The 144,179-nt window shown below is 43.0% G+C and overlaps 1 protein-coding gene across 1 annotated transcript; it reads right to left on the bottom strand.

Annotated features, from left to right (window-relative positions):
- Nucleotides 1–20,776: 20,776 nt before the first annotated feature.
- Nucleotides 20,777–96,493, bottom strand: SYT17 (synaptotagmin 17). The gene is made up of 7 exons (XM_066577493.1): nucleotides 96,465–96,493; nucleotides 94,053–94,201; nucleotides 90,358–90,506; nucleotides 79,697–80,316; nucleotides 58,963–59,083; nucleotides 55,509–55,664; nucleotides 20,777–21,028 (listed from the first exon to the last, which is right to left on the bottom strand). The coding sequence occupies exons 3-7, from the start codon at nucleotides 90,503–90,505 to the stop codon at nucleotides 20,832–20,834; spliced, it is 1,242 nt and encodes a 413-aa protein (XP_066433590.1). The 5' UTR covers nucleotide 90,506; nucleotides 94,053–94,201; nucleotides 96,465–96,493; the 3' UTR covers nucleotides 20,777–20,831.
- Between the last annotated feature and the right edge of the window lie 47,686 nt (nucleotides 96,494–144,179).

Below are 144,179 nucleotides of genomic sequence, written 5' to 3' on the forward strand. Positions count from 1 at the left end.
AGGCCACCATAGGATAGGTAAAAATGCTACAAAAAGCGGAACTAGACACAAATAGTTAAATCAGTATGTCAAGTAAAATGATAAAGATAAAATAGAGTGATAAAGGAATATATAAATATATAAAATGATGCCGGGTAAGGCACATAAAACATAATGATGTAAAAGAGGAATATACAAGGTACATACAAGGGATATATGGGGATTAGAGATGAGCAAACCTACTCGGTTCAGGTGTTTTTGAACTCGAGCACTGCTTTTTCCAAGTAACTCACTACTCGGACAAAAAGATTCGGGGGGTGCCGGGGGGCGGCGTGGTGGAGCGGGGGGTAGCAGTGGGGACAAGGGGGAGCTCTCTCTCTCTCCCCCCCCTCCCTCCCCACTCCCCTCTGCAGCCCACCCCCGGCACCCGCCGAATCTTTTCGTCCGAGTAGTGAGTTACTCGGAAAAAGCGACGCTCGAGTTCAAAAACACCCGAACCGAGTAGATTCGCTCATCTCTAATGGGGATATAAAATTAGTGTACTAAAGCCCCGATGAGAGTAAATTGGCCAGATAAGGGGATATGTGCATGTGTTGGACAGCTGAGGGTATCCCAGAGAAATTTTATATTGCACCCCCCCACCCCGCTACCACGAAATTAGAATTTCTTTCTAGCACCTTGCTTAGGCTGTTAGGTTCAGTGTATTTCATGGAAAGATCCAGAATATTTCCTTTGATCTTAATCTAGAGAATTCACGATGAGGAAATTACTTGACACAAAATGCAAAGGAGCAGCAGCACTTAGTCATAAAACACCGTCTGGTGCGAGGTGCAGGTCCTGTATGCAGGCTCCACTGGTCCCCACTCCTGGGAACCCAGTAACAAGCGATTGTAGAGAAACGGAGCAGCACCACAGGTCTTCCAAACAGCTGTTGTTTTTATTTAATCCATAACAATGGGGCAGCCATTGTTATGGAGGAAATTACTTGAGGCGATCAAGGACATAGCAGGAGTATCCCTCTTGTAGTGATTTAGGAAATGTCGGGAAATGCTACCTTGTGAAAACCCATTCAGGATATTGGATCAGTATTTATTGGCCCTTGTTCTAAAGGGCATTTATGGTTCGCACAACATATCTCAAGCCACATGGACATACCAATAAATATATGACGTAGTTTGAGCCACGGTTCATAGAATCATAGAATGCTAGAGTTGGAAGGGACCTCCAGGGTCATCAAGTCCAACCCCCTGCTCAGTGCAGGATTCACTAAATCATCCCAGACAGATGTTTGTCCAGACTATGTTTGAACGCTTCCATTGAAGGAGAACTCACCACCTCCTGTGGCAACCTGTTCCACTCATTGATCACCCTCACTCTCAGAAAGTTTTTTTCTAATATCTAATTTGTGTCTCCTCCCTTTCAGTTTTAGCCCATTGCTTCTAGTCTTTCCTTGTACAAATGAGAATAGGGCTGATCCCTCTGCACTGTGACAGCCCTTCAGATATTTGTAGACTGCTATTAAGTCTCCTCTCAGCCTTCTTTTTTGCAAGCTAAATATTCCCAGATCCTTTAACCGTTCCTCATAAGACATGATTTGCAGACCGCTCACCATCTTGGTAACTCTTCTCTGAACTTGCTCCAGTTTGTCTATGTCTTTTTTAAAGTGGGGTTCCCAGAACTAAACACAGTATTCCAGATGAGGTTTAAGAAGTCCTTCAGAGGAATGGAGATATTTTAGTGTTCCCGAAGGATCTCTCTCTTATGAAAATGTTTGAACACCATTTGCAACCTCATGAGCCTATCAGGGGTTTCACTATAATTCTCTGAAGGGGGGACAAGGTACTCAGTCTACAGGGGCAGAGGAAAAATATTCTGGAGGCTGCCTTCACACGGGTGTCAAAATCACAAGAGATTTGTGCGTTGTGAGACACACAAAGCTCACACAAATAAGAACCTCATTCTTTTGAAAGAAGTCATACACATGAGCGATCTTTTCTGCATGGCACCTTGATGTAATTAATGCCGGAAACAAATCATGGCATATCTGTGGTCATGCTCTCGCATAGGTGCACGCGAAGTGAGGTCTCCCATTGAAAACAATGGGAAAACTCTGCGATTGTCTGCCATGGCTGACAGTCACAGCAGAGGTTTGCTTCTTCCTCGAAGTGATGCAAGGTTGTTTTGATATGAAAACGCCTCGCATCCTCTGGAATTCACATGGTAGGGAGCGCGATATAGGGGCGGGATTCACAGCCCCATAACATATCGCGCTAGCCTGAGAGTCTTGTTCTTTCTGAAAGCTTTTTGAGGGTATTCAGGAAGTTTGGTAACCAAGAAAGGGTCCCCACGTAATATTTCTCAATACTTGGTAATAAAGGATTTGAGCTAAAAATATCGGGAATTGAATGTCGTGAACAGCGCCCGGAGTTATTGTCCCTAATTGTTCCAGACCTTTGCAGACTTCTAGCTGGAAATGTAAATAAATGGGGGTGTTGTAAAAGGGTTGTCCGAGGTCAGAAAAAATTGGTCAGAGAGAAGAAATGCTACAAAAGGATAAAAAGATGTGTACTTACCTAGTAATTCCTTGGTCTTTGTTTACATGGCTCCCATGGTGATCTGTATATCCAAGTGTCTGCAGCCAATTCCATGCCTCTGAAGAAATGCCAGCTATTACTGGGACCAGAGGAACCGGTGTTGTGACGGGTCATTTGATGTACCGCCAGAGTGCCAAATGAGCACTGTTTGTAAAATTTGAGTAATTTACAAAATTATTGTACACATCAAGGGGGTAAATAGAAATTAAAACTTGAATAACGCCTTTAACTTGAGAGTCGTCTATAGAAAAATAGAGCATGAGATTGAAGAAAAACGATTAACACCAATAAATGATACAAGTCGCATGTGTTTGTAGAAATGCAATTAGTGTAAAGTAATCTCACAACAATAAGAAATACACAAACAATGATAAAAGCATTCCTGTGCACGCTTAATTGGTTTGTTTAACTACTTGTGTGCTGGAGCTGCACCAGTCAAGTAAAGCACTGAATATAATCAGTATTTTGAGCTTTTCATGACCTTCCTAAATCCACAAATAGCTATTTACTTAAAATGATAAATACATTCAGGTTTATATTAGTAATACCCAGAAGCGTAACTTAAAGCTTCTGGGCCCCAATGCAAAATGTGTAGCATGGCCCGTAATTAAAATGTTTTATTAATAGTATTGGGCTCCCTATATGGAGAAGAGAGGCCTTATGGGCCCCCTAAAGCTCCTGGGCCCCGGTGCAACCGCATCCCCTGCACCCACTATAGTTACGCCCCTGGTAATACCAAATAATGGGACCAGTAACCACAGATCAGAGGATGCGGAAAGGGACAAGTTTGTACCTCCTCATATGGAATCCTTACTATGTGCTGCTATACGGCACTATGTAAGAATACCTCCCTTGTACAGTGGGCGACGGGACATGCCATATTCTTTTCCAATGAATTCCATAATAATCCTTGAGAAAAACTCAGTGTCTCCTCATAAAACTACAGGCTCACATAGGTACACAATAAATCCATAGCAGTCTCTTAGGTCAGATGAGGCACTTATGCACTCCACTCCACTCACTTCCTAACAAGTGAGGGTGTACATTTATACCCTTTGTCATATACCAATCGTTCAGTCATTCTCATTCACATACACAGTGAATGTGAACGACTGAACGATTTGGCAATTGAACGATGTATCTGTCTGTATAAATAGGACGCAGGATACGATGGAGCCAAAAGGAAGACCAAAAATATACATGATTTGTTTAAGAACACAAAAGTGTAAATAATACTGGTATGAGTGTAAATAAGCACTACTCTTTCACTTTAGGCCGAATGCACATGAGCCATGCGTATTTCAGCTGCAGAGCTACTGCGGATTTTAATTAAAAGTGGTCGCAATCAGACGCGGATGTGAGAGATTTTCTGTGCGTATCCCTGCAGATGCACAGCAAATCATCCGCGTGGAGAAAAAATGCAAGCCACTCCCATACAGTAGACCAACCCCTAGAAAGTTGCCCATCCCTTTGGAAAACTCCTAATATAAGATGAAAAACGCTCAATCTTCACTCTCTTTGTCCTTCTCTTTGCTGTGAGAGCTGCTATAGTTCAGAGAGGAAAAATGCCATAGGGGCAGGACTTTACCTTGTTGGCATGGCTTATCCACGCCACATGTTTTGCAAGGTCTTCTCAAATGGCACTGAAGGAGGAAGAGCCCCACAAGAAGAGAAGAAGGTACTGGATGCACCCTATGGTGTCACAAGGACAACAAAAGGGGCACTTCACTTGTCTATATGCTGACCTGCGTGCCCACCCAGATAAGTTTTCAGCTTTCACACACGTCAGTGAAAGCTTTTGATAAGCTTCTTGAGAAGTTGCGTCCTGGACTGACTTACGCCAACACAAATATGAGGCGTTACATCTCACCCGAGGAGCGTCTGCTGATCACCCTATGGTAAGTTCTTGAGTTTTACCATGGTTTGATTGACGTTTTGATCCATCTACACTAGAATGTTTTTTTCCGAGTGTCTTATAATTTTTGTATCTCAGTTTGCTACTTGCTCCTGATTTACCGTTTTCCCTTTGTTCAGGAATGTCTAAATATTTTTGTCTGCATGTAGCTTAATCCTCTTTTCCGTACATTCCTATTCCCTTTTGTTCTGCATACATGTCTAGTAATTGTAGCTGTGTGTTCCTTGCTCCTCTTTTTTTATCAAATGGCTTTCCCTTTGTTCAGGAGTGTCTAAATATTTTGTCTGTGTGTACCTTGATCCTCCTTTCGGTACATTGCTTATCCCTTTTGTTCTTGTTAGAGTTTCTAAATTATTGTTTTTGTGTTGTCTTTTCAGATTCCAAACCACCGGGAGCCCATTTGCATCACTACATTTTGAGTTGCTGTTGGGCTATACCACCATCAGTCGGATCGTGAGGAGGACCTGCAATGTGAGTGCATCTAAAGTAGTCCGTGATGTCGCCTCCCTCTGTGCAGCAATGGTTGCAGATCGCTGCAGGTTTTGAGGCAGCGATGCAGTTCCCTGACTGCGTTGGGGCCCTGCATGGCAAGCACACCTGTGTAAGGAAGCTGCCACACTCAGGGTCCCAATATTTTAATTACAAGCAGTACCATTTGGTAGTCCTGTTGGCGGTAGCTGACAGTGACTAGCGATTTGTACTGGTTGATATTGGGGTCAATGGAAGCACTGCTGATGCTCGCATCTTCGGGGATTTCAGAATGGGCCGGTGGCTTCTTTCCAACCAGTTAGCCCTGCTGAAGCCATGGTTGCTTCCTGGTTCTTTAGGTCCAATGGTCATATTTGTAATTGTCCCAGATGAGAGCTTTGGCCTGTCAACCCATGTTCTGTGGCCATTTCTCTGCTGAGAGTTGGACACCAGATGGAGAATATTTAATTATCGACTCATGCGGGCTTGGCATTTTGTCGAATGTGCCTTTGGAATTCTCACCAGAAAATGGCAAGTTTTCCTGGGCACTATTCAGATGGAACCCAAAAGCGCATGCTCATTAGCTAAAGCCGCTGTGATTCTGCATAATTTGTGCCGGATCAATAATGCGGGTTGGACGTTTGTGGAGGATACACTGCCCACAACAGCAAAAGTTGCAGGCGTGGATCTGAACCAAGTGAATATGTCTGCATCTTTGGGACTTCAGGTTAGAGTTCTCTTTGCAGACTACTTCCTGGTGCCTCAGGGAGAAGTTCTGTGGCAGTTGGCCTCTATCAATTAGGCTTGAGGATCAGGGCTTTCTAAATTGTGGTTTGATTTTTTTTCCCAGATTTCAAATTATTTGTTTAGCTAGTGTTTTTTGGAGGAGGGTAGAATAGATTCGCAATACAGTGAGGATCCTTGACATGGGTTGCGAGCTTATATAATATAACTGAACTTAGCTGATATACATTTGTATGCGCTAAATTTGGCCATATTATAAACTAATACCTCATTACCCTGCGTTGCTATAACATGAAATTTGCCACAACCATTTTTTATGTCCTAGTAGGAAAAGTAAAGGGGTTGCAACTGCAATATTCAATTCTGAGCGTGAAAAACTGAAAATCTGCGATACATCACATAGTTCTTTTCTCAGAAACCATAAAACCTAGGGAAATGATTTGTATACTCAGAATCTAATGCTTCTCTATGGGTATATACTGAGGAGAATCTAGCTCACCTCTGTGTGTATATACTGAGTAGAATATAACTGACCTCTGTGTATATACTGAGGAGAATATAACTGACCTCTGTGTATTTGCTGAAAGGCTGTAAAGTACATAAGGAAGTGACCATGAACTACAGGGATGGAGCATGCCTTTAAGGCTAAGAATGTGCTGCAACCTCCAGTGTGGGGTTACATTTGAATAAAAAGGGGTGTTTCCTTTAAAAGGTAAAAAGTGAGGAGAATGGGAGGGGTGGTATATTCTGCAGTGGGACACCGGTACATGCAGTCTGAGGAGAATCTAACGCTCCTCTATGTGTATACATATTTTATTCCTAGGTTCCTCTGAAGTAACCATGACTTCATAAACTTTTCTGTGCGAGCAATAGGTAAACACTGGTACCAAATTAGCAAGGGCGAAGACATGTATATAAGCTAGTGTAATATAACAGCCTGTTACACTGACTCAGTCACTATGAGTGTGCACACCCTTTACTTCGATGGAGGTTGATTTCTGTTATTTGCTTGCACCAATGAACTCTGTAGATGATCTTCAGGAATTTATCACGCTTTCACCCTCAGCAGAGGACTCACTGTCCGCTATCTTTCCTGTAACTTGGAGGCTCTTATCAGTGTTTATCCACAGTTTATTCTGCCCAGTGTCCAAAATCCCTCTCTCTGTGGCTTAGCTTCCTCCTCTCTTGGAGCCATATCCTGCTCTCTGCCTCTCAGTGACAACGAGACTCTGCAAATGCCATCACCTCCTTATATCTTGCAGAGCCCTAATGACTTTTTAGGACCTGTGTCATACCACATGACCTCCCAGACCAATGAAATCAAATCCTATACAATAGTATAGCTGAAATTACAAATACTTGCTACTAGATGGCAGGCTTCTCCAATAAAGATTTATGAACCTTGCATAAGTTGTACCAACAACAAATTAAGGAAGAAGGGGTTTCATCTTTCTTTTTACCCTCTACACCTCTTCACATTGTTGACAGAACTCTCTGCTTCCAGCGCTGTCTGCTTTGACAGCAGATCAGGGGATCAGTTGATTGGCGGGGATCCTGGGCAACAGACCATGCCAATCAGCTGTTGATGACCTATCCTGACGATAGGTCATCAATAGTAAAAGTTCCAGACAGCCCCTTTAATTACCAACTAACTTTCACTTGTGTTCTACAGTACACAGTGCATTTGGGATAAAAATGTGTAGGATTTAGCACCAAATGAGTGCTGTGTAGTATAGTAGAACTAGTAATTTATTAGTTTAAATTTTGGCTCCTTCTGGGCTCAGGAGTCCATTGGGTGGTCCTATTCAGTGATTGACAGCCATCTCTGAATGCACAGTCATACATGGAGGGCTGTAAATAACTCCTGAGCCCAGAAGGAGCCAAAAGTAATTAATTACTAGTTCTACTGAATCTTTTTCCATAAACCTATACAGGAATCTCCTCCTGCTTTATAACCTGCTGACCACAGATCGGGCTGTGTTTTCGATGGACCGGTTTCCTTTACGAGGAGATGTATTTGGGTGTTGTGAAGCCAATAATCACAAAAGATGACAGAGCACAGGAGCCGGATGTATCTCCTGAGGATGCAAGCACAGAAGCTTTTCTTATGAAGATCTGTAATTTCTTGGACATAGGAATAAGATCATATATTTTAGGAGGGGTGCTGTTGTATTTTAGCTCAGTCCTATTTATTTAACCATTTAAACTTTAACAAGCCGAGCTGCAATACCAGACAAAGCCCATGGACAAGTGTGGTGCTGGTTCTGGAAAATAGGCTACTCTTCTGATTTTAAACAAGTCTTTAAAATCCGGCTGTACATGAACTAGTCGGATTCCACATGCGGGAGACCGCTGTGGATTCCGGCTCTGACCCTGGACGGCGAACCCCATACTATCTCTTTCTGTATTTAGGATGACCCCGAACGCTCACCGTCGGTCATGCGCAGTACAGATTTTTTTTAAAAAATATTTGTCAATTGCGGATGAGCTGCAGGTGGGACAGCTTCCATTGACTTCAATGGAAGCCGTCTGTGCGGATTCCGCACAAAAATAGAACATGCTGCGATTTTAAATCCACTCGCGGAAATCACAATTGCTATCTGCTCATCTGAGCGGACATGCGGATGTTCTTATTTTTCAATAGGCACGGAATACCGTGTATCGTCCACGTAGATGATGATCACAGATTCCGCAATTGAAGTCCAGTTGTGTGAAGGCAGCCTTCATCATGAAATCATTCTGGAATTTGCATGTCATCACCTTGTTCTACAGTATCAAAATAAAAAGCTTTTCAGCCATAATTTTATATCTATATGTTTGTTATGTCTAATTTCACTTTAATGTGTTTTCTGGTTCTATAGACCCAAATTATTTAGTGTTGCATAATGAAACGTCCTGCAACTTTCCAAAGCTGTGTATACATCTGTGTCAGAGACAACTTTCAGAGCCTATGTCGCAGATCTGGTCCAGAATCCTGACATAGTACACTATTTAAAACACCTGCTGGTGTGATGGAAACCTAATGGCCATTGATAACGATGGTGTGCTGGATACAGTACTTCTGTAATATTCCCAATTCAACTGCAACAACAGAGGCAAACAGTGGGAATTCCTAACACAGATATGAATAGAGCCTAATACAGTTTGGGGGACACTCATAGAATAATTTATGCCACATTCTGCTGTAAAGCGGTCGCAAATTTTTGCAGAAGTAGGGATTTGTGCAAAAATTTGCTACATTTTTTGTCTGCACTCTTATCTGCTAATTTTTAAAAAAAGAGGGCATGGCTTGTCAAGAGGGGCCGTGGCTGCCCTGAACCGATAAATTTCGGTATAATTTATGCCAAATACTGGCATAATTTATACAAAAAAATTAATGCCAGATCATATCTGGCATACACTTCTGAGTAGGCCACACATGGAGGTGTCGAGATGTGCACAATACATGAAAAGCTGTCGGCCTCCCCATTTATTAGGCACATCATACACCGCCGAAAATATTATTAAGACCCGTGTTTGAAATATTCTTTGCGTTTCAATTGCATAGAGTTTTAAAATCTCTACTTGCTTTCAGTGAATGGAAGCATTCTTGTTTATATCTAACTGTGACACTGACATACCACTTGTTACAAGATAGACTTAAAAGTCAAGCTAGACAGATTTCAGCCTTTGGATATAAACAAGAATGATTTCATTCTTTGATACCAAGTGGAGATCTTGGAAATTGGAAGTAATTGAAGCACAACGTTTATTAGAAAGCTGCAGAACTTTTCAGTATATATTGTATAAACATTATTTCCATTCAATTAGTTTTTCCCCATTTTGCTGCATTGAGCCTAGCAATCAACCGTTTTATTGTTCTTTTAATTGATTTATTTCAATACATAGAGCTCACTAGAGAGAACTGAAAGTACTCAAAGTATGTAATATACTGTGTGCATCTATAGGTGCTGAAGTGGTTGCAGTTGCACCTGAGCCTTGATACCTGAGGACATAATAAAGGAGACATGAAAGGACTGTAATGCCACAAACACAATATGATAGTCGAGGTCACCCTGTTACAGATTCTGCAATAAGGACAAGGATTTTTATTATCTGGTGTTTAAATTCAGTCCTGATGATGGATTTAGGAATTGCCACGGCTCTTCCACAATTGGAATTTCCCTACATGGAAAATAGACTCTTGACCTCGGAGTGCAGCTTAAAATTATGTGAGCAAGTTCTCTGTGAATCAGTTTCAGTGTGAATCCACATTAGAATGGGAAATTCTAGCGATCTGATTGACTTCCAACTAGGCTTGGTCATCGGTGCTAGATTATCTTAGACGGTATATCAAAAACTATCAGGCTTGTGAGGATTTCTCATAGAATCATAGAGTCTTCGGGTCCAACCCCCTGCTCAACGCAGGATCACTAAATCATCCCAGACAAATGTCTGTCCAACCTCTGTTTGAAGACATCCATAGAAGGAAAACTCACCACCTCCCGTGGTAACCTGTTCCACTCATTGAGTGTCAGAAAGTTTTTCTAATATCTAATCTGTGTTTCCTCCCTTTCAGTTTCATCCCATTACTTCTAGTCTTTCCTTGTGCAAATGAGAATAGGGCTGATCCCTCTGCCCTATGACAGCCCTTCAGATATTTGTAGACAACTATTAAGTCTCCTCTCGACCATGTGAAGAGTATACCAAAGAATGGCGTGATCAAGGAAAGACATCCAGTGAAAAGGGATGCTGAGGATGTACTCAACTTGTAGACGAAAGGGATCAGAAGATGATGTTAAGAATTCTGACGAACAGGCAGTGTACAGTTTAGTAATCTGCAGTGGCATACAACCCTGGTGCTCTAACTCATATGTCCTAATGCGCAACTCGTTGTGTCATGTGTTTAAGTGCAGCTCTCACTGAAATTAATGGGAGCCATATTTGCAGGTACAAGTGCCGGCCACTTCTCAGAGGTCAGAGCAGAGACTTCCGCTGTGTATTGTATTTGCAGCGCTGTGAGCAATCAGCTGATCAGTCAAGGTTCCGAGCAACAGACACCAGCCGATCAACTATTGATGGCCTTTCGTGAGGATAGGTCATCAATAGCATTCTCCCTGGAAAACTCTGTCATCAGGCATGCCCTTGGGAGAAAAATGTAAAATTTGTCTCCGACGCATGTCATGGGATGCGCGAGAGCAGCTCCGCCTCATTGAAATCAATGGGCAATGATTGTGATCTGCTGCCACTTCTGCCACAGTGGTGGCACAATGCTCAGTGTTGAGGGGACTCCCCGCGGCCATGATTTTCAAGGGGGAGGGGGGGAGATGCTTGAAATATAAGCCCTTCTCCGAAAATTATAAAAAATATATATATATTCAACTCTCCGGCACTGACGGAGCTCGGCGCAACCTCCCACTTTGCTCCCCGGTGCTGTACTGAAGATCTTTCAGCCAGCGGGGATTTAAGATTCCCACTTCCTGAAAGTACTGCGTCTGATTGGCTGAGCGTTCAGTTAATCACATCAGGCGCTCAGCCATTCATTGAATGACAGCTGAACGCTGCCTGTAATTGGTTACAGCGCTCAGCGAATCACAGGCACCGCTCAGCCATTCATGAATGGGGAAGCCAAGCGGCAGGTCACCCCAAGCCCCGGCAGTGGCGGAGAGGTTACATGAATTGATGCCCCTACACCATCTGACACTGTCAGCACTGATTAAAAAATGTCACATGCCCCCGCCAACTGATGACACCCAGTTGTCACTGAATTCATACATTTTCAAGAAGAACAATAGAGGAACGGCACATGTCAGAGTTCTAAGAAAAGATACTCCACATTTGTTGTTTTTTCATTGGGAATACAAGCATTAACTAAAACAATCTATGGGGAATATTTATGACCTTTTTATGCCAGTTTCTGGAGTTAAGAGGTCACAATGTTTTGCGCAAACATGTATTTGCACAAACAATTATGACTTTTCCCCTCTCTATGCCGACCCCGACACGTTTTAAAAAACTGGGCGGAGCTTGTTGGGAAAAGATGTGGTCGACAGATGTATATATAATTTATGCCAAAAACTGGCATAAATTATACCAGAAATATACACCAGCTCAGAAATTCTCCATTTTTAAAAATTTTAATCAATGTGTTTTGGAAATTAATTTTTGGAATTGGTTTTCATAAAAAAATCCTGATTGTTTGATTTCTATGCTTGTATTGTTTTCCGAGGCACTGCAGACTGGAGAACTGAAATCTTAAATTCTGTCATTCAGAGAAAACTGACATCTCCTCTCCCAACCTGGCCCCTGTTGTGAATGTGCATTTACTGCCTTTCCACCGAGCTATTATAGAGGGCTGTATGACAGTGTTGGAGGATGTTAATGTAGATTAGAACAGAGAGCAGAAAAAGCTACTATTACAGCGGGCTGTAGTTCATTCAGTGTAAATTTTCTGCTCTTATCAGCAGTGATGGGGAACAGGACGAGCAGATGCTAAGAAAGGAGGAGATCGTTGGAGGGGTACCTGTGTAGCATTGAGTGGGTGTGGGTAAGCTAAACAGCCGATTAAATAGGAAAGGGGAGGAGGAGCCCAGTTTGTGCATGTGTAAGAGAGAGAGATGAACTCAAGAGTGCTGGGAACATCCCTGAGCCAGAAACTTGACTGTAGGAGAGCCTAAAAACCATGTATGAGGCTTTCTAAATGCGTATGAAGGAAAACGCAATGCAAACACAGATAGCATATTTTTTCTGCAAGGACTTAGGGCTCCTGCACACTGGCGGGAGCAATATCGCGCTGTGATTTACTCTTGCATCGTGAGCTCTAAGTAATATATGTGTCTATTGATTTTTCATGCACAAAGGTTTCCATGGCCTTTAAGGATAACTTGCACCCTATGCAGAACAACATCACTAGCTAAGACAAGTCTAAAACTAGTAATTGCAATCGGTTTCATTGTCATTATTTTACACACATACATTTCACACATTTTTCAGGTAAAAGTCCACATACAAGATTTTAATGGCACAAATAAATATATATTTATTTTTAATAAATATACATTCTTAGACTACACTCTTTATTAAATATACAATACAGTATTTAGCAGCATTCAGAGACTGCCACGGGAATGCATATTGTAAAAGAAATGGTGATTTCATGCTTCCATTCTCAGCACAAACTTTGGACTTCTCTTGCATTCAATGCACAATTTTAAAAGTGATGCTCTATCTTAAAGGGGTTGTCCAGGAGTACAACATGTGAAAACATCTGCATTATGGGACAGTATAATTAAAGGGTAACGGAAGTGGCAAAATATGGAACGGATCCTTTGGCGCAGATTAGTCACAAAATCCCAGATGAAGTAGTATAGCATGCTGAGCTATTTCATTTGGGAAAATGCTGGAGGGCACAAGAGAAGCCAGACGGACCTCATTGTAGTCAAGGTAGTCTGCCAAGTACCATACATTTCTGTCATAGGACAGATCTGGCTTTCTGTTTTCCTGCTTTCATGGCAGAACAGGAAAACGGAAATCCGTATCACAGGTGTAAATCTAGCTTGATTTTGTACTGGCCACATATGTGCGCGATAGTGATGAGCGAGCATACTCGCTAAGGACAATTGCTCGAGCGAGCATTGCCCTTAGCGAGTACCTGCCCGCTCGAGCGAAAAGGTTCGGCTGCAGGCGGTGGGCAGGGAACGGCGGAGGAAAGCGGGGAGGAATGGAGGGGAGATCTCTCTCTCCCTCTCTCCCCCCGCTCCCTCCTGCTCACTGCCGCAACTCACCTGTCACCCGCGCCGGCAGCCGAACCTTCTCTGCCGAGCGGGGAGATACTCACTAAGGACAATGCTCGATCGAGCAATTGTCCTTAGCGAGTATGCTCGCTAATCTCTAGTGCGCGATGCTACATTTGTCTGTAAAGAAAATGAGGCACGCATGCAGCAATACGGTACATGTCTATCTATCTGTGAAGACACTGGGGGAGACATAGCAATAGAATTTGAAAGGTGCATGAATATAGTAAACGACAATGGAAAAAACTTGCCAAAATTTATCAAAATGGTGTACATGGTATCTGGGTAAGAGTTCAAAAGGGGCATTCGCCAGCACCCTCCAATATCTAATTCTTAAAGCAATCCCAATCTTCTAACCCCTCCAACCAGTAAGACATGGGACAGTCTAATGCTCCCACAAGTTAGCTCATCATAAGGGAGCCCCGCCAAACAGCTGTTTTCTGGGCTGGTGCACTTGTACATTAAGCTGATTTATGTAGGAAGCAAACAGCCCCACTCTCACTGTAGTGGCCAGGCTTGGTATTGCAGGCCAAGTGTCCAATGAAATGAATGGGAACTTGGCCTGTAAACCCAAGCCAGGCCACTGCAGTGTGAGCTGTCGGCATAAGAGCATTGGCCTGGCAAACAGCTGATCAGCAGGGGTCCCCGAGACTGCCAACCTGCTATTGATTACATAGCCTGAGAATAGGCCATCAATAGTTTAAAAATAGACAACCCCTTTAACCAGTATTTTGTGCCAAATATTGTTCAAGTGTGGTATATTTCTAACCACAAAATGTCAAAAAGGCCAATTTAGTGCACTCTATGTACAACATTTTGGACAACTTTTGGCAGATTTTCTTGACCACCAATGTTTACAGTGCTGAGTATAGTGTTTCTACTTGCAGCAAGATGGAGTTAGGACACTAATAGGGTAAATCTTTCCCCCTCTCCCTTGTTAAGGTAAGTACCATTAGGCTAGGGTAACATGGAGACTTTGGCCACAGGTTAAGCGATTAAAGCTGTAGTGTAGCTCTGCAATCTCCTAATCTAATAGAAATCAATGCAGATCATAGCACGACTTGCAAGTGGCCAAGACTGCGAATCATCAACCTCAAGAAATCAAACCTTGCTGGACTTCTTATGATCTATAATTTGTGGCTGCTGTGACTTGTGAGCCACAATGGAACCTGCTGATTTCTATTAGATTAGTAGATCACAGCTCTCTACTGCGATCTCTGTTTGTGCAACCCGTGTCGCTGCCAAAGTTGCCTTGTGGCCCTAGCCTTTTCCTGTAGACCACACACCATCAGTAACAACATTCTTAGATTACATGTCTTAGAGCAGACCCAAAGTGAAAAAATGTTGCAGATTTGCAACACCATGTACATTAGTTATGTTTACTCCATTATATATGGGCTAAGTGGTTATCAAATGTGAATTCTAATGTATTTTTAAGATCCTAATTAGAGGCAAAGGCCATCATAAGATTAGAAATAAAACTTTAAGAAAAAGATTGAAAGCAGCTAACCTGCTTGCTGATGATTTCCAGGTAACAAAGACAGATATACTGTGGAAAAATGAACCTAAAAATAAATAGAAAACAGCAAAATAGGGAAAACGTACAGAGTGAGGCAAAAGTCTGGACACATCCATTTAAATGGTGTAATAATGAGAAAATTGATTTCCAATTTGTGAAAGTATTAATCGGTAGAGAGGCTGCATTTTTTGGTGGAGGAGACATTTTTAGTGGATATTTTGAACTCCGCCAGATTGAATCCAGCTCAGGTTTTTTAAATTAGAAGGGGGGCATGGGATATATCAGTCTTGACTACAATTTACTCATGAACACACTGAAAGTGTCAGTTTTGCCTATCTTTACTTGCTTAGGAGTTTCGTGAGGGCAAACTTATAAATTGTGTCGGACATCCAAGGCTTTTTTCTTTGATAGATCATTTAATGGGGAAAAGTACCTCCAGATGTTACAGAATACTGTATTCCCATCTGTGCTCAATGAGGACAGTGAGTTCCCACATTACTTTCAGCAGGATGGTGCACTTCCGCACTTAACATTGGCTGTACGCAGATGGCTGGATGTTTGATTCTAAGGGCACTGGATTGGGCGTACAGGTCTAGCAAAATTGCCGCCAACGTCACCAGGCTTAACCCCTTTGGACTTTTATCTCTTGGGCCATTAAAGTTCCTTTTGTGTGTGGAAAAATAAGCAATATGGTTCATCTGAAACTGTGAATCCTACAGTGCTATGAAGAAATATCCCCAGCAGTTCTTCAATGTGTTCACAAAGACTGGATTAAACATTTTACCATGTGAATCCTGCAGAATGGTTCAGCACTTTGTGAAACTTTGGCCTCACTTAACTCCTAAACAAGCACAGATAAGGCAAAACTGACTTCCAGTGTGTTTATGAGAAAATTCTAGCCAAGATTGATATATCATATGACCCCCCCTTCCCATTTGAAAAAAAACTGAGCTGACTTCAATATGGTGAAATTCAAAATGGCTGCCAAAAATATCTCTTCCACAAATATATGAAGCCTCTCTCCAAATTAATACTTTCAAACATTGGTAGTCAATTTTATCCTTGTTACATCAGTTAAACAGGTGTATCCAGACTTTTGCCTGACCTATGTATTACAAAAGATACTAGATAATATTTACTAACTATCCAGTCAATGTGGATCAAAGGTAGAGTTTCACTTCAAAGTACAACCCCAATTAAAAAAAAAAATGGGACATTGTGTAAAATATAAACAAATGTGAAGAAATAAAGAATGCAATAATTTGAAAATCTCGTTTAAGTATTTTTTTTCACAATAGAACATAGAAAACATCTGAAGGTGAAAGTGAGAGATTTTTCTATTTCATAAAAAAAAATTAACTCATCAGAAATTGATGGCAGCAACACATCTCACAAAAGTTGGGACAGGGCCTTGTCTACCACAGTGTAACATCCCTTCTGTCCACAGACAACAGTTTGTAAATATCTGGGTAGCGAGGAGACCAATTGTTGGAGATTTAGGAGAGGAATATTGTCTGGATCTTGTCCGATGTAGGATTCCAGCTGCTCTACAGTCTTGGGAAATCTTTATCGGATTTACTATTGGGGAGAGGTCTGAACTGCAGGAGGCCAGTTCAGCCCCCGGACTCTTCTTTTACTGTTGCGATGGATGCAGTATGTGATTTAGCTTTGTCTTGCTGAAATATGCAAGGTCTTCTGTGAAAGAAATGTTGTGTGGTTGGGAGCATATGTTGTCCTAAAACCTCACTATACTGCACAGTATTAGAGATGAGCGAGCACGCTCGGATAAGGCAGTTACTCGACCGAGCATCACTCTTATCGAATAACTGCATTCTCGTCCGAGCAGGCTCGGGGGCGGCGGGGGGAGAGTGTGAGAGAGATCCCTCTCTCCCCCTGCTACCCCCCTGCTGACCCTCGCTCACCCCCGCTGCGCCCTGAGCCTGCTCTGACGAGAATGCAGTTACTCGAGAAGAGCGATCCTCGCTCGAGTAACTGCCTTATCCGAGCATGCTTGCTCATCTCTACTCAGTATTGATAGTGTCTCTAAAGATGTGTGAGGCACTAATACAACCCCATACCATCGGAAATGCAGGTTTTTGAACTGTGCACTGATAACAAGCTGGATGGTCCCTCTCCTCTTGAGTCTGCAGGACCCGACATCCATGTTTTCCAAAAAGAATTTTAAATTTTGATTAATATGACTATAAAACTGTCTTCCACTTTAAATGAGCTTTGGCCCAGAGAAGACGCCAGCGTTTCTGATTTGTGTTACTTGGTCTCTTCTTTGCATCATTAGAATTAAAATAACAAAAGCCTCACCTGTAAAATTGCTTAGAATAATGTATAAATGCAAGTACAAGGTGCTGCTCACCTGGGGCTCCAGAGAATCAAGGCAGGAAAAATGTAATACAGCTGGCGGCAGTCCGCTCTTCTTTTATACAGGTGGAAGCCATTCATAGAATAGAACTGTGGAACTGAGCACCAGGACCAGGATACAATAAAGTGACTATAAAAAGATGGTCCAGGCGCTCAGTTTCACAGTTCTATTCCTCTTTGCAGGAGATGGCTTTAACTTGCATTTGTGGATTGCATGGTGAACTGTGTTCACAAACAATGTTTCCAGAAGTATTCCAGAGCCCATGCCGTGATTTACACTACCGTTCAAAAGTTTGGGGTCACCCAAACAATTTTGTGTTTTCCATGAAAAGTCCCACTTATTCACCACCATGCGTTGTGAAATGAATAGACAATAGAGCCAAGACATTGACAAGGTTAGAAATAATGATTTGTATCTGAAATAACATTGTTTTTACATCAAACTTTGCTTTCGTCAAAGAATCCTCCTTTTGCAGCAATTACAGCATTGCACACCTTTGACATTCTAGCTGTTAATTTGTTGAGGTAAGCTTGTGAAATTGCACCCCACGCTTCTAGAAGCATCTCCCACAAGTTGGATTGGTTGGATGGGCACTTCTGGCGTACCATACGGTCAAGCTGCTCCCACAACAGCTCAATGGGGTTCAGATCTGGTGACTGCGCTGGCCACTCCATTACCGATAGAATACCAGCTGCCTGCTTCTGCTGTAAATAGTTCTTGCACAATTTGGAGGTGTGTTTAGGGTCATTGTCCTGTTGTAGGATGAAATTGGTTCCAATCAAGCGCTGTCCACTGGGTATGGCATGGCGTTGCAAAATGGAGTGATAGCCTTCCTTATTCAGAATCCCTTTTACCCTGTACAAATCTCCCACCTTACCAGCACCAAAGCAACCCCAGACCATCACATTACCTCCACCATGCTTAACAGATGGCGTCAGGCATTCTTCCAGCATCTTTTCATTTGTTCTGCGTCTCACAAACATTCTTCTTTGTGATCCAAACACCTCAAACTTGGATTCATCCGTCCACAACACTTTTTTCCAGTCTTCCTCTGTCCAATGTCTGTGTTCTTTTGCCCATCTTAATCTTTTTCTTTTATTGGCCAGTCTCAGATATGGCTTTTTCTTTGCCACTCTGCCCTGAAGCCCAAAATCCCGCAGCCGCCTCTTCACTGTAGATGTTGACACTGGTGTTTTGCGGGTACTATTTAATGAAGATGCCAGTTGGGTACCTGTGAGGCGTCTGTTTCTCAAACTAGAGACTCTAATGTGCTTATCTTCTTGCTTAGTTGTGCAACGCGGCCTCCCACTTCTTTTTCTACTCTGGTTAGAGCCTGTTTGTGCTGTCCTCTGAAGGGAGTAGTACACACCGTTGTAGGAAATCTTCAATTTCTTAGCAATTTCTCGCATGGAATAGCCTTCATTTCTAAGAACAAGAATAGACTGTCGAGTTTCAGATGAAAGTTCTCTTTTTCTGGCCATTTTGAGCGTTTAATTGACCCCACAAATGTGATGCTCCAGAAACTCAATCTGCTCACAGGAAGGTCAGTTTTGTAGCTTCTGTAATGAGCTAGACTGTTTTCAGATGTGTGAACATGATTGCACAAGGGTTTTCTAATCACCAATTAGCCTTCTGAGCCAATGAGCAAACACATTGTACCATTAGAACACTGGAGTGATAGTTGCTGGAAATGGGCCTCTATTCACCTTTGTAGATTTTGCACAAAAAAACAGGCATTTGCAGCTAGAATAGTCATTTACCACATTAGCAATGTATAGAGTGCATTTGTTTAAAGTTAGGACTAGTTTAAAGTTATCTTCATTGAAAAGTACAGTGCTTTTCCTTCAAAAATAAGGACATTTCAATGTGACCCCAAACTTTTGAACGGTAGTGTACATTATGCCTATTTGTAATGTAGTCTGAGTTTGCCTGAGGACATGTAGATCTTGAGCATCCAATACTGACTGTTGGCCTTGTCCCTTGTGCACATGACTTTCTCCAGATTCTCTTAATCTTTTGATGACATTATGTACTGTAGATGGTGGGATATTCAAAAACATTTTTCTGAAATTGTTCCACAAATTTTAGACACAGTTTTTCACGGATTGGTGAACCTCTGACCATATTTTCTTCTGAGAGACTCTGCCTCTCTAACATGCTCTTTTTATACAGTCAGATGACTTAATAAAAATTGACCCTCCAGCTGTTTTTCATTAGTACTACTTATTTTTCAAGCATTTTGCTAATCCCGTCCCAACTTTTGGGAGATGGGTTGCTGCCATTCATTTCCAAAAGAGTGAATTTTTAAAAATGAAATGGAAAAATGTCTCACTTTCACCTTCTGATATGTTCTATGTAGAGATGAGCGAGCACGCTCGTTTAAGGCTGATGCTCGATCGAGTATCGGTCTTGTCGAGTAACTGATTACTCGACCAAGCACCTTCGGGGGGGAAGCGGGGTGCGGAGGAGAGTGAGAGATCTCTCTCTTTTCCCTGCTGTCCCCGCCGCCCCCCTTCCTGCATGGTGCCCAGTATAGTAATCAGTTACTCGACAAGACCGATACTTGATCGAGCCTCAGTCTTAAACGAGTGTGCTCGCTCATCTCTAGTTCTATGTGAATAACATACGGTTATATGAGATTTCTAAAGCATTGCATTGTTTTATTTTAAACATTAATTTACATTTTCCACAACGTCCCAACTCTTTTGGCATTAGGCTTGTAAAATATATGTTCTAACTGTATAATAGTGTCTCAGGAGATGCATTTTTTAAAATGACATATGCTTCATTAGAATATATAGATTTCTTTTACTATTGTATATATGTATCTGGGTATATTAATATATATTTAAATCAATGTCTATAAATATGGTTTGTATCTTCACTGTATAAACAAGTATATAAATATAGATATGTGTTAATACACAAACATACTCACGCACGTACGTCAAAACATATAGAATTCAACGTATAAGGACGAAACTGCATTTTATATAGATGCCACATGTTTTAGTTTTTTTTTTTGTTGTTGTTTACGGGAGTTTTTACCACATTCACAAATTAGACCACAGATACCAAATATCTCCCTTTAGATGGAATATGATAGGTTGAGTGAATGGCAGTGTCCCATAGGCTTGCTTATCTTAATGCTAATAGTTCTTAGATCCGATTTAGGAACTCTGATATATATCTATCTATGCCTTTTGTTTCTCGTGTTAGATGGAATAAGGATTGTAATGAGTGTGCAATACCTTGACCATTATAAGAATAATCAGCATATTACAAGACGTGGTCAGAACAAGCTGATTAGACCAACATTTAACAAATGATTTGCATCATGACTATTTACTGAGGCACATAGGCTAAATGCTGTCGTTTCATCAGAAGCAGCGCAATAATTGCTCCCAATTGATCCCATGGTTCCTTGCAGGTAAGCATTGTGTGACATTACTTTCTTCGGATCTCACGTCACCTCCAATGATGCTGGGGATACTCTGTCACATTCTGCACGGGACCTCAGGCTATGCCACTGCTCAACTGCTGTCCTGTGCGAATTCAACATGCGTCGCCAGTGGTTGGATTCTGGGTTGCCCGATGAATACTGACCAATCACTATCCTCCCAATAAAGTCGTTGCTGCTTTTCATGTTGTGTCCGTACACTGGAAAATAATACGAAATGTCAAATTTTTGAAAGCCATAGGGAAATTCACAAAAACATTTCAAAATTTTCGAAAAGTCTGTTAACAGTATGGCAAATCCCGCTTAAACTTTAATGCAACATTCAAGTGCTGGACAAAAACAGATGGCCGCACCGCTTCTCTGACTACCTGAGGATTGGGGCATTGGTACGCATTGGTAGTCTAAGACACTGACTGAACAGGGCAACGCTGGCCAATCAAAGCAGACTGTAGTGTCTTAGACTAAGAATGATGCATACTAATGCACAGTGTGCACCAGGTAGTCAGAGAAGTGGTGCGGCCATATTTGTTTGTCCAGGACCAGAGGGTTGTCTGGTTTAGTAAACACATTTTCATATACCTTATTTGGGAATTCTGAATTAATAGAGAGGATCCTCTTTTCAGGACCCTCATATCGTAACTAGAGGGGATAGAGCATCTCTCACTTTGGTGGACCCGTACTGTCTGGTATTATACAACCGACTAATTTGAATACACAGTGTGTAATGCTTCATTTGAGCTGTGGTGGCGCTGCAGGGAAATTGAACACTGGCTTTTCAACTGAGCACAGCTTAGCCCCTTGCAATCACACTTTGGATTCAGGGCTTCCTATGGGTCTTTCTGCCATTATACAATGGCGCCGTCTGCTGGCTAGAGCCAGTACTGCAGTATGTGACATGCCGGAGAGGCCCCTGACAACAGAGTGGCCAGTAATATACAGTAAGAATACCCTGCTGGACGTCTTCCGACATCCGAGCTGTGCAGCCTTCAATCAGAATGTCTTCAGACGTCAGACAGTGGATTGGAAAGGGTTAAAGGAAATCTGTCACCACCTTTATACTCTCTCTGAGGGCAGCATAAAGTAGCGATAGGCATGCTGATTGCATTGATATGTCTGTCTTATGTATTAGTAATGTAGTTTGTCAGAAACTTAAATTTTAGGAGTAGCAGGACATACGGCACTTTCTGTAGTCCTCCATATTCATTAGCTGTAGGCTGCCCATCCAATCCACCAGGCACTAATTGACAGTGGTCTGCCTATTATTGTGCATAGAAAGACAGCTGTCAATCAGTGGTTGAAAAACTGGGTAAGTGAGGCTAGCCTTCCGCTCATGAATATAGTCTATGTGTATGCTGCTACTGATTAAACATAAGTTTATGACAAACTACCTCACAGATACATATATCTCACATATAGCTGCAACTAGCGTGGCTGTGAGTACCAAAGCATAAAAGAAATGATAGAGGCCCTTTAAGCGCTAGGGGTACCAGTAGGCTGACACTTTGTGATCGGCTTATTGTCAAGTGACCCTTCTAATATTTAGGGACTGTCTAGTTTCATGGGGATATCCAGTTTTGGTCTTACAAATAACATACAAGTCCCTACAAATGGGAGTTGCCTTCTTTCTATTTGTTCTCTTTTTGTTGTCTGTTTTTAATCTGCTCCATTAGGACACCGCTATGAACACTCTCTGAATTTTTTTCCCTAAGAGGAAAGACAAAAACATGAAACTGCAGGAACAGATACATTAAAACCTGCTCTTTTTAATAGCACAATGCTAAATAAAATTGGAAGCGTCCTTTCTGAGTCACAGGTGTTTTAAAAATGGTAAAATGTGCAAAAATGATTTTTTTTTTTTACCAAATACAATAAGTATGCAAGCAAAAACGAATCCGATTTAACGGTGCTTCTGTAGGCACTTGTACTACTCACTGACCAAATTCCAGCTTATTTCAGCTATTTGCAAATAAGTGATAGATTCTGAAACTTGTGGACAGTTTTGTCACGTCAACATTTACCAGCCACTTTGGGCCTTCTTAGCTACCAAATGGAAATGAGCGAGCACCCAAATGCTCGGGTCCACATTATTCGAGTCGAGCTTTTCGTAAAATTTGAGTGCTCTACTCGAGTAACGAACCCCATTGACTACAATGGGAGACTCGAGCATTTTTGTATGTGGGACGCCGGGTCCCGAGCTTTTTTTTTCTTTCTTGGTATGTTCTCTCTCTCTCTCCACCGCCAGACAAAAACATTGCCTGTGACGCGCGCTGCGTCGCGGCGGGGCCAAAACAGGCACGTCACTGTGGGGAGGAGCCAAAAGCTGGGGCGGGGTCGAACATGATTTGATGCTCGTTTGAGTAACGAGCACCATCGAGTACGCTAATACTCGAACGAGCATCAAGCTTGTCAGAGTATGTTCGCTCAACTCTACTACCAAACCAAGGCTTAGAGAGCCCTGCCAGTAAAACTTTCGAATTCTACACAAAAAGTTGACCAAGTGCACCAAGTTCCAATGAGTTAACTCGCTTAGATACAGAACAGTCGCAACGCAAACTTGGATATGTTTTCGAAACAACCTGCGAGGAAAGAGTGACTTTTATGCAAATGGATCTAGTGCCTCATCCAAGCTACACACCAAGCTGATACTTTGCAGAACTTCATACAGGTGATGTATGAACATTCTGTAAAAACGTCATCAAAATTGAAGAGGGACCCTCTCCCAAATTTAGCCACTTGACATGGAATGACCCATGTGTGTATTGATTTTTCATGCACAAAGGTTTCCATAGTCTTTAAAGTCAATGGCTAGGAAAAAAATATGTAAATTTGTTGTTGACATGAGATTGTGGTAATTTGCTGGATTGTTCCTTGCCTTTTTCAAGAGCAGAGAATGAGAGTTAAGTATGGAGTCTCCTATAAATCAGTGGTCATAAAATTCAAGGGGTTATCTGATTCTTTAAAACTGATGACCTATGCTTATGTAAGGCCATTAATCCAACTCTCAGCTCCTCCACGGATCAGCTGTCTAAATGATCTGTAGTATTCTTGGTAAATAATGAAGGATGTGCTACCCTCACCAAAGCACTGCTGCTTCTTCAAATCTCTGATCAGCGAGACTGCAGAGAATCAGATAGGCCATCAATTTTAAAGGTCCCAATAACCCCTTGAATGACTAGTTCTTTTGAAGCCGCAGACTTGGGTGTTTTACTATGGGACAAGACTGCAGAAGGAATGGTGAGGCACCTAGAATAGACGGTCCTGCTCATTAACACTGGGAACGTTAGCTTATTCGCACATACTGTTACAGTCCTGGCAAGGAAGACCAGGAAAATAGAAATCTATATTGGAAAAACATAAGCTAAGCTTTCCAGGTTGCTACAATTTGCAAAATCAGCAGACAATTCATGAAAAAGAAATATATTTCTACTGGTACTTTATAAGCAATTTATATTATTTGTTAAAGGGGTTGTCTCAGGATGACAGCCCCTGTCCATGTGCACTATTAGGGTCTATGGATGTCTTAACCCTTTGTGATCCAATTTTGCATTCAGGGGTTCCTAGGGGGCTTTCTCTTTCTGCCACTATACAATGGCACCATCTGCTGGCTAGAGCCAGTACTGCAGTATGTGACATGTTGGAGAGGCCCCCGATAACAGAGCAGCCAGTAATATACAGTAAGAATACCCTGACAGATGTCTTCCGACATCGGAGCTGTACAGCCTTCAATCAGAATGTCTTCAGATGTCAGACAGTGGATTGGAAAGGGTTAAAGGGGTTCTACTTTCTCGAATTGAGATTCCTTTTAAAGTTTGGTCTAAGGAAGTTCTCTCCATTGAGGATAAGAAAGTGAAGGAAGAGGAGGGTATGTTGGTTACAGGCTCTCTGCCGCAATCTGCATGTGAGAGTAATGGTGTGAGAGAAGAGGTGGAACAGCAGGGGAAGGGGTATCTGAGTTGCTCCTCAAATAACACAGCTCTGACGTCACATCGGGAAGAGCCCACCCACTGAATACAGTTAACGAGAGACCATATGCCTACAGATGTGTCCATCCTTGCTTTCACAAAATAACCATACTCTGTCACGAGATGTCTATCCTGTATGTGTCTATTGTGGTCACCTGGTGGTCGTGATGTGTACTGCAACCACTGCAAGGGTTTTGCTAGTATGCTATAACATTGTATAGAATTGGTTTCATGAGAAATTGCAGTATTCAACCAAGTTAAAGGTAAGGTGAGGATGGACAGATGTGTCTATATAAATAATACAAAGAGGAAGAAAAAACATGCAAAATATGCAGGTTATACACAATATTTCTGGTCATACTACATTGAATACAAGCCGAAGGAGCAATTCTTTAGGCTTCAAAACATTCCTTAGAGATTATATTAGAAGCTAAGTGACCAATTATTTAATTTTACCAAATTATTATACATTTCCTGACTCTAGACCTCATTTCTCAGATGTTGAGTGGGATGATTTCACATAAGCCAAAAAACTGACATTGTATAAGCACCCGTGGGTTTATGTACATCAGAGTATATCACCCATCCAAATATGTTAGATGAGTAATTGTGCCATTTAGGAAAGGAGCTAATTCTAGACATTTGTTTTGAGAACATTTAAAGAATTTATAATCCAGAAAATCTGCCACATGATGACGGGGAGGACTCGTTTCAATCCTGTTTATGTAGGACAAGCTCAAAAAAAGTTAATCACTTTCTGGGGCTGCTTGCTATACAGCCAGCGAGAGATATCAGAGAGCTAGGAGGCCCATGTGTATAGAATATATTCTCTTATTGTACAAAAAAAAATACATTCCGTTTCCACCCCCACTGGGGTCTTCATCAGCACTAGAAAGTGATGAACCTGACTTGTGACCCATATAGCCAGTTTAAGATCTGGCAGAAGACCTCCTGGCTACTTTCACAATTGCAGCTGATCACATATTTGGACTTTAGGTTAAATTAAATATCATTGCATTTATTGGAGTTATACCCACGCTAGCACAGCTTCATATGGTGAGATCTGTTTCTTTTTTTGGTTTATATCACCACACTGCACTTAGATCTGCACAATCTCTCTCTCCATTTTTTCACTTGTTTGGGTCCGTATTGTCATTGAGTCCTGTATACAGTAACCCTATTAAATTCTCAACAGTAAGCAACCTGTTTACTAAACATACTAGAAATTTCTGTAGAAGGAAAGTCAACAAAGCTTCTTGTACTTCGCCTTATGTACAGTATATAGAATTGTATGTATATTAAGTGGAAGAATCTTATAAAAATGTATTTAGCTATTTTGTTCCAAAACATACAGTATAAGACATAAAACAAGAATAGCATCAGCAAACAACAACTTGCTAAGGGTTTCCAGGTAGCAAGAGTTTTCCTGCAATGTTTAGCATAAACATGAATTGGAAAATAAAAAGGCGGCTTAAAGGGATTGTTTGATTCTAAAAAAAAATTACTGTCTGGGCATGGGATAAAACAAAAAAAAGACAGCATACTCACTTGTCTTCGACGCTCCCGGGACACAGCTGAGTAGCTCCCGCGTCCATAGCATCTGTTGCAGATGTCTGCCGGCAGTGATGTGACTAATGTGGCCAATCAGAGGCCACAGCATCACCATCCGAATCCCTGTCATCAGTGCTCACATGACAAGTGAGGATTCTATCTATTTTTGCTTTATCTCATGTCCAGTTGGTATTTTTTTTTTGTAATAACACAAACCCTTTTAAAAAGGGATGAGGATGTATTACATATAGCCTTTGTATAAAAAAAATTAAGCAGCTTGAAGAAGTTGTTGTTTTGCTGCAAAACTCGGTATGCAGTTACATCTCAGGCAGATATGAGAGTTATGGTGATTAGATGAACCGTCTTGTCACCGGAGGCCCTAAAAGTGGTTCCCCCTTGGCCTATAAAAGGCTCTCGGAGGCTCCTTGTGTATAGTGACCTCTTCTTCCACTTGTGTAGGGCTTGTTGACCGCTAAATGACTCTATGACGCATAGAAGAGATTTCACACCGTTACCAGAGTCTGAGAGGGGCGCATTATTGGGATGTGAGAAGCTGTATGGTTGTATCGACAAATTGCTGCCACCTGGGCCATTCTGACCAGACTGTTAGGGGGTGTTGGGACCAGTGGATGTGCAAAGGTACACAAGGTGACTGGGCTTAGGATGCCCTCGACAGACCAACAGTAGAAAGGAGCATCTGATCATTCGACAAGCATGAACAGCTCCAACTGTTTCGATGTGCATTATTGAGAGACAGGTTGCACCATCATTACAGCCCCCTGTTTCTGGCAGAACCATTTCCAGGTGTTTGGCTGAAGGACATGTGGTCTGAATGAATGGCTGTAATTGGTTCATCGATTGCTGGCTCTGATAGGTTCTCAAGCACTGCGGCTCAGCCAATCTCAGCCAGCACTTCCTGGAGGCAGGGTTTTTCAAACTCCTGAACAGGAAGCGCTGAGGGAAAACTACAAGCAAGTCTGCTGGTGACTTGAGGAGACGTGAGCCTAACAGTGCCTCTTAGGTGATGTAGTTTTATTTATTTTTTTTATGCAGCTAGGGCTTATTTTAGGACTTTAACAGTAGGATTTCCTACTGTAAAAGTTGCACGGCAACGCACGAAAATTGTGTTTTCGAGCGATGTGATACAACACATAGTAAAGCTCCATAGGGAAACATGGGCTACAAAACCTCGCAAATCGCAGCAATACTTAGCAACTCACAATTTTTTAATCTCGCAATATAGCAGGCTACAAAACATCGCTAATGTGAAGGAAACCATTAAAAAAAATGCGCTTCACAAACATGAGATTTATAGCGCTATCGAATTGTGAGAAAATCTCACAATTTTGTCACCCGTGTGAAACAGGCCTTACGCACCTTTGCTTTAAAACAAAGAATTTAATTGCTGTTTCAGTATTTTTCAGAAAAGGTCACCCCAAAATCATATCATTGGATATACGGATGTATATAGATTCTATATACATCCGTATATCCAATGATACAATTTCAGGGTGACCTTTTCTGAAAAAATATTGAAATAACAATTAAATTCTTTGTTTTTTGGCAAAAATGCATTAAATTAGGATACAGGAATATGAAGTTGTAAAAAAGTTATAACCCTATAAGGTAGATACAATAAAATGGCCAAGTTATAGAGCCAAAATTATAGGGGTTCCATAACTTAGTTGCTCTGTTTTGTAGTTTAAGTCGCTTTATTAGGCTGTTACAGTACTGTGTAGTATTTTTCTATAGCATGTTATAGTATGTAATGCATTGTATGACTCCTCGTAGCGTCTGCCTCTGGGAGCCTTAATCTCAATGCCTTTTACAAACCTAACGAACAAAAGAGAGTTGTAAAAATTAGAGACAAACAAGAACTTTGCTGCCCTCAACAGGATTAATGATTAATATTCAATGGAAGGAAACAAAACCAGCACTGTTCTACACATCCAGAACTCCTACAAAGTGACATCAATTGTAAGCATGTATACATAAAATATTTAATGGAATATAAGAGATACATTATTCAAGGTGTTACATTTTCCAAATTCAATAGGGATTTTTTCGAATCTTTTCCCAAGAGTAGGCGGTTACTCAAAAAAAGCGATGCTTGTTCGAGTAATTGCTCTAAACAAGCATGCTCGCCCATCTCTAGCTAGAATGCCTTGGTGTAAGTAAGCACTAAATTTTCCTGCAGAGTGAGATCTACACATTGCAGGCCAACTCTGCTCAGGCTAATGGAATTCCCTAACATGGTATTGAAAAATAAGGCTCTAAAGCAGACTACCCCTTTAAGGCAACTTGAATTAAAGGGGTTATCCCACCAAAAACATTTCTCACCTAACCACAAGATAGGTGATAAATGTAAAATTGCTGATGATCTGACCACTGGGATGGCTTTTGTGGAATAACACCCTCAGGCCTCGGTCACACGGGCGTTTTTTCCCACGATTTGCGGATCGCATGACGGATGCACATCCACAAATCGCGTGACCGGGGCCGAAAAATCGCCCGAAAAATCTGCTCCTAGCCACGTTTCATTAGAAACAGGCCGGAGCAGTGCAGCGCTGTCCAGCGCATTGAATTCAATGGAGCCGGCAATACAGCCGGCTCTATTGAAAGCAATGGGCTGCGGGCGATCTCACGATGAATTTTGGGGAAGGGCTTAAAAATATCATTCAATGTCATTGAGCTGAGAGCTGCCCCTGATTGGTCCCTGCGCTGAGCCAATCAGAGGCAGCACTCACTCACCCATTCATGAATTCATAAATGGGTGAGTGAGAGCTGTCTCTGATTGGTGAGGGCTGTGACCAATCAGAGGCAGCTCATTCAGCAGGCGGGGATTTTAAATCCCCGCCTGCTGAATACTACTCACAGCAGTTCAGGAGAACTGCCGGCCGGCTGTGGCTGAACTCCGTCTGTCGGGACAAGGTGAGTATATATTTTTTTTTACTTTTTACACAGTTTTGGATGATTTTCAGGGAAGGGCTTATATTTTTAAGCCCTTCCCAAAAATTCATCCTGAGATCGCCCGCAGCCCATTGCTTTCAATGGAGCCGGCTGTATTGCCAGCTCCATTGAATTCAATGGGCAAACATCATTCTTCTCTGCCACAGCTGTTACAGCTGTGGCAGAGGAGAATGATTTGTGTTGTATATGTTCTCAATGGGGTCGGCGCTGCTGCCGCCGGCCCCATTGAGCGCATATAGAGAAGAACAGGAATCACAGATCGCAGATAGGCGCGATCTGCGATTTCTGTTCTATAATAAATCGGACGAGCGCATAAAAAGCGCTCATGTGTCCGATACCATTGCAAAGCAATGGTTCTATAAAAACAGCAATCGCATGCGCATGCGCAAATCGCGGCAAAAATCGCCCGTCTGACCGAGGCCTTAAAGGGGCTGTTTGGTTACCAGACAATTGCTTACTTATGGTTGCATGTGTATTGAAATTACAAAACCAGCGGTACTTACATTCGATCCAGCGCTGCAGCCCCATGGTCCTCCTGGTATGTGCTGTGGAACGGTGACCATCTAGCTGCTGCAGCAGTCAGGTGCCGATCTCCTAAAATATATGCTCACTGTGGATATGGAAGAAGAACAGCATCTGACCATCGTGACCTTTGATTAGCTGCAGTGGTCAAGTGGTCACCATTCCACAACTAATACCAGAAGGACCATGGGGCTGCAGCGCTGGATCATAAGGACAGGTTTCACTAGCTTTAAGGTACTTTTACAATGCCAGGTTTTCTCCCATGATCAATATTTTTGCAAATTGATCAAGGCTGGTTCAGCTTGATTTGGATAAAGCAATTAGCAATACTCTATGTGCCAAAAGACTGTCAGTATTATCACCCGGGTACATCCGGCTGACAACTGATGATTTTTGGTGCCCTATAAGAGATATGAGCACCGAACAAAAGAGCCTTTACTCAAATGTCGTCTGATCAGTGGCAACTTCATGCAAGGGAGGTAGACTACAGAAAAAAAAAAGTTTATTCAATGTTACACATTAACCCGTTAAGGACCAAGCTGTTTTGTAATATAAGGACCAGACACTTTTTAGGGATTTTACCCATGTGGCGGTTTTACTGCTCTATTTTTTTTCCTTTAGCTACCAAAATAATTTTTGCTGCGTTTTTTTTCCGTGACATATAGGACTGTTTTTTTTATATCTTTTTCACTGATTTTTTTTTTCCACATTTTAGTGTTATTGTGGGTAAGAAGCTAAAAAAATCATTTTTTTAACATTTATAATTTAAAAAAAAATAGTTTTTATATTTACACTAAAATAAAGTATGGAAATGGGTTCCTCTATTTGTTTCGGACGTTTTGATATATAGTATGTATGGTTTTGGTTTACAGGGCGCATACGGCGATGGTTTTTGTTGGCGTCTGCTTTGTGTTATTCTCTTATGTATTGTTGTTTTATTCTGTTGTTTTGTTTTACTTATTTATGTAATTGTGTTTTTTTACTATCTGTGTCCCCATGACGTCATATAAGACCTCTGGAGGACATTCACATTTTTTTTTTTCTTTATTTGACACTTTCCCACTGTAGCTGGGGCGTCCATAGGAGCCCTAGTTACAGGGGAAAGCAACCCCTGTGGTGACATAAGTCACCTGCAGAGCTGCCAGGGTCTAGTCTGATCCTCCAGCTCTGCAGTCACAGCACAGGGAATCCCAGGAGGTCACATGATCCCCCCGAGGCTCCCGTAGTGAAAGTACATGTTACTTTCACTTTTCCCATACAGTGCTCATTGAGCACTCCTGTCTTCTGCTCCGGGTTATCAGCTGTCACTAACAGCTGATAACCCGTTCCTGCCTCTGACTGATTGCAGAGCAGGAGACTTAAAGCACCACCGTAATTTTACTATCGACGGTGCTCTAAGCCCAGGACCAGCCGCCGTAAATTTATTGTGGCTGGTCCTAAACGGGTTAAAGTGTCTGTGTCTTCAAACAAAAAAACTATCATGTTCTTTGTTAGATTAAATGGCACGGTGGGGAGTCTCACAAAAGGCCGGTTTCTGTGAATTGTATAAAAACATGCACAGTAAGTTTGAGTTGACTGTCTGAGCTACGTTGTTCGAGGGGAGTCTACAGTGGGCCATTGTCCCAAGTCGGAGCGCCCATGCAAAACTAAGCCACGGTCAAAGTTTTTGAGTGACGAACAAGAGTATTGTTGACTAAGTGCACATCTGCCAGAGCCTGTCTTACTGCGTCATCCAGCCAGGGATGTGGAGTCAGTAAGCCAAACCTCCAAATAGAACTCCTCAATTTTCCCAGACTCCAACTCCCGACTCCTTCATATATGACTCATGATTTTTAAGTGACAAATTTACCATAATAAAATGTTCAGGATTTTCATCACCAGTTTGATAAAATAATCAAGCTACATTCTACACTCCACATCCTGGTTATCAATGTGTTTGATAAAATGGGGCTTAGATGAATAGAATAGAATATATATTGATAGGGTATTTCAAGACTTTCCTAAATTCCTATGAAATGAAATATGCAACTAATGTGGCATTGAAGTACTTATACTAAATTTATACTCTCTCTCTCTTATTTATATATATATATATATTTTTTTTTTTTCTTACAAGTTGGAGTCGCTACATTTCTTCTTACTCCACCAAAATGGGACTCTGACTCCGACTCCATGACTCCAACTCCACTGCCCTGTATCCAGCAATCCAAAAGACGCATAATCCGTAAAGTGTTCCAAAATACAAGTTATAGATTGGAGTTCTTCCCTCTGCAACTAAACAATATTCCATCTCTTGCCACACATATGACAGGCGGCTCTTTTCAACACATATGGCCCTACCTAAGACCTCTGCAAATATTGATGAGTGTCCGGACCTCATAAATGGGTGAGTGAGAGCTGTCTCTGATTGGTGAGGGCTGTGACCAATCAGAGGCAGCTCATTCAGCAGGCGGGGATTTTAAATCCCCGGCTGCTGAATACTACTCACAGCAGTTCAGGAGAACTGCCGGCCGGCTGTGGCTGAACTCCGTCTGTCGGGACAAGGTGAGTATATATTTTTTTTTACTTTTTACACAGTTTTGGATGATTTTCAGGGAAGGGCTTATATTTTTAAGCCCTTCCCAAAAATTCATCCTGAGATCGCCCGCAGCCCATTGCTTTCAATGGAGCCGGCTGTATTGCCGGCTCCATTGAATTCAATGGGCAAACATCATTCTTCTCTGCCACAGCTGTTACAGCTGTGGCAGAGGAGAATGATTTGTGTTGTATATGTTCTCAATGGGGTCGGCGCTGCTGCCGCCGGCCCCATTGAGCGCATATAGAGAAGAACAGGAATCACAGATCGCAGATAGGCGCGATCTGCGATTTCTGTTCTATAATAAATCGGACGAGCGCATAAAAAGCGCTCATGTGTCCGATACCATTGCAAAGCAATGGTTCTATAAAAACAGCGATCGCATGCGCAAATCGCGGCAAAAATCGCCCGTCTGACCGAGGCCTTAAAGGGGCTGTTTGGTTACCGGACAATTGCTTACTTATGGTTGCATGTGTATTGAAATAACAAAACCAGCGGTACTTACATTCGATCCAGCGCTGCAGCCCCATGGTCCTCCTGGTATGTGCTGTGGAACGGTGACCATCTAGCTGCTGCAGCAGTCAGGTGCCGATCTCCTAGAATATATGCTCACTGTGGATATGGAAGAAGAACAGCATCTGACCATCGTGACCTTTGATTAGCTGCAGTGGTCAAGTGGTCACCATTCCACAACTAATACCAGAAGGACCATGGGGCTGCAGCGCTGGATCATAAGGACAGGTTTCACTAGCTTTAAGGTACTTTTACAATGCCAGGTTTTCTCCCATGATCAATATTTTTGCAAATTGATCAAGGCTGGTTCAGCTTGATTTGGATAAAGCAATTAGCAATACTCTATGTGCCAAAAGACTGTCAGTATTATCACCCGGGTACATCCGGCTGACAACTGATGATTTTTGGTGCCCTATAAGAGATATGAGCACCGAACAAAAGAGCCTTTACTCAAATGTCGTCTGATCAGTGGCAACTTCATGCAAGGGAGGTAGACTACAGAAAAAAAAAGTTTATTCAATGTTACACATTAACCCGTTAAGGACCAAGCTGTTTTGTAATATAAGGACCAGACACTTTTTAGGGATTTTACCCATGTGGCGGTTTTACTGCTCTATTATTTTTTCCTTTAGCTACCAAAATTATTTTTGCTGCGTATTTTTTCCGTGACATATAGGACTGTTTTTTTTATATCTTTTTCACTGATTTTTTTTTTCCACATTTTAGTGTTATTGTGGGTAAGAAGCTAAAAAAATCATTTTTTTAACATTTATAATTTTAAAAAAAATAGTTTTTATATTTACACTAAAATAAAGTATGGAAATGGGTTCCTCTATTTGTTTCGGACGTTTTGATATATAGTATGTATGGTTTTGGTTTACAGGGCGCATACGGCGATGGTTTTTGTTGGCGTCTGCTTTGTGTTATTCTCTTATGTATTGTTGTTTTATTCTGTTGTTTTGTTTTACTTATTTATGTAATTGTGTTTTTTTACTATCTGTGTCCCCATGACGTCATATAAGACCTCTGGAGGACATTCACATTTTTTTTTTTCTTTATTTGACACTTTCCCACTGTAGCTGGGGCGTCCATAGGAGCCCTAGTTACAGGGGAAAGCAACCCCTGTGGTGACATAAGTCACCTGCAGAGCTGCCAGGGTCTAGTCTGATCCTCCAGCTCTGCAGTCACAGCACAGGGAATCCCAGGAGGTCACATGATCCCCCCGAGGCTCCCGTAGTGAAAGTACATGTTACTTTCACTTTTCCCATACAGTGCTCATTGAGCACTCCTGTCTTCTGCTCCGGGTTATCAGCTGTCACTAACAGCTGATAACCCGTTCCTGCCTCTGACTGATTGCAGAGCAGGAGACTTAAAGCACCACCGTAATTTTACTATCGACGGTGCTCTAAGCCCAGGACCAGCCGCCGTAAATTTATTGTGGCTGGTCCTAAACGGGTTAAAGTGTCTGTGTCTTCAAACAAAAAAACTATCATGTTCTTTGTTAGATTAAATGGCACGGTGGGGAGTCTCACAAAAGGCCGGTTTCTGTGAATTGTATAAAAACATGCACAGTAAGTTTGAGTTGACTGTCTGAGCTACGTTGTTCGAGGGGAGTCTACAGTGGGCCATTGTCCCAAGTCGGAGCGCCCATGCAAAACTAAGCCACGGTCAAAGTTTTTGAGTGACGAACAAGAGTATTGTTGACTAAGTGCACATCTGCCAGAGCCTGTCTTACTGCGTCATCCAGCCAGGGATGTGGAGTCAGTAAGCCAAACCTCCAAATAGAACTCCTCAATTTTCCCAGACTCCAACTCCCGACTCCTTCATATATGACTCATGATTTTTAAGTGACAAATTTACCATAATAAAATGTTCAGGATTTTCATCACCAGTTTGATAAAATAATCAAGCTACATTCTACACTCCACATCCTGGTTATCAATGTGTTTGATAAAATGGGGCTTAGATGAATAGAATAGAATATATATTGATAGGGTATTTCAAGACTTTCCTAAATTCCTATGAAATGAAATATGCAACTAATGTGGCATTGAAGTACTTATACTAAATTTATACTCTCTCTCTCTTATTTATATATATATATATATATTTTTTTTCTTACAAGTTGGAGTCGCTACATTTCTTCTTACTCCACCAAAATGGGACTCTGACTCCGACTCCATGACTCCAACTCCACTGCCCTGTATCCAGCAATCCAAAAGACGCATAATCCGTAAAGTGTTCCAAAATACAAGTTATAGATTGGAGTTCTTCCCTCTGCAACTAAACAATATTCCATCTCTTGCCACACATACGACAGGCGGCTCTTTTCAACACATATGGCCCTACCTAAGACCTCTGCAAATATTGATGAGTGTCCGGACCTCATAAATGGGTGAGTGAGAGCTGTCTCTGATTGGTGAGGGCTGTGACCAATCAGAGGCAGCTCATTCAGCAGGCGGGGATTTTAAATCCCCGGCTGCTGAATACTACTCACAGCAGTTCAGGAGAACTGCCGGCCGGCTGTGGCTGAACTCCGTCTGTCGGGACAAGGTGAGTATATATATTTTTTTACTTTTTACACAGTTTTGGATGATTTTCAGGGAAGGGCTTATATTTTTAAGCCCTTCCCAAAAATTCATCCTGAGATCGCCCGCAGCCCATTGCTTTCAATGGAGCCGGCTGTATTGCCGGCTCCATTGAATTCAATGGGCAAACATCATTCTTCTCTGCCACAGCTGTTACAGCTGTGGCAGAGGAGAATGATTTGTGTTGTATATGTTCTCAATGGGGTCGGCACTGCTGCCGCCGGCCCCATTGAGCGCATATAGAGAAGAACAGGAATCACAGATCGCAGATAGGCGCGATCTGCGATTTCTGTTCTATAATAAATCGGACGAGCGCATAAAAAGCGCTCATGTGTCCGATACCATTGCAAAGCAATGGTTCTATAAAAACAGCGATCGCATGCGCAAATCGCGGCAAAAATCGCCCGTCTGACCGAGGCCTTAAATGGGCTGTTTGGTTACCGGACAATTGCTTACTTATGGTTGCATGTGTATTGAAATAACAAAACCAGCGGTACTTACATTCGATCCAGCGCTGCAGCCCCATGGTCCTCCTGGTATGTGCTGTGGAACGGTGACCATCTAGCTGCTGCAGCAGTCAGGTGCCGATCTCCTAGAATATATGCTCACTGTGGATATGGAAGAAGAACAGCATCTGACCATCGTGACCTTTGATTAGCTGCAGTGGTCAAGTGGTCACCATTCCACAACTAATACCAGAAGGACCATGGGGCTGCAGCGCTGGATCATAAGGACAGGTTTCACTAGCTTTAAGGTACTTTTACAATGCCAGGTTTTCTCCCATGATCAATATTTTTGCAAATTGATCAAGGCTGGTTCAGCTTGATTTGGATAAAGCAATTAGCAATACTCTATGTGCCAAAAGACTGTCAGTATTATCACCCGGGTACATCCGGCTGACAACTGATGATTTTTGGTGCCCTATAAGAGATATGAGCACCGAACAAAAGAGCCTTTACTCAAATGTCGTCTGATCAGTGGCAACTTCATGCAAGGGAGGTAGACTACAGAAAAAAAAAGTTTATTCAATGTTACACATTAACCCGTTAAGGACCAAGCTGTTTTGTAATATAAGGACCAGATACTTTTTAGGGATTTTACCCATGTGGCGGTTTTACTGCTCTATTTTTTTTCCTTTAGCTACCAAAATTATTTTTGCTGCGTATTTTTTCCGTGACATATAGGACTGTTTTTTTTTATATCTTTTTCACTGATTTTTTTTTTCCACATTTTAGTGTTATTGTGGGTAAGAAGCTAAAAAAATCATTTTTTTAACATTTATAATTTTTAAAAAAATAGTTTTTATATTTACACTAAAATAAAGTATGGAAATGGGTTCCTCTATTTGTTTCGGACGTTTTGATATATAGTATGTATGGTTTTGGTTTACAGGGCGCATACGGCGATGGTTTTTGTTGGCGTCTGCTTTGTGTTATTCTCTTATGTATTGTTGTTTTATTCTGTTGTTTTGTTTTACTTATTTATGTAATTGTGTTTTTTTACTATCTGTGTCCCCATGACGTCATATAAGACCTCTGGAGGACATTCACATTTTTTTTTTCTTTATTTGACACTTTCCCACTGTAGCTGGGGCGTCCATAGGAGCCCTAGTTACAGGGGAAAGCAACCCCTGTGGTGACATAAGTCACCTGCAGAGCTGCCAGGGTCTAGTCTGATCCTCCAGCTCTGCAGTCACAGCACAGGGAATCCCAGGAGGTCACATGATCCCCCCGAGGCTCCCGTAGTGAAAGTACATGTTACTTTCACTTTTCCCATACAGTGCTCATTGAGCACTCCTGTCTTCTGCTCCGGGTTATCAGCTGTCACTAACAGCTGATAACTCGTTCCTGCCTCTGACTGATTGCAGAGCAGGAGACTTAAAGCACCACCGTAATTTTACTATCGACGGTGCTCTAAGCCCAGGACCAGCCGCCGTAAATTTATTGTGGCTGGTCCTAAACGGGTTAAAGTGTCTGTGTCTTCAAACAAAAAAACTATCATGTTCTTTGTTAGATTAAATGGCACGGTGGGGAGTCTCACAAAAGGCCGGTTTCTGTGAATTGTATAAAAACATGCACAGTAAGTTTGAGTTGACTGTCTGAGCTACGTTGTTCGAGGGGAGTCTACAGTGGGCCATTGTCCCAAGTCGGAGCGCCCATGCAAAACTAAGCCACGGTCAAAGTTTTTGAGTGACGAACAAGAGTATTGTTGACTAAGTGCACATCTGCCAGAGCCTGTCTTACTGCGTCATCCAGCCAGGGATGTGGAGTCAGTAAGCCAAACCTCCAAATAGAACTCCTCAATTTTCCCAGATTCCAACTCCCGACTCCTTCATATATGACTCATGATTTTTAAGTGACAAATTTACCATAATAAAATGTTCAGGATTTTCATCACCAGTTTGATAAAATAATCAAGATACATTCTACAGTCCACATCCTGGTTATCAATGTGTTTGATAAAATGGGGCTTAGATGAATAGAATAGAATATATATTGATAGGGTATTTCAAGACTTTCCTAAATTCCTATGAAATGAAATATGCAACTAATGTGGCATTGAAGTACTTATACCAAATTTATACTCTCTCTCTCTTATTTATATATATACTGTATATATTTTTTTTTTCCTTACAAGTAGGAGTCGCTACATTTCTTCTGACTCCACCAAAATGGGACTCTGACTCCGACTCCATGACTCCAACTCCACTGCCCCGTATCCAGCAATCCAAAAGACGCATAATCCGTAAAGTGTTCCAAAATACAAGTTATAGATTGGAGTTCTTCCCTCTGCAACTAAACAATATTCCATCTCTTGCCACACATACGACAGGCGGGTCTTTACAACACATATGGCCCTACCTAAGACCCCTGCAAATATTGCTGAGTGTCCGGACCTGATCCCAGTTCAGCACAACTTATTTAAAGAACTAGGCCAGATATTTTCCCCGAACTGGTCTCCATTCAAACAAGCAGATGATTGCGTGAATGAATGTTCAGTTCCCAATCTTCTGCCTGTTTAAAAGGCCCTTCACTCATGGTTCCCAGAATACTGCTATATACAGCATCACCCTTAGGAGCACTTTTTGGCAGTACCCTCGAATGCAAATGTTTAGTTGCCCATAGATTTACTATCGCATAGCTAGGAGCAGCCCCTATGTTGCCCGCTGTCACACCTGTCTAATTACCAAGGACTCTGTCGCCACACATTAGAATAACAGCGCTGCGGCTCTCAGAATCCCAAGTACATTCAGACTATCAGGTGCGCAGGAGCTGTATGGCAGAGCAATCTGTCACTTTGTATTCCGAGCTCTTAAGAGCCCTTGTAATTGAATTATAAAGTGCCTCTGCAGATGAGTAATCTAGGGGGGATACACAAGCTGATATTTTACCTTATCTGTAAATTAAAACAGAAAGCAATTATTCTTGTAAAGCCCCAGAATTTCCATGCCAGGCATTTGTCCTTGGTTTGTTAAAGCGAGGAACATTTCACAGAAACACAATAGAAAACAGAAATTAATATATTTTCTTCATTTTGTGGAGAGCGTCCAATATCAACCCTCATGGGCAGCTGGCAGCTCAGAATTTGGAAGAACAATCGTCGCCAACATTCAAATAGCTCTTATCTCAAATTGTTGCTTGTAACATTGAACAATATATAAATGAAGGGCAGGCACGGATAACCTTAGCCTGTTGCTCATCCATCTGCATCACAGAAGATGTAATTCAGTAGCAGCTTGCGCACTGACGATTGCCCATTCTTGGTGTAATTTATGACTGGCACTCCCTCCTTGCAGTATGTTTATTTTTTAGTGCCAGACATAACTATGCTATTTTCCTTAGAAACGTATGCAGTGCCATTTGCAGCGCGCGGGACGAGCATATTGGAGCTTATTATTCGTTTTTTGGGAAAGGGAATCATTGGATGTTTGTCCGTGTACACCGATTACATTAGAAAGATTGCAGTAGAAGGAATTAGAATTCTATATGTTTCCTGCAACTTCATTGCAGAATGTCCTGTAGTTTTTATTTGTACTATTTTGGAGTTCATATGACGTTTTGGGGCATCCAAAAAAGCGCAATTGTTGTCTTGTGCATGCATTATCACAGCGCATTACTTTGATAGATTTGACTTTTATGGATGCAACAATAAAATTCTTGATTTTTATTCTAAATATGGGATATTACCTTTTATTTTTTTCTCATCAATAATAAAACTTTTTTTTACCAATTGTTATACTTTCTTTTTCAGTCTCCATAGAGGACTTCAACTTGCGATCGTTTGATCACTAATACTATATAATGCAATACCATAGTATTGTATTGTATCGCATTCTGACAGGAAGTCTATCATGATATGGCACAGGCATGTTTTCATAGGCAATCAGTCATGGGAGCCCTGGTGGCTTTCAGAAGGCCCCAGAGTGCCATGAGAACCCGAATGCACCTTGCAATCTCATCACAGGGGGCCCATTTGGGACTCAAAAACACCAATTGGGGCATTTAAAGAGGTAACAGACACAATTAGCATTCACACTGATCATGGCTGTTAGCCCTTTATGTGCTGCTTTTGCAGCCAGTGTGTGAATACCTACTGTGTATGGAGGAGGATCGGCTCCCAATCCTGCTTCATACAAACCCTGCGTACCCAGGATATAAATGTACACCGTGGGGTGTGTAGGGGTTAATTGAATGTCTGGGCCTGAATACTATTTGGTAATTTTTAATCAAAAAAGGTCATAATTCTGTGCTGATTAATGTCTCAATTTAAAAGAACTATTTTTTCTTTCATAGAGCTGAAAATCCCCTGCATGATGTAGATTTAAAACACAGCAGGCTGGCTACCTGCAGTCACCACTAGAGGGAGCTTAGGAGCTTTACTGTGTACATTGAAGACAGTATGCACCAAGCTCCCTTGGACCATCTACTGGTGACTGATTGCAGGTAGTCAGCATGTCGAAGGCATGGTGCCAGAAGTAAGTGCAGTTTCAGTTGAAATAGAGTTAATGGCACCACTGATGTACTATTGGGGGCCTCATGTTGTCTTTTAAATCCACAACTATGCAAATTGCCAAATGCAAAAAAAAATATTAAAAAAAGTTAATCAATGCAAAAGTTTAAAACTAAGGACAACTGAATCACTAATGAGAAAAAGGGCATGATCAGTAATTGGGAAACATATACAGGGAGAATGATTTTCATCAAGGGAAGAACCTGGAATTCCGCTTTATGGATATTCTCAAAACTAAGATTTTAGTCAAATTTTTTTGTTCAAACTTGTGTTTTATGTTTTCCATCAGGGATTCTGATAGTTTTGTCGGTAAGAGAAGCATAGTCTGATTGACCCCATAAAAAGTCAATGGGATTTGACAGGATTTGAATAGTTCCTAAAAATGACTTTATTCCTTAATAGTTCTATAGAATGATGAAAGGCTCCGATGACAAGGCCTTGACGTCTGATTTCCAACTGGCAGAACACTGTCATGGAGGCGTCTGAATCTCAATCATCAAATGCAACTAAATCTACTTCCTACCTGAAATGAATAGTGGAAGTTACATTTCCATGTATGGATATCAAAGTGACTTAGGGCTACATAAAATCTGTATAACAACCCTGACAGAAATCAGAACAGGAAATCTTTGTCATCATATCCTTCCAGTAATCCAGCCTCAGGATTTTGGGTCCGTAACTTTAAAGAAGTATATCGCAGACTAGACATTTTTTTTCACCCCTTGACTGGATAAGTAAAAAGTGATAGATCGGTGTAGCCCTGACCACTGGGATCCCATCGATCCTGAGAATGGGAGTCCTGTTTCCTCCTATTCTTCTGTACCGCTATGCATTATCACTTCTCATAGCGATCACAAGCCATGGCAGACACCGACAGCATTGTCTGGCATCAGGTAGTCATGGCAACCCATCAGCCCTCTGCAATTACATGGCGGAGGGTCTCTGTGAGCCCTTTACATGATGTGATCAACTGTTCCAGTGGAAGGCCAGCTGTCGTCCCTGCCAGCTCTCGCTACGGATGGTGCCGGTTAAGCTTCTGAGTCCGTGCCATCCATAGGATGTAAATGTACATCCCCTCATGAGAACGGATTGTTGTTCTTGGCAGAGTTTTTTTTCTAAAGGCATCCTTACGGTCAAAAATGAATAAGACAACCTATAACCACTAGACCCCCGCCATCCCAGTACCACAGCCCCCTCCAAACACTGTAAACATGCTACAGTAATGATGACGTTCCATTTATACTTGTCATCTCCGCAGCCAATCACTGTACACTGCTGAGGCCTGTGATTGGATACAGTGGTCACATGTGTATACAGAATATCACCGCTGCGGCTAGTAAAGAGAGAACAGTGGGAAGAACAGGAGCGGTGGTGGTCCGGAGACAGGGAGTATAGCTTATTTTATTATTTTACACCATTGGCTGCTTTTTTAAGGCATGTCCTAATCTTCTTATATTACAATCACTAATAGTGATTATTTCTGGGAAATTTTAAGAAGTTAGAAAGTTTTTGAAGTACACAAGTTCCTATGAACTAGATGATATGCAAAAATAGTTGACCTGTTTATTGTGCTGCCCGCCCTGTGGTCGGTTTGTAGATATACTCCATACTATAAATAGTTGTGTGCAGTGTCACCAGTTTCATCACTCGGCTCCACTTATGTCTCTCCTCACATCAACAACGTGACCCATGGTGGGATCTCTGTATAATAAAGCCGCAGTAGATACCATGCTGGGAAGTCCTTTCTGGAGGTGGATATGTTAGATGTTAATATGGTAGGACTTCAATAAATAGTATGTGGGGGCTAACTGGGACATATCAGTCCGCAGCTTGTGTACATACAGGTATATATAAAATGGGACTTTCTTATTTCATCCTCTTCAGTAGTAGTACACTGTATCTAAATAACATTGTAGAGCAAAGATAACATGCATTTTATGGATATTTCATTTTTCCAAAAAAGAAAAAAAAAGTTTAACATGCATATATATTTCAATGTAACTTCGGAAGCACATTTATTTGGAAAGGTTAAACAGGGGAAAGACGTTCATAACTCGGATGATGAGGGTGTTGACTACACATTAAGAGTTGGTTATTGCAAAAAAAAAAGAAATATAACAAATGTCTCACCAGGATATATTTTTGGGGCGGAAGTACAATGCACTCACCTATTGAGGTTGTATATTGTATAATACCCAACTTTCAGTGCACGTGGTATATTCAGTGGTGGTTCTATCTCTTGGGGATGAATCCCCAGTGAAACCTCAAGGAATGGATATAGCAGAGCACCGCTGGTATTGGCACATACCAGATGAAATGCTCATGATACAGTTGGAATAAGTAAGACTACATTTCATTTCAATAAGTAAGACTACGTTTCATCAGGTTTGGTTACTACAAATTTTTGTACTCCTCAACTTTTTTGGTCCCTTTTAGAGGATTTTGATCTTTGGGTATCACAAAACTTTAGGGGACCATTTTTTTGTACAATAAACTTGTAGTTTTAGGAAAATCACATTCAAGTGGAGATGATCTAAAAGGCTAGATGCTGCCCAAAAGACTGGAACCATTTCCAAAAATTAAAGCAGATCCTTTTTTATTACTCTAGACTCTAAAATTAAAAATAGGACCTTCGTCAAAGTGCTGGTTCATATGACTAAACCAAACAATGTTTTTGAATATGTTATGTAATGTTCCAACCAGCGCCAAAGTGGTTGTATTGCCAAACACTGTCTCATGCACCCACAATTAGTGTTGTCTTTTGTTTGTGCTTTAGTCTCTTACTAACAACTCAGTTACTGTATATGCGAAAAAAGAAAAAACATGGACATTAGATAAAGGGGTGTACTGTAAGTATTTTTTGAGGAGTTTCTAATTTAAAGGGATTCTTCACTTTGGACTGTTCTTTTTTTTAGAAGGACCCATTAACAATTAGCTGATGAAAATGCATAGCCCTCTGGGATTACCATTGATCATCTGTATTTGTAGAGAAATCTGCCAACATCACCACTGGTGCGTTACACTGAGCCCATTGAAACCGACTGGTTGAACAGCAGATCTCCCTCTAATAAGTCAAAATTCCATAATAGGGTGTAGGAAAATGTTTTTTTCTAAATTGGACAACTATTTTATGGGTACATCCAAACATACTAGAAAGGTAATAATTTTCTGCAGTGGAAAATTGGCACCAAAATCCGCACTAAACTGTGAGGCAATGTTTGAAATAGATTTTGGTGCAGATTTTGCATTGCGGAAAACCCACACTATTTATACTATGTGTGAATATAACTAAGATATACTTACAAAGTGCACAGGGTAGTATGTATGTACATGCAGTCATTTTTAAAGGACTTGTACCACCAAAGCAAGTTATCTGCCAATCCACAGTGGAAAACTCAGAATCAGTGGGACTCTCAGTGGTCAGACCCTTTCTCAGGGCTGGCGTCAGCACCCAGCAAACTCCGGCAGATGCCAGGGCACGCTACACTTGCCGACCAGAGTTGGGTCACAGAGGGTGCTGGGTCAGCACAGCATTTGTATTCCCTTGATTTTAATTTGAAGTGTGTTTAATTTAAAAAAAAAAACACTACATACTCACCTCCTGTATCACTCCTTGGCAGCTGCAATTGGCGAGCTGTCCCCCACCTATGTCCATGTCCATGTTGTGTGGACATGTGACAAACACATGATCGCTGTAGTCAATTCCCAGGCTCAGTGTTAATGAGATCGGGTAATAGCAGCGACACAGGAGGTGATTATATACTGGTTTATATTTTATTACATGCAAGGAGAGGCAAACAGTGGCATTATTATTCAAAGCAAACAGATGGGGCAACTATTTTCCAGAGGGGGCAAAGAGGGCATTATTTCAAAAACCAGGTAAATGAAGCACTATTTCTGAAAGGGGCAAAGGGGGACATTACTTCTAAAAGGGGGTATTATTACTGAGTGGGATGATAAAAAAAGCCATTATTGCTTTGTGGGGACACTTTACTGTGTGAGGATCACCATAAGCACCAATTAGTGTGTGGAGGCTTCAAAGGACACAAAAATGGGGATGCTACTACTGTGTGGGGCACCACACATGGCATTATTACTATCTTAGGTAATATAACTGGGGGCATTGTGTAAAAGTGTAATGGTGTAGATAATGTAGAGAAGATGATGAAAAAGCGAGGAGCGAAAGATGTCTATCTGTCTAATTTTGCTGTGACAAGTTGTGGCCAGGAGAAGTCATCATGGTGGTTTGGGCCGAATACAGAAGAAATAGGAAACTGAAAAACTCTAGTCAGAAAGGACATCACCTATGATCACTGGATATGATGGTATCATAGTCACTTTCATAGCCTGCAAAGCACCTGTGTAGAGCTCATATCTACTGCTATATGGTCACTGTATGCAGATTTACTGCCACACGATACTGCAAAGGAGCCTACTGAGAGTCTGATGTCCAAGGTCCTGCATAAATCTAGAAGCAGTTCTGCTAATACCAATCAGAAAGATATCCTCTATCCTATTGATAGGGAACAACTGGCCTTTGGTGGGACAACCCCTTCAAGGACTTTCATGATGGAGCACAAGGACCTTATTATATAGAGTCTTTTCATTTTACAAACAGCCTTAATGGTATTCATTTTAATGGAATATACTTCGTAGTTCACGCAGAACTCTAGTGATCCAGGTCGGCTACATCTTACAGCACAAAAATAATGAATTCAGCTAAGCCTCAGGTTGCTGTTAAATATTTAATCAGAATTTATAAAAGCTAACAGCAAGAAATACATGAAGCATTTCCTATGCTGAAAAGAGAACTGCATTAAGGGGAATAGAACACGAGACTTTAATCACCCTTGGTAATACACAATAAAACCCTTATTATGAAGAATTGAATTTTTACTTCTAGTGCCTCACGCTGGCCATCTAGGCGCTGAGTACTTCACTCGCAGCAAAGCCTCTTTCATTGCAGGAAGCCTTTGTAAGCGCCCAGTTGGTGAGCGCCTTTCAAATTTCAGATTTTGTAATGTTGCAAACACGCAGCTCTTCACTGGCAATGATCAGTGCTTTTCTTTGAAATTTCGGATTTAGGAAAAAAGTCAGTTTAGCTGACGAAAGAATATAATGATCACAACCAAAGGCAAAAAGCCCGGAACATAAATACAAAATAAGTCCGCTTTTGCAAGGGAAAATGTTTTAAGTGCATAGCAGTTGCTAGAAATGTTATGATGTGTGGCTGGTAACTGTACAATTAGTTGTGTCAGAATAGTGCGGCATGTTGTGCTGTTCATAGTCGTAAAAAGACTGAATTCAATGAATACCCATAGAAAGCCATTATACGTCAATAGGATCTTCAGGATCCCTTACAAAACAGATCATAATAGGTCTTTCAAATCTGTTGTGAAAAGAAATCCATTGTGCCAGTATAAACATAGTCTAGCAGTGGAAACTGTGTATACTGTAGAAATGTTCCCAAGCCTAAGCCCACCTTTGATTAAAGCGAAGCTTGACAATGCGCTCCTCCAAGGCTATCAAGTGGAAATGCAAAGACTTTCATGTCCCCAGGATAAAGTATATCCAGTTTATTATAATCCAGGAAATTAGAGAAAGTCAATAGAGATACGTTTCAGAGCAGAAACCCCTTCCTTAATCATAGATACATGATGATGACTGAGGAAGGGGCTTTCTAATCTGAAATGATTCCCTGTGGACTTTCTTTAATTTTGTGGTGTACAGTAAATTGGATATACTACATCTTGGCATTGTGAAGGTCTAGGCATTTCCACTTGATACCCTTGGGGGAGCGCACCTCCTTCATCAAGCTCCATTGTCAATCTACTCTGCAGGTCCTCGTTTTGCGCCAGCCTCTATCGAAGTTAAACCTATTGAACCACAATGTGTGCAAAACATCTAAAAAACTGGACCAATAAAAGGGTCATTAAAGGGGTTACCCAGGACTTTACTATTGATGACCTATCCTCAGGTTCACCGGTTTGGATACCTGCCGATCAGCTGTTCGCAGGACCCAATGTCATTATGGATAAAGCCAGAAGCAGATAACTCTGCCTGTAGTGCAGCGGCCCAGGTTGATATTACAGGCGCAGCCTCTATTGACTTCAAAAGCAGCTACGTTGTGCCTGCAATACCAACCCGGGCCACTACACTACAGACAGAATTGTCTTCTTCCGGCTCTGTCCGCTATGACAGCAGGCTTTGCAAAGAGCTGATTGGCAAGGATGCCAAGCGGCAGACCCCCATCAATCAACTATTAATGACCTATAATGAAGATAGGTTATTAATAGTAAAGTCCTGGAAAACCCCTCTAGGGGATTAAATAAAGGACAACCACATTAGGGGAGATTTATTAATCCTGTGCTATACTTACACCGAATAAAACTAGATTAGACAGACCGAAACTGTGTCATATTTATTACAATGGCTGCCACCTCCTGGCTGACTTACTGTACACCAATATCTTGCGCCAAAATAATAGCACATCATTAATAAATCTTGCACATTTTAGGCAATGCCTCCTTTTCTAGACACTTTTCGCATTGTCTAACGAAAAGTAAAAATTTCCAAACACATAATATGATGCATGTCATGTAGTCCACTTAATCAGTGTGTTTTGCGCCAGAATTCTGACACATTTTGCTTAGTAAATCTCTTCCAATATAGCTCTTCTACAGGAATACATTTAATTACTGAAACTAAAGCTAAATACAATTCCTTCAAGTGAAGAAAAAATAACTGCCAAGTAGTCAATAATCCAGTCCTGGGCTCCATTATCACTTGGTGCTCCCTGGCAGTCGGAACTAGAAGTGCTATAGGCACAGATGAATGTGCTGTCCTTTATCTATAAATGAGTAACAATGCCAAGAAGAGAGAAAATGGAGAAAAAGTGAGGAGAAAAGGGCAAGTCGACAATTAACAGTCTACAATTTGCATAAAAGCGTCATAGTTCAGTTAAATGCTATGTTTTACTGCACTCATTTTGAGTTTCGTGTAGATCCCTTAATTCGTACACATAGCGACTTTCAAACCTTTTGCTTTTGCCTCTGAAAACAGACAATAATTTACCTTAAAGGGATTGCCCAATGAAAATGAGTTTTTTACTATCACACTGGTCAGTTGGGGTCCGACTGCTTTGACCCCCAACTGTCACAAAAACAAGAGGCCTGAAAGTTCCCGAATAAATGGAGGAGTGATAGTCATGCATGCGTAGTACCACTCTATTTAATGCAGTGGAACTTCTAGCAATAGCCAAATACGTAAGCTTGGCTATCTAAGACAGTTCCATGGAAATGAATGGAGCAGTAATGCACCTGCGCGACCATCACTTCTCCATTCATTTGAGGACTTTTGGCCCCTTTTTCTTGTGACTGGTGGGGGTTTAAGTGGTTGATAGCCACTGTTCAAATAGTTATCCCTTATCCTGTAGATGGTAGAGGACTTCATTTTGTGGGACAGTCCCTTTAAAGCTGCTATAAACTTAACTATAACTTTTTTTCTGAATACCCATAGTGCAGTGCTTATTATCTACAGGGAGGCAGAAAAATTTTAAAAGGGAAGATTCAGTCAAAATGACCTTACATGCAACAGAACTATGTGTGTCAAATCACATTCATGGAGTCTGTGATCTTGGACCATCACTGACTTCCAGGATAAAAGGATTCTATAGGGAATATTCCCATGCATGTAACCCCAATTATATAAATTTTCAGCCACGTGTGACTATACCAATACTCAACCACTGTGATGTTCTCACATTTATCTATTGCATATAAGATGATCATTTTGATTGGATTTCCCCTTTAGATTTAGCTTTGAGTGCAAACTGAGAAGTAAACTTTTTAACTCAAGGTAAGTACAAGATAAGGAAATTATTCAGTTAGCGACTGTAGTAAGGACCTTTTACATGGGCCAATAAATCGTTCAGATTCCCACAATTTAGCGAGAATCTGAATGATTTGTTCAGTGTAAATGCATGTGCCGACTGAATGATGAATGAGGATTTGCTCGCTACTCGTTAGTCATTCAGTTTGTATGTGTAGAAAACTGAATGACAGATTGTCCCGTGTAACGATCCCCGACCCGCTGAACCTCCATTCACTCAGCAATGATCATTTCTATGTAAAAGCATAGAAACGATCATTGCTGGGATAACCTGTTGGGTATCAGTGCCCGACAGGTCATTCTGTGTAAAAGGGCCCTTCGTTGTAGTATATGATTAAGATTTTAAGTTACTGTTAGGTTGTGCTTCTGGGTTTTGTAGTACTATGGGTTTCCAGGAGCACATTTCCACAGGTGTGGCATGATTGCGCTAGCTGAGTGTGGTGTTCTCCAGCCAGCCAATCGCCTCTGGTCTGCTACATATCAATACCAGGCCCTCTAGTTAGAGGGAGCTGGTTTTCCTAATTCCCCCTTGTGCTTGCATTCATGCTTGTGACTCTGTGGGTGTGAGCTGCGATGTTCTGTGTGTCTGTTCTGGTTGCCAGACATGTGGTGTGAACAGTCCTGTTCCGTTTTGTATGCATTCCATGTTGTGTTGGTGTGAACTGTGTCCTGTGCTGCTTGGTTCATTTACCATCTAGGACATGTTAGGTCCATAGGTTCCAGCGTGAGGTCATCCCTATCAGAACGATCATCCTTCATGTAGGCAGGGTTCCTGGGGTTAGTTGTCTCGGTAGAGTAGGGACCTGCGAGACAACAGGGACCCTTGAAATGGGCTTGCGAGCTTAAGTATCTTGGCCAAAATACGAACTAATACCTTGTACATTCTATAGTTTTTCCATCTGGCTATGTGTGCAGATATGCGGGTGAGTGCTTTGGGCATTTGTCAGTCACCTCCAGTGGACTGCTGAAGAGTGGAAGAAGGTCTTATAAACTCATGCATCAAAATTTTATATCTTCGGTTCATCACACAGAGTTTCTTTATGCATTCAAGTAGGTAAAAGGATGGTTTATGAGTCTATGACACCAATTGTCATACATGGAGGAGGAAGTGTGATGGTCTGGGGCTCTTTTGCTGGATCCAGAGTTGGCAATTTGCACAGGGTGACTGGCACACCGGACAAAAAAGGGCTACTGCAGCATTTTGATATGCCACGCAATATCCTCTGGTGTCCACCTAGTTAGTTGGGGGTTCATATTATAGCAGGACAAGGCTCCAAAACATACACTACCGTTCAAAAGTTTGGGGTCACCCAAACAATTTTGTGTTTTCCATGAAAAGTCACACTTATTCACCACCATGCGTTGTGAAATGAATAGAAAATAGAGTCAAGACATTGACAAGGTTAGAAATAATGATTTGTATTTGAAATAACATTGTTTTTACATCAAACTTTGCTTTCGTCAAAGAATCCTCCTTTTGCAGCAATTACAGCATTGCACACCTTTGACATTCTAGCTGTTAATTTGTTGAGGTAAGCTTGTGAAATTGCACCCCACGCTTCTAGAAGCATCTCCCACAAGTTGGATTGGTTGGATGGGCACTTCTGGCGTACCATACGGTCAAGCTGCTCCCACAACAGCTCAATGGGGTTCAGATCTGGTGACTGCGCTGGCCACTCCATTACCGATAGAATACCAGCTGCCTGCTTCTGCTGTAAATAGTTCTTGCACAATTTGGAGGTGTGTTTAGGGTCATTGTCCTGTTGTAGGATGAAATTGGTTCCAATCAAGCGCTGTCCACTGGGTATGGCATGGCGTTGCAAAATGGAGTGATAGCCTTCCTTATTCAGAATCCCTTTTACCCTGTACAAATCTCCCACCTTACCAGCACCAAAGCAACCCCAGACCATCACATTACCTCCACCATGCTTAACAGATGGTGTCAGGCATTCTTCCAGCATCTTTTCATTTGTTCTGCGTCTCACAAACGTTCTTCTTTATGATCCAAACACCTCAAACTTGGATTCATCCGTCCACAACACTTTTTTCCAGTCTTCCTCTGTCCAATGTCTGTGTTCTTTTGCCCATCTTAATCTTTTTCTTTTATTGGCCAGTCTCAGATATGGCTTTTTCTTTGCCACTCTGCCCTGAAGCCCAAAATCCCGCAGCCGCCTCTTCACTGTAGATGTTGACACTGGTGTTTTGCAGGTACTATTTAATGAAGATGCCAGTTGGGTACCTGTGAGGCGTCTGTTTCTCAAACTAGAGACTCTAATGTGCTTATCTTCTTGCTTAGTTGTGCAACGCGGCCTCCCACTTCTTTTTCTACTCTGGTTAGAGCCTGTTTGTGCTGTCCTCTGAAGGGAGTAGTACACACCGTTGTAGGAAATCTTCAATTTCTTAGCAATTTCTCGCATGGAATAGCCTTCATTTCTAAGAACAAGAATAGACTGTCGAGTTTCAGATGAAAGTTCTCTTTTTCTGGCCATTTTGAGCGTTTAATTGACCCCACAAATGTGATGCTCCAGAAACTCAATCTGCTCACAGGAAGGTCAGTTTTGTAGCTTCTGTAACGAGCTAGACTGTTTTCAGATGTGTGAACATGATTGCACAAGGGTTTTCTAATCATCAATTAGCCTTCTGAGCCAATGAGCAAACACATTGTACCATTAGAACACTGGAGTGATAGTTGCTGGAAATGGGCCTCTATTCACCTTTGTAGATTTTGCACAAAAAAACAGGCATTTGCAGCTAGAATAGTCATTTACCACATTAGCAATGTATAGAGTGCATTTTTTTAAAGTTAGGACTAGTTTAAAGTTATCTTCATTGAAAAGTACAGTGCTTTTCCTTCAAAAATAAGGACATTTCAATGTGACCCCAAACTTTTGAACGGTAGTGTACTTCTAAATGATTATGATAGAACTACCTAAGAAGATAAGAAGACGCCGGTAGGCTTCAAAGAATGTACAAAGAATGTACAGCCTCCAGACTTAAACCCTATTGAGCTTGTTTGGAATGACCTGGACAGAAGAGTGAAAGCAAAGCAACCTACAAGTGCAGCACATTTGTGGGATCTTCTGCATCAATGTTGGGAAGAAGTCTCTTAACAATATCTGAATGTACTTATAGAAAGTATGCCTGGATTGTGTAAAGCTGTTATTTCAGCTACAGGTGGCTAGCGTGAAGAGTCAAAAATCTAGATTTAATTTGAGACAAAGTTAATCCATTATTTTTATTTTAAACTGTTTATTTGTTCTATGCTTTTATTTCAAAGTACATTTTAGACATTAAACTATGTAAATATCAAAAAAATGGAAAAATTGGGCTATTCTAAAACTTTTGACCAGTAGTGTAAATAATTTCAAACAGTAGAATACAGAGCAACACGCAGTCTACAGCATCATCAGCAAACAGTATTTTTCATTCCAACATAGTACATTTTGTAAGGCGGTAAGTGTGGGACACTTTCGGTTTACTACTAGAGATGAGCGAGCATACTTGCTAAGGCAAACTACTCGAGCAAGTAGTGCCTTATGTGAGTACCTGCCCGCTCGTCTCTAAAGATTTGGATACCGGCGGGGGGGGGGGGGGGGGGGGGGGGGATTGGGGAGGAAGGGGTGGGAGATCTCTCTCTCACTCGCCCCCCCCCCCCCCCCGCTCTCCCCCGCAACTCACCCCTCTCCCCCGCCGGCACCCGAATCTTTAGAGACAAGCGGGGAGATACTCGGCTAAGGCACTACTCGCTTGAGTAGTTTGCCTTAGCGAGTATACTCACTCATCTCTATTTACTACCTTTACTGCTTCTGGTTATGCTATGAATACTAACAAATTCTTCATTATAGCTATTGTACCACATATATCTCAGATCTTAAAGGGTATCTTTCAAGTGATTGATCAGCTACATTCTAGTTATGTAATTTTTCAGCAAAGTCATTAATATGCTCAAAGGCCTTTCCTCAATGCATCAGCTTCTACACCTCGAAGAGTGAAAACCTTCATATTTTGTGCTCCCTTCTGCATTTACAGGCTAATCAGTTAGACATGAATCATCTTGCTTAACCTAAGCGTGAACACCATGACACCTCTCTGTCTGCAGGATGCCTGCAAGTCACAACATTTCCTACCAACTATATTTAAAGCCACAAAAAAAATCTGACAGTGAAGATGACAGGTAAAGGAAGTCATCTTGTTGCATACTAAATAGCATGCTCAATGCAGAGAAGATGTCATCATAAGGCCAGATCTAGAGACTCTTGACACTCATTTGTATTAGGCAATAGGCATTTTGCAACGATCGTAGCCCATTCAATAACATCAAACCAGTCAATGTTTGAACCCCATTAGACTAGGACAAACCGGGTCAACAGGTAGATCGCCCCTTTGCATGTCAGGTTCGCTGGAAACAATATCAAGTGTTCCTCAATTTTTGTAATGTGCTTACAGTTGTACAAAAAGCTTTCTTAGACGTCCCTCATAGTCCTGAAGAATTGCAAAAGAGGTTGCAGTTTCAAGTTTGTCTAGAAGATACAATACAATACAAATACCTGCACTGTAGAAATCACTTCCAGCCAGTACAAAGTTTGCACTTAGCATAAATTACTATATAATATGCATGGAGTGAATTCTCAACAATTCCTTTTGTAGGGTAGAGCATGATATGTCCCAAATGTTGTAACTTTGTTTCAATCAGTGATACTCATCAAATATCGCACAGGTATATAATTTATCTTTGAAAGCTACTGAGGAAGAAGCTTAGGTAGCTCTGAAAGGCATTTAGCCACTAATGAGAGAGGTCTAGTCCTGTCATTATGAGAGCACGCTTATGTGGTCCATTCAGTGGCAGATTACCAGATAGACAGAGTAGGCACTGGCCTGTGGGTCCCGTGCCTTTAGGGGTGCCGCGACATTGGATCAAAACGGAGTTGATCTTGAGAGAAAATTACAATTAGGCTTTCTTAAATTGTTTTCTAAAGATATGAATCAATTTTAAGAAAGGAAGACTTTACATAAAAGACTCAACATTGAAAACATTGGATCATGTAATGTACCCATTAACAACTTAAAGTACATCAACCATAGACACCAGGTTCACATTACAGTTTGTCTCTTCTGTCAGCTATCAGTTTGTAAAAAGCTTTGGTGCAACCTCCTTTTGTGTAATGTAGTGATGGTCCTCTCCAGCGAGCAGCACATTACACGACTTAATTCAATATTATCCCACTAGAGCATGTGCAGGAGAAACTTTGAGAAACAAGGCTTTATGTCAGTTAGTGTGTTACGAGTGCCCACCGACTCCAGATCCCAGCAGAATATTGGCGAGCAGAAGCTTCGAGAACAATGACGAGTATATATACCAACGTTGATGTTTGATTTGTGTACAATTTGATTTGTGTTACAATTGTTGGCTGGTTCCCCCCCCCCCCCCCCCCCCATTTCTCCCTAGAATTCTGTCCCAAGATTTCGATGCATGGGTCCTCCACAGGGTTTAATGCTTCGCAACCACTCTGTCCTTCCTGGTTGCTGCTGACCAGGAATTGTGATTGCTGTAGCCACTGGCTATAGAAGATCACTGCTGCTGACCAGGACGTCCCATGTCCTGATCAGCAGCAACCAGGAAGGGCAGAATGGCTGCAAAGCAATTTTAAGTAGTGGGAAAACGCCTTTAAAATAGTCAACAATTTTCTTGCACCTTCTTCTCTGATTGACAGGTATGGGCAGGAATTAATTTCAATCTTCTAAGGCCAGAAGCACTTGCCTTCTGCTGTCTAGCACTGTTTACCCTGTCACTCATATATTATATGGAAAATGATCAAGTCCTGATATTACTTTCATTACTTTTAGAATGGACCTAAATGTCAAAAAGCTCAGGAAATAAGAGAAGTAACCAGGAGACTGTGTGGTGCAATCTGATATAGCAGGTTGAGGTGATCGGTTGATTTGTATGTATGTGTCCAGTTGCGTTTGATATCTACAGTCTCAGCTAAAAGTTTTGAGACTGACAGAAATTTTGGTTTTCACAAAATTTGCTGCTTCAGTGTTTAGATCTTTTTAGTCAGATGTTTCTATGACACACTGAATTACAATTTTAAGCAGTTTTTAATTTTTTTGTGACAATTGCATAAAGTTTAGGCAAAGACTCAATATTTACAGTGTTGGCCCTTTGCTTCAAGACTTCTGCAATTTGCCCTGGCATGCTGGATATCAGCTACAGGGCCAAATCCTGACTTATGCCAACCGATTCTTGCCTAATTAGTGCTTGGAGTTTATCACAAATTCTATGTTTTTGTTTGTCCATCTGCTTTTTGAGGATTGACCACAGCTTCTCAATGGGTTTGAGATGTAAGGAGTTTCCTGGCTATGCACCAAAAAAGTTCAATGTTTTGTTCACCAAGCCACTTAGTTATCACTTTTGCATTGTGACATAGTGTTCTATCATGCTGGAAAAAGCATTGCTCATCACCAACTTGCTCTTGGATGGTTGGGAGAAGTTGTTCTTAGAGGATGTTTAGCAACCAGTCTTTATTCATGGCAGTGTTCCTAGGCAAAATTGTGAGAGCCCCACTCCCATGGATGAAAAGCAACCCCACACATGAATAATCTCAGGAAGCTTTACTGTTGGCATGGCACAAGACTCATGCTTGTGCTCACCTTTACTTCTCCAGTCAATCATTCTTCCAGATGGTCCAAACAGTCTGAAGGGGGCTTCATCAGAGAAAATCCTGTACAGGGATTGGACCGCCGAGGACTGGAGTAAAGTTATTTTGCTTTTTTATGGTATAATGTTTTTATGAATTTCAGGTGGCATCTTTTAGTTAAAGTATTAGAGAGGGTGGGGGGTTACAGGGTTTCATCATCTCCGCTAATACGTTTTGCCTATGTATATGTGATTAGGCACATCAAGTTTGCATCATTTATTATAATTATATTCCTCTTGTCAATAAAGTATTGGAGTCCAACCTGACCCCTGAGCCGCACCACAGAGACAGCTGGTTTTCCCATTAACTGTAGAATTTAGCCTTCCATTACAGATCATATAGCCTAGATGTAACTTAATGCCTAGTGGACTCAGCATGGCTTTCTGACTATTTTCACCTACCTGTAAATACCAAGCTGGCATTCTCAAGCTCTTCTTGAGGAACCTTGAAGCTGAAGGATTCATTGTAAAAAGGGTCAATGGTGCCTCTCATGCAAGATGTCTTTTTGGTTTTTGCTAACTTTAACCCATGCACCAACTGGATTTTCACAAATGGATCTGAAAAAAATACAGTTTAGTTATAATTATTTGATGAATATGTAAATTACAGCCAGTTATGCCTCACAACAACGTGTTCACAGAGCCTATGTGTGCCGTAAAGTGGTGCACAGTATTCTTCCCTAGCCAAAATACAGCTAGGAAGTGGAAGTTGGAAAATTTTTATTACCCCATATTTACATATCATTGGACAATCAATTTAAAGGGAATCTGTCATTATGTTTTTTCAGCCCTCATTGAGAGCACCACAATGTAGTGCCTGTTACACTGATTACAGTGATATTTCTGCTGTCTGGATTTGTGCAGTAGTTTTGGAGAAGCTTGTATTTTATTAGTAGCAGCCAGACACAGAATTAGGCCTTAGTCAGACGGGCGTTTTTTGCCGCGATTTGCGGATCGCATGACGGATGCGCATCCGCAAATCGCGTGACCGGTGCGCGCAAGTCGCCCGAAAATCTGCTCCTAGCCGCGTTTCATTAGAAACGGGCCGGAGCTGTCCAGCGCATTGCATTCAATGGAGACGGCAATACAGCCGTCTCCATTGAAAGCAATGCGCTGCGGGCGAGCCCGGGATGAATTGTCGGTAAGGGCTTAAATATATAAGCCCTTACCTGCAATCCATCCTAAAATGTGTTAAAATAAAAAAAAATTGCATTCTCACCTTCTGCCTGCAGCCGTCCTGCAGTGGGTGTGAAGGGGGTGTGAGTCAGACCTGCCCCCTGATTGGCTCAGCGCTGAGCCAATCAGAGGCATGCCTCACTCACACCCATTCATGAATTCATGAATGGATGTGAGTCAGACCTGCCCCTGATTGGCTCAGCGCTGAGAGGCAGCAGTCACTCACCCATTCATGAATTCATGAATGGGTGTGTGAGTGAAACCGGCCTCTGATTGGTCAGGCTGTGACCAATCAGAGCAGATCATTCAGCAGGCGGGGATTTTAAAGCCCCGCCGGCTGAATAGTGCCGAGAAGCAGTTCAGGAGAACTGACAGCGGCCGCGGCTGGACTCCGGCTGCAGCGGAAAGGTGAGTATACAATTTTTTTTTATTTTAAACACATTTTAGCATGAATTGCAGGGAAGGGTTTATATATTTAACTCCTTCCCGACAATTAACCCCGCGCACGCCGGCAGCCCATTGCTTTCAATGGAGCGGCTGTATTGCCGCTCCATTGAATTCAATGGGCAAACATCGTTCTTCTCTGCCACAGCTGTTACAGCTGTGGCAGAGAAGAATGATTTGTCTTCTATATGTTCTCAATGGGGTCGGCGCTGCTGCCGCCGGCCCCATTGAGCGCATATACAGAAGCGAACAGGAATCGCAGATCGCAGATAGGTGCGATCTGCGATTTTTTGTTCTATAATTTTTCGGACGAGCGCATAAAAAGCGCTCATGTGTCCGATACCATTGCGAAGCAATGGTTTTAAAAAAATCGCCGGACGCATGCGCATGCGCAAATCGCGGCAAAAAACGCCCGTCTGACTAAGCCCTTAGCCTGCATATTCACGAGCTGCAAGCTGGCCCCACCCACCCTGACCTCCAGCCAATGATTGGCAGCTGTCTCTAAGTACAGTAATAGGCAGACAGCTGTCAATCACTAGCTGAGGGCGGGGTGAGTGTAGCTAGACTGCAGCTCATGAATATCCCAAACTATGGCACAGATCCACACAGCAGACATATCACTGTAATCAGTGTAACTGCTCTGAGAGAGAGGAGTGCAGAAAGACGGTGACAGTCTCTTTAAGTACATAGAATAATATAACATTGTCACCTTAAATAATAATGGAAAATTAGTGTTTTTCATCTCATTTTACCAGTATTACATTTTATGTAATTGCATTTACACTTTTCCAAACAGTCTCTAACTTCTCTAATGTACCTAAAATTAAAAATAAAGCAACTTTGCAGCTAATTTTGATTAAAAATATCCTACCGTTTTGTGCATGGAGCTCCTATGCAGAAATATCTGTTTCCATGGTTATAGGCTAAAAACAAAGCCTGTGTATTCTGATCCTTCAGTGATGTGGCTCTACCTTATTTCTAAGCTACTATGACGGGCTTTTTGCACACAGACAAACTTAAAGTCGTGCCTAATATTTTTGGGTTCAACTCACATCGGATAGCACACGGATATCCCGTCCATGTGCTATCCGATGTACATGTGCTATTTGCATCCAAGAATCGGACAAACATAGGACATGTTTTTTTTTACTCTGACTTTCAATCCAAGTAAAAAAAAGCCCATGTGCATACAACCCATTCAAATGAGTGAGTGCTACTTCTGTACTATTTGGGATTGATATATCAGTCCGAAAATTGAACAGAAATATAGTCCGTTTGCAAGTACTTTAAGGCTTTGTTCACATGAACGTCAGTTTAACATTTCGAAAGCCACGGTAAAAAAGCGCAGCTATTGGAGCATTAGATCATGTGAACAAAGAATTGCCCCATAGCAAAGAGAGAGGGGACCCCACTCTCTCCGCTGCTGGGGCATTCCTTCTCCCCCCTGTAGGGGAACCCCGGCATCTGCGCTGCTTGATTATCCCTCCAGCCTTACTGAGATGAAGGGAATCCCCGCGGAGAAGGGTGTTCCCTTGAGGCTTTCTTTCATCTCTCTCTCTCCTCCCGGAGCTGCGTCACTTTTTTGCTAAAACACACAGATCCCAATAGTGTGAATGTGCACTTTCACCGCTAATTAAGCTCGGGACTTGATAGTGGGAAATCGTCCATTCATGCAATTTTTTGCAGCGCTAGCTACGATTTCTATCCGCGGCTAGCTTCTACGTGATTTTGTAGCCTGTGTGAAGGAGACCTGAAATATTTATTACCTATCTGTTGCAAAGGTAAGGTGTTAAATTGGTGAGGCTGCAATCACTGAGACACACTCCAATCACCGGACTAGTGGATAGGTGTTGGTCTTTTCGCAGTGAGAATATCCTTTTAAGGTCTTTCATACCAGCGGAATTATTCTTCCAGGACATAGCAGAAATTGCCACTGTAGAAACCCATGCCAATATCTTCACAGCGGAATTGCAGGCAGGTTCAAATCATTTTTAACTCCACATCAAAATTCCGCATGCAGATTTTGGTGCAGAACTTTCCGCAAGACTGAAAATTGCGCTGCATCCTAGAAGAATAATTCCGCCTCTGTGAAAGAGCCCAAAAAGATCAGAAAGCATTCAGTGTGTGGTAAAAATGCAATAATCGGCATGATCTGGAAGACAAGGGATACTTTTTCACTGCTATGTATACTGAGGTTTCAGATAAAGACAGATACAAGGTGAAGCACAAGTCTTACCAGATCCCTGGCTCATATCAGTCTGAAGAAGCTGTTTTGCTCTGATAATATCCACATTCAATCTTCCAGCACTTGGCAGGTAATTAAGAGACAGAAGCAGCTCTCCCAGCTCCACTTCATTCTAAAACAAGAAGACATATGAGAGACCTCCGGCCACACAGATGTAACCACAGCCCCACACTGCGCCCCCGCCACGGTCCAGCATAACATATACCAGCCATAGAGTTATATATAAATTTTTTTTTTAAATATTGATCGTTCAGTCGTTCTCATTTACTTATACAGCGAGCTAACGATGTGTCTGCCTGTATAAACAGGCTGCCCGAACAAACGAGTTCTGACATCGTTTGCTTGTTCAAAAGATAAATCGTTTGGTGTCAACGGACCCTTAGGGCTCCTTCAGACTCTTGTATATGTTTTTTGCGCAAGTCTCAAGGCTTTTTTGTGTGCGCATTGGCGCATTGTACTATACTTTTTGTGCACACTGGGCACGTTCATTTGTGAACGGCAGATGATCACACTCTGATTTAAATGGATCTTTAGCGTACTATGTCCCAGATATGTTTTTTTTTGGAATTGCGCAGCGTCTATTTTCTGTGTATTGCGCGCATATAAAGGAGCCCTTTTAAAATATAATATAGCAGCATGGTACATAATACAGATTGTAGACACCCAGAAAACACTATGTATCTGTGGTCATCCAATATATATTGGATGACCACATGACATGCTAAGGCTTATATATATAGGAGCTAATAGAGGGGGGCTTGACACCTAACTGTTTAGACTGTAGAGGACAATTGTGGCCCGCATTCACCAGCCTTGGGTGTGGTTTCAGGCAGAACGATGCTGCGCCACCCTCTCACCAATGTAGCGGAGAGCGGCTCCTGCTACACTCACAGTCAATGTTTAAGTGCTGTACAGGGATATACAGCACGATGTGGGTGGTACCAAGCCAGGAAGCGGTGCTCACCAGCTTTGGTGCCTAATGGTTCCTGGCGCATTCAGTGCCAACATCAAAGCACTGTACTGGAATATACATCGTGATGTGGACACTAGCCAAGCAGCTTCTGCTGCTCAAGCAGGGTGGGCTGCAGTGGTGGGTAGCGGACACTCGCCTCTCAGATCAGTGACTCCAGTGCCTGCTGCATTCAGTACATATATCAAAGCGCTGAAGGAAAGGGTGGAGAAGACCGCGTCGTCCAATCACACTGCACTGTTCCCAGCACTCAGCAACCTAGTAGAGAGCGGCTCTTGCTACGCTGAACTGCACTTTAACTGAGCTGCTCCTGCGCCACTCAGTGCCCACATTGAAGCTTTGTACAGGAATGATGTGGTGCTACGAAACCAGCCAAAAAATATTGTAATTACATGCGCTAACAATAAATAAAAAGCCTGTGGAAGCTCAGGAAAAATTTTTGCTAGTGTCTATGAAAGTTGGGCAACACACAAATGGACCAACATGTTGGCTTGTGTATTCGAAATGGCTGTTACATTACGACTATTATTCCTAATTCCACTAAATACTTTTCATGAGCATGGAGATTCATTTCCCAAACCCCTTGTTCTTGAGTACTTGGTTCCAGCCACTCAGTAGAAAAGGGGATGAGACCAAATATCGCTTGGCCCTCTCACTCTATGGGCCGCATAGCAACTGCATTGTCTGCCTCTATGGTACGTATGTCCTTGGCTATGAAACAGTTACGGAAAGTATACAAAGCCATACATGAAAATGATGCAGTATAGTAACACAAAAGGTATATAACCAGCAAATGTCAGGTCACAAGTGCTAGGCTTGTTATTAGTGTGTTCCAAAGTATTTGGCTCCTTAATAACATGCTACAGTAATAGCTGGGTCTAGTGATGAGCAAACTTTTGAAAAGTTCGGTTTGGCGGCTTCACCGAGCGTTTGCACAAAGTTTAGTTTGGTTCAAATTACTTCAAATTGAACCGAACATTCACCAAAAACTCTAAAACTGTTGTATAACACTGTCTAAGACCTATATAGGCATTGTATATAGTAACACTCTAAGGCTGCCTGTCCACAGGCATTGCGATATCCCGCGGCGGATCACCGCCATGGGAGCCGCCGCCCGGGAGCAGAAGCCAATGGATGGACATCTGCAATGAGCCTATCTTGACAGTGAGCCTATCTGCTAGGATTCTCCGCTCGTGCATAGGGGGCCGCATTCCATAGCAACGCCATGGAAAGCATGCACTGCATTCCCCTTGGCCGGATTATCTCCGTGGGGAACGCAAGGCTTTTAAGGCTCTTAGACAGTCTTATACACTGGTGTTCAGGACTAGTGTTGAGCGAACAAGTAGAACCTTGTTTTGGGTACAACTTTGCTAAAAGCTTGGTTCATGACCGAAACCCGTAACAGGGTTCTACTGGTTTGGTTCGCTCAACACTAGTTGTATCTATTTATCTATGGGTTTATGAAGGGCCAATGCACCAAATCTGTCTGACCTTTTGATCATACAGGTTGTCACCAGCATATTGCACATAGGAGTTATACAGAAATGCTATACAAAGCCTTGGCTCTCAAGAACACAGTCTGTGACCTTTACACCACTGTTCATATAATGCTTTAGAAAAGAACAAAGAAATAAACTGCACAAAGCTGAGTACACAAAAAGATCCATATAAAATATACATTGTTTTTTGTCTGATAAGTAGTGGATCCTGTCTCAGTCACGAACACAGCCAATAATAAGTGAGGTCTGCAGATGCCTTGAATGACCACTTTATTATTGACCGCCACCTAATACTGTACAAATTAGATGGAAATACTGACATGCCCTGGCTAGCTGACAGTGTGTGCACTTGAGTTACTCCTCCCATGACCTGTGGAACCAAGGAGGAGAGGTGAAGGAAGGAGGAGTATGGGCGCACACACCTCCGTCCTCAGCAGCGCCAAGCAGAGGAGCAGCGGCACTTTGAAGACAAAGAGGAGGTAAGAATATTAGCCTTAGGGGGGGGGGGGGGGGGCGTTATTACTAATGGGGCTACTATGGGGGTTACTATTACTGCTGGGGTTGATATAGGGGACACTATAAGTAATAGTGTTCCCTATATCATCCCCAATAGCAATAGCATTACTATTGAGGCCAATATAGAGGGCACAGGCACTATTACTACTGAGGCCACTGTGCAAGTCACCATTACTACTGTGGCTAATATAGGGGACACTATTACTACTGAGGCCACTGTGCAGGTCACTATTACTACTGGGGCCATATAGGGGACACTATTACTACTGGGACTACTGTGGGGGTCACTGTTACTACTGGGGCCAATATAGGGAACTCTATTACTATTGAGGCCAATGTGGGGGGCACTATTACTACTGAGGCCACTATGGGGGAGAAATAGGAAAAAAAATGCATTTGCACCATTTTAGTTTAAGGGGGGGGGGGGGGGGGTTACAGCGTCAATAGTGCAGTAAAAATGACATCCTGGCTTAATTCTGTGGGTCTGTATGGGTACAGCAATGCCAAATTTAAATAGATTTTTTTGTATAGTAATACTTTAAGTAATAAAAAATCTTTCTTAAATCAAACAAACAAATTGCTTTCTGCTACCATGTTTTGACCCTTATACTTTTTTTATTTTTCCGTCGATGGGGCTGTGTAGGGCCAGTATTATGCGCTGTGACTTTTTGTCTGTATTGGTACTAATTTGGGAAATATGACTTTTTGACTGCTTTTTATTCAATATTTTCTGTAGCGGAATGACCAAAAAAGCACATTTCCTATATTGCATATATTTTTTCCAGACGGAGTTAACCATGCAGGATTCAAAATGTGATATTAAAATATTAAAAAGTGGATATTTACATTTTTTTATGCAACGACTAGGGGATAGTTTTGTTTTTTTTAATCTTTCAATTTTTTTTACATTTTCAGAATCATTAAAAAATCTTATTTTACTTATTATTACTTTTTTTTTCATTAGTCCCCATAGGGGATTTGTACTTGCAATCATTTGATCGCTTATACAGTATAATGCAATACTATGGTATTAGATTATGCAAATGACCTTCAGAAGGCCCCAGGCTACTATGTCAACCGGACAGGGTTGTTCAAGACATTGAAAGCCTAATGCCCACGGCTGGATTTCTGCCGCGTTCTATGTGGCGTTGCCCCGCTGCTATTAGGTTCTATTGAACCTAATAGCTCAATGTTCACGCTGCGGAATTCCACCACGGAATTCCGCAGCATGAAATAAACCGCGGCATGTTCTAAATGCCATGGGAATAAGCGCGGCTGGCTTTCATTGTAGTCAAGTATCGCGTGAAAACGCGGCCCTGCCCACCGCCGGCCACGTCATCTGACACTGCCGGCGCGTCACGCGCTGTACTGTGCATGCGTGCTGGCCCTCCATGTGGGACATGCACAGAGGATCCGGAGTGGTAAGTATAGGGGTATTGGGTGGAGCGCCATGGTGGACTCCGCTGGTGGAGTCAGTCACAGCCGTGGGCATGAGCCCTAAATCCTGACTGATCAGGACATTTAAATGCTGCTGTGAGAACCGACAATGACATTTAAAGAGATTACAGTTCTGATCTCCGATTGTGATTGTTGCAGGCAAAGACAGGCTACCGGTGAAATTGAAAATGGCTTAAAGCCTTCCTGCAAATCTGCATCAAAATCCGCTATTAGACCTGTGGATTTGGCTACATCGTGTAGTGTAATTCCATCCCGTGTGAAAGGTCCCATAAACATTCTAACAGCATGTGGTCCATGCAGTTAGGAAGTATGTAGTCGTATGTGTGAAGCAAAGGGGTTAATTTATAACTAATCATCTGTGCCTGTCAGTGCGGTTAGCCTGATCCCTTCATCCAACAGGGATGCCCGGCATTGTTATGGGGGACTGTTGTAGTCTGTGATATCTCTGGCACTGCAACTGACACAGTAAGATGAATGTTTCATCATTAGTAAGCAATGCTGCATCTGTAATTGTAATCCATAATGACTTGTTGGAACAGCTTGCAAATAGTTTTCAATAAACTGATGAATCTTAGTCAGAAATGGCAAACCAGAAAATCATGTAAATGCAATAACTGCGAAAAGAATAAACCAGCGAGATGCAGTGGGAATGAGATGTGGGGTGACAGTAAATGCTGAAGATATTAAAATGAAAGAAAATGCTATTAAGATGACTGCACAAGTGTAAAGTAAATCAGGAATAAATTGTACGCGCCAAAATATATTCATCGGAACACAGCGCCAAGCCAAAAATCTATTTTCTGCAAAATTATATGAGTAATTATGAAAACAGCCCATGTCCTGTGCTTTACATTCCTAATAAGGTGACTCGAGGATGAAGATGTCCAAATACTTGGCCCAAAATAATATTTCATGATCCAGAGTCATAGCATCTCTTCACCCAGCACTTCACTGCCCTATCCCTGTGTATATTTTTGACAGCTAGTCAGATGGGTTGGCTGGTGGCGGGGGCAGCGTCCTATTTTGCACTGGTCGAATACGGAGGAGTTGGACCACCAGATATGCTGCTCAGGAACCTGATTTATTAACACATCATGATCTTCCTATGCTTTTTCAAGCTGTGGATGAGTCAGGGCCAAATGTCACTGGCGTTTCTCGCGGTGGCCAACTGCCTCTAATTGGAGAAGGTAACCTATTCACTGAGCGAAATTCTGGGTGATGATGAGCACTGGATTGCCTAAAGGGCGATGAGATCCAAATTCAACTTTTTGAACACCTGCAACTCACATGCCCGAGACGTGGGTTAAGAATATTATTTTCCCACCCTGTAAATCTCATAATTCATGGGAAAGTTATTTTCAATCAACAAAGGTGCAGCATACAAAGATAACGTCTCCCTGAAAGAAGTCACATGTAAAGGCAGGTCCTTGTTCTGAGTAACATTTAGCCACTTGACATGGCTCCACTTCTGTCGAAGCTTAATGGTGGTGTGGTTCTTGAGTAGCGGTTGAGCCCTCCTTTTCAACTCCTCTCATTGTTTATTGCCTGCTCCTTTACTTTTGTTGAACATCTGGTTCCAGGAAGGTTCAAAAATGGTGGCCGGAGTGGGAGCAACCCAGCTAGGAGGATTGTCTCTCTTTCTATTCCTTCCATTGCTGAGCATCCTCATCCTGCTCATAATGCCACATTTTAGACAGATACTCAGAAAGGGGGCTGGTGGCGGGGGCAGTGTCCGACTTTGCATGCAGAAGAATCAGACCACCTGATATGTTGCTTGAGAACCAGATTTATTAACTAATCTATGTTTTTCAAGCTGTGGATGAGTCAGGGTCAAATGTTACTGGTGTTCTCATGATGGTCGACTGGCTCTGGTTGGAGCTGACATATGGTCCACTGAGAGGAACTCTGGAGGACGACATGCACTGGAATGCCGTAGGGCGTTGAGGCCTTCTGGCTTCCACTTCTGTCATGAGACACACCTGCAGCTTTTATTCTCTTGCCACTCCCTGCGTCATACACTGCTCCCATAGGGAGACGCATGCTACTCCTCCAGTCATCACTTGACCACACTTGTCTACTCAGCTGACTTTAGTATCTAAACATAAACATTATATCTTAACATAACAAAGAAAAGCTTGTTTTAACATAAGGCCACCAAGTGGCAGACACTCCCCAAAAAGAAAAATTAAAAACAATTACAGAAAATGGCCATTACTTACTGGGTGAGGAGTGCATATAGATGCATCCTCCTCTCACCATGCAGGTAGCTGACTACCAAATGGAGGAGCCAATAACACCTGTGCAGAACACAGATAAGGTATCCACTGTGTGAGGGAGTATACACCAAGCAGCCACCCCCCTCATTATCAAGAGGCAGTGTGAGTGGCTGTCTTATCGGGGTCCTGCACAGGTGTTATTGGCTCCTCCATTTGGTAGTCAGCTACCTGCATGGTAAGAGGAGGATGCATCTATATGCACTCCTCAGTCAGTAAGTAACGGCCATTTTCTGTAATTGTTTTTAATTTTTATTTCCCCTTCTGTGATGCATTTATATTAGTGTAGGGACCCACTACAACGCAAGGAACTGTGAAGTGGTTAGTGGGCTCATGTATCTTGACCAACATCCAACCAATGCTTTGCATTTATTATCTATCATTCACATGCAGTGTGGCATTAAGACTCCAGGGGGAGCCCAGGGTGGCAGTACCAATGTGGTTCACTGTTTGAAATGCAGGGCAACCCGCCGAATTATCATGGCGTCATCAATAGGTCGCTGGTCTGCATGGTGAACTACATATATCAGAATGGTCTGGCACCCTGTATCCACTGTGTGAGGGAGTATACACCAAGAAGCCACCCCCCTCATTATTAGGAGGCAGTGTGCGTGGCTGTCTTATCTGTGTTCTGCACAGGTGTTATTGGCTCCTCCATTTGGTAGTCAGCTATCTGCATGCTGAGAGGAGGATGCATCTATATGCACTCCTCAGTCAGTAAGTAACGGCCATTTTTTGTGATTAAGATTAAGAGATGGATTACACTTGGTAGGAATGCAATGCAAGGAATGGAAAAGATCTGGAAATGCAAGGAACAAAAACCAGACTGGTCAATGGAATCATCTTTCCCATAACTTCGTATGGTTCTGAAAGTTGGACGTTCAGGATAACAGCAGAAGGAAAATTGATGTGCTTGAGCTATGGTGCTACAGGAGAATGCTACGGATACCTCGGACTGCCATGCCAACGAACAAGGTAGTGTTCGATCGCGTCAAACCGAAAATATCACTAGAGGGCAAAATCATCAAACAGCGGCTCTCTTTTGTGGTCACGTGATGCGCACTAACTCACTGGAAATAATACTGATGCTTGGCAAGGTCAGTGGAAAGAGAAGATCAGGATGACAAAGAACAAGATGGCTAGATACAAGGCCACCACGAACGTGTCAATCGCCGAACTGTAAGAAGCGGTGAATGACAAGAGTGCGTGGAGAACGTTGATCCATAAAGTAACTGAAGGTCGGATACGGCTAATCATCATTAGCATTTATTACTGAAAAGTCGGTGACAATGTGAATCCTGCTGAGTTCTGCAAACTGGTTACAGCACTTGGTTCTGAACTGAACTTCTGTATTACTTGGGTCTGCCGGCGGAGTCTTCTGTGACTGGAAAAGGCCCTGTGTTGATCCTAAAAGTGGTTTCAGACCACTTTTAGTGTGCTCCTGTACTGAGGGAAGGAGAAAGTCTTGTCATTCCTGTCTGTGTGACTAAAGACCAGAGACTGACCTCTGCCATGCCCATAGTTCCCCTGCATGCTTAACAGATGCTGTAACCACCAAGCTGTGTGCCCATTTAAGACTGCAACTACAAAGCTGAGAATGTAATAGCCAAGCAGTATGCCACTGTTTGTAGCCATTAAGCTTTGTGTCCCAGCAAAGCTCTGTACTGTGTAACTGTGGAGGCCATTACTTTGCCATCCTCAAGTGGGGTACCATTTCAAGGTCAAGGGCCACATCCTAAAAGTAAAAAAAACATGTAGAAAAAACCCTGCACTCATAAGAGGATTAGAAAATTATTCCTGACAATGTCAAGAATAATTTTCTAATCCTCTTATGAGCGCAAGGTTTTTTACACATGTTTTTTTCTTGTCACAAAACTCCATTGGAGCTTTTTATTTTCTTTGCAGCTCTCCATTTGCTATCTCTTGATGGATGCTCCATCAAGCATAAGAGGATTAATACAAGCAAACCAGGACGACAGGTGTGACACCTGGTCCATCAGGCCCAGGTGCTCACACCAGGTAAGTCCCTCCATACATTTTAAGAGATTACCATTTTGAATACCCCATCCTTGCAAGGCGCTTTCCAATCTCATAATCACATCCTAAAAGTAACCTTCGAATATATCTATGTACCAATAACAATGTGAGACTGACTTTACAGACCTTATCCATAATGCAACTTTCCGTCTAACTGCTAAACACCCTTTGTGCTTCCCTATGAAAAAAGAGGAAGACCATGCAGTGAAGTTTATGTTACAAGCGTTTGCTACCGGCTCTAAAACAACTTGGGTCTGTACCGGATCCTCCCATTCATTAAATGTTGCCATCACATCTGGTGCCAGAGATGACCCACCAGTTTCTCAGCCACAGAAGGGGGTAACTGATAAATTTCTTTTAGATTTGGGAGGAACACTGCTATGGATTTTGCAACAGGCCCAAGAACTTCAGATTACACTTCTCAGCTTGGGTCACTGCATAGCAAATGCTAAATAACTATTCATTGTATAGGAGTCTCAATAGGAAACTCTACTTTTCTATAGAACTGTGTGACTGATGCTGTTTTATATTCTGGCAGAATGCAAATGCATCAAAATACAATGTTCCGTATGTTCACATATAACTGTAGCGTCCTATTGTGCACTGTAGCCAAATATCATTGCTGCAGACGTAGACACCAACCACGTTTCCTAGTTTACATGAGGACATGATAGAACCTGCTTTATCATCAGCAGCAGCATTCCTAAGAGGAATAAATTGTAATTGAGCAGCAGTCTGATGCCGTTAAATGAGTAACAGTATATAGGGGCATCATGAGCTGGAATTGGAGCAGCACTGCCCATGGTATCACAGCACCTACTGTACATGTGGAATTGTATGCCTTGATGTCTCTCCCTTCCCCTTTGCTCTTCTGTCTTGTATTCTCTACTCACTGATGGTCCTTTTAGATGGGACAAGCTGTCGGGCAAACAATGTCCAACACTTGTCCCAGTGATGGTTGCTCGTTCGTTTTAGTAGCTGCATGCATTTACACGGGACAATTATCACTCAAATTCCCGCGTGAGAGCGTGAATCTGAATGATACTGAAAGATCCCCTGTAAAAGGGCCATAAGACGCAGGAAGATGACATTGGTTGAACATGCTTTGTCCTCTCCAGAAGATTGCTGGTCTCCTACCAGTTGATTTGTTCCTCCAGAATCTTGGCAGGAATCTGAGCTATTGAAGTAGGGTGTCAGAATCCCTCTGCTACTTTTGATATATGAAAGTCTGCAGCACCAGGTTTGGACACAAGAGAACGTAAAGAAAGAAACTTTCTTCAATAGAACTGAATAAGCAAAGTTTATCTGCCGGAAGGTTCTAGTAGACTGCCTGGGGAGATATAAAAGAGGGCCGCTTATTTGTGGGATATCTCTGTTATGTTGCTGAATAAGTTGAGATGCTGATGTTTTGGGGTTCTGAGAACTGTTGGCACTGTAACTGCATTGCTGCTGGATAGGACAGGTGTCTGCTGTGTATCTGGAAGCCCCGGTTGACCACTCCAGAAGGTAGGGAATGGGTTAAGCTTTCTAACCAGCTTGAGCTAATGGCAGCTTTGCACAAATCACCCACTGCCACTGTCAAAAGAGACCGGTCTCCAGCGATCTATGTGCACACATACTACAGAAGGAGCAGCAGAATCATGGGCTGTGCCAGATCTGTGTGGGGCCTATCCAAAAGATTCAGGAGGGTATTAAGACATTTTGGAAACTTGTGTGATTTTTTATTTACTGAGTGACTTATAATACTGCAAATCTGATATTCATTGATGAGTATAAACAACTCTTCTTCTGAGGTCCTCATAAACCACCTTTGTTCGTGAGCCGTGATATGATACACTTCCACAAATATGTTGTGAAGACCACACTTTGATAGATCCTGTTCTTTAAATAAAATAACTCGCACACTCACACTTGAGTCTAAAATTTTTGACTAATTTGTTTGAGTTCGCCCTCTTTATCTACTTTTAGGACTTATCTGAATTTGATTTAGGTCAAATATAAGCTAAAATAAGGAAAATTCTGAAGAGTTCACAAACTTTCAAGCGCAACTACAACTACTAAATATCTGGACTTTCATTAAAGTGTTAGCCCATGAAAAGTATAATGGGTGTGTGCCCTACTGCTGGAATCCCAATTGATCACTGGAATAGAGGTCCCAAGTAATCCCTTCCCCACCGATGTGCACTAACACTCTATTCAAGGTCTGTGGGACTGATGGACATAGTGCTAACTTCATCACAACGATCACATCTACTCTTCTCCATTTGTGAACAGTTCTGGTCCCAGCCATCAATTAACAAGCAGGCTTAGTATACTACTTGACTGGAAATTGTGCACAGGTCATTCTTCTTCTAATTAGATTCCAATGTATTCCTGTCACAGCACACTGTCTAGCAGCTGCCAGCTTCATTTTCCCATCCCTAAAGGCAGATTTAATAGATATTCCCCTGGAATTTTTTCTTACTTGAGCATAATATCGATTTAAAGTTGCTTCAGAACAGGGATCATCAGGGTCCATATTGGTTTTCCCACCATTAAGCACTAATTAGCAATGTTATCTGAAATTAATAATGCTTTACTCCTCCGATTCTAACCCAAAAATATGGAATTATTAGACCACAGCAGCATACAGAATACCCTTTGTGCTATTACAAGGTGTTTAATAGAGAACTTTACGTTTCAGTGGAGCAGGGGCTTCTCGCCGCTAGTCACCCCAATGCCCTCCATCACCCTGATTCATCTCTACCTCTTCTGGATAGCTTCTACCTATGGGAACCTTTATGTCAATCATTCGCTGGAGACATTATATATCAGATGAAGATATATACTATATAATCCATGGCTGCTGTAGAACATCTTGAAGAAGAATCCTTTAGTTCTATCACTGAGTGATTGTTCACCTTCACATTGAGGGTCTACAGTAGCTGAGCTGTGTTATAGTCGGGAGGGGGATCATCTCTCCTTAGGGAGAGCACCAAGAAGGTGAGTGAGGAGACTTATAAGGCCATGCATGCTTCTCTGGTTAATATGCAAATAAGGTAGATGGAACAATACCTCTGCAGCACCAACTATTGGATTGCAGCATTCCTGCAAATCAATGTTTGACCCTTTATACAGACCAGTAGAGCAATGACTGGGAATTGAAAGCCAAGCCAGAATCCATACACAGACAGCTGTTTCGGGGTTTTTGCCCCTCATTAGTGTGTAGTAGGATCCTGGCTTGGCTAGTGAAAGTCTTGTGACGTGGGTCGGGAGGGGTAATATCTCTCCTTAGGGCCCCTGCACACTAGCGTTTTTCACGCGATATTGCTGCGTTTTTTTAACGCGATTGTCAATGGGACTTTCCAATGTTGAAAATGCATCGCACAAAAATCGCAAAGCACAAACTTGCAATGCCTTTTTAACATTAAAAAGTCCCATTGACATCCACGTTAAAAAAAATGCAGCGTATCACAGTGTTAAAAAAACTCAAGTGTGCAGGGGCCCTTACGCTGTGTTTTCAGCACTGCTCTAAACGCTCTACAACACTACCATTCATTTCAATGGGGCTTCTCAGACAAGCGTTAAAACGCAGCGTTTTTCAAGCTGTGTTTTTCAAGTGCTGTCTGTTCTATTTTTGGGTGTTTCAGCATTTTAAATGCTGTGTGTCGCCAATTGAAATGAATGGGCAGCGTTTTTAGCGCTGCTGAAAATGCGGCACAACTTGGTACAGCATTTCTGACAGCGTTAGGCCAGATCCACATGGGCTAGAAAATCTCGCTAGAAAGACATTGCTACAAAACGCATGTATGTGAAGCCCATGGTTTCCAATGGGTTCATCCACATGAGAGATGTTTTGTAGCCTGAAAGAACCCATTGGAAACCATGAGTTTCACATACATGTGTTTGTAGCACTGATTTTTTAGCAAGATTTTCTAGTCCGTGTAGATCCGGCCTAAAACGCAGGCTGCTACCGTGTTTCCGCTAAGACCTACGCCGATAATTAGACTTAGTTACACTACGTGGAAAAAAAAGCAATACTCACCCAGCAGGCGCCGTCTAGGTCCCTCCTGCTCTTCTCCGGCGTTCCTGCAGGTTTCCGGGCAGTTATCAGCGCTGACAGAGCATCTCTCACTGGTAACGGGGTTTGTAAACCCACCTCCAGCAAGAGATTGCTCTGATTGGTTCCTGAGCGCTGCGGCTCAGCCAATCAGAGCCAGCACTCGATGCACCAATCACAGCCAATCAGAGCAGCGCTGCTCTCAGCCAATCACAGCTGGCTAATCAGAGACATTGCTTCCAAAAGGCAGGATTTATGAACGCCGCAACCACGAAGTGATGTTCTGTCAGTGCCCGAGGAGTACAAAAAACCCGGCGGAGCTACATAACTTTGCAGACCAGCAGGAGGGACCTGGACCGCTCCTGCTAGGTAATGTAGTCTAGCTAGGGCTTATTTTTCTGGGTAGGGCTTATATTTGTAGCCTTCTTGAAAATAGCCAAAAGTCAGGATACAGCTTATTTTCGGGATAGGTCTCATTTTCAGGGAAACATAGTATATATATAGAGATGAGCGAATCTACTCATTTCGAGTAATTACTCGATCGAGCACCGCGATTTTCGAGTACTTCCGTTCTCGGGTGAAAAGATTTGGGGGGTGCCGGGGGGCGGGGGGAGGCGTGGTGGAGCGGGGGATAGCAGCGGGGAACAGGGGGGAGCCCTCTCTCTTTCCCCCCAACTCCCCGCTGCAACCCCCCACTCACCCACGGCGCCCCCCGAATCTTTTCGCCCGAGTATGGAAGTACTCGAAAATCGCGGCGCTCGGGCGAAAAAGGGGCGTGGCCGAGTAGGTTCGCTCATTTCTATATATATACTCTTTGTAAAAGAATAAATAAATTAAGCACCTAGAAGCAGTTGTTGTTTTGCTGCAAAACACGTCCTGCAGTTACATCTGAGGCAGATATACAAATGATTAGAGTTGTGGTGTGATTAGATGAACAATCTTTCCATCTGAAGCCCTAAAAGTGGTTCCTCCCTTGGCCCATAAAAAGGCTCATCAGAGGCTACTGTGTGCAGTGACCTCTTTTTCCATTTGTGCAGAGCTTGTTGACCCCTAGATATGTCTCTATGATTCAGTCAAAGAGATTCTGCCCAGTTAACAGAGTTTGAGAGGGGTGCATTATGGAAATGTCAGACACTGAATGGTCTGTATCAACAAATTCAAAGCCACCTCACTATCCTGAGGAGGTTAGGAGGTGTTGGGACCAGGCACGCAACGGATGTGTGGATGTGTGAGGGCTCAGGATGCCCTCTATAGAGGATGCCCTCTATAGACCACCAGTAGGGAGGATTGTCTGACCGTACAACAAACATGGGCAACTCCAAATGTTTCATTGTTTGCGATCCAGAGATAGAAGGCACCATCGTTACAGGCCCCTGTGTCTGGCAGAACCTTTTCCAGGCGCTTGGCTGAAGAACATTTTATCTCATGGCCTCCATTATATATACTGCCTATGACATCCATCCACCGTGGTCTCTATTTGCAGTGGTGTTGTGTACAACTAAACTGGACTGCTATGGAGTGGTACTAGATTTTCTTCAGCAACAAATCTAGGTTTAGTTTGGACATGGATGACGGCTGTGTTTGTGTTTGGTGACCGAGGGGTGAGCGCTCCAATCCTGCCTTTGATGTGGAGCAGCACACTGCTGGTGTGATAGTCTGGGTAACTTATACGCGACTGTTGGTTACCTCAAGTAGGATAATGCTCGGACGCACGCAGCAACATTGCCACAATAGAACATGTATGGGACCATCTAGGATGCCAAATGCTGAATACCACCTGATGTCCTACACCTCTTCTACTTTGTTGTGGATGGTTTTCTAAAATCACAGGAGACATATGGTTAACGATATCATTCCCTGTGAAAAAATTATCTTTAAAAACAGAAAGTGTCCTGAAACATTTCATAAGGTTTGGGGGTCGCCCTTTTTGGGGCGGTTACATAACTTGCTCATTCAGATGTTACAGTTTGGGATACTACAAAGTGCAGTTAGGTTTTTTATAGAATTTGATTACTAATAAAATTGAAATTTTAATTAAAGGATACAGTAACTTTTCTGTGAATCTCGAAAAACTTTTTGTAGCCCTGATTATATATTTTGGCCTGAGGGGGGGCATTTATTCCTGATATTCTGTGAGCTTTCTAAGGTTTGGGATATATGGGGTAATTCTTCTAGTACAATTTTTACAGAAGAAGCTTTTATAATTCCTAGCAGACCAACTACACAGTTATGTTAGGTAGAAACGGCTATTTTTATAGCTATATGGCTCTTTGTGTTTTCTTATCACCCTCCTGTGTATTCTTACTTCCTTATGATTTATCAGGATGTGTGGTAGTAGACATACTTTGATTGTAAAGAGTAATAATCGCAAGATTTGGTATTATTCTTCAATAATATGAGTTTTAAAAAATATATTAAAAGCCTCCTTGGAGACCTGTGTGAAAATATTGTATTTTAAAATGACACGCCGGTCTTATAATTAGGGATTAAATGATTTTCTCACATAGAAGAACAAGTTGGAAACGCTGCAGTGTTTTGCTGAATTACCAACTGAACATAATTGTACAGAAACAGCTGGTTGCATAGGAAACTTTAATTGTACATTAGTTGCCCTGGATACTGCATTGGTCAGATGTGCACCCAGAGTCCTTCTCGTATCAGGCACAACTGCTTCATCATTATAGCCATGGCCAGAACATATGCTACTGAAGCCTGTTTATGATGCAGGGGAAAGTGCAAAACATAATCCACGCAGAACACGATGTTCAAGATCATTTGCTATTTGAATGAATCAAGCCGGAGGAATTTCAATTGGTTCTCCAAAAGCTTTCATGGAAAATATTTCAACTTGGATAAGCAAGTTCATTTTGATATGTTCTTCAATGACCCAGCACAGAGTCAGATAAAACCAAGGCAGGATTGAAGTGCTCATTACGAAGCCTCCATACTCAAACACAACCGTCATTGACTCCCAAAAAGAACCTCAACAGTTACCATTCCAGTCCAGCTATACTCTGTGCCCTTCTGTTCTCGCATATTGTACCACCCAGGGATTGCGGCTTATTTAGTTCATGTTTTTTTTTAGTTAATCTAAAACAAACAAAAATAAAAAAACAAGCAGGGAAACAGCAAATACACACAGTGCGTGCCAGCAGCCTCAGATGTCGTTCAAAGTCACCAGTCCAGCCACTACAGATTATTTGCAGGCCTTATGCAGCTGGCAGTGGTTTTCTGCACGTGGTAAATGCCAACATGCTGTCCTAAAACTCATATGTCTAGGGGAGCGCAGCTACACAGTAAAAGAGCTATTGATGGCTTTGCAGGCCTAGGCTGACACGTGACTGACAGCACACAATTTGAAGCCAGGCGAGGTTGTGTGTGACAATAGGGCCAACCTGCTAGCAGCTCTTTTCCTCGACAATCTCAAACACGTACCTTGCCTGGCCCATGTGATGAAGCTGGTAGTGCAGGACTTCCTATACAATTACAGGTTTACATCCAGTGCTAGAGACAGCTAGGAAACTGCTCACACCTTTAGTGTTTATACCCAGCTGCCTCTTGCTTGTTGGAGGTGCGACAACAGTTCAGGCTACCACCCAACCATTTTATCTGTGACAGGTCTACACGGTGGAATTCCATGTTGCAGAGGCTAAGCCAGTAGCAGAGAGTGATCACAAAGTAGCAAATTGTGTATGCCATTAGTAGACGCTGTATGGAGGTCGGTCACTTAACGCCTAGACAGTGGCTGCAGATCAGATGTGTGTGCTGTTTTAGCCTGATTTGAGGAAGCATCTAAAATGGTCAGTCATGATGACGAACTGATCAGTATGGCCATCCCTGTTGTCTGCTTGCTGGAATAAACACTTCAGGGCCTCAGGGACAATGATGTGCTGTTGTCACAGGAGGAGGAGGAAGGGATACCACTCTCCAAATGATCAGCCTATTCCACCATTACTCAACACAACAGAGGCAGGGGAGAGAGCTATTTACCATTCCTTTCATCCATCACTAACCACAGTTATTCTACATGGATGGTCGGACCAGCCAAGGACACTCATAGGCGTGACACAGAGGAATGTGAACCATCACCCTTAGGCACTTTGAAGCATATGAGTGCTTTTATGCTGCAGTGCTTTCAGAAAGACCATCACTTAGCACACATCGCAACATCACATCATTACTGAGTGGCCACCCTCTCTGATCCACTCTACAAGGCCAAAATGACCAATCTCATTTCAGTGGAGAGGGACTTTAAAACGTGGCGCTCTATGTAGACCTTCTTTCGTTTTCAGTGACATCCTTGTGCTACAATTGACCCCTAAACCACAATTTCTCAACAAGGCTGAAAGCCTTTTTATAAGGCAACGGAGGAAGCACTTTCATGGCCTCTGCTGGCAAAATCCAGTGTCTAGTCAGACCACAGCTATAATCATTTACATATCTGTCCTAGACATTACTGCATGCCACGTTTTGCAGTACTCTGACATTTCTATCTGGGTGCCATATTTTTATGTCAATGATGGAATTAAGAGGTGTAAGCCTATTAATAAGACTGGTGCATCTTTGGCTGTTAAGTGTGCCAGAAATGCAAATATACACCAACTAAGAGTTGGCATAGATTTTGTTACATTTTACACATGTTTGTGGTGGAAATTAGACTAAATTTACTCTCTTTGTTTAAGACCTGCCCACTTTGATAGAAATGTGGCAAGAGCTGCTAAAGATGAAAAAAAAGACACAAATTTTTGCACAAATTTGAAGTGTAACAAAATTTACGACTTTTTCTCAACATAATTCTGACATTGAAAAATTCCCATATAGAATACTGCAAATGCGGTTTAATTTCAGCTGCTCAATAACTACCACATGCGGATATTCTCAGTAATTCCAATTATTATATGGTCAAAACCGTGCTATTTCGAAGTGTTTGAAAAATGTGAATAACCGAATACGGTACAACTGTAGACAAAGTAGAATGCAGAAATTATTTGAGCCTTTAATATATAGAACATAGAGGATTACAGCACTTCCATATATGAGTCATGCTGTGTCAAGGACAATGGAAAATGATCATTTTCTATTACTTCTAAATGCTTCTTCAAGACTTTACAATAATGTTTACATCTTAGGGAAATATTAGATGATATATGAATACCTAGGACATGCGTACCATAGAGACAGACCATGCAGCTATTGCAGAACCCCTTGGCAAGGGGGCTTATTCACGGTTTTTCTCATCTAAATTTTAATTGTTGTTGAGAATATGCTTAAGGATGTGGCTTCCGTAGGTGCCGCAATGTACTTGAGTCATGAAAATAGGCATTGTGTAAAAATGGTAAAAATCTAATAAAAAGAGGTCTAGTTTTTATCATTGCTGTGGGCCCACCACATGCATACTGAATGTACAGCACTGATCAGTAGGCAAAAGAAAAAGGTAAGGGTGGCCATACACATTAGATAGCTGCCGGCTGAATATTCGTTCCGTGCACAGGTATTGTTACGTTGTGCTGCTGGGACCTGTAGTACTAGGGTTTCTAGCAGCACAGCCCACAGGTGGTGAATGACTGTGCTAGTTGGGTGTGGTGATCTCTTGCTAGCCAATCCCCCGGGTCTTTGCTCACATATAAACCCAGCTCCTGTTCAGTGTTTGTCTGATGTCCAGAGTGAGCAGTCATGTTACTTCTGTGTTACAGCTTGCTGTGTGACTGGTGTCCAGTGTTTGGCAAGTGGCCAGACATTAGGTGTGGATAGCCCTGTAGAGGGGATATGGTGTGAACAATGTCAGGTTCTGTATGTCTGAGCAGGTGGCTAGACATGAGGAGTGAATTGTCCTGTTCAATGTCCTGTTCATTGTAGTTGGGTGTCTGGCATGCTAACCCTAGTGTGTTGTGGTGTGAATAGTGTCAAGTTCTGTATGTCTGAGCAGGTGCCTAGACACGAGGAGTGAATTGCCTGTTCAATGTGGTTGGGTGTCTGGCATACTAACCTTTGTGTGTTGCGGTGTGAACTATGTCCAGTGCAGCTGGACTCCTGGTTAATGTAGGGACTAGCGTTAGAGCCAGGAGCCATGAAGTGGCCTGCGTGCTTCCACATTTTGATCAAAATGTCAACTAATACCTGGTATTTATATATAGCTTACTATCTGCTATTAGTAGTTGCATTTTGGCTGCTGTATGCTGTGTTTTCTGGCTCTGTATGTCCTCTTGTTCTGTCCCTGTTATGTGGCATGTGTATGTATCCTGTTCTGTGGCATGGTTCCTAGGAACACCTAGGGCCCAGTTCCGAAGACCGCTGGGCCGCCGCTTATTGGAGCGATGTCCCCGTTTAGGTAGAGTCATGTCATCCTCCCGGTAGCACAGTGGCAGTTGTCAGAAACTGGTGTGTACTCTTTGGTCACGAGCGTGTGGGCTCCGTGCTTAGTTTGCCCACGCTATCGTACGATCGTAACAGCTATCTTGCCCATCAATCTTATATATATATATATATATATATATATATATATATATATATATATATAAAAAGACATGCATGTCTTCAGAGAGCAAAGAGAGAAGAAAGCCACTGTGGACACACCTGCCTGATAACAGAAGGATCACTCAGCTGAAATCCAACTACCCAATATTTATCTTCCCTCCTAAAAACTGCTGTCACGGGGGATAGGCCGGACTCGCCAAAATCTGCAGGTTCATCTGATATACATCTACTGTATATGGCCACCTGTCACATCTGACAAGGATGTTATGCAGACCACCAGGGTTAAGATGGAGCAGGGAGATGGGAAAAACATCAGAGCAACTGATATAAATAAATTGAATCTTTACCTATCTAAAATGGTTGCTTCTGCCTACAAACTGGAGTGCCCGCCCTGAAAAAGGGTTAACCCTGCAACAGGAACCTGGGGTTTCCCTAAAAGACCCTAAATGAAATAAGGGAAGAAGAAAAACCCCAGGAACAGAGCAAGTGTAACAGATTCAGGGACATTGACAGAACTCCTCACTGAAGAAAACTATTGACTCACAGGACAAAGATATAAGAAGTATAACCAGCGTCTTCTACTCTCAGGAGTCGGTTTAAATAGCCAAACAAAGTGATTGACTGACTGGCTGGGCTGCTAATTATCACAGCCAGACAATTAATCAATTAACAGCAAGGACCTGCTAACTCCTCAACATCCAGTGCTGAATAACAATGAGCATGCCCTGGCTTGGTAAATCCCATGGGCTGGAGCTGATGCTGTGATGTCACCCCACACACATGCCTGTCCACCAGCCTCACCTTAAGAAGACCCTAATATAACATAATTGCATAGTATGTGAGGCCAAAAATGTCATATGTCCATCCAATTCAGCTTATTATCCTTCAGCGTTGATCCAGAGGAAGGCAAAAATCACACAAGAGGCAAAAGCCAATTTTTCTAATTTTAGGGGAAAAAATTCTTTCCTAACTCCAAGTCTGGCAACCAGAATAAATCACTGGAGCAACAACCCTTCTGAAATAATCAGCGACTATAACATAGAATGTTATTACACACAAGAAAAGCTTCCAGGCCCCTCTTGATATTTTAGTGAGTTTGCCATCACCACGTCCTCAGTCAGAGAGTTTACAGTCTCACTGCTCTTACAGTAAAGAACCCCTTTCTATGTTAGTGATGAAACTTTCTTTCCTATAGATGTAGAGGGCACCCCCTGTTACAGTCATAGTCCTTCGTATAAAAAGGTAGTTCGAGAGATCTCTGTACTGTGCCCTAATATATTTATACATGAATAATACATAATGCTATCAGCTAGTTCAAGTATTAAATCACACAAAAACCACACTTCCCAAAATGTAAATACTCATCCAATAGATCTGTAGTTCAATAACTCAGCAAATAAACTCTGGCATTTCCTCTTTTCATCATCTATATTCAATGCAGATATGATGTTCACCTTACCTGAGAGCTGGGTATTAAAGCTTTCCACCAATGTCCTCCTTTCACAAGGTCAACCTCGTTCAACGGCATGGAGACTTTCCCAATAACACAATGTCGTGAAAACTTGTCAAAATCCACCACCGTCAAGAGCAAGGTTCTTCTTTGGGCTTCTAAAAAGGGGATTTCAAAAGTATATCTCTCCTCAAATACTGGATTCTGAGTCTTACGTTTGACTCCAGTTTGCTTAGAGTTCTTCTGGTCTGGCAGAAGGCATATCTTCACATATGGGTTTGAATGAGCCATGTCTTGTCGAGAACCGTCATAAGATATGGGTGGTGGTAGGTCTCTAGCCTCTATGACTCTGACAATCAGATAGTTATGAAGTAGATCATACTGAGTACTAAAATGCAGCATACCTAATTGATACTTGGTTAGAATTTCATCATCTGTTAATGAGTCTACATCATCATTACTAGAATCGACAGGATACAGATGAGGTTCAAACTTCCTAAAATAGTCCTCAGGTGTGTAGGTTTTCCTCAGTACGGTTGGCTGCACAATTTCTTTTTTAGCTCCTAATGCACCAAACTCAATTGGTTTAATGTCAATTAATGGAGAGCTTGGTCTTCTGGATTCTAGATCTATGAAGTAATATAAGAAATTTTGTATGAATAAAGATACAACAAATGGGTTACACTAATATATTCAACAAGTACAAATGTTAAAATGAACACATGCTAGATATACATTTCACAACCTGGATTACTGAATCTGGGGGAATATAGTGTCTCCTTTTGGAGAGCGCCAAGTTGGCATAGGGAGCTTTATATAGGCCATGCAATGCTCCCTGGGAAAAAGGGTATGAGAATAGGGAATGGAAAAGTACCTCTGCAGTGCTACCTAGTGGCTATATTATAAGTTAATGTTGGACCTTCCTATTCGACTAAGGACATAAGCTAAACCACAGTTTGCAAACGGGCTGTTTCAAAGTGTTTGGCCCTCATTAGTGCAAAACAGGGTACTGGTTTGGTTTGGAGTGTATAAGACTTTTTGGTCACTTTTATTGCATCACTTTTTTGTGGAAAGTGAAATTAACTATAAAAAATTGTTGCCTCTTTTTTTATAGCATGTGAGATAAAAAGTGTGCTCAATAAATTGTATGGTCATTACGGATGTGACAATATCACGTTTTGTTTCCTTTTTTCAAACAAAAAAGGTTGTTTTTTAACGTGCTTTTCTGATCACTTTTATTTTCGTTTTTCACAACTTTTATGCCCCTGTAGCGAACTTGAAACAGCACTCACATGATCGCTCAGAAAATACACCACAGTATTTCTGTACTTCAGTGTATTATTGTTACGACTGTCTATGACAAACCATGGTAGACACTATTGAAGATTTCATGGCAAAAGGCCAATGACATCACAGTGATAGTGACCCCCCTGTGTTGACCTGGTACATGCCCTGTTCAACATTGATCGCAGCTTCTAAGGGGTTAACGCTGGGGCATCAGTGTTCTCGCTGATCCCCACTGCTGCAGCAGGACCCTAGCTGTCAGTCACAGCTGGTTCCCATTGCATATGGCGGGAGCTGATTCCATGCAATCTATATACGGAAAATAGTCAGCATTTTGCCTTAACCACCCCTTCACATGACATACATGTACATCATGAGGCGCCACGGAATTAAAAGTTATATTTTTGTCCAATGCCATATTTGCCAGAAGAAAAAAAATTATCATTTGGAATCGGTCACTCTTCTGGATGAACAGGTTAGTGGCAGTTTGGGGAAGGGGAGGCTAAATTCTGCTGACAAGTTCCTGTTATCACTCAGAAGTTTCTGAGTCCTCATTCATATCAGCAGTGAATAAAAGGGCAATTGAGAAATGATCAGCTTACTGACTTAAGGGTGCGTTCACACGAACGTATATCGGCTCGGTTTTCACGCCGAGCCGATATACGTTGTCCTCATGTGCGGGGGGGGGGGGGGGGGGGCTGGAAGAGCCCAGGAGCAGAAACTCAGCTCCCGCCCCCTCTCTGCCTCCTCTCCACCCCTCTGCACTATTTGCAATGGGGAGAGGCGGAATGGGGGCGGGGCTAAAAGATTGAAAGATTTTGCAATCTATTTACATAAAGTGTTAATGGCCATTAACACTTTATCATCTTTATTTGCATGTAAAGGGGTCTCCAGGAGCTGTTTGCACAGACCAGCATCTGATTAACCATACGCCCAACTGTGCACACAGCTACATTGTTCTGCTCATGGCTCCCAGAATATTACAATGTTCTCCTGGCTCCCATGGAGATAACACTTTGCAGTCTACTGAGAGGTAAATTTATTTGCTTTATCTCTCAGTAGATGAACGATGAATTTAAAGTTCACCTTAAAATCATTGTTCAAACGAAAAGTACCCAAGTCCCGCATTACATGTAACAATTATCGCTCATTTTTGGTTGTTTGAACAAATTTTGAGTGATAATCATTACCTGTAAATGGGCCTTTACACGTTCAATCGGTGTGCCTAACCATCACCTAATTAACTTTAATCAGAATGTCTCATCAAAGGGGTTGTATGAGATTTTAAAAACTTGACTGCTTTCTTCAAGAAGAGCACCATCTATGTCCATAGCCTGTGTCTGGTATAGGTTGGGTACAAGATGTGATACAGACAGCATGGAGACTCTAATACCCTGTTGTACCACCTCTAGCTTGAATACAAGATGTTATACCGGCAGGCATGGAGGCTCTAGTACCCTGTTGTACCGCCTCTAGCTTGGAGGTAAGATGTGATACAGGTGGACATGGAGACTCCAGTACCCTGTTGTACAGCTTCTAGCTTGGATACAAGATGTGATACGGGCAGGCATGGAGGCTCCAGTACCCTGTTGGGCTGCCTCTAGCTTGGATATGAGATGTGATATGGGCAGCATAGAGGCTCTAGTACCCTGTTGGGCTGCCTTTAGCTGGGATACAAAATAGGATATGGGTGGGCATGGAGGCATGCAGTTTCCTTATGGTATCAAGCAGCATATCAGTCCACATTTGTTGTAACTGAGCCTCTAGATCATGCAAATTCTTTGGCTGTCAAAGTTGGTATCCCAGATGGTTTCATACATGTTTTATTGGTGATAAATCTGGCGACCGGGCAGCCACGGAAGTGTGACAATGTTATGGAGACATTCCTGTGACATTCATGTGTGCGCGGCTGAGCATTACCCTGCTGGAAAATGCTTCTTGGAAGCCACCATGAGAGGAACACATGTGGTTGCAGGATGTCCTGAACATACCGCCGAGCTGTCATTGTCCCTTGTACCACTACTAGGGGTGACCTGCTGTGGTATGTGACGGCCTCCCAGACCATCACACCAGCAGTGGGGGCAGTGTGCCACTGCACAGCAAAGCAGGATTGAGGCGCTCACTCCTAGGTCTCTAGACACGAACACAGCTGTCAGCAGCCAAACTAAACCTGGATTCCTCACTAAGACAACCCAGTTCCACTCTATAGCAGTCTAGTTTTGTCATTCATGACACTACTGCAAATGGAGATGACAGTGGGTGTCAAAGGCAGTACACATAATGGGCACCATCTGACCATATGTCCTTTAGCCAAGTGCCTGGAAATGGTTCCGACAGATACAAGGGCCTGTAATGATGGTGCCACCTTGTCTGCATGCCGTCACACATTCCCTGGTCCCACCACCACCTACAGTCTGCTCAGAATGCTCCAGGTGGTGGTCAATTCGTCAATACGACTATTCAGCTTCTTGGATTTCAATAATGAATCCTCTCTCAAACTCTGTTAAATGGGCGAAATTTCCTCAATTGCATCACAGAGGAGTCTAGTAGTCAACAAGCTCTACACAAGTGGAAGAAGAGGTCACTACACACAAGGAGCCTCCGAGAGCCTTTTTATAGGCCAAAAGTGGAACGACTATGAAGGCCTTAGATCGTAAGACCGTTTATCTAATCACACCATAATTCTGTGATTTGCATATTTGTCTAAGATGTAACTGCATGTTAGGCAGCAAAACAACAACTTCTTCTAGGGGCGCGATTTTTTTTACAAGGAGTGGACTCCATTGTTATTTTTTAACAATCTCCCATCTTGAAGTTTTTTGTCAGCCAGATTATATTAAGATTATATACTATCCTACCAAAAGTAATTGGACACCTAACACGAATCAAAAGTAGTATTTATTTCCATATGTTAATACTTAGTGCTGCGTCCTTTGGCCCTAATCACATCTGATACTCTCCATGGCATATGTTCTACTAACATTTTCTTCCATTCATTTATCAAACATCTGGTAAATTCTATCAAAGAAGATGGCCACTTTTAGGAGTTCCCGTCATAAACTATGGCTGACACCTCCAAGGGTCTGCGTCTTATGAAGCATGGTTTAGGATTAGAGATGAGCGAGCACCAAAATGCTCGGGTGCTCGTTACTCGGGACGAACTTTTCGCGATGCTCGAGGGTTCGTTTCGAGTAACGAACCCCATTGAAGTCAATGGGCGACCCGAGCATTTTTGTATTTCGCCGATGCTCGCTAAGGATTCCTTGTGTGAAAATCTGGGCAATTCAAGAAATTGATGGAAACGACACAGCAACGGATAGGGCAGGCGAGGGGCTACATGTTGGGCTGCATCTCAAGTTCACAGGTCCCACTATTAAGCCACAATAGCGGCAAGAGAGGGCCCAACCCCCCCCCCCCACACACACACACACGACGCACTGTCCACAGCGCACACCAAAGTGTCCCTGCGCAGCCTTCAGCTGCCCTAATGCCACACCACCCTCATGTCTATTTAGAAGTGCGTCTGCCATGAGGAGGAACCGCAGGCACACACTGCAGAGGATGGCACGGCTAGGCAGCGACCCTCTTTAAAAGGGGCAGGGCGATAGCCCACAATGCTGTACAGAAGCAATGAGAAATAGAATCCTGTGCCACTGCCATCAGGAGCTGCACACGTGGGCATAGCAATGGGGAACCTATGTGCCACACACTATTCATTCTGTCAAGGTGTCTCTGCATGCCCCAGTCAGACCGGGCTTTTTAATTCATAGACACAGGCAGGTACAACTCCCTATTGTGAAGTCCCTGTCGACCGACAGCATGGGTGGCTCCCTGGAACCCACCGGCGGTACATAAAAATATCCCATTGCAGTGCCCAACACAGCTGAGGTAGTAATGTCGTGCTTAATGAAGGTGGGCTTCGGCCCACACTGCATGCCCCAGTCAGACTGGGGTTATTTACAAGTGGAAACAGATGCATTTATAATTCCCTGTGGACCCACAGCATGGGTGGGTGCCAGGAAGCCACCGGCGGTACATAGAAATATCCCATTGCATTGCCCAACACAGCTGATGTAACGTCAGCTGTAATGCAGGTGGGATAAAAATTAATTTGATTACACTGTAGGCGAGGGCCCACAAAAATTGCTGTATCAACAGTACTAATGTACATCAGAAAAATTGGCCCTGGCCAACCAAGAGGGCAGGTGAAACCCATTAATCGCTTTGGTTAATGTGGCTTAAGTGGTAACTAGGCCTGGAGGCAGCCCAGTTTAACGAATAATTGGTTCAAGTTAAAGTTTCAACGCTTTTAAGAGCATTGAAACATATAAAAATTGTTTAGAAAAATTAGATGACTGAGCCTTGTGGCCCTAAGAAAAATTGCCCGTTCAGCGTGATTACGTGAGGTTTCAGGAGGAGGAATATTAGACACAGATTGATGAAGCAGAAATGTCCCCGTTTTGGATGGTGAGAGAGAACGTAGCTTCCATCCGCGGGTGCAGCCTACGTATTGCTTACGTATCGCTGCTGTCCGCTGGTGGAGAAGAGAAGTCTGGGGAAATCCAGGCTTTGTTCATCTTGATGAGTGTTAGCCTGTCGGCACTGTCGGTTGACAGGCAGGTACGCTTATCTGTGATGATTCCCCCAGCCGCACTAAACACCCTCTCCGACAAGACGCTAGCCGCAGGACAAGCAAGCACCTCCAGGGCATACAGCGCTAGTTCAGGCCACGTGTCCAGCTTCGACACCCAGTAGTTGTAGGTGGCAGAGGCGTCACGGAGGACGGTCGTGCGATCCGCTATGTACTCCCTCACCATCCTTTTACAGTGCTCCCGCCGACTCAGCCTTGACTGGGGAGCGGTGACACAGTCTTGGTGGGGAGCCATAAAGCTGTCCAGGCCCTTAAAGACTGTTGCACTGCCTGGGCTGTACATGCTGCTCGATCTCCGCACCTCCCCTGCTACCTGGCCCTCGGAACTGCGCCTTCTGCCACTAGCGCTGTCGGATGGGAATTTTACCATCAGCTTGTCCGCCAGGGTCCTGTGGTATAGCAACACTCTCGAACCCCTTTCCTCTTCGGGAATGAGACTGGGAAGGTTCTCCTTATAGCGTGGGTCGAGCAGTGTGTACACCCAGTAATCCGTAGTGGCCAGAATGCGTGCAACGCGAGGGTCACGAGAAAGGCATCCTAACATGAAGTCAGCCATGTGTGCCAGGGTACCTGTACGCAACACATGGCTGTCTTCACTAGGAAGATCACTTTCAGGATCCTCCTCCTCCTCCTCCTCCTCCTCATCCTCCTCAGGCCATACACGCTGAAAGGATGACAGGCAAGCAGCAGGGGCACCGTCAGCAGTGGGCCAAGCTGTCTCTTCCCCCTCCTCCTCATCCTCCTCATGCTCCTCCTCCTCCTCCTCCCCAATGCGCTGAGATATAGACAGGAGGGTGCTCTGACTATCCAGCGACATACTGTCTTCCCCCGCCTCCGTTTCCGAGCGCAAAGCATCTGCCTTTATGGTTTGCAGGGAACTTCTCAAGATGCATAGCAGAGGAATGGTGACGCTAATGATTGCAGCATCACCGCTCACCACCTGGGTAGACTGCTCAAAGTTTCCAAGGACCTGGCAGATGTCTGCCAACCAGGCCCACTCTTCTGAAAATAATTGAGGAGGCTGACTCCCACTGCGCCGCCCATGTTGGAGTTGGTATTCCACGATAGCTCTACGCTGCTCATAGAGCCTGGCCAACATGTGGAGCGTAGAGTTCCACCGTGTGGGCACGTCGCACAGCAGTCGGTGCACTGGCAGATTAAAGCGATGTTGCAGGGTGCGCAGGGTGGCAGCGTCCGTGTGGGACTTGCGGAAATGTGCGCAGAGCCGGCGCACCTTTACGAGCAGGTCTGACAAGCGTGGGTAGCTTTTCAGAAAGCGCTGAACCACCAAATTAAAGATGTGGGCCAGGCATGGCACGTGCGTGAGGCTGCCGAGCTGCAGAGCCGTCACCAGGTTACGGCCGTTGTCACACACGACCATGCCCGGTTGGAGGCTCAGCGGCGCAAGCCAGCGGTCAGTCTGCTCTGTCAGACCCTGCAGCAGTTCGTGGGCCGTGTGCCTCCTATCTCCTAAGCTGAGTAGTTTCAGCACGGCCTGCTGACGCTTGCCCACCGCTGTGCTGCCACGCCGCGCGACACCGACTGCTGGCGACGTCCTGCTGCTGCTGACACATCTAGATTGCGAGACAGAGGTTGAGGAGGAGGAGGAGGAGGAGGAGGAGGGTGCTTTAGTGGAGGAAGCATACACCGCCGAACATACCACCACCGAGCTGGGGCCCGCAATTCTGGGGGTGGGTAGGACGTGAGCGGTCCCAGGCTCTGACTCTGTCCCAGCCTCCACTAAATTCACCCAATGTGCCGTCAGGGAGATGTAGTGGCCCTGGCCGCCTGTGCTTGTCCACGTGTCCGTAGTTAAGTGGACCGTGGCAGTAACCGCGTTGGTGAGGGCGCGTACAATGTTGCGGGAGACGTGGTCGTGCAGGGCTGGGACGGCACATCGGGAAAAGTAGTGGCGACTGGGAACTGAGTAGCGCGGGGCCGCCGCTGCCATCATAGCTTTGAAAGCCTCCGTTTCCACAACCCTATACGGCAGCATCTCAAGGCTGATAAATTTGGCTATGTGGACGGTTAACGATTGAGCGTGCGGGTGCGTGGCGGCGTACTTGAGCTTGCGCTCCAACACTTGCGCTAGCGACGGCTGGACTGTGCGGTGCGAGACATTGGTGGATGGGGCTGAGGACAGCGGAGGTGAGGGTGTGGATGCAGGCCATGAGACAGTAGTGCCTGTGTCCTGAGAGGGGGGTTGTATATCAGTGGCAGGTTGGGGCACAGGGGGAGAGGCAGCGGTGCAAACCGGAGGCGGTGAACGGCCTTCGTCCCACCTTGTGGGGTGCTTGGCCATCATATGTCTGCGCATGCTGGTGGTGGTGAGGCTGTTGGTGGTGGCTCCCCGGCTGATCTTGGCGCGACAAAGGTTGCACACCACTGTTCGTCGGTCGTCAGGCCTCTGCAGGGTGGCATGGCGCGAGGGTGCGCTTTGGGAAACAGTTGGTGGATTATTCGGTCTGGCCCTGCCTCTACCCCTGGCCACCGCACTGCCTCTTGCAACCTGCCCTGCTGCTGCCCGTGCCTCCCCCTCTGAAGACCTGTCCTGTGTAGGCGTTGCACACCAGGTGGGGTCAGTCACCTCATCGTCCTGCCGCTCTTCCTCCGAATCCTCTGTGCACTCCTCCCTCGGACTTACTGCCCTTACTACTACCTCACTGCAAGACAACTGTGTCTCATCGTCATCGTCCTCCTCACCCACAGAAAGTTCTTGAGACAGTTGGCGGAAGTCCCCAGCCTCATCCCCCGGACCCCGGGAACTTTCCAATTGTTGTGCATCAGTGACGATAAACTCCTCTGGTGGGAGAGGAACCACTGCTGCCCAATCTGAGCAGGGGCCCGAGAACAGTTCCTGGGAGTCTTCCCGCTCCTGAGCATGTGTCATTGTAGTGGAGTGAGGAGGCTGGGAGGAAGGAGGAGCAGTAGACAGAGGATTCGGATTTGCAGCAGTGGACGGCGCAGAACTGTGGCTGGACGATAGGTTGCTTGAAGCACTTTCTGCCATCCAGGACAGGACCTGCTCACACTGCTCATTTTCTAATAACCGTCTCCCGCGTGGACCCATTAATTGGGCGATGAATGTGGGGACGCCAGAAACGTGCCTCTCTCCTAATCGCGCAGCAGTCGGCTGCGACACACCTGGATCAGGAGCTCGGCCTGTGCCCACACCCTCACTTGGCCCTCCGCGTCCTCGGCCGCGTCCACGTCCTCTAGGCCTACCCCTACCCCTCAGCATGCTGTATTACCAGTGATTTGATTTCACAGGCAGGAAATAAATTGGCGCAAGCCTGCAGGCCAAATATAATTTTTTAACTTTTTTTAAAAAGGAAAGGCCCACTGCCTCTAGTGAATGAATAATAAGTTTAATAACTGTGTTGCGGCCCTGCAAAAGTGTCACAGAACTTTACTGTTGCAGAGTTATTAACTGTGGCAGAGCAGGTATTTCCCAGGCAGGAAAGAAATTGGCGCAAGGCTGCACTCAACCGTAGCTGGTTGCGTCTGATTTTTTTACGTTCTCCACGCAGCACACACGTACCCAGAGCCCTGACGGCTGTCAGAGGCAGGGCAAATATACTTTTTTCCCTTTTGTTTAAAAGGAAAGGCCCACTGCCTCTAGTGAATGAATAATAAGTTTAATAACTGTGTTGCGGCCCTGCAAAAGTGTCACAGAACTTTACTGTTGCAGAGTTATTAACTGTGGCAGAGCAGGTATTTCCCAGGCAGGAAAGAAATTGGCGCAAGGCTGCACTCAACCGTAGCTGGTTGCGTCTGATTTTTTTACGTTCTCCACACAGCACACACGTACACAGAGCCCTTAGGACTGACAGAGGCAGGGCAAATATACTTTTTCCCTTTTGTTTAAAAGGAAAGGCCCACTGTGCCTATTCAATGACTAATAACTGTGTTGTGGCCCTGCCTACACAATTATGTGCCTGTAGTATCAATGCAGGGTGCAATGCTCTGCACCGCCGATTTTGAGAAAAAAAAAAAAAAGCAACACAGCTAACAGCAGCCTGCACAGTACTCCACACAGTTAAATGTGGCCCTAGAAAGGACCGTTGAGGTTCTTGAAGGCTACACTCACTCCTAACACTCTCCCTGCCTAAGCACCACTTCTGTCCCTAATGCCGGGTGCAATGCTCTGCACTGCCGATTTTGAGAAGAAAAAAAATTTTGTCCACTGCTAACAGCAGCCTGCACACACGTAGATGTGGCCCTAAGAAGGACCATTGGGGTTCTTGAAGCCTGCACTCACTACAAACAGTCTCCCTACAGCAACTCCAATAGAACAGCAATGTCCCTCAGCTAACTCACAAGGCATGTGTGGCGAGCCGCGGGAGGGGCCGACTTTTATACTCGGGTGACATCTGATCGCCCCAGCCACTCACAGCAGGGGGGTGGTATAGGGCTTGAACGTCACAGGGGGAAGTTGTAATGCCTTCCCTGTCTTTCAATTGGCCAGAAAAGCGCGCTAACGACTCAGAGAGGAAACTGAAAGTAACCCGAACACCGCGTGGTACTCGTTACGAGTAACGAGCATCCCGAACACGCTAATGTTCGCCCGAGCATCAAGCTCGGACGAGTACGTTCGCTCATCTCTATTTAGGATACATGCTAATAAGATACAATCCATCCTACTACTTTTGGTAGGATAATGCTACTTCTAGTGCTAGTGGAGTATTCAATAAGAAATGTTGTAAACATGGGTTACAGTATTTAGAAGTCTTACTTGAAATACGCCTTGTTAGACTATATGTAGATCTGGAGGTATCTGAAGAAGATCGTCTTCTGTCAGGTGAGGTCTCCTGTGGAGTAGGAGGAGGCTCACTTGTTGCATTGTCTGAATCTCCGTCCTTGTCTTCACTACGATTATTCATCCTGGTAAATATATTCAATAACACATTTTTAATTGTTAAAAGTATAAGAAATTGCCATTTCGGTTTATAGCTGTCATTTTATTAAGGGAACACTCCTGGCAAAACGGATACACTATGTTTGCCTCCTGAAGGGCCTAAAGGGATGGGACTCAATGAACCCCAAGTATCCTTGCATCATACATATACTGCCCTCCTCAGACCCTGCACTGGGCAGAACACAGTGTATCAGTTTTTCCTGGAATGTTACTTTAAAATATCGCACAACATTTTATACAAGTTTTGCAAATGTTGCCCAAACTGAAGGGCCATACAAATAATACTGCAGTACTATATGGTATTTTAATACCTGTTTCTTATCTTGGTTACAACTATATACTGTGATCCTAAACTCCTATAAAACAAGGCAGACTACTTGTTCACGACTCTACGTATACTTGATGATGTGCGGGAGCTATGTACAGTCATTTTGTAAGACAGGTTTCTTAGAAAAACACATACACTGAATGGCCACTTTAGAGACACCGACCCTTTCCCTGTATCAAAAATACATGTGACCTCGAAGTACAGCATAAAATCAAGTGAGCGAGTTTCCCATGGATTAATTATAGCGGCAATCTACAGTAGAATGGGAAAATCCAGCGCTCTGAACGTCTTCTAACAAGGCCTGGTCATCGGTGCTATGCTAGCAGGGACAAGGATTTCATGCACTGTCAACCCTATGGTGTTTTCTCATACAGTGGTATCGAGAGTATGCAGAGAATGGTGTGATCGAGAAAAAACATCCAGTGAAAGGGAATTCTGTGGATATAAAGACATTGACCAAAGGGGTGCGGGGAGAATGTTAAGAATTCTTCTTATGAATAGGGTCATTCCGTGTCAGTTCAACCAACGCTCCCGGTCGACCATCTCAGATTTCAATGAAACTTTGCACAAAGATAGACCCTGACCCTAAACTAAGATAGCCAGAATATTAGGCTTCAAAGTGCTTTGGTTCACGAGCTACAGGTCTTAATCTAGGGGGTTGTCTTGTGATTACAGCGCGCAACCTGAAAAAAGTGGCGATTTCAATCCATTGCCAAGCCAGTTCTAATGACTCTAGAGCAATGAAACTTCACACACTAGGAGAACTTTTGGTGCTGAATCCAGCTAAGCTCTTCAGACTGCCACTCTTATCATCATTCTGCCACCATTGCATGTCAAAGTAGCTGAAAAATTCTATCGCGCAAAATAAAACTCATATTTTAAGCAGTAATAACTCATAATCAATGCAATCCAACTCAGCTATGAATTTATCAATGTGTACTCCATAGAAATGTGTCTCATTATTCCCATTATGGACCCAAAAGGATGCATAGCTCTTAAGATACAATGAGTCAAAAATGGCAAAAAACACTTTTTTGCTAATTTTTCCCTTTTTCAAAGGCGAAAATCGGAATGTACTCCATTTTTATTTTTTTTCATTTTTGTTCTATTTGGAAGAGAATTTTTTGCTCTACAAGATTCGATGTTTTTCATTTTGTTCCCAGACCTTCTAGATGGGAAAATATCAATGCCTGTGAAGGTCCTATGCACTCGCGGAGGTCAAATAATAAAATAAGTGTAAGTTTTGCATGGATGTATAATTAGTTTAGAAATCATGAGAAGGTAAATTATTTTTGGAATGAGACAACTTTTTGTGCTCAAGAAACTTATGTGACCAAAAATTGCATGGCGAGTTCAGGTGAGCCACAAGCTTTGGCCTAAGATGGTCAGAATATCATTGAGTGTTGCATAATGATTGTGGTATATTACAGTGATCACTGGGCTTATTTAGCACTCTATCCATATTGGATACTAAGATTATCTAAGGCTAGCATTTGTGTAATAAATAACTAGTTATGTGATCAAAAATTGCATGGCGAGTTCAGAACTAGTTATTTATTACACAAATGCTAGCCTTAGATAATCTTAGTATCCAATATGGATAGAGTGCTAAATAAGCCCAGTGATCACTGTAATATACCACAATCATTATGCAACACTCAATGATATTCTGACCATCTTAGGCCAAAGCTTGGGGCTCACCTGAACTCGCCATGCAATTTTTGGTCACATAAGTTTCTTGAGCACAAAAAGTTGTCTCATTCCAAAAATAATTTACCTTCTCATGATTTCTAAACTAATTATACATCCATGCAAAACTTACACTTATTTTATTATTTGACCTTCGCGAGTGCATAGGACCTTCACAGGCATTGATATTTTCCCATCTAGAAGGTCTGGGAACAAAATGAAAAACATCGAATCTTGTAGAGCAAAAAATTCTCTTCCACATAGAACAAAAATGAAAAAAAATAAAAATGGAGTACATTCCGATTTTCGCCTTTGAAAAAGGGAAAAATTAGCAAAAAAGTGTTTTTTGCCATTTTTGACTCATTGTATCTTAAGAGCTATGCATCCTTTTGGGTCCATAATGGGAATAATGAGAAACATTTCTATGGAGTACACATTGATAAATTCATAGCTGAGTTGGATTGCATTGATTAGGAGTTATTACTGCTTAAAATATGAGTTTTATTTTGCGCGATAGAATTTTTCAGCCACTTTGACATGCAATGGTGGCAGAATGATGATAAGAGTGGCAGTCTGAGTAGCTTAGCTGGATTCAGCACCAAAAGTTCTCCTAGTGTGTGAAGTTTCATTGCTCTAGAGTCATTAGAACTGGCTTGGCAATGGATTGAAATCGCCACTTTTTTCAGGTTGCGCGCTGTAATCACATGACAACCCCCTAGATTAAGACCTGTAGCTCGTGAACCAAAGCACTTTGAAGCCTAATATTCTGGCTATCTTAGTTTAGGGTCAGGGTCTATCTTTGTGCAAAGTTTCATTGAAATCCGAGATGGTGGACCGGGAGCGTTGGTTGAACTGACACGGAATGACCCAATAGGCAGTGTACAGTCAAGCAAATTGCAGACTAATAAAACACTAGTGCTCCAACTAACATGTTCAAACACATTACTAGTTATTGTTCCTTAGCATGGATGAGCTATAATAGCAGATGACCAGCTCCGGTACCACTGGTATCTAAGAGAAACAAAAAGTTGAGCTTCCAGTGGGCAAAAGAGTGCAAAAATTAGATCACTGAGCAGCAGAAAAACTTTTCTGTTGCACCATGCTGATGAAAGGGTCAATATTTGCTCCCAGCAGCATGAGTTGATGAACCTTTCTTGTTAGTTGTTCACATCAATCAGTACCTCTATCTTATCTGTGGCAACTACAAGAGGCTTCCTGACCGCACGGGCCAATACTTCAACATGTAGTGGAATCCATGCTTTAGTTCTAAAGGCCAAAGCAGGTCCAGTGTGCTACTAGATGGGTCAAGTGGCCATTCAATGTATATAGTTTGTGTAGTATATTTGCTCTTCATGTAAACAAATAACAAAACTACTAGAAACAAGAAAAAGATTTATTATTTGTTGCTTATCTAAAATCCTTTGTAAGTTTTTAAAAAATTAACCCTCCTCATAGAAAAAACAAAGTAATAGATCAGCATGAGGTCTATACTAACAGCCACGGTGGAGTTTGAGCTGGAAAGGGTCCCAGGATCTCCACTTCATCTTCACTAGACTGGCAGCAGCTGCATTCGTAACACTTCTGACAGCAGTTTCTGCACGTCCACCGGCACAGAAGCAGATCTGAAATTTTGGAAAGGAACCCCTGCGACAAACATAGCAACAAGTAGTAATCTGTTATGTAGAGAACTCAGCTTTCATTGGCAATCACGTTCAGCATAATTTACTGAGGCATGCCAACAGCAAAAATGTAGAGGTATTCATAGTATAGCAATGTAGTGTTCTCCAGGGTTCCTTCTCCTTACAATTTACGCAAATTATAAATATACAGTAGCAAGGAAAAGTAAGGCTGCTTTCATATCTGCACTCAGGGGTTCCGTTTTCCTGCTCCATTCGGGGAGCAGAAAAGGGGAATCCCCTGGCTGAATGGGTCTGTCTTATCACAGAACCAAACAGACCCCATTGACTATATTAAGTCCATTTGGTCTCCACTCATCAGCCCGGCATTTTGCAGGAAGGAAAACTGCTGTGTGCCATGCATTTCCGTTTTTTTATACCAGATCTGCAACGGAACCCCCAAACGCAGGTTCCAGCACAGATGTTAAACTGGCCTAAGTGAATCCTTTGGAATTGCCTGGATTTATGCTACTATTTGTGTGCTATTAGTTTATAGAGATGACATTGGACTACGTTCGTGACTTAAATAACAATCAAACCACATTTTTCTTAGGACTAATCAATGCAGAAAACCAGGTCGTTCCAAAGGGTATGCTTACTTTTTCTCACAACTTTAAGAGAATACAATTTCATAAAATATACAGTAAATGTAAATTATTATTGGTCACTGGAGGTAACTGTACTGTAATCACTATCACTGGCTAGAGCTGGAATCTGACTGCATTATGGTGACTAAAATATTTAGAGGTGTACCAGAGTTCAGCTACTGTATCTAAGCCTCCGTGTTATAAATGTCGTCTAATAGAACGTATATAGAATTATTTTCTTGGGGGGGTGGGAACCAAATTCCGAGATTTGTTATGGGACCCCCTCCTCGAATGATAATGGTTCATTTTCTGTTCATTTTATGCCGACATAAAAATCATCGTTGGCTCATTCACTAATCGTTTGGTTCAGATACTGATCATTCAGTCGTTCTCACTTATACAGTAAATGTGAATGACTGAACAATTTCTAGCTTGAACAAGCCAATGATGTATCTGCTTGTATAAACAGGCCGCCCAAGCGAATGAGTGAACTCTGACATTGTTTGTTCGCACGATATATTGTTTGGTATAAACGGACCCTCACCCAACATTTAATCATAGATATGTTTTAAGCCACAATGAAGTCCAAATCTGAAATACTCTTATCAGAATGTAAGAGACACATGTCATTGACTACTAATACCTTTCCTGTGTGATATATAGCCTGGCTACATAAAAGCATTGTGTGATGTTACTACGGTTTGATTTCAAATTACCACATAAGAGAAAACGAATAATGCTCAAGGTATCCATTATTCAATGGGACCTGTGCCTTCAGTACCAATCCTAGATGCTAAAATGTTAAGAGCACTAGCTGCTTCCAGCGCTTTCTGCACTGATGGTAGCCTGGTTGATGAGGATCCTGAGCGGGGGATCCCCACAATCAACTATTGATGACCTATCCTAAGATACGTCATCAATACCAAAAGCCCTGGACAACCCCATAAAATAATCAGTCACATGCTGCTTGGAGCACTGAACTGGTGCATGTACCAATATTAACTATTAAAATGACCCTCCAGTTTCAGGAAAAAAATTCTGTCCTAGGACAAGAATGGGATAGGGACATATTACCTGCAGTTATTCTTTTCTCTCGCCCTTCCAACTTGCAAGTTTAGAGCCCTGTTTTTGAGCATCCAAGATGGCCATATCAATTTTCTAACTACCTAATGCACATTGCACACTGCTCTCTGATTGGCCACTGCTTATCTTGGACGAGCTCTGGCCAATCAAAAAGTAGGTATAGTGCACTGTAGTATCAATGCACTGTGGGGATAAGATAGTCTGATGATTCTGTTGGCCATCTTAAATGGGCAAAAACAGGACCCAGACCTGGCGAATCAGAGGGGCAGCACAGAAGAACAACTACTGTACAAGTATTCTACCCCTGTTCCTCTCTGGTCCTAGGAGAGAATGGTGTCCCAAAACCATAGGGTCATTTTAATAACTTTCCCCTTTTGTGCTTTCACACAACATGAGACTTGTAACTGTCTGTCAACGTGATACTTTTCTTCTCTTGATTTTGCCCACTGAATGTATCAAAGGTAAAAAAAATTGTATACATTTTGTTATTTCCTTTATCTATCTAGCCATCTACAAATGATAAAAGATAATATCATATAGGATAACTTCAAATCAGCTCACCTCATTTATTGGCTCCAACTGTCCTTTTTGATATCCGCAATGACGTAAATAGGAAAGCATTAAAAGGAAGAACAAAATCAATTTAGTGTTTTTGATTTCTTTTTACAGAATGTTGTCCACACAAATCTGTATACACCGCTCAGGAATCTAAAATGCACACTATCCTTTTTTACAGTTGTCATATTTGGAATTAAAAGTAGTAAAAATATGCAGGATGTCAATAAAAGGGGTTATCCAGGGGAGAAAAATTGCAAAGCTACTCACTATGGTGTAATAACATAAAAGAAGCCAATGTCAATTGATCCCCCACTGCTCCCATTGTGACAATATCTGGTCCCTCGGTGTTCTTTATTTCCTGTTGCAGTGATCCAGAGATGGTGTCACCGACACTAGAGACATGTGATCGCTGCAGCCATTCACCAGCTTACTGCGGCTGGTCAGTAGCTGCAGTGAGTACATGTCCCAGTGTCAACATGTTATTACTCCTGCAGCAGGAGGAAGTAAATGGCATTGGGGAATGAAACCTCGTTGGAATAGGAGTGGCAAGGGATCAGGTGAGGTGAGTATGGCTTTTTTTTATATCATTCCACCACTATGGGCAGTTTTGCAATTTTTTTTCATTATTATTTTCTACTGAGCGAAAAAAAAAAGATCCGTTTTTGCCCAATAGAAGATACTACTGAGGGATGCAAATACAGATGAAATACATATACTCCCAAAGTTTAATCACTTTCCTTAGACTATAATTGACATACTTTTAATCGAAAATGGACAAAAGTGGCGCATGTTGTGCATTTTAAACACGTCCATGAAACAAACGCACATGTGAATAGCCCTATAGATTTTCATTAGCTTCATGTTACGGTCCACAAAACATACATTAAGGCCGCGGCAGACGTACGGAAATTCTGCGGCAGGATTTCCCGTGGAATTTCTGCCCGTGGAAGCTGCCATAGGATTGCGTTAACAAATGCAATCCTAGGCAGACAGCCGTGGTTTGTCCGCGCGAAAACTCGCACAGAAATATCACTCCCGGGCTGCCGGCTCTGGTCTGTGCATGCGCCGGCTGCCCGGCAGCCGGCACATAAAACAGCCGGGACTGCAGGAGCAGGTGAGTGCACGCTGCTCTTTGCAGGGGCTCAGGTCGGCTCCCGCTGCAAGAATTCTCGCAGCCGGATCTGACCCGGCCGTCTGCAGGCGGCCTAACTACAGATTTGAAATATGTTCATCTAAAAGCAGCCTTAACCCCTTCATCCTAAAGGAGGTACATGTACACCCTCTTGGGTACAGAGTCTTTGACAGCTGACACCCTTGGCAGCAGTTTTGTTCACACTGATCACGGAAGTTAATCATTTAAATGCCTTGATCAGAATTCAGGGGTCATGAATAGCCCCCTCATGATGAGATCACGAGGTGCTGTTTCAGTTATCATGGGCCTTCTGAATGCCTATGGCCCATCCTAATAGAATGCAGGCAGAAACACCACACACTGCAATACTGAAGTATTGCAGTATATGGTATAAGTGATCAATCAATCAAAACTTCAAGACCCCTATGGAGCTTAAAAAAGGCAAAATAAGTAGAAAAAGGGTTTTTGTTATTGCAAAATAGAGAATACAAAAGGTTCAAAATATCCTCCTTTTACTGTAGTTATGATTTAAAAAGCCAATACAAAAAACCCTAAAACATATTTGGTACTGTTGCATTTGTAACTAGTGTTGCTCATCATGATCCGCTGGGTGGTGAAATCGCTCCAGTTTTCACAAAATCAGATCGGGTGAGTCCAACTTACATCATGCAGCTGATCAGCAGCTGGGGTGCCTTGATGTTGTCACCAAACATGTCCTCCTTCTTGCATATGGACGCCTGAATTACATGACCAGGGCCAGCCATATATAACATAGGCATGGTGTTTACAGCTTCAACATATTAGGGGGAACACAGAAGCTGCATATATGCCTATACAAAATGTGCTCTATATTCAGGGAGAGATAGTCTGTAGAGGATATATTGCTGCTGGTATGAAAAATTGTATACCGCCACAGAAGATAAAGTGGGTTGTATACAATGTATACACTTCGACCTTCTGTTCTCATATATCGTGCAGCCCTGGGTTGGTAGTACCCTACTGTTGGTAGTCCAACACTTCCTAAACAATTCCCCAGGTTTATATTAACTGCTGAAAAAGGCCAGGAAACTGTGCTCAGACTTTTAGTGTTTACTTCCAGCCACCTCTTGTCTGGCAGAGGTGCAGAGAAAGTTTGGGCTACTATGCAACTGCTTCATCTGTGATGTGCCTACACAGTGAGAGTGCAATTCCATGAAACATACATTGCACAGGTTAAGCCAGCAGCAGAGTGAGATCACGGAGTGCCTGATGGTGCAGACCATTAGCAGACGCTGTATGAAGGTCAGGCACTTGACACCTTTGCAGTGGCTGTTGCTATTCTATATGGATGGCAGGACCAGCCAGAGGAAACACTAACGCCTAACCCCGAGGAATGAGGTCCATTACCCTTAGGCACTTTGAGGCATATAAGTGATTTTATGCTGCAGCACTTGCAGAAGGACCATCACATAGCCCACATAAACATAAGATTACTTATGATTACTGGTTGGCCACCCTTCTTGATCCCCACTTCAAGGCCAAAATGATAAAACTCATTCTGGCAGTGGATAAGGACATCAAAATGCAGCAGTATTAGGACAGACTGTTAAACAGCTTGAGCACAGCATTTCCCACTGCGACAGAGATGCTTACATTTACAGCTCTGTGGCTCAGGGCAGACGAGCAGGAAGTCGCTGCAGCAACACCACTAATGGTGGCAAGGTAAGTCTGATAGAGGTGTGGCATAGTTTTTTCAGTCCTTCACAGCCTGCAGCAACAGCCCAGGTAGGACTGACAGTCACGATAGATAGGGGTTTTCTTTTTAAATGTCATAAACAGTATATTCTATACACAAGGTACATGTTAAATGGAGGAATTAATTTTCATCCACAGGTTCATTGACAAGTCTGGAGCTGGAGGACATAGAAAGAGGCATTCCTCACAGATAGGTCTGTGCTACTCATTAATAAGAATTTCATCAGGGAATATAATTGTAAATTAGCCAGATACATTAAACATTAGGCTCTGATTACTACTTAGGCACATTAGATAACAAGCAAATTAATATATCTGAAAGTTTTGTGCTCCTATATGCTCCTTTATTAACTAACCATTAAAGACCCGCAATTAAGCAAATTTAAAGGGAGATTTAGTACTTCCATAATGAGGCTGCTAATTGTTTTACTATAGCTTAGCACATGGAGAAGTAGACATTGCTTTATCCTTCATGCTACTACCGTGTTTCCACGAAAATAAGACCCTATCTTAGGGCGCCCACCCACTGGCATTTGCGATTTTCGTGCGTGAAAAACGCAGCGTTTTCGCGGCGTTTTTTGCCGCGTTTTCGCGGCTTTTCCATTAATTTCCATTGACTTTCATGGGTGCATTAGGAGAAAAATAAGGACACATATGCAACTGACAGTTCCTATGTTAAAAAACGCAACGCAACGCAAAAAAAAATGCCAGTGGACAGGAGTACATTCAATTCTAATTGCTCTTGAGAAAAAACGCAAAACGCAAAGGAAAAAAAATCGCCAGTGGGTGGGCGCCCTTATATTAATTTTTGCCCCAAAAGAGGGGCTAGGTCGTATTTTCGGGGAGGACTTATTATACTTGCCTGGCAGGCTTTTTCCAGGTCCCTCCCGCTGCTCTCCGGAGCTCTGGCAGGCTTCCTGCAATACTCGGCCACCCACAGAAGATCACCTGCTTGTTACATGATTCATAAATCCCGCCTCCAGGAAGTGATGGCTCTGATTGGTTCTCGAGCGCTGCTCAGCTACTCAATGCAGTGCTCGATGAACCAATGCGATGGCTATGATCGGTTTATCGAGCGCTGCATTGATTGGTTGAGCAGCGGTCAAAGAACCAATCACAGCCACAGAAGATAAAGTGGGCTATATACAACTTATATACTTCGGCCTTCTGTTCTCACATATTGTGCAGCCCTGGGTTTGTGGCCTTGTACACTGTAAGGTAGGTGACAAGGGTGACAGCTAAAATATTGTTGGTAGTCCAACACTTCCTAAACAATTTCCCATTACTGCCGGAAAAGGCCAAGAAACTGTGCTCAGACTTTTAGTGTTCACTTCCAGCCACCTCTTCTCTGGCAGAGGTGCAGAGAAAGTTTGGGCTACCATGCAACTGCTTCATCTGTGATGTGCCTACACAGTGAGAGTGCAATTCCATGAAACATACATTGTACAGGTTAATCCAGCAGCACCATCACATAGCCCACATAAACATAATTATGGTTCTCGAGTTCTCGAGCGCTGCCACTCAAAGCAGCGCTCAATGAACCAATGTGATGGCTGTGATTGGTTCATCGAGTGCTGTATTGATTGGCTGAGCAGCGGTCGAAGAACCAATCACTGCCACAGTGAGGTGGGATTTATGAATTGGTTGAGCTGTGGCATTGATTGGCCAATTTATAAACCCTGCCTCCACAATGTGATTGTTTTAAAGACAGTTTGAGTGACAGTTTTGAGCCGTTCAGTACTGAACGGCTGCTATTTACACTGAACAATCATCGTTCAGGATTCTATACAGCCTAAATGATGAGCGATGATCCTGGATGATGATCGTTCAGTGTAAACAGCAGCCATTCACTACTGAACGGCTGCTGTGTTAAGTGAATGGAGAGGGGCGGGGGAGAGCGGGGAGTGAAATCTCCTTCAGCCGCCCCAGCCTCCTGCTGGCCGCTCTGTCAGAGAGCCAGCGATACTCGCTCCTGTGTAACAGCATAGGAGCGAGTACGTGCGGGGACGAGTGTCGGGAATCATTTGGCGGTCAATTGTCCCGTGTAAATAGGGCTTTAGACAGCAGGCATATCCTAAAGAACAATACATCAGTGCAACAGCAAACACACACACCCTTTACAGCACAGCACTGATTACACTGTATACAGTAATACATTTCACAGTGCACAGGTATATAAAACCCTGTCCGTCTGACCTCTATCTAAACACTTGGCATTGCCCTTACTAACAGGCCTAATGCCAAAACTTCAAACATCACAGGTCAGCAACCAATTACCATATATCTTGTGTAATAACAGAGGGCATCCATCCCCTGACGTGCCTTGCAGTAAGCAGCATACACCTCTCCCCAGACAGCATGGAACCAGGAAACAGCGAGCTCAGAGCTATTCCTGAGTGGCTCACCATCTCCTTTATTGAATCCTCTCAGGTGCCTCATACTCAGACCCATTATACATCTCAACACCTTTTCTTCTCTGGGTTTCACATCTAACCCATTGCAGCCTTCAATGAATTTGCTCTCCATCTTTTAATAATTGTACTCTTACATAAGATTGTCAGACAGGTGGATATGAATCCGCCTTGCCATGTACTGATTTGACTTTGGGCCTTGAAAAAAGAGGTGGAAGCACAAGCCCTATAGGCAGACACCAGGGAGCCAGCAGAGGAGAGACCACACTGCTCAATCCATGGACAATATCAACGATGGCGACACCCAACCATAGCCATCACTAAAGCCTCATTTACACGCAACAATTATCACTCAAAATTCGCTCAAAAGCCATCGTTTGAGTGATAATCATGTGTAAATGCTTCCATCTTTTACACTTCGGCTGAACGATGATTTTTAAGTGAGCATAAAATCCATCATTTAGCTGGAGAGCTGGTAGCAGGGATGGCATGCTGTGTTCTCTACTTTGTATTCAACTTGTAGCCCCACAGCAGAACAAAGGAACTGTATGTAGATAACAGACCACCTGCTGTTCTCTGCATACAGCTCCAGAGGCTAATTTACATGAAAATGAAGGTAATAAGCTGCTAATAGGCATTAGTGCCTATTAGTAGCTTATGCAAAATGATCGCTTAAACTGTCATTCTCCCTCTCTTTTGAACGAATTTTGAGCAATCATCTTTGCGTGTAAATAGGCCTTAAAATATGCCATTACTTTATGATTGGTGGGGGTCCAAACTCCGGGATCCTCAGTGATTCTGAGAATGAATGGGCTGAGGTACTGATGTAGGGATACATCTCTTTTATTATTCTTCCTTGTGCAGTAGTTCCCCAGCCACTACCTTGCAGGGAGCTGCAATGTGGCTCCTTCTTTCTCAGGTACAGTGGGAGTCCTACAAGTTGGACCCCCACTAATCATAAAGTGATGACCTATCCTAGCAATACGCCTTCACTTTAGATAGAAAAATCCTTTAACAGCATCATCATTTTGGTTGTCATTGCACACATAAGACGTACAGTATGATTAATAGCATCTAAAACGTAATCATTGAATTATCCAATTAGAGTAGACCCAACTGACAAGTGATTGGCTCCAAAGTCATCTCCAAATATGGTTGTCTCCTGCTGGACTTGTGATTATATCAGAACCTAGGCCAATCTGCAGTTCCTCCGGTACTCTGATGGGCCAGCCCAATCCTACTTTTATGCACCTGTTGCCAGTGGGGGTGATTGCAATGGTTGAACTGACTCAGGCCTCACTTACATCAGTGTATTTGGGCTCTGTATTACGCACCTATTTTTTATGAGCTTAATTGGGACAGCATAAACCCCATTAATTTGAATTGGGGTATTTAGACATTTTTCACGTGTTTTTTTACATATGCGAAAACAAATTTGCCGCCTGTCCTGTTTTGGTCCGTATTATAGACTGAAATTGCCCATTAAAGCCAATGGGATCATGTAAATACGCAGTGAATACACAGAAATCTATGGGGCCTTCTTGTGTTTTATTATGCACGTGTGAAAAGCACACAAGAATTGCAAGAATGAACAATTAAGTAGTAAATATGTGCAGTTTTGGTCCCTGAAAATGCTGCGTATTTCACGGACTGAAACTGCATATGCCATGTGAATGAGCCCCTACGCCGGTTTCGCACTGACTTATTTGTGCACACAATATGTAGTTAATAGAACCCATCGTTCATTCACATGAGTGTATTACGACCATGCTCTATCTTTCTGCGTATTTGTGCACCAAAGGTCCCCATAGAAGTCAACAGGGGGGTGCACAATTGTGTGCGCAATACGCAAGAAGATTTATGATATACTGTGTAACTGCTCTGCAAAAAACACATGCGCAACTAATTTGTTTTTTCAGTTAGTGCGTTTGTTTGCAAATGGATATGCCCTGTGGGCAGGGAAAGTCGGGCAAAGTACGCCAATACGCAGGCAAAAAAGCCTCGTTCATAAAGCAAAAAAATTGCACTAAAGTATCCATGTGAAGCTGGCCTCAAGCTGTATTTACGTGAGCAAATGTGATATTAGAAACTCAGGCCGACATCACACTTGTGAACCTGCGATTGATTTCTGATATAGCGATGCATTTTGCAAAAAAAAAAAAAAGCATGATATCGCAATTTTCACGTGCATTTTCTAAAAATATAACAAAACAAAAATAGGACATGCTGTGATTTTTTGATCTCGCACTGAGGGTGCGGGCAGACGAGCGCATAAACGGCGCGTTTTTGCGACCAAACGTATATACGTGACCATCTGAGGCAATGGTTTCGAATGTATTCACTCACATGGGCGATTTTACGGCGCGTAAAAATGGCAATTCGAAAAAAAACGGAACATATGCGACCGAAATACGCGCCAACGCATATTCGATCGCTGAAAAGACCGTTTGCAAAGTAGGAACAAACGAAAATACGCTTTCTAGCTCTGGTCGTGATCAGTGAAAAACGATCGCTCGGGCGATTATACGTTGCGCTCGTGCGAACGTAAATACGCCTACGCTCGTCTGCCCGCACCCTGAGAGTGAAAATCGGTCATGTAGATTACTCGATTGAAATCAATGGGTAATTTTTTTGTGCGAGGTCCATCCATATTACAATTGTACAGAACTCGCACAGGAAAATAGTTTGTGTAAGTACACCCTAAGGGCTTACACACATGGGCGTGTTTTAGTCCCATTATGCTGCCCCATAACGGGACAAAACAAAACCATTAATTTCAGTGATTTCGTTTTCACTAGCGGGGTTCTAGTACAGGTGAGAAAAGATAGGACTTGCTATGGGCATGGAGTTTGGACACTGGAGAAAAAAAAAATCATTCATGCGCAACTATGCTCCATAGCAGCGAGCATAGTTGCGATATGGCCATCTGAAACCATGGAAAAAAAGTATTGACATATCCATTCTTGCCATCATTTCAGTGCATTGAATGGGGCTAAATTCTTGTAGGATCTGCATATGAAACTATTCTAATTAGAAACCTTATTGTATTGTTTTCGTTAGTGATCTGCAGCCATCAGCAATCGGGTCTTGTTAGGGCTTGTGTAAGGGGGGTATGGTTGTTGCCATTTTATTGTTCGTTTGCTGGTATGCTGTAACTTTAAAGAGGAGAGTGAATGAGGAACAGAGCTGAGCAGGAAGAAGAGACAGGAAGTGGTTAGTCTGTGCAGCTATGCTGCAGTGTGTGGAGATGGAGATACTCCCTGAGTCTGTGTAGCCATGCTGTGGAGTGAGGAGCAAGGTATCCTCCCTGGTGAGAAAGAAGCTGCAGTCCGAAGGATTAGCCCTATGAGCTCCTCAATGGGGCAAATATTTCTTTTGCATAAAGGCTGAGCTGAATACAAGCATTGGAGAAACGGCTGCCTCCTTGTTCCCCTTTTACCCAATAATGTTAATATGATACAGAGCTGCCAGACTCTACATTACTGGTACTGACTTTTGAGAAACCCATTACACTAGGAAAAAAGGAGATAGATTGAAACCCCAGTTACTGGGTAAGAATACCGGTACTGGACCTTTAACGAAACACCGCTAACGCAGATCCTCTGGTAGATGGTCGTGAGTGATGCCGTAACGGGACTTAAACCACTTGTTTCTACTGTTCATTAGAGTTCATTGTTGAAAGCATACATGTCGGCTCCAGGACCCTATGTGAGTTACCCGTGCTACCAACACTGTCCCAGATCACCAGCGAAAACCCCAACCCCTACAGTCGTACCCTGTTTCCCTGAAAATAAGACATACCCTGAAAATAAGACATAGCATGATTTTCCAGAATTTTTGAGGATGCAAAATGATTTTTCAGATTTTTTGAGGATGCTTGAAATATAAGCCCTACTCCAAAATTAAGCCCTGCTAAAAGTTAATTTAAAAAGTCAATTTAAATAGTGTCCAGGCAGCTATACATGTAAAGTTAAACCTTTTTGAACAAAAATTAATATAAGACACTGTCTTATTTTTGGGGAAACCCGAACACTACCCAAACACTGGGAGAGCCATAGGTTGTATACTAGTGCTATATAATCCCTTTATTAATGTATTTATTTTTGATAACTGTAAAGAGAACAATAAAAAGAATAATAAAAAAGTGAAAACTGAGACAACACGAAGCACCACCCGTATAGATAACATGAGGAATGTATGGCTGCCACATATTGTTACAACGTTGCTACTATTTAGCTACAGCTATTTAGACAAGTATAATAGAGGCAGGAGGAAAGATAAAATACTACAACAAAACAATGTTTGAGCATTTTATTTAATTTATGTGTGCAAAGGGCGACAAGGATGGTAATCAGCTTAGAGATACTTGGGAGATTCAGGATGCAGTTTGTAGCTTAGACTTGGGAACTTGTCACCGCAGCCTGTGACCTTCTGGTGTTGGCCCTGGCTTCCCAGTGCACTGCCTAGTAGTAGGGGATGGGTGATTGTTGTATTGTTTTTCCATCAGAGGACAGATCTTAGCTTACAAATTAACTGAGGCTGTAACCATAGAAACATCTGCAAAGAATGGCAGGGCTGCAGACCCTCTCACCTCTCCTGGGAGACGGGGAATCAGACACCAGATGAATCCTCCTGTGTGCCTTCAGCATTTGCAACAAGTAAAAAAAAAAAAAATCAGACACTCCTCTGGATGTACAGTGCGTTATCACACAAATCCCCAGCAGGGCCTATGGGCATAAATCTAATCATAGTAGATACAAGCCTCTCACTGAGCCAGTCTTGATGAAAGGAGAGTGACCTGTCTTATTGGCAAGGTTATTTAAAAGTCCTTTGATATCAGATATTTGAAACAAGAGGGATGACATCATATAAGACTCATGAACCATGGAGGTGGGAAGTTATCAGGAAGCTCAATAATATGTCGTTCTGCATCAATTTACACGCTCAATGTCTAAATCACTTTATTTCTCTAATACGAACATGTCTGTTTCTATGTATTTTCACAAAGGATGTCTAGAAAGAGTTGGTAGCATCTTTGTATCATGTCTTCCATAAACAATGCCAAAATACTAGTGGATGCTAACGCAGGGAAAACGCAAACTAGCTAGAGACCCCAGTGCAGAACCTTATTTCATCCTCAATATGGATATCACCAGATCAGTCGTGATGTCATCATGAAGTCACCACTGAGAGCTCCAACTAACCATCTTTTGGGCAATACATTGTCGCTCAGCCATAAGTTATGGACAGTCCAAACTTTTGATTGACACATTCCTTACACATTTCTATAGGCAACACCCCAACCTAATTTCTCAGTATGACTTCTTTGACTTCTTTTCAGACCCCAAAATTCATTCAGGATTAGAGATGAGCGAACGTACTCGTTTAGGGCGATTTCGCACTCGAGCACCGCTTTTTTCGAGTAACTGACTACTCGGGCGAAAAGATTCGGGGGGTGGGGGCAGCGTGGTAGAGCGGGGGGTAGCAGTGGGAAACAGGGGGGAGCTCTCTCTCTCTCCGCCCACACTCCCCTCTGCAACCCCCCCACCCCACCCCCGGCGCCCCCCGAATCTTTTCTCCCGAGTAGTCAGTTACTCGAAAAAAGCAGTGCTCGAGTGCAAAATCGCCCTAAACGAGTACGTTCGCTCATCTCTATTCAGGATGTATTCACACAGGCGAGTTTCCAGTGCGAGTTCTGTACGATTCCAAGATGGACAGAACTCGCTCAGCCTGAGCCCATTCACTTAAATGGGTTAATTCACATGAATGATTTTTCTCTCGGACCAATCGTCCGAGTTTGAAAAAAAAAAATCGCTGCATGACCTAGTTATGTGTAATTCCTCTTCAATAATCATACATTATTTTCTATGGGTGCGTTAAAAAATGCATCACAATTATAAGCCATGATATTTGCATACGATTTTCATGCAAGTGCAATGCACTTTTAACGCAAGGGACCACATGAAAAAAAAGAACGTGGAAGTGCAGAGCAGAGAAAAACATACTAAAAACGTACATAAAAATTTGCATGAAAATCGGTCAGTTTTTCACTGATTAATATTGCACCCGCCCGTGTGAATACAGCCTGAGACACATACTGCTGCAGGGTTGAAATGAAGCAACACAGGCAGCAAAACAGGAGCCTTCCTACCCAGTTCTCTCACTTCTCCGATATACTGTGCTTGTCGCTGGATGGTGCCTATATACATACTGTAAACTAGATGCCTTGGGACATGGTAAAAAAAAATCTTGTTATATGCCATAGAAATATGAATATTATAAGCTTATAAACTACTACAACACTATAGATAACAATGACTGATTTATCATTTCTTGACAATGATAACTTTCTCGAATTCTATTATTTTTTCATTAGCTTCAGCTTTTGAATGCCTTGCTATAACTACAGAGATTACCAAGTAAACATTGTGTGTTTTACAAGCCAGGACCCGCCTACTTAGGAAACATCCCCTTCTTAACAAGGTAGAAGGTACAAATCCAAACTCAATGTGACCTCATCCTAAACCCTATGTAGTTACACTGTATCTGTAGTCATTGAAATAATAAGATATAGATATGTAACAACTAAGAAACCAAGCTCATTGCCAATGGTACAGTCATACACACCCTTATCATCTGCCCATGTTAACAAGAATCAACATAAGAAACAGTCAGATATTCAGTATCACAATCCACTGGGTGGTCACACAATGACTATAACATTCTAGATCGTTTTAGAATACAGGATAGGTTACTTGTATCAATTTCTATAGCATTATTATGAAGCAATCCACAAAGCTATTCAATGTAGTAGATACCTGTAGAAGATAGACTACAATAAGATCATCGTTGACATTCTGAAATTTTTAGATGCCGCAGGAATACTTACAATCATTGTCTTTGGTAATCAATGCAAAGCAAACTGTGTGTGTGTGCTGCACTGATATTCCAGACCCACTGATATATTAGATTACATTGGATTACAGCGAGATAGTTGCGTAGCAATGGTTAAGTATGTGCTTGTTCCTAGGTTATACCACAGAATCCTTCATGTTTTATATATATATATGTATATATATATATATATATATATATATATATGAACCTCAGGTTTTCCTAATATCTAATTTGTGTCTCCTCCCTTTCAGTTTCATCCCATTGCTTCTAGTCTTTCCTTGTGCAAATGAGAATAGGGCTGATCCCTCTGCACTGTGACAGCCCTTCAGATATTTGTAGACAACTATTAAGTCTCCTCTCAGTCTTCTTTTTTGCAAGCTAAACATTCCCAGATCCTTTAACCGTTCTTCATAGGACAGGATTTGCAGACCGCTCACCATCTTGGTAACTCTTCTCTGAACTTGCTCCAGTTTGTCTATGTCTTTTTTAATGTGGGGTGCCCAGAACTGGACACAGTATTCCAGATGAGGTCTGACTAAGGAAGAGTAGAGGGGGATAATGCGCTTATGTGATCTAGACTCTATTCTTCTCTTAATTCATCCCAGAATTGTGTTTGCCTTTTTTGCTGCTGCATCACACTGTTGACTCATGTTCAGTCTTTGTTCTATTAGTATACCCAAGTCTTTTTCACATGTGCTGCTACTTAGCCCAATTCCTACTATTCTGAATGTGCTTTTTTCATTTTTCTTGCCCAGATGTAGGACTTTGCATTTCTCCTTGTTAAATACAGGTGCTCCCCGACTTGCGAACAGGTTCCGTTCCGGGAGCCCGTTCGCAAGTCCGTTTTGTTCGCAAGTCGAACAAATGGTTGTATGGAGGGGATCGCGGGTGGATCCCGCTCCATACAACGTCGGGTGCCGGCTGTTCTTACAGCGGGCACCCGGCGGCAGCAGTTCCGACGAGCCGTGGCGCTTGTGGGAACTGTTAACACTTTAAATACCGCTCTGACAGCGGTATTTAAAGTGTTAACAGTTCTGACGAGCGGCGCGGCTCGTCGGAACTGCTACCGCCGGGTGGCCGCTGTAAGAAACAGCCTGCACCCGACATTCAGGGGGCCCGTACAGCGTCCCACGATGAGATCGCGGGACGCTGTGCGGTTGCTAGGCAGCCGGGGACCTCCTGAAAGGCCCCAGGGCTGCCTATGCAGAGTGCCCATCAAGCGCACGGCTTGCTAGGCGCTCTGCATAGACAGCCCTAGGGCCTTTCAGAAGACCCCCGGCTGCCCAGCAACCGCGATCTGACCGGACAGGCTTCTATCAGGCTTGATAGAAGCCTGTCCGGTCCCTGCACAGTATGATGTAATGCCGTAGCATTACATCATACTGTGCTGTACAGATAGTTCGTATCTAGCGAAATTCGTAACTCGAATGTTCGCAAGTCGGGGACTATCTGTACCATTCTGTTAGTTGCCTAGGCAGTTGACCTGCTTGCCTTTTCTATAATGTAGTCCTGAAAGTACTGAATGCTGAATAAAGAATTAATGATAAGACCATAGGGTGTAAAATACCCATAATGAATTAAATGTTCGAATTAGGTAAAATTTATGGAATAGAACTGGTTAATTAAAAGGAGTGACAATAAAGTTATGTAAGCAGAAGCGAACATCTACTGGAGATTATTTTATAATTTTGTTGAAATGTGAAGTCTGAAAGAGTAGATATGTACCATACCACTGAATGTAATCTGAAACAAAATAGGGAAATTACTGGACTGATGTAACAAGAGTACAGTAAATAAGATAAGTAAAGAACGATTGTAAGACGAGACGAAAGACAGCAAAAGACAGAGGTGAGTACAACTTGAATGCTTAAAGGGGTTGTCCGAGTTAGAAAAGGGCAGCCTAAAGGGTCCCTCATGATGCAAGATAACAAAAGAGTTGATACTCAGCACTCCCCACTCAGAACCTGCGGCTGGATGCAGTCACCGCTGTGTTGTTGTTTACAGGCTGCAGTCAGCGGTTTCTGCCTCATAAACCTGCTTCTGCAGCCAAAGACAGTGTCGAGCAATAATCATTGGCTGCAGCAGCTTATTTGTAGATGGCTTAAACTGACTGCTGTCTCTACAGATGATGTCAGCAGGAAGACTGGAGCTGCCAACGGGGAGCAGTATCAGCTGGCTTGTTATTTTACACTATGGGGGACTCCTTAGTTTGCTCTTTCAAAAATTGGACAATCCCTTTAACTTTTTGCTATCCAATTTTGGATTCAGGGTTTCCTAGGGGGCTTTCTCTTTCTGCCATTATACAATGGCGCCATCTGCTGGCTAGAGCCAATACTGCAATATGTGACATGCTAGAGAGCCCCCTGACAACAGAGCGGCCAGTAATCTACAGTAAGAATACCCTGACGGATGTTTTCTGACATCAGAGCTCTACAGCCTTCAATCAGAATGTCTTTAGACGTCAGACAGTGGATTGGAAAGGGTTAAATGTTTTTTTTTCTGAGATTTTCAATTAATGGCTTATTCTACTGAACTTCCATCCATGGACTGCCACAACCCCATCATTGTTCATCCAGGCACCGAGATGTTCATTCAAACATAGATGTGCTTTGTACTTCACCTTAGCATATTCAACTTCACCTAATTGAGAAGGAGTACCAGCATCAGTATCAGTCACACTCAAATAGGCGTATCTGGACCTGGATAAACAACCCAGGTGCTCCGTATATGTATTGTTGTTCATTCTCATACACCAAGCCAATAGTAAGGCTACACCTGGAAATCCCATCCATTTCTGCACTGCATTCTTCTGGGAATTCTTTCCCTTAGATTCTGGTTTTAAGAATTTTGCATTAATTCAACCACAGAATTAGAATGTCAAACATTAATGTTAGGCAAGAAGACCACATTCCCAGTACCTACTCCAATCCAACATAAGGATATTGAAAGAATCGTGAAAAGGTAGCTGGCAATCTTCTTTCTTGGCATTGAAGGTGGCATGGTACCATAAGCCAGCAGCAGGAGACATTCATTTAAATTTTGTCATGTGGACTACTCTGACTTATGTAATGTGAGTGGCTAAAATTGCTTAACCAACCAATTAGAAAGTCTGCCCATAATGTAGATAGACCTGTGAAATGGTTTTCCACCACAGCACCTACTGTTTCAGATCTGTTAATATTCACACTGACTGAGCAATAGTCGTACCCTCCGTTGCTTAACATTGTGTAAGGGGAAGAACTGCCCACCTTACACAGTGCAGAGAAAGGTCCTGGAACTTACTAGACACTGCAGAGGGAGGTCCATGAACCCCAGCAAGGTCCTGAGAACTTTCTAGGGACTGGGAGCTGGGTGCAGCACAGCAAGCAGAGGGGCTGCTGGTGCCTGCAAGAAAAGGAGCAGAAAACAGCAGCAGCTGATACTGCGACACAGTGATGTGCTGAAGCTGAGTGTGTCACAAACTGCAGGGACACGTGTACTAGGCTGCCGCATAACTGAGGACTGCTGAGGGCCAGAGGACCAGGAGGCCGGATTGTACAATTAGTGTCATCATGTGAGTGAACGCCCAGGATAATTGCACCATAGAGCAATGTATTAGGACCAAGAATTATCAGAGCACCCATACCGAAACCGAGACCAGCCAGTGAGCGGTGCTTCTTCATTGGGTTGTAAGTGAGGTTGGCCTCAATAAAAGCTGAGCAGTGTGCACACTGATAGTGATATTCCAGGGACTAGCAGGCCTGCTATTAGTATACCAATCTTTGTGAATTCTGGTAATTCAAAGAATTGTAAGCAGGCTCGGACTACTAGCAAGCAAACTCAGTGTGGAACTTTTATTTTTTTGGTTTGCAGACTGTGATTTATGGACTCTAGTGTTGGGGTTCTTGTAAATTCCCTCAAGATTCCGCTGAATGCAGATAATATTGTTACTTCCTACGAACTGTATATGTTAAGCTGCAAATGGTCTTACTTGCCTGTGTTGAAGTTCAATTTACCTTGTTTCTTCTGTGAGTAAATAATGATATAAACCAGCTTATTTCCTGTTATGCACAGCATAACAGTTCTAAGTCTTAAGGCCCATTTACACGCAACGATTATTGCTCAAAAATCATTCAAACAATGGCATATGAGTGATAATCGTTGTGTGTAAACGCTACCATCGTTCACTCTTGACAGGTAAAGTACCTTGCGATAATGACAACTGCTAAAGAGTGGGATAACTTGGGCAACAAGATAATGGGCAATTGTTAAAGTTGATGTGGTGGAAGCAGGAAATATTAGTGAGAAGATCATGGTCGCCCAAGGCTCATTGACGAATGTGGAAAATTAATGCTAGCCTGTCTCATTCAATCCCACAGAAGAGCTACTGTAACTCAAGCTGCTGACTATGATAGAAAGGTGTCAGTGTGAAGTGCAGGTGGGATATATATGGAATGGTGTAGCAGTGATAAAGGGAAGCAGGCTCAACTGCTAGTTTATTAATGACCAGCTCCAGTGGGTGTGTGTAAAAAGTGCATAAAGGCCCATTTACATGGCCCAATGATCGGTCAAAGATCGCTCAAACGACAGTTTGAGTGACAGCTTTGAGCGATCATTTTGCATAAACTATTAAGTAGCTACTCAGCTACCTAAGAGCAATTAAATGCACAAATGAAGCCTTAGCTGAATGCAGTTAATAGCCCGAGGGCTCTTACCTGCATTCAGCTCCTTTGTTCTCCAGCGGGAAACAATGCTATCAGCACTACCCGCTGAGAATTGCTGATAAGCATGACCAACGATTTTTAGGTTGGACTGAATTTAACGATCAGCTAGCAGTGCATGAAAAGTTCACGATGGATGTGCATTTAGACGCAATGATTATCGCTAAAACGATTACCTTTTAGCGTTTTTTAGCGATCATCGGCTGGTGTAAATGGGCTTTAAGAATTGTGCAGTCTCTATGTCTTCTGAAGACATAGATATCCAAAGTTGTTGGAGCTGTTATATTGTGAAAACTAGCGAATTACCATCACAATGGCTATGTAGGACTATACATGTGATGGTTTGTCCTCATCGGACATTCCAGCCACAGTAGGTGAGTCCTCCCCTTTTTTTGTCTGCTATCTCTTTATATTGCATTTTGTTTTCAGAGCGCTGTCCTGCTTTTAACTCATGTATATAATAGTATGATGTTACCACAAATGTCTACACCCATCAGCCATAATATTAAAACTATTGACAGGTAAAGTATCTTGTGATAATGACAACTGCCAAAGGGTGGGATAAATTGGGCAACAAGATAATGGGCAATTGCTGAAGTTGATGTGTTGGAAGCAGGAAATATTAGTGAGAGGGTCATGGTCGCCCAAGGCTCATCGATGAATGTGGAAAATTAATGCTAGCCTGTCTCATCCAATCCCACAGAAGAGCTACTGTAACTCAAGCTGCTGACTCTGATAGAAAGGTGTCAGTGTGACGTGCAGGTGGGATATATATGGAATAGCGCCGCAGTGACAAAGGGAAATGGAGACAGCTTGTACAGCCAAATGTAAAAGTTTACTTAGAGTTAGACACAATCCACAGTCTATCACTCCACAGGGCAGTACAACACTTAAATGTTGCGTAACACAGTCTGAAAATGGGTTAGGGCTCATGTCCATGGGCAAAAGAAGAATTAAAATCCGCAGCGGATTTTAACTCTTCTCCTGCCGCGGATCCGCATGAAAAAATCTGGACCATGCTCCATTTTCGTGTGGGTCTCCCGCAGGGACGGCTCCCGCAGGCTTCTGTTGAAGCCTATGGAAGCCGTCCGGATCCGCGGGAGACCAAAATCGGAATTTACTCACCTGCTCCGGATCTTCCCTTCGCCGCGGCTTCATCTTCTCTCCGTCGCGGCCGGATCTTTTTTCTTCGGGCCGGCGCATGCGCGAGGCATGCAACCGACGTGCCCTGCGCATCCGCCGGGCCGAAGAAAGAAGATCCGGCCGCGACGGAGAGAAGATGAAGCCGCGGCGAAGGGAAGATCCGGAGCGGGCGAGAGGTGAGTTAATTCTTATTTTTATGCCTCATGTCCGCAGGGCAGGAGGGACCCGCTACGGATTCTCCATGGAGAATCCGTAGCGGGCCTGATTTTCCCTCGTGGACATGAGGCCTTAGAATTTATATAACCGATCACCATACTGCGTGGGGCATGGGAGTCTGAGGAGCGATGGTAGGACACAGTTAGCCCCACAGGGAAGTGCTTGTTAGTGGTATAATTCAGGTGGTGTCGATGCAAGCATGAGTATAATATGGGTCAGCGTAGCAAAACAGTGTGAACAGTAATGATGAATGATAAGTGCGTTTTGTGCAAGCTCCAGTGATTAGTCCGGCTTAGACACCGAGAAGTCAAAGGGGCAATGCCATATGAGTCTATCCACGCAGCTGCTGACATACTCTTGGACCATGGATAAGTGCTTCGTGTGACTGTCAGTCCTACCCTGTGTTTTTGCTGTAGGCTGTGATGGGCTGAAGAAATGATGCCACACTTCTGTTAGATTTTCTCTGGCACTGGTGGTGCTGCTGAGGCGGTGACTTCCTAGTTGTCCACAATGAGCAGCAGAGCAGCAATCCATTGCGGATGCATCTCTGCAGCCAAGAGGAAATACTTTGCTGAAGCTGCTTAATAGTCTGTCCTGATAATGCTGCCGGAATGAGATTGGACATTTTTACCTTATAGCGGGAATCAAGGATAGTGGCCACCCAGTAATGATCTGATGTTTTGATGTGGGCTATGTGATCATCCTTCTGCAAGCACTGCAGCATAAGCCTCAAAATGCCTAAGGGTGATGGAACACATTCTCTGGGGTTAGGCCCAAGAGTATCTTCTAGCTGGTACCACCATCCATGTAGAATAGCTGGGTTAGTGATGAATGGAAGGAACGTTGCTCTGCCTCTGGTCCTATATCATCCCCTCCTCTTCTTCCCCCTCTACACTTCTTCCATGGGTGGAGAAATGTGTTGTAGAAAAACACCCCCTCTCAAAGCCACCCTTGCCACGGTGTTGATTAATGATGGACTGGCCAGCTAGTTGAGAGATTGGTATCCCTTCCTCCTCCTCTTGTGACAACAACCCATCATTGTCCTTAAGGCTCTGTAGTCTCTCTTCCAGCAGGCAGACAACAGGGGTGGTCATATTGATTAGTGCGTCATCATGACTGACCATTTTGGTCACTTCATCAAAGCAGGCTAAAATGGCACATATGTATTTTATCTGCAGCTACTTCACAGATGTCAAATGGCAGACCTCCATACTGATGGCATACACCATCTGGTACTCTGATAGTCCTCTGCTGCTGTTGTAGCCTCTGAAACATATGCAGTGTGGCATTCCACTGTGTAGGCACATCACAGATGAGACAGTTTGGTGGTATCACAAACTTTCGCTGCACCTCCGCAATGTGAGAGGTGGCTGGGTATGAACGGTAAAAGCGAGAGTAGAGTTTCCTGACCTTTTCCAGCACTGCTGGAAACCTGGGTAATTGTTTAGGAAGCGCTGCACTACCAGCTTCATCACATGGGCAAGGTTGGCCACATTGTGACACATGATCCAGCCTGGCTTCAAATTGTGTGGGGTCAGCCATAAGTTAGCCTGGGCCTGCAGAGCTGTTAACAGATCTTTGGCCATGTGGCTGTACTCCCTTAGATTTATGAGTTTTAGGACACCATTTTAGCGTTTACCACAAAGTTCAGAACAGGTATTGAGGATCAGTCCTGGAAGGCTTAAAGTCAGAGGGCCTCCTCGGCCAGATTGGGCATTGATATACCTAAGGGCGGATCTCTAGAGGGGTTGACAAGGAAGCGCTCTAGGCTGGAGTTCAGCGTGGAGAATGTGGAAGGCCCATAGGTCATCCAACCTGGTACACTGTGAAGTTGTAGCTCCAGTAATTCCCAGGTTAGAGCACTGAAGGATTACATGTTGGCTGTAAAACTTGTTTCTTTGGAGACCAATATGATAACACTGCAAAAATAAGTCCAAATAGTCTCTTTTACTTTAGAGTAGCTCTCAGCTTGGTGATGCACTTGTTGAACGGAGTACTGGTACCGCATACACTTCTAAGCTTGTCCTTAGCAGTACTATAACTCACCACTGGGTAAATACTACAGTGACTGACTACCACTTTCATTTGGAAGGTTCACTAAAAGCAGTAACTCTCTCAGGTTCTCCATCACAGAGGTATCTCTCGAATCCCTCACACTGCTCTCTCTCACTGCTCCACCACCGCCTCCAGAAGCCCTAAACCCAGCCTACAGCACATGGTACTCTGCAGCGTGTGCTCACGAAAGCTAAACCCCCCCTTAAAGGTACTGTGCTTTAACAAAATGTTACCAAACAAGAACCCAGTAAATGTTAGAAACCATATTAATGGGGTTCATTACCTCACCCCTTTACAGGGGCATAAGTCATGCCCCCTTTTACAAGCCATGATGCCCCCTCTACTACAAAGCCTAAGCAAATGAACAAGAGGGGTTCTTAGCATAAGGACAACAAATGGGGGTGATACCAGGAGCAGGGAGTAAACACCTGGAGCATGGGCACTACAGGAGGTACTCGAGCGGAGGCATTAGAGAAGCACCTGGATCAGGGGTTCTTTGTGCAAAAAGAAAGCAACAAACTGCAGAGTGGAGCATATTGCCATGGCACGCCGCCGCTACTCAACCCACTTATCTGACCATCTGACCACCTGTCACATACTGCACACCACACCTCTGCTTCTGCTCATTCCCAGTCCTCCCACCAATCACCAGCCATTCCCTGCTATATAAAGCAGGGAATGGCGGATGCCTAAACATTTGGTATCCTTAGCCATCTATGACAAAGCCCCCATTAGTGTATATTCTGACTTCTGTGCTCCCTTACCTCGGCTCCATAGTCAGGACTTCGTTATTTGCTTTAGCAGAGCCAAAGGATGGACCCAACAGAAGAGGAAAGAACACATAGGAGGGGTACTTGAGTATAGTGTGGCATTGACTACCCTCTGAGTCTGGGTTTGGACTCGTGTTGAACCTAATGATGCTACAACTTGGAGCCAACAATGTAAGATTTATGGAGCGCTACTTTCCAGGAGGTTCTCACAGGCCTGCCAACCTGTCTGCGAGTCCATGTGGTCTCTTTCCAAGATCCTTCCAGATGTTGCAAAAGCGTTGGTAATTATGGCCACTTAGTTATGTTATAAACTATGATAAAACATATTTGTATGTGTGTGATGACAACATGCAGTTATTGGCAATATGTCATAGGGTAATCCTGATTATTTCAGGATGATAATCCCCATGTAATAGATAGATATGAGAGATAGATAAAGAGATCAATAGATAGATAGATAGATATGAGATATACATAGAAGAGATAGATAGATATATAGATAGATAGATAGATAGATAGATAGATAGATAGATAGATAGATATGAGATATACATAGAAGAGATAGATAGATAGATAGATAGATAGATAGATAGATAGATAGATAGATAGATAGATATGAGATATACATAGAAGAGATAGATAGATAGATAGATAGATAGATAGATAGATAGATAGATAAATAGATAGATAGATATGAGATATACATAGAAGAGATAGATAGATAGATGGATAGATAACACAGACATGAAATAGCTGCTGTGTCAGCATACATTACAAGGATACAATCAAGCCCATTAGTTATGGATAGTGTAGGGAAACCTGACACTGACACAGCAGATCATATGTAACAAATGACAACATCTGCTCCCGGCATGTTCAACTGTTGCTTTCCAGATGCTGTTCACAGTGTGTCTATTCCACCCCGCACCATGCAAACTCACACCAGCCAGAAAACAACCTGCTGCTGTGCAGTATACATGTAACATCCTAATTAACCCCACAATGAACAGTGCATACATTACTCTTGTTACGCCCTACCCAGGTCTACTCAGTGGAAATTTGCTTAAAAGTGAACTCCGGTATTAAAAAAAAAAAATTAAATCAACAATTATGAAAAATCTTCTGCTAGGAAGTGGTGCAAATACATTTATCCAGAAGAGAAATAGAACTAGCTCACCCACACCGGACACAGTCCCATGATTCTGATAGCATGGTGCAAGGAAGGCGGGACTGCTTCAGCCATGGGGAAATCCAATTCCCTAACAGATATCCTCCAACACCCGGAAGTAGCTAAAACTTGACTTTCATGTAATTTGTTTAAAAGCATCTTTATAGAAGAAGAAAGGTAAAACCAAGGAATGCTTTTACGAGTTTCAAGCCTCACATATTTTCCTTATTATGAGGAAGAGCCCAGTATGTAAGGTTCGAAACGCGTAACAGCATTCCTTGTTTACCAATTTTCCTATAAAGATACTTTTAAAGAAGTTACAATAAAAGTCAAGTTTTAACTACTCCTGAGTGTTGGAGGAAATCTTCTGTTTTGTAAATATATTCAGTCATTATGACATGATGAACAGTAACTCTGCCAGCTATCCATGGTCTTATGACATCTACAACTGAGTTCACATTGCGTCTTTATGTGCCGTTAGGCCGTATTCACACGGGCAATTTTTTTGCGCAACTTCTGTTCAATTGCGATATGAATGAAACTTACATGAGAAAATAACCCATTATGATGACGAATTCGACAAAAGAGTTGAAGAGGGGCTGGACGTCTTTCTTGAGCGTTACAATATTACATGTTACAGTCACTGATTACTTCAGAAGGGTCAGTGATCCGATAATGCAATCCTATGCAGACAGCCACGATTTAACCGCATGAAAACTTGCGCGATAAACAAAGCGCGGCATGTCCTATTTCTGTGCGGGCCCCTGCAAGGCTCGCATAGAAATGTCACGGCTAACGCGCTGGCTGGGCGGCAGCCGGCACATAGCAGAGCGGAGAGGACACCCGATGAGGTGAGCCGCAGTGATCATTGCAGGGGCATGGCTCACATCCCTCTGCGAGAATTCTCAAAGCAGGATCCGACCAGGCCGTCTGCAGGAGGCCTTTGGCCAATAGCATCCATTATTTTCTATGTGAGCATGAAAAAAAATTGCATCACACTCATCTCCGATGCAATGTGCAAGCAGGTGTGATTTATCTATTTTCCTACTGATTTTCTTGCAAATCACTGGTTTGCACGTGAGATATTGATACAAGTTTTTCATATAGATATCCCACTTGCCTGAGTAAACATGGCCCTATGCCGTCCTCATACATGGTGAAAATGCTGCGGGATTTCCGTTGTCGGAATTGCTGCAAAATTCTGTAGTAATGGCAGTACAAGATATGTGAAGGAAATTTTTTGAGTCTTCCTCACATGCTGTGGGAGATTTCCACCGTGCATTTGCAGCGTTTTTAAAAAATTCTTTGATTTCTGCTGCGCATTTCACCTCTTGATATACAAGGGCTAAAATTCGCAGCATTTCTGCAATTAAAAACACCTCAAAATCTGTACATTTAAGTAGGGACTTGGCCATTGCAGATTTAAAGCATATTTGCTGCGGGTCTTCTGCTACAGAGATAAGTGCCACGTGAAGGTGCCTTTAGGAAGCCTAGTGGTAAAGCTCGCAACGTTCATGTCACGCTACATTCACACTGCGTTTCCTCCTCACATCCAGGGGTTCTGTCCTGGCTCATATCTGAAATTCCCAAAAATGGATTTGGTTCTGTCCAGCGGACCCATTCTATCTCAGCCATTCGTGACGGTTACTCCAACGGTGACCAGTAGGTCTCTGTGTCGGCATGTTCATATTTGGCATTCTATGCCGGAGAGAATAGTGTAGTGAGGAAGTATTCCCAGCATATACATTAAACGGAAGCCAAAAACGTGAACACTTAGGTCTGGTCACATATACTAAGACACACACAAGATTTCAACTCCAGGGAAAAGGAGATGGTGAGGGCCCCAATTCTGCACGTAAATTTTACCCAATGACATGTGTAAAATCCACGTGTGTCGCGGTTTGCTAGGGGTGGATGACATACACAAAATTATGCGTAAGGCAAACTTCACACAGGCGAGTTCAACACTGAGCCGTGAAGCACCAACATGCAATTTCTCCGGGGATGTGAAGTGTTTTTATATATCAAAACCACCTTGCATCACTGATAGCCGCGGTGGAGGATGGTGCAGTGTATCCCATTGCAATCAATGGGAAGACCTCGCATTGCATTGCACTTGTGGTGCGATGTTGATGCTGGCCGCATTGATAACACTGGGTGATGCGATGTGAGGCCACATCCAAAGATAGGACATGCTGTGATAGGACATGTCGCTCATGTGAATGACCCCATTCAAAAGAACGGGACTTATAAACGAACGAGTTTCGTGCGTTGTGAGACACACAGAACTCGTGCGAATATGAACTTGATTCTTTTGAATGGGGTCATTCACATGAATGATGCTTTCCCTCACAGCGATGCTGCGAGTAAAAAATGTGTGCAAGGTACTATATTTTTGAGTTCCTCTGAACGCTTCGTCCATTGATTTCAATGAGACATTAAATGCATCACATGCTGTTCGATGTGCATGGGAGTGCAAAGCCAGGTTTCCCATTGAAATCAATGGGAAACAGTTCCGATTCTTTATCGCGCGTGAAACTTGCGCAATGGGATCGGAGTTTCATAGAAGCAATGCAAGGCGTTTTTGCCGGAAAATCGCCTTGCATCCACAGGTAAAACACACGTTGCCGAGCCCGATATCACGCTCGGCCATGTGCAGTTAGCCCAAGGGTGCTTTTACAAGGGCAAGAACTAGCCTTCATTACTCACCCAAATCCGCCGCTGCGAATTCCACACCAAATCCGGCAAGTCTCATTGGGAATTTTGATGCAGAATTTCTTGCAGAATTAAGCCATTTTCAATTCCGCATTAACATCCACAAGGAGCTGTGCGGATTTTGGTGCAGTATTTACCGCGGCTTCTTGCGGTGCGTCCTGTGGGCTGATTACACCCCTATGAAAGCACACTTATGGCGGAAAATATTTTTGTCCATATTTAATACTTTATTATGGTGGTTTGGTGGTTTTACAGAGGGCGGAGTAGTGTAGGGGACTCCACTCTCTAGCAAAGTTCACAGCGATACATCAACCACACGTCGCAGTAAAATCTCCATCTCGTCACTCCGGCCATGTGTCCCCATGGGGAAAAAATGGATCAGTTGACTATCTTACCAGAAGGGTTAAATTTTATATGCTGGCTGCAAGGTTACTTGTGATACCCATAGGGAAAAAATGTAGGCTGCTCACATTGTGGAGATAAACAGACAGAGGTAACTGTGTTAAATTTGTCAAAGTAGTAGAGATGAGTTTGTCATATGCAATAACTTAGAAAATATGATACATGTTCTTTCGATAGGACAGCTGTAAAGCTACTTTGTTTTCAAGTGCAAAAAAAAAAAGCTAATAGACATATTCAGCTCTGCTACATCTGAATACATAATGTATATATTAGGGCCCAAGTGTGTAATAATCCCAGCAGATGATAAACTTGTTTATTTTCTTTGCTCTGTAAAACTTCTACAAATATTTCCCTTCCCCACATATTTGTGTATATACATGTTACCTAAAGTTTCCGCTTCTCTGTGTGCTCTGCACATCCTAAACCCCCCTCCACTCTGCTGATTTTCCATATGCCAGGTTAATTCCCTCATACATTATCACCTTACAGTCACAGCCCACCCTTGCAGCCTGCGCCCATTTACTTGTTCATTGGCTGAAGCTTTGCAAGTTCTAACCAGAGACTTGATTTTCAGCAATCAGTAAAAGTGTGAATGCCACCTACCTGTATATATGCCATTTTCACTCACAGTGCCAGCAGGTGCCCGGGTTGCCTGTACATGGCCTTTCTTTTTCCCCTCTTTTTCCTCAATAAAAGCAAAAAAATACTCAAGAAAAAGCCCAGACGTGACTTGTGTAGTTGATGATCAGAGATCTGGATGGCTCTCCTTCTTCATGGTGACACTTCTTCGCCAGTAGACTTGAGGCTACCCCAACTTGTGGCTTGCATGCCACATCAGATGTCCCCTGCGTTATTTGGGGGACAGTTTCGGTGTCTGTGGCTTCTTCTGGAAAAGGCTCCCTCCTCCCTGTCACTTCCACACTGTGTTGCTTTGATTACAAGTGTCCTCTTTGCTGCTCTCCCTGTTTTGTTTTGAGTAGTGCCTATCAGTCGCCACCCAGTGGCCACCAACTGCATTTTCTGTGATCTGATACTTTGTAAAAGCCCTAAGGTAACATAAATGTAAACGTTCTATTGTGTTTCCACCATTGCAGCACGAGTGTGGATCTGCTTGGTGATACAATTTGTATGCTGTTAAATAATCCGAGTTATATTAAATGATGTATCAGGCTGTACTCATACGGGCGATGTTCCCGCGCGAGTTCCATCTGATTCCGAACTCACACGGGAAAGGAATCCATTCATTCTCATGGTTCATTCACATGAGCGATTTTTCATTTGGGTAATTCTTGGTGTATTCAGACATGTTTTTAGGGCTCTTCCACAAAGGCTTGGTTTTACACAGTATAGGCGCGTCAAAAAAATCGTGGTTAAACTTCACCAAAAATCGTATAAATGTGGACGATTTCCCATAATTAAGTCCCGAGCTTAATTAGTGGTAAAATTACCCATTCACACGATCAGGAGCTACGTGTTATACAGCTGCCATAGGAGTCTATGGAAACGCCTGCACAGTTCGCACCAAAGATAGGTCAGGTCTTATCTTTTCTCCCAGCACGGACCTTAGATGTTCACGCATGTCCTATCTGTTTAAGATGCACGTTTTTTGCGCATCTACAATTCCTTCATCTGAACGTTTCTATAGGAAACCATTGGTTCTAATAGATGCAATTTTTTTGGCGCACCTAATCTGCGTGAAAACGACGCCCGTGTATAAGAGCCTTAATGTGTATATCACAGGCTGAAATCTCCCAATATGTGCAGATACGTTCACCTAAGTGCAATGTATTTACACAGTGAATGAGGCTTTTTTGCATGTGTATCGACATAGATTTTGTGGTTTTTTTTGTGTGTATTCAAAACTTGCGTATCTGTGTACGCGAAAAAACACGCAAACAAGACCTGAACTTGTCATCATTGATTCTGCACAGCGAACCACCATAAATAAGTCACATGTGTTGTGCCGCGCTATTCTGCTGTGCTTCTTGTACTTTCTGGGTTTATGAGAGAGTTTCTGAGCTTGGGGACGTGACTTCTTTGGAGGAGGATGTTATTTTGTCTTGGTTGCTGTCTTGTAGATTTGGAGAGTCACGTGAGATGGCGGAGAATGGGTCGAAAAGAAGGAGGAGTTTCTTGGTTCACCCTCTGGTGTTGCAGCGTGTGCTTAAGGGGCATTTCCAGACTCTGTATGCTGATTTACGGTGCCATCCATACAAGTTCATCGCCTCCTGTCGTTTGTCGGTTCAGCTGTTCGATAGGGTTCTGGAGGAGGAGCGACCCAGACTTACACTGACACCAACATGTGTTGGTGTATATCAGCTGAGGAAAGACTCCTGGTCACCCGGAGGTAGGTACATGGTCTGTTCTATGTTCTAATCTCTCTGTATTACAAATGTCTTCTACACTCTTGGAGTTATTCTGTTCAGCCTTTGTGCAGGTCCCTGGCCGCTGGGAATTCATATGCTTTGCTGCCTTTTGATTTTCTGTTGGGCATGTCAACAATTTCTGTGATCATCAGGTAGACCTGTGATGTCATTTGGCAGCATCTGGTGCCTTTGTTGATGGCTCCGCCCTTTTGTCAAGATTAGATGGACATTGCCAAGGGATTCTTGGCTGCTGCACATTTTCTGAACTGCATTGGGGCACTGGACAGTAAATACATCTGTGTTAAAAAGTCAGCGCACTCCGGGTCCCAGAATTTCGATTATAAGTACTATTTGTCAATAGTGCTGTTCGCTGTTGCTGATAGCAACTATAGATGTTTGCTTGTGGATATCGGGGTCTGTCTGGGAACGCTGCACATGTTCACATTTTCAAGGCTTCCACAGTGGGCCGGCAACTTTTGACCGGCCAGCTCTCCCTGCAAGATCCTGGCTCCTCAGGTTTACCTGCCCCATTTGTCATTGTGATGGATGCAGGATTTGGCCTGACGGATCATGGCCTGCGTCCTTTTGCTCACAGGAACCTGGACAAGGGAGGTGGGTGTTTAATTACTGACTCACACATCCCAGGTGCTTTGTGGAGTGTGCCTTGGGGATTCACACTAACAAGTGGAGAGTTCTCTACCGTGCACTTCAACTAAAATCTGACAACATGTGTGCGGTAATCAGAGTCTGCGTGGTCCTGCTTAATATTTTCTGGGACATCGACGCTGGTTGGAATGCAGAAGAGGCTCAACCTGAAACTCTCCCATTGGAAGTTGGGGATGACCATAGGCTGCATGGCCGACCAGCAGCATCTGCTCTCCAAGTCAGGGACATCTTCATGAACTATTTTCAGAGTCCTCAGTGAGCAATTCCGTGCAGATGAACTGATCTCGCCATACATATGCTAATGTGAACCCCAAGGAGCAATCTAAGTATATATAGGAGTACACAATGGTGGTATTGCTTAACTTCTCTGTTTATTACATAACCAGAATATATACATGTTTCAAGGCCATTATGCCTCCTCTTCAGTATTTGCTGGAGTAAACTATACATAAAACAATAGGGAAAGTATACTAAATGTATGATAGGCAGTAGAAAGTAAAAAGGTAAGAATAAAAGAAAAAGTGCAAAATTAAACATAAAAAGGAATTCAATTAATGATGAATACATAATAAAATTCATATAAACTACCCCAAAAATTGTAAATGAATACAACTTATTTTTCTCTATATAAGCATAGTCCTTGTATAGTAGCAACGGATGATTACACAAGTGTAGTAGGGAACACTTAACCGCATGAGCAACTGAACGTTTGGTTATATATAACAGAGCGTTTGCTACTTAGAAATAATCGTTTGAAAAAAGAGAAAAAGGGGAAGAATATATATATATATATATATATATATATATATATATATATATATATATATATATATATATATTCTTCCCCTATATATATTATTAATGTTGCACATGGCTTTAAATGTGGGTATAGAAGGTATTAATTGGAAGGATTGGCAGCTGCAGAATTCATTGCATTATACATGGGAGTCTGAATTTATGAGACTAGTGGACCCCTGGCAGAACTAGGAGAAAATAAATATGCCTATTCACTCATTACAGACATATGAACTGATTAATGGGATGTTTGATTATCAAACCATCATTATTTATTTGTATTTTTTAATTAATTTGTGTTTTCTATTCATTTTGGTCATGATTTATTAATCCCTGCGCTGCACTTATATGCTGTAAATATTTATGCCCACTTTTAGAGTGTAGGAATTTGGTCGAATTTAGTATTCTGTCTCTTTAATGAGAGAATAGAAATATTTATCTTCTACTTGTTCTGCTGATGGTCCACTGGTCTCATAAATTCACACTCCCATGTATAATGCAGTGAATTTTGCAGCTGCCAATCCTTCCAAATAATACCTTCTATACCCACATTTAAAACTGTCGTTTTTATATATATATATATATATATATATATATATATATATAATTTTTTTTTTTTTGAAACATTTATACATAATAAAGATTTGTTTCAAAGAAGTAAGCGCTCTGTTACATGTAATCAATCAGTTGCTCATGCGGTTCAGCGTTCCCTACTGCGCTTGTGTAATTATCCATAGCCGCTATACAAGGACTGTGCTTATATAAAAGGACAAATACGTTTTATTTATTTAGCATTTTTTGATTGTTTTATATTAATTTTATTATATTTCCATCACTAATTAATGTCTTTTTATATTTCATTTAGCACTTAATCTTTTAGACTTACCTTTTTACTTTGTAATACCTCTCATACACAGATTATCCCTTACCTATTGTCTTACGTATAGTGTGCACCAGCTAATACTGAGGAAGAGGCATAATGGCCTCGAAACACGTATATTTGCTGGTTATGTAATAAACAGAGAAGTTAAGCAATGCCCCCATTGTGTACTCATATATGTCCCTATGTTGTGCCTTACACCCGGTTTTTAAACTGTTTTTGGTATCTATTGTCTATATGTTCACCCAGGAGGTTGAGGTGGCCAGTTGGGGTTGGCTGCACCTGCTATACAGAGAACTCTCTCTTGTTGAGGACCAAAACTACACACCTTTGTATAGGATATAGTCTATATGCCTTTTATTCTCATTCGGCTTGCTCCACCTTCTTTTCTCCATACTATCCACTAAGATGGAACATGGATAGCACCACAGGGGAGAATATGTGAGATAGAGAGCTTTGGTCCTCCGTTGTTTTCTATCCAGTGTAAAAGACTGACAGGGACAGAAATTATTTGAGACAGAGACTGTAAAGGTCTCCAACTCCCATATTCTCCCCTATGGCGCTGTCCAGGTTCCATGCTTATTTTCACCCCCATGCAGGTTTCTGCGTGGGAGACAGAGAGCAGGAACGTAACCAGCACAGTATGAAAGAAGCCTAAAAGTATAGGTAAGGGAATAACTCTGCATTACAGAAGACTGCTGTGGGAATAATTAGGGAGGCAGCTGTGTCTCTGGAGTCTGAGACTCATCCTCCTACCAGGAAATATAGATATTAATCATTGATTGTTAAATGTTGTAAATAGCATAGCTTCTTAGAGTAAAATATATGTAAAACATTTGGGGGATTAAAAAAAAAAACAAAGAGAAAGGTCATTTTAAAGCTGCTTAACAAAATAAAAAATGAAGATTTCCAGCCTTATTGGACCACACAGCGTGAAGTTTGGCTTTATAGCGCCACCTTGTGGACAAAGTGCAAATACTTTTCGGGATGATTTCTTTACACTAAGTAATGTATAACATTTTTTGTTCTTTGTTAAAGTTTTACTTTTCAATAACTATTTTTTATTCAATCCATAAAATTATTGTAGTGTAACTGTACTTTTCCAAAACGTTTGACAGGTCAAACGAACATGCCAAAAATTTAGATCGCTGGGCTTTCAGTGGCTGAGACCCCCACCGATCGCTAAAACAAAGCAGCAGAAGGGAGGGCTACCACCATTTGCTAGCTGAAGACAGGTCTATAGACTTTCAATAGATTGCCAATGCACTGCTGTATCGTAAGCAGACGAATGCTTCTACCCCTTCATTTTGGTGATGGGTGAGAGTCTCAGCAGCTGGACCCCATGACATGTCAGAAATTTGCTGAAAGTTTAGTTGTACCAAGACTGACTTTTATCACCTATCCTCACTTACCGGTATCCGTAGGATAGATGATAGAAGTCTGATCAATTGGGGTCTCACCTCTCAGATCCCTAGTGTTCCTGATTACTGAGGTCCCATATCCCGTGTCCCCCCCTCTTCATACAGCGCGGGCGTCAGCTGTTTATTACAGCTGAAACCTGCAGGTAATAGCCGCTATCAGCCGTTCGCGGCTATTAACCACTTAAATGCGGCTGTCAATTCTGACAGCGGCAATTGACAGCGGCATTTAAATCCCCCGAACGCGGTGAGATCGGGAGAGCCGTGCAAGTGTCATGGCAGCCGGGGGCCTAATGAAAGGCCCCAGGGCTGCCTTAACGGACTGCCCATCAAGCCATCCCCGTGGGGTGGCTGGATAGACTGCCTGTTAAATTGCAGTATGACGTAATGCAATAGCATTACGTCATACTGCATGGGTGATCAAAGTATCGCATGTTAAAGTCCCCCAGGGGGACTTCAAAGTAAAGTTAAAAAAAATGTCAATAAAGTTTTTTTAATTGTAAAAAAAAAAAGTTATAAAAGTTTAAATCACCCCCCTTGTGCCATATCTATTATTAAAAAATCTAAATCATAAAATAAAAATATGTATTTGGTATCGCCGCGTCCGTATAAGTCCGATCTATCAAAGTAGCACATTATTTTTCCCGCACGGTGAACGTCGTCCGAAAAAAAAATTAAGAACGCCAGAAATGCCCTGTCTCCCACAAAAAACGCAATAAAAAGCGATCAAAAAGTTGTATGTATTCTTAATTGATACTATCGGAAACTACAGGACATTCCGCAAAAAATGAGCCCTTGCTTAACTATGTTGACAGAAAAGTTATTGCGCGCACAAAATGACTGCAGAAAATAATTTAAAAAAATTAAATGTCTTTAAAAAAAAAAAAAAAAAAGTATTAGGCCTTAGTCAGACGGGCGTTTTTTCGCGCGATTTGCGGATCGCATGACGGATGCGCATCCGCAAATCGCGTGACCGGTGCCCGAAAATCGCCCGAAAATCTGCTCCTAGCGGCGTTTCATTAGAAACGGGCCGGAGCTGTCCAGCGCATTGCATTCAATGGAGCTGGCAATACAGCCGGCTCCATTGAAAGCAATGCGCTGCCGGACAGCGCTGGATGAATTGTCGGGAAGGGCTTAAATATATAAGCCCTTCCTTGCAATTCATCCAGAAATGTGTTAAAATAAAAAAAATATATATACTCACCTGCTCCCGGCAGCCGGAGTTCCGCGCGGCCGGCCTGAAGTGGGTGTGAAGGGGGTGTGAGTCAGACCTGCCCCCTGATTGGCTCAGCGCTGAGTCAATCAGAGGCAGGTCTCACTCACACCCATTCATGAATTCATGAATGGGTGTGAGTGAGACCTGCCTCTGATTGGCTCAGGCTGAGCCAATCAGGGGCAGATTTGAGTCACACCCCCTTCACACCAACTGCAGGCCGGTCGCGCTGAACTTCGGCTGCCAGGACAAGGTGCGTATATATATTTTTTTTATTTTAACACATTTCTGGATGAATTGCAGGGAAGGGCTTATATATTTAAGCCCTTCCCGACAATTCATCCAGCGCTGTCCGGCAGCCCATTGCTTTCAATGGAGCCGGCTGTATTGCCGGCTCCATTGAATTCAATGGGCAAACATCGTTCTTCTCTGCCACAGCTGTTACAGCTGTGGCAGAGAAGAATGATTTGTCTTCTATATGTTCTCAATGGGGTCGGCGCTGCTGCCGCCAGCCCCATTGAGCGCATATAGAGAAGAGAACAGGAATCGCAGATCGCAGATAGGTGCGATCTGCGATTTCTGTTCTATAATTTATCGGACGAGCGCATAAAAAGCGCTCATGTGTCCGATACCATTGCAAAGCAATGGTTTTAAAAAATCGCCGGACCCATGCGCATGCACAAATCGCGCGAAAAAACGCCCGTCTGACTAAGGCCTTATAGTAAGAAAAAACCTATACAAGTTTGGTATCGTAGTAATCGTATCGACCCATAGAATAAAGTTATAATGTCGCTTTTGTTGCCGTTTGTGCGCCGTAGAAACAAGACGCACTAAACATGGCGAATTTTTTTTTACTCCACTTAGAATTTTTTTTTAAAGTTTTTCAGTACATTATATGGTACTTTAAATAGCACCATTGAAAAATACAACTCGTCCCGCAAAAAACAAGCCCTCATACAGCGACGTCGATGGATAAATAAAGTAGTTACGATTTTTTTGAAAGGGTGAGGAAAAAACGAAAATGGAAAAAGAAAAAGGGGCCGTGTCATTAAGGGGTTAATAGGCCACGTAAGTCAGATCTAGCGCGGTGCTCTAGCAGAGCTTTATATCCTAGATGACATGACCAACAACATAGTTTACAGAACTGTTCTGACAGCAGATTGCAGTTACATGCCTTTCACTATTTCAACTGTTTACGTTTCAATACACAGCAAAACACAGATTAGATGAGAAAATACAAATTCCACGTGGACGAAGTCGCAACAAGCTAGTTGCTGATAAGTATGAAAGACGTATTGGTTTGTATTTTAGGGAGAATACATAATCTCACAAGCTCACCTTAAGGGTGGCTTCACACAAGCGTGTTTTTGTGCGTACATAGGTGTGTACATAAGTGCGCACCCATGTACGTGCAAAAACATGTGTGAATGCCGGTCCTTGCATTGCCTTCAATAGAGCTGCGGCTGCTGCTAGTAGCTCCATTGAGGTCAATGGTCTGCCGGCACCCCTGAAGTGATTTTCAGGGAAGAGCTTTACATATAAGCTCTTCCCGGAAAAACAAAAATTTTAGTGTAAATAAAAACTTACCTGTCCGCCGCTGCCGTGACCCACACGGGGATGAAAAACACATCTGCCGCATGCGGCAGATGTTTCCTTCATCCCCGTGAGGAAAAATAATTCCCTGCTGCACCTGCCACATCTGTGAATCATGAATTCATGAATGGGTGACTGAGTGCTGCCTCTGATTGGCTGAGCACAGGGAACAATCAGAGGCAGCTCTCAGCCATCATTCAATAGCTGAGAGCTGCCTCTGATTGGTCACAGTGCTCAGTCAATCAGAGGCAGCTCATTCAGCAGGTGGGGATTTTAAATTCCCGCCTGCTGAATACTTCTCAGAGCACTGCAGGATTAGAGTCGGCTGGACGCAGCTGAGCCCTGGCAGCTGAAGAAAGGTATGTTGTTTTTTTTATTGTTTTTTTTTTATTTGTATCACCTTTTTTCATGTTTTTCAGGGAAGGGCTTATATTTAAAGCCCTTCCCTGAAAAACAATTACAGGATGCCAGCAGCTGGATCCTCTACTGCAGCTGTCATCTGTGACAGCTGTGATAGGGAATTCTTTATTCCCCACAAGGATGAAGAATTCCTTTGCTGCATCTGTCACAGACGTGGCAGGTGCAGCAGAGAATTCTTTTCCCTCATGGGGATGAAGGAAACATCTGCCGCATGCGGCAGATGTGTTCTTCATCCCTGCAGGGACATGGCAGCGGCAGACGGGTAAGTATTTTTTTTTTACACTAAAATTTTAGTTTTTCAGGGAAGAGCTTATATGTAAAGCTCTTCCCTGAAAAACAATTCAGAGGGGCCGGCAGACCATTGTCTTCAATGGAGCCGCCGGCAGCCGCCACCTGTAAAACAGGGACATGTGAACACACCATAGGGAATGCATTGATTGTAATAGAAGCGTGTTTTTGTGCACGCGTATGCACGCACAGAAACACGCTTGTGTGAAGCCACCCTAAGCCTAGGTTCACATAGGACGGATTTGCCGCAGAATTTTACTGCGGCAAATCCGCCTGCGGACGCTAATCCCGGGATTAGCCAGCCATGTGGACGAGATTTGTCAAAAATCTCAATTGGGGTGGACAATCTGTCGCAGCAAAGCCGGCGCTGCAGCGTGGATTCCTGGGACGCAGCATGTCCATTCTTTTTTTTTTCCATTGCAGCCTCGCTCCTCTTTAGGGGAGAGCCAGACGCAATGGAAAAGCATCCTGTGAAGCCGCTCCAAAATCCGCTGCTAAGTGCCGTGGGTTTTTCACTGCGCTTATCCCGCAGAAATCTCACGTTTTTTTGCTGCGGCAAAACCGCGAGATTTCCGCTGGGAAAGCATCCCATGGGAACCCAGCATAAGGGTCCTCGCTGTTCTGTCAGTCCCTACTCTAACAAAACAACTAAAACCACAACAAGAGAACCCTGCCTAAAAGTGGGGCGTTAGTCCCAATAGAGTTGGCCCCACACCGGAACCTAGATGGTAACAGGCAGGAACACCAGACAAGGGAAATAACCCAACAGGCACCTGCTCACCTACAGACAGTGCTGATGTCGTTAGTGCTCATGCAGAGCATTTAGACAGACAGGGAACACCGCTGGATGTGAAGCGCTGAGCAGGAAGGGTTTACACTTAGCGAGAGGACAGTGATCCAGCTATGTTTTTTATGCTGATTGAAAGTCACTAATAACAAAAAATGAACGAATAGTAAATGATTTTTGGGGGGCGAACGGTAGTTCGGAAGAGCAGGATTAGCAGTCAGCTAGCTGTGTGACAGTTAGAAAGGCTAGAGGTGGAAAAGAGAACCAGGGAGGCTAGTCCTGAACTGGCACAATCCAACAAGTTTGCAAAGTTGGCAGATGAGGGGAATGCCATTACAGAGCAAGCACCACTGTAGCATGAAATGCCCTCTGAACGCCAGGGAGACAACTGCTCTATTGAGAAGGGGACGGGAAGCGTAGGGCAGGTTAGACAGGTTCTAGTGGTGGGGGACTCCATTATAAGGGGGACAAATAGGGTAATCTGCTCTAAAGACCAGGATCATCAAATGATGTGTTGTCTTCCTGGCACTCGAGTTCGACACATCGTGGATTGGATTGACAGATTACTGTGAGGGGCTGGTGAGGATCCAGCAGTCATGGTGCACATTGGCACCAATGAACAAATTGGTTTCAGGGACCTAGGATCCAAGCTTAGGGCAAGGACCTCCAAGGTAGTTTTCTCAGAAATAATACCTGCACCAAAAGCCACACGAGAAAGGCAGCAGGATCTTCGGGAGGTAAACAAATGGCTCCAGAGTTGGTGTAAGAAAGAGGGGTTTGGTTCCTGGAGAACTGGACTGATTTTGCTGTCGTTTACAGGCTCTACTGTTGGGACGGGCTGCATCTTAATGGGGAGGGTGCAGCTGTGCTGGGGGAGAAGATGGCCAGAAGGCTGTGGAAGTGTTTAAACTAGAGACTGGGGGAGGGCAAAAAGAGAAACAAGGGGGTAGCCAGTGTAGATAGCGACCTGGGCTAAGTAATGGGATTGGGGTTAGAGCAGGGTTGGGCTTAGTACAGTTAGAACTGACAGAACAGCCAATAGTACCATTAGTAGCACAATGAATATAAAGAACAACAACAATCATATAAATTATATGGCAAAAATAACAAAATCCTGATAGGGCTTTTCTATAGGCCACCAAAAGCAACAGAAGAAACTGAAATGTTATTATTAAAGGGGTTGTCCCGCGCCGAAACGTTTTTTTTTTTTATTCAATAGGCCCCCCGTTCGGCGCGAGACAAACCCGATGCATGTGTTAAAAAAAAAAACGGATAGTACTTACCCGAATCCCGGCGCTGCAGCGACTTCTTCCTTACCTTGCTAAGATGGCCGCCGGGATCTTCACCCACGGTGGACCGCAGGTCTTCTCCCATGGTGCACCGTGGGCTCTGTGCGTTCCATTGCCGATTCCAGCCTCCTGATTGGCTGGAATCGGCACACGTGACGGGGCGGAGCTACGAGGAGCAGCTCTCCGGCACGAGCGGCCCCATTCACCAGGGAGAAGACCGGACTGCGCAAGCGCGTCTATTCGGGCGATTAGACGCTGAAATTAGACGGCTCCATGGCGACGGGGACGCTAGCAACGGAACAGGTAAGTGAATAACTTCTGTATGGCTCATAATTAATGCACAATGTACATTACAAAGTGCATTAATATGGCCATACAGAAGTGTATAACCCCACTTGCTTTCGCGGAACAACCCCTTTAAGGCAGATAGAAGAGGTGTCAAACCGCAATGAAGTAATTATCATGGGGGACTTTAATTACCCGAATATAATGTGGGAAGCCGAAACCTGCAAATCTCACAAGGGTGACAAGTTCTTGAGAACAATTAAAGACAACTACGTTTCCCAACTTGTACGGGAGCCAACTAGAGGGAAAGACACTCTGGACTTAGTATTCACTAACAAACCGGACCGAAAAATGGGGCTGCAGATTGAGGGATAGTTTACAAGACTGTAAAGGGGGCAATAAACGAAAAAAAGAAAGTGTTTAAACTACTAAAATAAGAAGGCAGTGAAGAAGCGCTAAAATCATACAGGGAAAAACACAAAATATGTAAAGAAAAAAATCTAAATAGCTAAGGAGGATGCAGTAAGACTCATCGACAAAGAGAGCAAAAATAACTCTAAACTATTCTTCAATTATATAGGCAAATCTATTAAATTGTTTCTTTTCAAGTGTATTCACAAACAAAAAAGAAATGTCACACGAGATGCAGGGGAATAAAACGAACCCTCTACTAAATATTGCATGTCTAATAGAGGAGGAAGTGCAGAGCCAGTTAAAGAGGAGTAAAATCGATAAATCGCCGGGCCCAGATGGAATACACCTAAGGGTTCTATGGGAACTAAGTGACGTGATAGCTAGACCTCTATTTCTTATATTTATGGACATTATCAAGACTGTGGTTGTACCACTGGATTGGCGTATTGCCAATGTGGTTCCACTATATACAAAAAGAGGTCCAAGAGAGAGCCCGGTAACTACAGGCCGGTAAGTCACACTTCAATAAGTAGAAAAATATTAGATGGGTTTCTGAGAGATGCCATCCTAGAATAGCTCAACGAAAACAACAGTATAACCCCTCACCAGCATGGGTTCATGAGGGGTCAATCATGTCAGACCAATTTGATCAGCTTCTACGATAAAGTAAGTTCTAGGTTAGACCAGGGAGTGTCTGTTGATCTCGTATATCTGGATTTCTCTAAAGCATTTGACATCGTGCCGCATAATAGGTTGATATATAAAATGAGACAGCTCGGATTGGGTGAAAACATGTGTATCTGGGTAAAGAACTGCCTCGGAGATAGAAAACAGAGGGTGATAATAAATGGTTCCTTCTCTGATTGGGCCAACGTTGCAAGTGGGGTGCCGCAGGGTTCAGTATTAGGCCCCATTCTGTTCAATATATTTATCAACGACCTGATAGAGGGGCTGCACAGCAAAATATCAATATTTGCTGAAGATACAAAATTATACAAGATAATAAATACAATGGAGGACAAGGTACGGCTACAAACGGACCTAGATAAACTGGGGCTGGGGCAGAAAAATGGCAAATGAAGTTCAATGTTGATAAGGTTATGCACATGGGCAGGAGAAACGGATGTCACCAATATACACTAAATGGGGTACAGCTAAGGAAATGTGATATGAAAAAAGACCTGGGGGTACTAGTGGATTGTAGATTTAACTGGAGTAACCAATGCCAGTCAGCTGCTGCAAAGGCTAATAAAGTCTTGGGGTGCATTAAAAGAGGTATAGGGGTGAGGGACGAGAACATTATCCTCCCACTATATAAGGCACTTGTCAGGCCCCACATGGAATACTGCGTACAGTTCTGGTCACCGGTGCTCAGTAAAGATGTTACAGTGCTGGAGGGGGTTCAAAGAAGGGCAACCAAATTAATAAACGGAATGAGAGGACTGGAATACCCAGAGAGGCTATCAAAAGTAGGATTATTTATCCTGGAAAAAAGATGGTTAAGGGGCGATCAAATAACTATGTATAAATATATTAGGGGACAATACAAGGATCTCTCCCATGATCTGTTTATACCCAGGACTGCGACTGTAACAAGAGGACATCCGCTACGTTTAGATGAAAGCAGGTTTCATCACCAACACGAAGGAGTTTTTTTTTACTGTAAGAGCAGTGAGACTGTGGCACTCTCTGCCTGAGGACGTGGGGATGGCAAAATCCATAGAGGAGTTTAAGAGGCGACTAGACGTCTTTCTAGAGCGCTATGATATTGCAAGATATAGACATTAGGTGATCAGCGGGTTGTTGATCCAGGTCTTACAGTCAGGTAGGAACTATCAACCGTTGATCCAGGGATTATTCTGACTGCCATTATGGAGCTGGGAAGGAATTTTTTCCCCGAATGGGCTAATTGGCTTCTACCTCATTATGGTTTTTTCCCTTCCCCTGGATCAACAAGGACAGGGAGGTTGAAACAGGCTGAACTAGATGGACATTGTCTTCTTCCAGCCTCATATACTACAGTATGTAATTATGTTACACTGGATGATTATGAATGCTCAATTTTGTTCGTTTGAACGAATTTTGAGCGATAATCACCTAATGTAAATTGCCCTTAAGACATTGTTTACACCTAATGTCTGAACGCCTGTAAACAGACACTGAACAAGTCAACAAATAAACAAGGGAATCCCACCCAGAACCTTCTGCATGCAACTTACAACGAAACAGAACATGCATGATGCCAAGCACCAGAGTTCTGAGAGGGAAATGGCACAATGACCAGCCCCCTCTAGTTAGAGCGGCTGTTTTTTTTGTCTGCACAAGACCAGTGCTGATTGGCTGGCTGGAGAACTCCACACCATCAGCCAGCCAAATCAACTACACCTGCAGCAGTGTGCTCCTGGGAAACCATAGTACTACAGGTCCCAGGAGCACAACATGACAACCAGGTTCAGCTAATTGTATTGCAAGTGGAAAATCGCAGCTGATTTCCACTCGTGGGCAGGGGAGAATCGGTTTACACAGCATGTCATTGCCACAGAAATTGCGGCAGGTGTCTGACCGCTATTTCCGCAGCAATAATCTGTCCATGGGCATTCGGCCTACAAATTGTGCCCAAGGGCACTGGCATCCGAACTAAAACAAAAGAGAAAACAAATCACAATTAAATGCCCACAATAAAAATAGCGCTCGCCATATATGCTTTATTCTGAAACGCTGCTGCACACTTAGAAGTTTGACTCGGAGTTCAGCTATTGGAGCTCTTGAGTCAAATGGGAGAACCACGCCAGGCTCTCCCTATGGACAGCACCAAGACTGACAGCTCCTCTTGATGCTTGTGTATAGGCAGAGAGCTATCAGCCTTAATAAAGGGGAAGGGTAGAGTCTAGTGCGACTCGCCTCTGACTTAGAGCTCTCTTCCAGCTCAGCTCTGGGTCAAACTTCTAACTAGATTTTTCTGAAATGCAGCAGTTTTTAACAATAAAACATATATGTAACAATTGGCCATATCTGATCCCGATTCAGGCTGCCCGTGGTTCAGGCTGCATGAAACTGGTGACCGCTTCACTTTAAAAAGAAAAAAAGGCGCATTGGAAAAACCATGTTACACATCATAGAAAGAAAAAATAGAAACTTTAATGAATGGTAAAACCATTTGACAATTATATCCTTTCTTAAAAAAAAATTTCCAGTTGACTTTTTAAAAATGACATTTAAGACTATCTGTGTTGCTTACCTGCTATTTGCTGAACGGCAGTCTAGACTTGACAGGGATCCTAGCGCTCACCCCATGAATACAGCGCTTGCATAGCTAGGAGTCTGTAAGGGGGAAGAAAATGCTAACTGTGTGTAGTTAGGAGAATGCTATAAATGCTACCTTTTATGTAGAGAGATGACAACTAGGGGAAAAGCTGTAGCAACTGATGGTTATTGTACATTGCTGATGTGTGTTGTGCTATAACAGATGCTGTCATGGCCCTCATGGCCACTGTGTGAGTGGTCTCAACCCCAGTCATGGTGGCCCTTTTAGAAGTTTGTATAAACGGTCGGTCACTTTGCTTGGCAGGGCATATATGTCGGGTGGTCAAATGGTAGGGTATGTCTCTCCCAGTAGGGTTGTGCTTGGTACAAAAGGCGGGGTGTGGCACACAAGTGGAGTGCATTGGCCGCAGTGGTGGAGTGAGCAAGCAAGTACAAAAGGTCAGAACAAGGTTGGGTGCAAACTGGGTCGAGAGAAGCCCTGGAGGCCTACCGTGGTTGGGTGCAGCCTACGTGTGTGCTGTGGTAGAGCCAGTCTGGTTCGCTGAGATGACAGAGCTATGCCTGTTGACTTGCTATATTGCTGAGAGAGGAAGTCCACCATAGAGACTGAGAGCATAACATTGTGCACCATCAAATATGTTCATAGAGCTACGCCAGGCCTGCTGATTAGTTAGAGACTGTAACTTGATCCCGCTAGTGCTGATGAGCTGAGACCATGTTGCCAAGTTCTAGAGTCAGCTTTACCGAGTGCTGAAACTGTGTTATAACATTTTGAAACAGCGTGCCAAGTTATAAGGACTGTATCATTCAGCTACCAAATAAAAGCCATTGCTGCGTGCCCTGTCTCTAAGGCCTCCACATATGAGTATGTTTAAGTCCATGTGCTAGCCATCTTAATTCATGCACAGCACATGGACCCATTATACCCCATGAGGCTATACATACTATAGATCAGGGGTGGGCAATTAATTTTCCCATGGGGCCACATGAGAAATTGGAATGGTTTTAGAGGGCCAGACCAACATACGAAGGCTCCATGCACATTGCTATGCACGCCTATCAAAAAACCCTCTATCAGGATCTCCGATCTCCTGCAGCCAACAATCAGGTTCTGTGAGATCTCTAGTAGAGGCATACGTGTGGTGTCATCTGTATATGTCAATCATCCACGCATCTATATTTGTTCAAATAGCTGATTGGTCGGGCTCCTGAACGACAGACCCTGGGGGATCAACTATTGATGACCTATCCTGATGATAGGTCATTAACCCCTTAATGACGCGGGCATTTTTCTTTTTCAATTTTCGTTTTTTCCTCCCCCCTTTAAAAAAATCATAACTCCTTTATTTATCCATCCACGTCGCTGTATGAGGGCTTGTTTTTTGCGGGACGAGTTGTATTTTTCAATGGTGCTATTTAAAGTACCATATAATGTACTGAAAAACTTTTAAAAAATTCTAAGTGGAGTAAAATGAAAAAAAAACGACATTTTGCCATCTTTTAGTGCGTCTTGCTTCTACGGCGCACAAATGGCAACAAAAACGACATGATAACTTTATTCTATGGGTCGGTCCGATTACTACGATGCCAAACTTGTATAGGTTTTTTTTTACTATACTCCTCTTTTTTTTTTTTAAAGACATAAAATGTTTTTCAATTATTTTCTGCGGTCATTTTGTGCGCGCAATAACTTTTTTATTTTTCCGTCGACGTAGTTGAGCAAGGTTTCATTTTTTGCGGGATGTCCTGTAGTTTCTGATAGTACCGTTTTGGAATACATACGACTTTTTGATCGCTTTTTATTGCGTTTTTTCTGGGAGACAGGGTAACTAAAAAAATGCATTTCTGGTGTTCTTCATTTCTTTTTTCGAACGACGTTCACCGTGCGGGAAAAATTATGTGGTACTTTGATAGTTCGGACTTTTACGGATGCGGTGATACCAAATACATATTTTTAATTTATTATTTAGATTTTTTAATAATAGATATGGCAAAAGGGGGGTGATTTAAACTTTTACAACTTTTTTTTTTTTCAATTAAAAAAAAACTTTATTGATTTTTTTTTTTTACTTTACTTTGAAGTCCCCCTGGGGGACTTTAAGATGCGATGCTTTGATCGCTCCTGCAGTATGACGTAATGCTATAGCATTACGTCATATTGCTTTTTGACAGGCAGCCTATGAAGCCACCCCACGGGGACGGCTTGATAGGCAGTCTGCTAAGGCAGCCCTGGGGCCTTTCATTAGGCCCCCAGCTGCCATGACACATGCACGGCTCTCCCGATCTCACCGCGGGGGGGCCGTGCGGGACCCCCGAACATCGTTTGGGGGATTTAAATGCCGCTGTCAGAATTGACAGCGGCATTTAAATGGTTAATAGCCGCGATAGGCCGCGCGGCCGCTCGCGGCTATTGCCCGCGGATGTCAGCTGTTATAAACAGCTGATGCCCGCACTGTATGAAGAGAGGTTGCATCGCAACCTCTCTTCATACATACCCCGACGCTCCATGACGTACCAGGTACGTCATTGGTCGTTAAGGGGTTAATAGTATTTCCCTGAAAGACCCCTTTGAGGCTGCATTCAGACGAACGTATATCGGCTCGGTTTTCACGCCGAGCCGATATACGTTGTCCTCATGTGCAGGGGGGGGGAGACTGGAAGAGCCAGGAGCAGGAACTGAGCTCCCGCCCCCTCTCTGCCTCCTCTCCGCCCCCCTGCACTATTTGCAATGGGGAGAGGTGGGCCGGGGGCGGGGCTACATACCGAGAATTAGCTGCTTCCCGTTGCTGACACCGGACTCTTTGCGGGCCGGTCCGAGCTATTCAGCGGGCCGGATGTGGCCCGCGGGCCGTGCTTTGCCCAGGTCTGCTATAGATGGTCTACATGAAAAAACTCATTGCCTGTCTGTATCACAGACAAGAATTAGGACATGCAAATGCTTGTCAATGTATGGACAGTCCATGTATTGGACAGCACACAGACAGGTGTCAATGTGGTGTCCAACGAGAGTTACACCCCAAATGCTCAGGTGCAACTGTGTACCTGGCCTTAATCCACGTACCCTGTGGAGCCCCCAAAGTATTTTTTGTCTGTAAAGTATTTTTTGCTTGTTCCTATTAGTTAAACAGACCCATGCTATGCTGTTTGTGTTTAGGCAGCGCATTGCAGTGACAGATCCACTTTAATATTTATTAGCCATTTATCTATCTAATATCTATTCATTATGTAATAACCATTCTCTTCCCCAGACTGTAATGTACATTGCTTCCAGTCTCACCGGATCCAGTACTGATTACTAGAGTAGTATTGTAATTGTGAGGTTGGTACGACATCTGCTTGTCATTACATTCAGAAGGCTTGCTCATGTAATGGTAGAATGGAGCCCTCCTCTAACCACATCCACATACATAATTATGATCATACCATCACAGGCCTGTCCTCCTCCATTCTGCGCAATTGTTGCTTATTATGGTGCAACATGGGGGAAATAGATTATTTTTAAGTCAAACTTACAATGGACTATTACCATATGTGATGATTATTCTTTTACTGATTACAGTGGTCAAGCGAACAGATTACAAATATAGCGCAGGTTTATTTATCTTCTTTTTTGTCATTTCTATATATAGTATTGCACTTTCTATTGTATATCGTTTCAATAACATGTCATACCTTGACATAAGTTTATGACGATAGATAGATAGATAGATAGATAGATAGATAGATAGATAGATAGATAGATAGGAGAGAGATATAGATATGAGATAGATAGATAGATAGATAGATAGATAGATAGATAGATAGATAGATAGATAGATAGATAGATAGATATTAGATAGATATGAGATACATAGATAGATATAGATAGATAGATATGAGATAGATAGATAGATAGATAGATAGATAGATAGATAGATAGATAGATAGATAGATAGATAGATAGATAGGAGATTTATAATTGCTATATAACAATGTCGATGCTATACCAAGAACAAATATTAACACTATATATTACCTACATACAATAACTGGACAAAATACTATACAAAGAGCAATAATATCAATGATACTATTATAAAAGGCCTAAATAATAGCATCACACCATGACCACTAGCATTACCACTACATAGTGACTGAATATTACTTCCATACGTTTACTGAATACTGCACAAAAAACAAAATTACTAGAGATGAGCAAGCATACTGGTTAAGGGACAATACTCGAGCGAGTATCATCCTTTTCGAGTACCTGCCTGCTCGTCAGAAAAGATTTGGGTGACGGCAGGTGGGGGGGGGGGGGATCTCTCTCTCTTTCCCCTCCCGCTCCCCCTGCTCACTCCCATAACCCACCGCTCACCCTCGCCGGCACCCGAATCTTTTCTGACGAGCAGGCAGATACTCGAAAAGGACGATACTCGCTCGAGTATTGTCGCTTAACAAGTATGCTTGCTCATCTCTAAAAATTACCAATTATATTACTATATAAGTCCCACATAATACCACCACACCATGACCACTAGCATTACTAAACAGTAATTGTATAATGTTATTGCACTGTTAATGAATTCTAACCACTAGACGAAGACCAATATTACCATATAGACGTTCGTAGATACCAGTTCAACATAGGTGCTCTGCACTTTTACATTTCGTCCAGAAGACTTGTTCCAGACAGGACTTGTGTCTGCAGTATTTGCAACAGACACATATTTGGCTCTTCACTTTTCCAGCCCCCTCTTACCTATTACTCAGGGCCTATGCACACAAGCATATTTCAGCCACCGTTTTCATGGCCAGCCGATACACGCTACGATCTGATGCATTGGATTGCAATGCATCAGATCACACAGGCGTATTTCTGTGGCGTAAAAGCGCCCGGACGGCAAATATAGCGCTGGCCGCTTTTATGCCAGGCAGCAAAAATAGTCCTGGAACTATCTTTGGGCTCAGAAAATATTTTCCGCTGCATGGGCTCCTGTGTGAGCCAATGACAGCGGCCAGAGAAGGAAGGTGGGATGGAGTTTAGCAGCGTGACTGCTAAACTTCCTCCCTCTTCTCTTCTCTCCTCCCCTCCGGCTGTTTGCAATGGGAGGGGGTTGAGCTTGGCTCTGCAAACAGGGAAGGAGAAAGGAGGGAAGCCGGCGAGGGGTAAGGAAGGGGAGGCAACTGCATTGCGGCCTCGGCGTATATGCGCCGGGGCCGTGACGTCTGAATGGGTGCACAAACATTAGATTTGTGCACCAGTTCACTTGTTTTTACAGCGCTGGCGGGCGCACGTAAAACCGCTTACATTTGAGGGAAAGAGGCCTTACCAATATTAACTACCTGTCCTGCTGCTACCTCCAATTATGTGCCTGTTATCATGTAATCTGACCCCACTACTGTACCTACGATGTGTTATAGTGCCTCCAAATACTAAACTTCAGAAGTAATGTTGTCATTACTAACCTTAACTCCCTCCCCAAAGATTGTGCCACACAAACACTACCATTAAAAAAATGTACCCCTTAGAATGTAATAGTAAAAGTGACCAATTTAGGCCCTTGAAATTAATAATGCCCCTTTGAAAGGTAATAATACCCTGTGTGCCCCTTTAGAGTTGATAACGTTCCATCAGTGCATCAGCAATACCCACCCCCTAACTGCTCCCTTAAATAGTAATAGTGTCCCATGGGTGCCCCTTGAAGATAATAGAGCCTTAGTGCCACTTAGTGCCCCAACTTACTTATAGTGCCTTTTAATACCCCATCTCAGTAATGGTGTACCTCAGTGCCTCCAGGATGTGAGCATGCACCCTTATTAGTGTCCCAACTCAGTAATGGCTCCCCCTTAGTGTCTCTGACACAGTAATGGAGCCCTCCATGCCCCTAGTTAGTTATAGTGTCCCTCAGTGCTCAGAGTTAATTATGGTGGCCCCATTTAGAGCTCCGGCACAATAATAGTGCACTCTGAATTGTACCTCAATAAAAAATATTACTCCCCTACCTCCATTCCCACCATGAACAGAGTTCAGCCTCTTCATACCTGCAAGCTATGAAACACAAGGAGGGGATCTCTGTATAGGCCAAAGTAATGTAATGATGTTATTCCACCAGCCTGTGCAGGAGTCCCCTCCATAAAGAGGATTGCCGCCAACAATGGTGGTATAGGAAGCTATTAGTTCCCTGCTCTGCCATTACATTTTACTGGTTCTGCATTCTGAGATGCAGTTGAAGAAGAAGGTTATACAGAGGAGGAGATCCCCGACACTATCCAAAAATCCAGTGCTTGTACCCCGAATGCCGGGTGCTATCAACAGCCATAGATAGATGGATAGATAGATACAATGAAAATAATAGCGTTCTAGGACATTAATAATTTAAGACATAAACACAACGATGTCATTTATTATAATACTGTACACGGCTGTTCTAAACCAAGCTGCTGCCTGAGGCATAGTCAGATATAATAACCTTTTCATCGCTTAAACGCCATGTTATAACCTAAACACAGACACAGCAGCATACATACTGTAAAGTAGCGATTAAAGTTGTGTCCCCTTCTGATTAACACATTCTATATACGTACCTACCAGACACAGCAGGACTTAGTTTCTGTTTTCCATGATCTTTGGGTTAAGTCCCTACACTCCTCTTTGTAGAACTTTGATCTCTCTGTTATAATCAACAGAGGGTCTCCTGCTGCATCATTATCTTCT

Source organism: Eleutherodactylus coqui, chromosome 8 (assembly GCF_035609145.1).
Source record: "Eleutherodactylus coqui strain aEleCoq1 chromosome 8, aEleCoq1.hap1, whole genome shotgun sequence".
NCBI classification, from domain to species: Eukaryota; Metazoa; Chordata; class Amphibia; order Anura; family Eleutherodactylidae; genus Eleutherodactylus; species Eleutherodactylus coqui.

What these genes read in the sequence shown, in the direction of transcription:
- SYT17 (XM_066577493.1), bottom strand. Translation starts at nt 90,505, where the DNA reads ATGAATAATCGTAGTGAAGACAAGGACGGAGATTCAGACAATGCAACA. An exon ending in TGATATGAGCCAGGGATCTG is followed by an intron (nt 55,665 to 58,962) that starts GTAAGACTTGTG and finishes TATTTTTTTCAG; the next exon opens with ATCCATTTGTGAAAATCCAG. An exon ending in TGCCAGCTTGGTATTTACAG is followed by an intron (nt 21,029 to 55,508) that starts GTAGGTGAAAAT and finishes ATTATTTTCCAG; the next exon opens with TGTACGGACACAACATGAAA.